The sequence below is a fragment of the Anastrepha ludens genome, chromosome 5 (assembly GCF_028408465.1).
Source record: "Anastrepha ludens isolate Willacy chromosome 5, idAnaLude1.1, whole genome shotgun sequence".
NCBI lineage: Eukaryota > Metazoa > Arthropoda > Insecta > Diptera > Tephritidae > Anastrepha > Anastrepha ludens.
The window spans coordinates 105,405,340-105,527,235 of NC_071501.1; the positions used below are offsets into that span (position 1 = coordinate 105,405,340).

General features: G+C 35.6%; 2 protein-coding genes across 3 annotated transcripts; both read left to right on the plus strand.

Annotated features, from left to right (window-relative positions):
- Nucleotides 1-51,497: 51,497 nt before the first annotated feature.
- LOC128865252 (putative inorganic phosphate cotransporter) lies at nt 51,498-104,279 on the plus strand. 2 transcript variants are annotated; one of them, XM_054105394.1, is made up of 7 exons: nt 51,498-51,685; nt 62,229-62,454; nt 98,578-98,759; nt 98,905-99,351; nt 99,428-99,812; nt 99,881-100,119; nt 103,232-104,279. In XM_054105394.1, the coding sequence occupies exons 2-7, from the start codon at nt 62,418-62,420 to the stop codon at nt 103,442-103,444; spliced, it is 1,503 nt and encodes a 500-aa protein (XP_053961369.1). In that variant the 5' UTR covers nt 51,498-51,685; nt 62,229-62,417; the 3' UTR covers nt 103,445-104,279. The 2 variants fall into 2 exon arrangements, with proteins under 2 accessions (XP_053961369.1, XP_053961370.1); XM_054105395.1 differs by lacking the exon at nt 51,498-51,685 and adding an exon at nt 51,723-51,746.
- A 4,078-nt stretch (nt 104,280-108,357) lies between these two features.
- LOC128864829 (putative inorganic phosphate cotransporter) lies at nt 108,358-120,750 on the plus strand. The gene is made up of 6 exons (XM_054104587.1): nt 108,358-108,379; nt 115,036-115,217; nt 115,371-115,817; nt 115,894-116,278; nt 116,347-116,585; nt 119,703-120,750. Exons 1-6 carry the CDS (start codon nt 108,358-108,360, stop codon nt 119,913-119,915), a joined length of 1,488 nt encoding a protein of 495 aa, XP_053960562.1. The 3' UTR covers nt 119,916-120,750.
- The last annotated feature ends 1,146 nt before the right edge of the window (nt 120,751-121,896 follow it).

A 121,896-nucleotide genomic window follows, 5' to 3' on the forward strand; every position in this document is an offset into this window, starting at 1 on the left:
ACGTCGAATTTTTTTTTTTTTTTTTTTTTTAAATTTTTTAAAGCGCTTTGAAGTCAAAACACCGATTTTTCATAAAAAAAACTTGAAAACTTTGTTGTTTTAAAATATGACAAAATTAAAAAAAAAAAAAAACTCGACGTCATTACCTCGTGAATAAAGTAAAGAAACAAAAAAACCAAATTTGAAAAGAATCGGTGCAGTAGATATGAATCTACAGTGGACACCGACCGTAAAAAAGGCAAGTGTGAGAAAAACGCGTTTAAAGATTTTCGGCAGCGTGAAATCCGGTTGGAGAGGTAGATACTTAATCCTTTGTGTCTTTGTCAATTTTACTCTAATGCACTTCAAACTTTCACACAATAATCTTAAGATGTTATAGAATAATTAAAAAAAAAAAAAAAAAAAAAAAATGAAAAAAAAAAAAATACCATACTACCCCCTTAAGATGTTTGCATATACTATAAAATGCATATATATAGGCGTATTTCAATAAAAGTTAGCCTATTTCTTTGAGAAAAAAATCAAATGCATATATGCGTAGGTAACTAGATATGGATTTAGAAAAGCGGTTGTCGTACAGTGCACCTTCTCCGATCAAATATAAAACAAATCCTGACTCTAATTAATTTATAATTTAGGGCAATTTTCTCAATATATTAAACCAGTAGTAACTTAGCCGAATGATAGCTTGAAATACTCGCTTTCATTCGCGGATTCGGCTCAGATTTCACTGATTTATTCACTTTGAAATTACTCCTTACCTCACTTGTGCACTCTAAGTCGGAATGCGCTGTTTTTATTTGGAAACCTTTTTCTAAATGTGTAACGTCAAGAAACTTGAAAGCAGCCTAAGAGTTTTTTGAGGCACTCTCTCTTACGCGCCAGAAGCATGCACATTAATATTAAATCTTTACTCTCGCTCAATTTTGTTTTCGACCTCATACGTGGTACTATTAATTCTCCATTCGATTTGTTTATATAGTTCATGACCGATGAACAACGCTTGGGCAACACTTGACCTTAACTTGAGAACCGCCAGTAGCGCAGTCAGCTTGAACCGCGCCGAAATTCAATCTATTAAAATTTCTATTAAGAAATTATAGTCATTTGATTTTACTTTTTTTTTTTAATTCGTGTTGTGGAAGCTGAGAGGACCTCTTAGGTACGGACTAGAACCGGGGTACTTAATGTCGATGACTTTTGAAAGAAACAAAAATTGTCTTCTTGAGACAAAACAACGATATACATTAAAATTGACATTGATATTACCACATAATACTCTAAGATCCAACTATGAATGCCAAATACCATCTTGATAAAAAAGTTGCCGGAACCGTTAGGTGACGCTCTAAGACAACTGATTTCAGTTATATTTTTATGTTGGGTTGCCACATCTATCCATTCCTACCAAAATTTTATCGCCATTACTTGATATTTGTAAAACTTACGCCGTCTTGAGTAAATCTACCTTTGCTATTCTTTTCAATTTTTAGATTTAAAAATGAATTTGAGTTGGCAAGAACGAGTTTGTATTAAATTTTGCGTTAAAAATGTATTGAACAACTTAGAGGTGTTGCGAAAATTGTTGCAGTAAAGATACTCTAAAGAAAACATTTGTTTAGGAGTGGCATGAACGCTTCAGAGCCGATCGTGAGTCCATCGAGGATGACGAATCTAGTGGCAGGCCGCGGACAACGAAAACTGATGAAAACATCAAAAAAGTGTAAGAAAAGCAATCAAATACCGCAAATTAACCTCCAGAGAGTTGGCAGAGGACTCGAACATTGCTTGTGGATCCATTCAGGACATTGTAATTAAAGATTTGAGTTTGCGCCGTATTGCTGCAAAGTTATCCCAAAAGACCTGAATTTCATGCAAAAACGGGATCGCGTTGATATCGCCAAAGACATGCTTCCAAGGCTGAATTTGATCCAAGAAGCTGTAAACGCGTGATGCAGACATTAGGCGAGTTAGTGCAGAGCTCTGAATGAACCATGACAAACACCACGTAGTTTTGAGTCAAAAAAGAAAGCGTTACCCACAGTTTTTATGGATTACAACGGTATTGTACACCACGATTTTTTTCTAGAAGGTCAGATAGTAATAAGAACTATTATTTGGGCGCTATGAGACTTTTACGCAAAGCAATTCGACAAAAAAGAAAGGATTTGTTGGAAAACAACTCGTAGATCTTGCACCATGACAACGCACCAGTGCACAGTGCCATCATTATCCATGAATTTTTTACCAAGAACGAAACGAATATCATCCAACAGTCATCGAATTCAGCTGACATGGCTCGCTACAATTTTTTTCTATTTGATCGAGTCAAAAAACCACTACGGGGAACCACTTCGGTGTTTCATCAACAGCCGAAAGGAAGTAATGGCAAACTCAAAGGCGGTTCTGAAGGCTAAGCCGAAAATCGAGTTCCAGAGATGTTTCGAGAGTTGGATCCAACACTGGCATAAGTGCGTTGCAGTTGATGGGGAGTACCTTAAATGCGATAATATCACTTCACTCCTCACTTGTAGTTAGAGTTTTGTGAATATATTCCGGAATGTTTTTGATCCCGGTGGTATATGTCGAAAAATGTTCGAAGACAACCTCAACGTTCGGCAAAAAAAAAAAACTATTCGAAATTACCTTGCAAAAATATTTTCGACTAAGGGTGTGCAAGTTTTTTTCCTTATAAGTTCGTACGGTTTAATGTGCATACATAGGAACATGCTCATTTTGGGATAATAGAAAAAGAAATAAATTTTATATACATTATTTACAAACGTACATATATACATACATGTGTAGGTAAATACATCAATGCGGCTTTCACGCTTTATAATTTTTTTTTTCCAAATTCCCGGCATATGCATGTTCTGCGTTGATCACAATTTTGAATTGGACTTTTTACTTATATCACTAAAACCAAAACAATATTGATAACTTTTTTACAAGAGGTAATTTAAGTGGAAGTGTTATAAAAATATATATTATAAGAAAAAAAAAAACAGTTTACTTGGCTCTTGACGTATTTCTTTCTGACTTAATGATTGTATCGCCTTAATGACTTAAAAATTGTATCGCCTTTCTATCTACGTATGCCCATATGAATGTAATTGTTGTTTCGCAAAGGCAAATAAAATTTTATAATTTCTTTTTCACGCATTTAATATTTTTTGGGGAAATTCTATACCTTAGTACCTTGTCCTGGCATGAGCGCTTGCGAAAAGCGCGAGGGCCTTGTAAAACCATAAGAATACCAAGCGGTTTATGGTGTCATAACAGATGATTAACGCGAAAGCAAGTGAAGGATATACAAGTGTATGCGTAACATAATGAAGAAATCGTACTTGCAGTAATTATCGATGGTTATGACATATGCAATAAGCCATTTCGATGTGACTAATATGAAAGCAGCCGACAACATTTCTTAAATTGCGACACTCTTAAGCTATATGCAGGTAGAGGTACATATATGTAAGGGCACTAACATGTCACCTTGATCAAAAAGTTCCCAGAATATATTCTGAAAATTCAAAACATAAATTCATTCCTTAAAAGTGATATTATCGCCTTTAACGTACTCCCGATCAACTGCAACGCACTTATGCCAGCGTTTGATTCACCTCTCGAAACATTTCTGGAACTCTATTTTCGGTATAGCCTTCAGAGCCGTCTTTGAATTTTCCATCACTTCCTTTCGGCTGTTAATCTGTCTATTAAACAGAAAAAAATCGCAGGGAGCCATGCCAGTTGAATTTGGTGGCTGCTAGATGGTACTCATCCCGTTCTTGGTGGAGAATTCACAGATAATGATGGCACTGTGAGGCAGCGCGACGATGCGTTACCATGGTGTAAAATCCACGAGTTGTTTTCCGAAAATCCTTTCGTTTTTGTCGAATTGCTTCACGTAAATGTCTCATAATGCTCAAATAATATTTCTCATTAACTGTCTGAACTTCTGGCAAAAATTCGCAGTCTACAATAGCGTTGTAATCTATAAAAACCGTCGATCGCTTCCTTTTTTGACTGAAAACGATGTGATGTTTTTTACCTTTGGTTCATTCGGAGCTCTCCACTCCCTCGACTTTTATCTGGATTGCGTATTGTAGCCATAAACCCACATCTCGTCTCCACTCATGATGCGTTTGATAAATGTTAGGTCGTATTCAGCCTTGCAGATCTAGTCTTTGGCGATATTAGCGCGATCGCTTTTTCGCATGGAATTCAGGTCCTTTGGGATCAACTTTGCAGCAATACGGCACAAATGGAAATCATTAACTACAAAGCTTCTGATTGAATCCATAAGTAGTGTTAGAGTCCTCTGCTAGCTCTCTGGTGGTTAATTTGCGGTATTTGATGAACTTTTCTTTAACTTTGTTGATGTTTTCATCGGTTTTCGATCTCGACTGTCCTCGATGGACTCAGGATCTCTTCGGTTGTTCTCTTTAGAGTATCATTACCGAAACAGGTTCCCCACAATTCTGAGATTTCCGCACCATTGAATCTTTTTTTAACGCAAAATTTAAAACAAGCTCGTTGCAAATCCATTTTTAAAAAAACCTGCAGAGGTGGATTTGTTGGAGAGGGTGTAAGTTTTAAAAAAGTCACGCAATGGCGATAAAATTTTGGTACGAATGTTAACTATGCAAGCTATGGCAACTTAACAAAAAAGAAACATAACTCAAATCAGTTGGCTTAGAGCGTCGCCTATCGTTTGTTCCGGAAACTTTTTGATCAATATGGTGTTAGACAAGTTGGCTCCAAATTAATCAACTATCGGAAGATGTACAATTTTCGCAAATGGCGTTGCACGTATAAACAGCCAAGCAATAGAGCGCGTAAAGCTCGAAATAAAGATTTCCATCACTCAAAATATTTTTTTTATTTAATAAAAATGTTATTCAAAAACCAAACTGAATGATTAATTTTGCTCCACCTTGTACATGCACTTGTAATAACGCCAGAAGATGCTGCCTTTCTCTTCGATTTCTTATTACATTTGTGATAGCGCTCGCCTAAATATACTTGTGGATCATAAAAGCATTGACTAATTCGTTTATTGTTGTAGATTTGTATTATTCATTCATATTCTATTCTACTCTAGCACGCGCTGTTTGTTTAATTCTTCGTTCCGTCTAAATATGCATACATACATACATACATATATAGGAATTTATAGAACTTGAATGGGTACTTTGAATTAACAGCTTTGAAGTGCAATAAGTCAATAAAATAAAAGTATTTAGCGACTTTGCTATTAACTGCAATATTTCATGTTCATGTGGCATTTTTGAAATATTACCGTAATTTTTCAATAAATTCCCATAATAGTAGAGGGGAGTAGAGGACTTCGGCACTCATGAAACAAATATGAATGAAGCCGAAATGGATGGAATCTTGAAGGTATATTTGGGTGACCGGTTGGAAAATCGACTACATCGGCTGTAGTACTAAAAGGTAGTACTGTTGTTGGTGTTGTAGTAATTCATCAAGGCCTGCCAGTACGGTGTAGTTACCCAAAAGCCCAGGAAACATGTTGTTTCGTCGGGTTGAGTTCAAAAGAAGTTAAGTGTTAGGTGAGTGGGTTTAAGGGTGCATGTGAATAGGTGGTTATTGTCGTGTAGGGTACCTTCACATACCGGACATACGACGTGTGTTCAAAAAGTATCGCGAAGTTTGTGTTTTTTTCAAAATTTATTTATTTATTCATTAATATCTATTTTATCCCCTTCAAAGTAATCCCCATGAGATATTATGCATTTGTGCCAACGTTTTTTCCAATTTTCGAAGCACTTCAAAAAATCATTTTTTTTATCTTGTTCAGCTCCTCCTTCGATTGCATTCGACCAAACGTGGCGCAATTTTTTTGGTCTTGGTTCCACGTCATAACCATAAACCGACCATCCGTCACCAGTTATGACCCTCTAGAGTAAATTTGGGTCGTCGCGGATAGAGTCCAACATTTCATTAGGAATGTTCATGCGATGCTGATTTTGGTCGAAATTGAGTAGTTTTGGTACGAATTTTGCGGCGGCCCGTCTCATCTCCAAATCATTAAAAAAAAATGGAATGGTACCTAGGACCTCAGCAACTTCTCTAACGGTGATTCGACGATTGGCCAATACCATTTTCTTCACTTCATCAATTTTTTTGTCTGTTGTTGAAGTGCTCCGGCGTCCGGTACGCTTTTCGTCGTTCACATCTTCTCGGTCTTCTGAGAACAATTTGTACCACCGATAAACGTTGCTTTGGTCCAAAGTAGCTTCTCTGTATGACACAGTCAACATTCGTTCCCACGACAGTCGGTTCTACGTAACCGGAACGACCCTGATTTATATCCGGCCAAGGACTGTCACTTCAGCAGCATTCCTCGTATGTAAGTATGGGAAATGTTTATGCTGCTACAACAACAACAACACATCCAACATTCGGAATGCATCCGCGCACTTAATTTCATTTTTTACACAAAATTTGACAAAGGTTCTTTGATCCATCTTTTTGAATAGGTAAAAATCGAACTTTAACCTAAAGCAAAATCCTGAGCTTAATCACGATGCATCTGGAACCATTCACATGCAGTGGGTGGTACCTGGACCCCGTTTCCTCCAGTAAGAGCCTACAGAGGTCATTCCTACGGTAGCAAACCATCAGGAATTGCTTTGTGAAAGTCTTCCTATATTCTTTAGCCGGAAGCATAGTAGCATCGTTGTGGAGATGTTGCAGGTGATAAATAAGGAAGCATCCCGTGGCTGTTCTTATTGCAGTATTCTGACAGGTGTAAAGCCTAGTTCACTGCAAATCGATAGTGCCAGGTGACCAGTTGGGCGCAGCGTAATTCATAACCGACCGGAAAATTGCTTTAAATGTCATCAGCAACATTTCCTTGCCTTTGTCCCAAGTGCTATCGGCTAGCGATTTGAGGGCCTTGTTGCGGTTTTGGACTTAAGCGGTAGTAGCGGTTGTATGCGCCAAAAAGGAGTGCAAACTGTGGAAGGTAGAAGGACAACACCCTGCGACACTCCTTGCTTTATTCTCCTCTGTTTTGGGGTTGGTTTCGGAAAATAGCAGACATTTATCGATCACACGAGTCATTCGTGGGCCACCTCTTCATTTGGATATCATCTAGCAATTAAAGTTAAGTCCACGATTAACCTGTGTTTTTATGGCGGTGAGTGCTGTGGTGGTATTGTGCAGTGAGTGTGTGCTAATGTCTAGCTGAGGTCAGTACTGCCGATCCAGATACTTGCTCCTTTTTGGAGTAAAAACCTGTATTACCCGATGAAAATTTGTGTGTACCAAGGGCTCTTTGTGTAAGGTAGGTTCGTACAGAAAATTTGTGAAGTCGGTAGTAAATTCTGTGTTTGACCAGGACAAATGGATAACGAATTCGGACTCAGCAACCCCAAAAACGTATATATAAATTTTTTGTATAAATTAAATTTCCCGGTAAATAATCTATGTTTGTCCTTGAAAATATTCGACTTTAAATTTTTAGATAGTTAGGGGAAGATTTCACCTAATAAGTGGACTGGAACTTTGCGTATTTGCCGGGTTGTATTACCGTCGATTAGAAAACTACGATGAAAAAATGCCAAACCGAATTTGAATACATACAATTTTTTATTTTTAAAGTTTTCGAGCATTTTAAGAAAAAAAATTAATTATTAAAATCGGTCAATAATTGTTTTCTCTAGGACTTATGAACAAAATTTGTCGAAAAATCCCCATTGTGCGTAGGCGTGTCGCGGGCTACTTAAAAAACAACTTGCCCCTACAAAGATTGTAGATATTTGAAATAGATTAAAAAATAATAATAATAATAAAATAAATTTAACATTCGTCCTACTAACATTCCATACATGCGCCCGCTGCTTGAAATTCGATATCAACCGCTTTAGAATCTTCATAATCTATTTTTTGTTTTTTTTTTTCTAATATAACCAAAAGTTCTAAAAAATCACCTTAAACGCACTAAAGACTTTAATAGTTGTTTTCTAATTGAAATTATAAAACGGATATGCCAAATTTTATTATATAATCACATTTGCATATTCGGTTTTGGCTTGTACCTGGAATTGCTTGCAAATGAAATAAAATTATTTTATGATGAAGTCACGTTCTTAACTACATATGTGTACATGTGTGCATACATGTGTTATAATTTATACAACAATTTTTAAACTTTGGCAAAATAATGTGTACCAGTCACCATACAAAAACGCATGCAGGGTGGTTCATATACCTAATGTTAATTGTGAATGTTAACAGTAATAGCTCTTTGCCGCTAGAAATCTTGACAGAAAGTCAACATCTCATCTCCGCTGAACAAAATGAATCTTTTTACGCTTAAAAAAACAGCAGCTCCAAATGGGTAACGATTTTGCTGTAAAAATCATCTTTTCTGACGAAGTGCATTTTCGACTGCTATGTTAACAAGCAAAACAACCGCAGCTGGGGATCGGAAAGCTCGCACGTTATCGTCGAGAAACCAGAGCGGGAGTATCGAACGGGTCAGAGAGCGACAGTTTGTTGCGGATTTTGTAGCGGTGGCATCATTGACCCATTTCGGTCAACAACATGATAAACAATTTTTTGTGGCGCTAATTGAAGGCATGGTCTTGCACGATCTTTGGTTTCTAGCAGAATGGTGCGCCATGCGACTGAGTCTGTTCCATAATCGATCGAACCGTCGTGGGATTTGACACCATAAGAATTTTTCGAAGGGTTCCGTGAAACATCGATGCTATGCCAATAATTCATTAACGATTTAGGTCCTTAAGGTGGATATCCTGCTAGCCATTCGTATTCGATAGAGCATAGAAATATAACTTTTTTGGAATTTGTAAAAAGAAACCACTATATGGAACACCCGTAGCCGACGTTACCGAATGGGTTGATGCTTGATTACCATTCGATAGTACCCGGAGCTTCAAATTCAAGCACAAAATCATAGAAAACGTTTTTTCTAATGGGAAGTGGCACACCCACCTCTGAGTGTATTTCTGCTATCAAAAAGCTCCTAATAAAAACCATTCGCCGTTTGGACACGGCATATGACTATAGCTCCCTCCATTTGTGGAAAAGCATCATGACACACACCAGGAGGTGTATTTTGATGGGGCGCTGGGCCAAATAATCAACAAAGGTTGTAAGCTCCAAATTAAAAACACATACAACTATGTAAAGTGCGCAGAGGTGAAAGCAGAGATGGATTTTCTTTGGTGGAGTCAAGTTCTACACATATAAATTTGGATTTATCCAACTTTTGATTACCTGTGTTTTGCTTTTGGATTTTCAAATAAAAAATTAAATATAGCATACCTTCCTCGGCATTTCTTCTTTTTATTTTTCTCTATCGTCGCAATATCGCTCTCTCTCTCATTTTGTAAGAATGTTAAAGTGTCGATTACACTAACAGTTTGGGCATCAACATTTTTCTCTTCATCCACACTGCTTTGTTCATCATCTTCGGCTTGCATCGCGTGCAACAACTTAGTTTCCATCAGACATTACGAGCAGATCATCGCATTATAATTTAAAACAGCAAATTATTGTAATAAAAATAATGGAATTAAAGACATGAAAACATGCATTTTTCAATTGATGATATTTCTTTTTCATCAAAATATCAAACAAATTGAATAAAATTTTCGCATAATCAGCATGCAATTGAACATCAACAGACGTTATTAGTTGAAAACCTCGCTGTTCAACACTACTTGTAGATATCGCGAGTAACTCCACCTGGGAACCTAAGAGGAGTTTAAGTTCGAACCTCCGTCCTTTAAGTAATTTTAAGTACCATTTCAATTGACACTTTTGATTATCATTTTCCCCTCTAAAACCTCTATTGTATTGTACAGTTTTTCTTGTATGGATTGATTAGAACGAATGCAAAATAGCGAATATGCAATACTTGTGGGCTTGCATTTAAAATTTTCCAGACATTTCGCTATCAACGAATCATCACTTTCTGCGCTCTCAAGAATAAATGCGATACGGCATTAATCAATGACAGATCAGCGATTGGTTAATCTTGCAACGAATTACGTAGGACTTGAATTATTCTAGGACTTGAAAGAGCTCAGTGCTTATTAGCGGGCACTTCTGCATTGTTCGATCACGTAGGCAAATTCAAGATGATGGGAATATATCACATGAAGCAATTAATTAAACAGGTCCGCATAAGTTGTGGTACTACCATTATTTTTGGCAACTGATATTTTCAACGAGTATTTCAAATATTGCCGATTAGCTGGTAAAGAAAAGTGCTTTGTTTGCATTAATCAACGCCTCACACATCTACACTCTCTCTGCTGTTTTAGAATCGATCTGTGCATAGCAATTGGGACTAATGTGAACTGAAAGTAGGCTGCTTCTCTGTCACTGGAAAGCGGCATTAGTTTTACGTTCCGGGAGATAGTGCGAATTAGAGCCTCAGCAATTTATTAAATAACCAGCAAAACAGTGAAATATAAGTAGGCGCTGAAAGTAATTTCCAGAGAAAACTAAGCACCAGTTGTGGTAAGTATATGAGACAACACCGTTGAACAGACAAATTAACTTAATCTAATCTTTCTTACTGGCAAGTACTTTATCATGCTTCTTTATGTATTTTTGGATCATTTAAGCAAGTAGCAACGACTCTGAATCAATCGATATGAATCAATCACGAGAAAACATTATCAAATTATTTAGCAATAACAAATTGGTAATGAATTGAAGAGTTTGCCTGCCAACTTAATACGAGTATTGTGATTGATGAAAGGGAAATGTACTATTCAAATAGAAAAGTATAATGCATGTACGTACAGAACCTTTCAATATCGTATTTCCTCTATAACTGTCGTTTCTTTTGACAGATTTTTTGTAGAAAATCTACAATTACAATTCACTAGGAGAATGATGTCGTTATATCACTGTAATATCACTGCTGTAAGGCCTAGCGAACGCAGAGAGCATATAGCGAAACTTTTTTTATAGCAGATAAGCGAGCTCCCAATTGTTGAGAAAACAAACACAATGCACGCATGCAAGTGCACGCATTGAGAGTGTGAGATCGCGTCTACTCTCAGGTGTAAACTCATCTATGTTTGTTGAATCAAACATTCTAGGTTCTTTAGCGTGATGATGTGAGTGTCATTGTGGAATAAAAATCTTGTTAGTTATTGAAACATAATGGTTACAGAGAAGAACTTTTGGGATTTAATCTTAATCTTCTCTCAGCTGTCTGCGTGTGCATATTATGCTCAGCATAGCGCATATAAAAGTACGTTCACATATGCATTAATTACCAATAAATCCACAAAATTAATCTACCCGTTCACATATGGCAGATTACCTGCAAAATTGACAATCAGCTGTTAATAGAGTTGTGAAGGTTTTTCTTCGTAGAAATTATTTTGGTGAAATATTTCGGTGCTTTTAATTTGTTTAATTATTATTAACGAAGATGAAATGAAGAAAAGGCAAGGAGGAATAGTTAATTTAATTGCGCTATTGGCTGCTAATAATAAACAGTTGGAGGAAATCCATAAACGACGTTTACTGAGGTTTCAAAAAATTAGAAATTCGATATTACTTTTTATAATAAGTAATAAGAGGACACACGTTTATGGACACACGCATTTTTCTGTTATATGAATGCACAATTAATAACACATTTTATTAGAATTATGTCTACACACCTTTTTTTTTTTTGCCTGCATCCATTTTATTTAGTTTTTACTTTGACGTTTTTCTTTACAAGCGTAAAAATAATGATCTATTACACAGAAAACACAGGGCTGTTGTCAAAAAGTATGGTTATTATATAGGATTATTTTATAATCTCAGGTTTTGGGAGAGAAATTTTGTACGGGAAATCTCGCTTTTTAATTACGGGTTGGGAGTTAAGCACGAAAAAGTAGATCATCTATGTACTTATATGTGAACGTATTATACGTTTATACATTGATAAAAATGCGCTTAACCTGTTAAGCGATTAGTTTTTCTTAGACAGCTCGATTTACTGTGCTGAATTAATTTCAAGCGAAGACTGTCGATGCAAAACCGGTTTTCAGCCAAATATTGGATTCACCGTGCGCGTTGGCTGCACGATTATGATAACGATTATCAGGAAATTCAGTGTTCACGCTTACTTTATAATGTCAAAATAACTGGGAAATTTTCGTTTTTTGCTTAACTTGAAATTTCATAGCAAGTGCAACTTCCTTTTTCGCATGACGCCCATATACGACATTAACTAAAAAATGAACTTTTGAAATTGACGCATATACTATACGACATAATCACTTAACAGGTTAAATCTATCATCGAACTGCTCGTTTTTTTTACTTATCGTAACGGCGATGACTACTGATGGTCCCACTGCTATAAGCAGAGTTTTGTAATTTTTATTTGTTTTGATTTAGCATTCTTTTGTTCTATAGCCTCGGTGTTTTAGTTCTTTCTACACGATATTTTTCTAGTTCAATAATTCGCTAAGTTCAATTAATTTTTTATTCTATTTTTTTTTTTTTCATCTGGCCACATTGTCGGCGATTGCGATTATTGTTGGTGGTGGTGATTATTCGCGTGTTATTTGTATCTGTGGCTTTAATTCGTACGCAGTAAACTCAAAGGCCTTTAAAAGTTGATAAAAAGGTTTTAAATGTTAAGAAGGGTTAAGAGAAGAAGGTCCACTATTCTTGCATAACTTCAAAAGGAGCAAAAAAAAAAATAGATTTGCACTTTCAAAACATCAAATGTTATGAAAATCAACAAATTTTCAATAGCACTGAAATCTTCTCAGTATAAGCTTTAAATCCAAGAGTGGCCTTTTTGAGTCTTTTTTTTAATTATACACATTTTTTTAAACTCACAACTTTGGTAGCTTTAAATTAGAAAAAGAAACAAACACCAAACTCAAAAATTTTCGCACTAAATTTATTGCGAAGAGCAAAGGGTTGCACAACTCCCGTGACGTCACGCACTCTCTGAGGGCCGCAATCTTGTTTCTATCATTCTGGAAACACTACTTTTACTGCATTTGGTTGTATCGAAACACTTGAAAGTACTTTAGGCTTTCCCAAATCACTCAAAAAATACAGGTGCCAGAATTTTAATATACATTTTCAAATTAACCTTAAGTGCTTCTTTTAAGTTGTTGTCCAACAGAAGTAGGAACAGATAAGCTAATCTGAGCGAATTATTGTTCAAGAATCATTAAGATAAGTAGCGTGGAATTTTATTATTAATAAACAAGTTATCTGGTTTAAGCACATTTTCTAACTTTTTTATGTATAAAAAATTACAAAAGCTTAAGGAAGTGATATGAATCAAAAATAATGGAAAAATAAGAAACTGTGTAGCCAGAGCTGAGAGGCAAGCAAATGTATGTAGTTTATCTACTTTTAGACTGGAGGTTATGGGCTCGAATCAAACTTCTGGGGAAATGGAAATGATGATTAATTACTAATTAATTTTTTTTTAATGTTCCTTCGAAAATGGCTATCGGATAATCGGAATATTACAACAAATTCAAATGTTTCAAACGCCCAAAAGGGGAAAAATGTGTTAGGGCTGTGTGCTTCTTCGGTTAATATAGGGAAGTGAGTAATAAATAATTATTTTTTTTTTGTTTTTTATTCCTTGACAGTAAATACTTTTAGATTACATTTTTAAAATAACTACCATGAAAAAAACATCTCTGCACATATTATTGCTCCTAGCCGGAGCATTCTATTAATCAAATTTAAGATATGATTATTCAAGAAATATTAAATTTTTCTGATGCTTAAAAATTGGTTAAGAACCTTCAAATCATTAAAAAAATTATGATATGCTACGAATATCGAGTATGAAAGACAAATCGCAAAGATCGGCTACATTTTAACTTTTGAGTGTTGCCATTTTAATTAAAGCCTTGAAAACAGATGAATGACTGTAAAATTAAAAGTTCATAAAATTATACATTTGTGAATTTTTGCTTTTTATTAATATATTTTATTCTAAATTAATAAATATAACAAAATTCAATTAAGTATTGTATTTTTTATATTTCAGTGCTTTAAACAAAATTTGGTAAGGACCGGCTTTTAAACCTATGGTGGACATGTAAAATCAAATGATAGAAAATATATTTTCTAATAGCGGTCACCGCTCTGCCATAAAAAAGCTCCTCATAAAACCATTTGCCACTCGAAGGGAGCATAAAACTGTAGGTACCCTCAGTTTAGTGGAAGAACATCAAGACGCATGCCACAAATTGGAGGAGGACTCAGTCAATCGTATATATAATATATATGTATGTGTACTTGTATGGACCAATTTTTTTTGCTAGTAAATAAGCATTTTTGAAAATCTGCGTTAGGATTGGTTAAATTAATATACAATTTTTCAAAAGTGACGGATTAATAATGCATTGCATGCATAATGAATGGATTTTCGGTGCCTGATGGACTCTTTTTTATTTCTATAGCTCAGCTCCTAAAGTAATCGCTCCTACAGTTCTTCGAATCTAGCGGTCGAATGATCAATAGTCATGTAACTCGTGAGGGGAAGTGCATATATTCGTTTCACTGCCACATCGCTTGGTAGATTCGGTAGCCGAATTCTACACGATCATTTCACATGTATTCACACACACGATCAATCAATCAGCCGTTGTTCAAATGGTAACGAAGCAACATGATGGGATGTTGCGTTGATTTTTTCCGTATAACACTAACCTAATTGCACAAAAGCTCTCTACCTAGCTGAGCTTGTATGCTTGGATGTGATTTCCTGAGTCGTATTCCCGATTCTTTACTATTGCATTCGTCTGCTTCTCCATTTTCCGAAGCATTATTATGCCTTGGGAGGCAGTATAGATTGACATCGTGGTGTCGTACTTATTGTGGGGATCTTCGACATTCTTCAACATGTTTCCAGTTCATCGTTAACTGCCGTTTGCCTAACTGTCTACAAAAGAAACAACAATGAATTTTGAGAGGTAAACGTTTTTATCAACTATATGTTAAAAAATATCAAAAAAATTCATTTCAAAAGCTGGTATGACAGATATCTCTATCGAAAGTTCTATACGTCTAAAAATAACGCCTGTAATTGGCACAAGAATATCATTTAATATATTATTTGTTTGTAAATGAACATGTGTAATCACACATACACACAAATGTACATATGGTACACAAAATTTCCCAATTTATCAATCTTCTTATCGAATTTCTCTCTCCAAATCGCTCTCTTCCCCGTCAGTTGTCGAAGCAATAAATGTATAAATAAATAAAAAATCACGTAATATTATACAGAGATATAAAAATCTAATCAATGAGTTAACGCAACAGCGATGTTAATATGTTCGACATATTTGCGGAATTATCATAAAGCACTTAATCGACACGGTAAACACAAATAAATAAATACATAAACTCATGTGGAAGTGTTGCTTCGATTGAGAGACTTTGGGCATTGGGATTTGGGAATTGCGAGCACAACCCAGTTGTGTTGACATAACACGCCGATGCCGACCAGACGTTAATTGACCCATCGACCAAGCGTGTGCTGGTGGTAGTATGCTAAATTTGTACGACGCCCGCCTACCTGCCAAACCGGCAAATTGCTGTCAAACGTCTGATTTCCGCACTGTTGAGTCTCATTACACACCAAAATCGCGGCGTTGATTTACCTCCTTCAGAAATGTATATATATATGTATATATTGTACATAGGTATACATGGTAGATATGGAGTTGTATATACAGGGTGCATATGGTATTTCTTTTAAGGAGGTTAAAATCAAAATATCAGAAACATCAACAAAGGTGCCGCCGCGGTTATGTCTATTGACACAACAGGTACCTACGTCCAGGTTCCTCTCACATGGGCGTATGGAGGTTATACGCTATCGATACTATCCAGTGGTTCTGCAGCAAATGGAACGTCGGAAAAAATGTCCTAAGTATTGGCGACATGTCGTGGCCGGATACCGTCGTGAGCATTTGGCTCAGGCGTCTGTGATTTGTCGTCAGTTCTTAGGCAGTCCACCTCCAGTCGAAAGCTGCTGTTGATTACTTCGCTACATGTTACGTTGCAAAATTTTTTACTACGTTCCAGCAAGTATTTGATGCGATCATCTTAGTGATTAGATTTTTCGGGTACAGCTGTTCACCCACCTCTCTGAAACAATCGCATACGGTATTTGAAGACATTCACTGATATATGTACATATGTGGCTATAACTTCTCGGAGCCACTACTTTTCTCTTCACTCTTTTTCAGATTACATAGGCATGGGGAGGACTACAAATTAACTCAATAAATGAAGAGATATGCAATTATCGTCACTGTATATGCAAACAGCACCGATTTGGGAATCTCAAATTTTTTGAAGTGCGCCCGTTCATAAGGTTCGTCGTGAATTGGAAACTTCAGGCAGCGATGGAGAATCTGTTGCAAATTGCAAAAAACACGAGAAACGTTCTGATACTGTCCGATCTGCAGAAATTGTTCAAGAAGTACGCGCGAGCATTGAAGAGGACCCTTAAAAATAAATGAGGGCGCTTGCGAGCGAGTTTAATGTTTCTGCGGGTCTTATTCGTCGAGTTGTCCATGAAGATCTTCGGTATAAATCCTAAATTATGCGCAGAATACAGTTTATGAAATGTTATGGCTTTTTCCTAACGGAAAAAATGTTAACCAATGCCAAAAGACCAACCGTAGTAATGACAGATGATTATGTTTCAATACTACAGAGGGTTCCTATTGTCATGCACCTACGAAGTATGTAGTCATTACTATGGTTTTAGGTTTTGTGAGCCACAAAGGACATGGCATGTCAACACACTTCTTTAGTCGAGGATTTCAAGTGAGTTCTACTGCATATATCAAGGTTCTAGAGATATTAGCGAATTTTGGATTGATAGTGTACTCGGTAACAGCCTATACGTCTGGCTCTACTCCTTCACACAAGGCGATGATGTTAGGTGTTTGGCCGAGTTCCTCCTACTATTTGTGGTGTGCGTCTTGATGTTATTTCACAAATGGAGTGACCTACAGTTTTAATCCGACTCCGATTGGCAAATGGTTTTTATGAGGAAGTTTTCATGGTAGAAATACACTCGAATATTTGCCATTGCCTGCCAAGGAGCGACCGCTTTAGAAAAATCTCTTTCTATTATTTGATGTTCATGTACGGAGATTCGAATCTACGCACTTCCAAATGGTAGGCACGCTCCAACCCATTCGGCTACGGCGGGCGCCGACGACACAAAATTAGATGGTTGAAAATTTCCATGACTACATATTACCAAACTTATGGTGGCCTAACTCCCCAAATCTTAATCCCTGGATTACTACGTATTGGCCGTAGTTGAGCGTGAAACCAATAAACACCCTCATAACACCATTTCTTATGTGAAGGCTGCAATTAACACCGTTATCGTCAGTATGAAAAAGGAGCATTTGATTCAGGCAAGCAATCGTTTCCGTACTTGGATCGGGGAGTTTGTTGCAGCTAAAGGAAATGTTATTTTATGATTTTATGGATATTTTTATTTATTTTTATTTAATATATGGAAAATAACAATAAATTATTATTTTACAATAAAAAAGGAGCACTAGCTGCCAGGGCTTACGGATATGTAATAAATTAATGTTGTGTAAAAAAATCGTTAGGTTTCATTAAATTATGTTCAAAATAAAAGCTAATTAGCTTTATTCTCAAGTTCTCAAATACTGCCCACACCCTGTACTTGTGCAAATTAACACGAGCAGTGGTGCAAATGCCCCACCAGCTCTAATTGTGAAGACAATAGAATTGCAAAACTAATTGCGCAAATAAATTCGTTCTTTGGTACATCCGCTCTGACGTATGGGTGAGAAAACCTGGGTGGGTGAGGATGGGGGAGATACCTTACACCAATAGCTTGGCAAGCAAGTTTCGATCGATCAATAAATTATGTGAGCGACAGCATTATTGAACATCGTTATGCCGAGCCAATAGTTTCGGCGGTCACAGCAACTCACCAAGCTAAGGTTAGATGCAATAAAAGCGAAAAAAGTTATTTATGTTTGCTTTGTTAACATAACTCAGCCAAATTGTAAGTGAATACTGTAGTATATTAATATAAATAATGTTAATTTTATATATATTTTTTTTAAATAATTTAAAAATATTTGATTGGGTTTTACTGCAAATTTGTTGTTTTTGTGAAATGTGCGTCATCAAAATTGCTAATTGCATTTATATACAAATTCATATAAATATTTGATCTAAGTGACGTTACTGAGCACCTTTCTTTATTTTTAGTTCGTTCTTATTTTTGCACAACAAACCAAAGCGCCTGATCGAAGTTCGCCATTCCATGTGTATGTGTGCATGTACATTAGGGTGCCTTAACAAAAAAGTTTATGTTTTACCACAAGAACTTTAAATGTATTATATTTTTTAAGAATTCCGCCAAAATATTTCCAAAAATATTAAGATTTAGGTGAACTCGATTTATTTGAAATTACCTCCAAAAATCATAAAACACTCGACTTTTTTAAATTCGTTTTTAAAAATATTTTCCCAAAAAATCATTCAGATGATACAAAATTTAAGTTTAAAAATTTACATAAAATTGTTTAAAATTTATCAACGATATCCAATTAATTAAAGAAATCCATTATTTTTGTGTAAAATTCAAAATTTTATTTAATATATTTCGGACTATCCGATTTGGGTCAAATATGTACCGTTTTGTTGTATAATTTGTTGTAATTTTAAAGGTACCTTCATAATGCCACTCTCATAGAATTCTTGGCCCTTATTGGCGAAAAACTCTTGTAAGCGATTTTAACAATCTTCTCTTGTCACCAATTCCTTATCACTCAGGAAGTAGTTTTGCAATGAGCGAGAAAGGTGGTAATCGCTTGGTGCCAGGTCCGGACTATATGGTGGAGACATTAAAACTTCGCAATCAAGCTTCTAGAGTTTTTGCCGAGTCACTACAAATATGTGTGGCCTTGCGTTGTCCTTATCGAACACAACACTTCTTCTGTTGGCCAAGTCTGAGCCCCTTCATCACTCTTTGACCACGATCGTTTTTGCATAATATTGTTGACAAATGGGTCACATATTTCTCATCCCCAGTCACCACCATCCGTTTAAGAAATAAGTCGTTTTCAATCCGTTCAACTCTTTTTGAATCCAGCTTTGCGCAAATAGTTTAAACCTGTTTTACGGTCAACTTCGATTATTTATGTGGTTTTATCGACATTCAAATTTTCTACATCAAGTGGCCTACTACCAAAGTGATACTTCAATTTTTGCTAAAGTAATCCATTTCATATACATATGGACGGACGGCCATGTTTAAAAGTACGCCTCTTACAGTAGTATGCGCCCAACAATCATTTGTGTAACGATCCATGATGATTTCTAAAATTTTTCTGGATACAAATTTTAACAAAATGCTGTTGAACATAAGAACACCCTTATTGAAAAAAACCTGTTATATTATATTATTTTTGGTAATTAACATCAGCCAGACAGATGTTTTTTTAAATAAAGGCAGACCTTTTCTTACTTAAATATGGAATTTTTTGTTTTAATTTTACAGCTTTTGTGGCAAGATCTTTAAACGAACCAAATTAGTATTTTAATGAACACACGAGGCGGTTGTTGTTGTGTCTGCAGTCGTAACATCAGAAACACAACAGTTGCCTACCTCTGCGTGCACTTCATTCCAACTTCTAAAATTACAAAATTGTGTTAAATTTTTTAGCCACAGCGAGTTTTTAGCTGTTGAAATACGTATGCCCAGGTTGCTGGGCATTGGTCCCATTTCGAAAGATGGAAAAGCTGGATGAATAAAAAAAGAGGTTGTCTGTAAAGTCGGTTTACTGACGATAGTTTAACGTGACAACGTCATAAGAAAATATTGACGGAATGGTTGCAATTTTCAAAATAAAATTTTAATTTTATTTGTTTGATAGATATTTTGTATGGATATAGAGGAGGAGGTAAATGGAATTGCAATGGAATAGGTCAAGTTACATTTACACAAACGTGAAAAATGACGAAACATTTATCAAATTCATGAAAGATATCTTCAATTTCGATTGTGCATCAGACGTTAATAAGTCAACAACACCCCCCTTTCATTTCCTACTTTTCCTATCATCGTCCTATTCTCAACAGAGAAATGGTTCATTACCATGCACACAGGAAGAAGGCATATGCAAATACAAGTATGTGAATTTATATACAAATGCGCATATACATACATATACATACATATATATGCTCACTCAAGTAGGACAGAGCCATGTCGAACGTTGCCGAACGCGGGGGCCGATTGTGCTTTTTGTCCTTCGTTCCGCGCTCTCGCTTGCAGTTCAAGCACATTAGCTTACATTTGCTTGCGTACGGAATAGATTCGTATATTTGATATGCCCATATGACTTGATGCATCTTTACATATAGATTTGTTCTTTTTGAAAATTGCGCGAAATTGTATATGTATATGCATGTTTATATACATATATTAGTATACAACATATCTTATAAGGTATGTGGTAAATATTACCATACATTTTTTCCTTCATATATGTATAATAAAAAAATTAATAATAATATATTAACATTAAAACAACAGGTATTATTAACAAACTTGGTTTTATTTTAAATTCTTCAAGTAAATCGAATTAATAATAATCAATAAGAAGGCATATGCAAATACAAATACATGTACATATGCGTATATACATACATATATACGCTCACTTAAGTAGGAGAGAGCAAGATGTCGAACGTTGCCGTTCGTTTGCTTTGTTTGCTTTGTCGTTCGTTCCGCGCTTTCGCTTGCAGTTCATTCAAGGTAACGGCAAATGAGCAAGGTAACGACAAATGAGCAAGGTAACGACACATTTTTTCGTGCGTGCAGCCGGCTAAATCGAATTATAAGACGTTATCACGTCAAAAAGAAAGACAAAAGAAGCTAACCTCCTTTTCTCATACATAGACTGTTAATTGTCAGTAAGTCACTTCCAGAAAGTCACATTTACTCATATTCGGTTGGTTTGTTCGTCTTGGCTAACTTCTCATCATTTTTTATACATACATAGTAACTTGAGTAATTATAATTACCTGCCAACCTGGCTGTGATTTTATATGACTCCACGGGTCGATTTAAGCTTTAAAGTATCATCGCATCTATGAACTATGCTTTCAAATATTTCGCGTCGCTAATACATGGTATCGCGATTTCCCCTGTTCCTTGACTTGCTTGTGGCTCGAATCCGATTTCAGTACTCACTCACAGATCAAATATTTTTATTTGCGAAGTCAAAATTGAATCTCTGCAAGTATGCTAGGGCTTTTTCCACATACCAGGTGGTTTATTGAGGTAGGTGATTGATGCTGTAACACATTTTATTGTGATTTCTTATATTCAGCGCAATTAATGCAAATGGCCTGGTATCAAGGCTTTTGTAACTTGTGATGTAAGTATATCATATCTTGTTGTTCTGTTGTCATGGCAATTTGCTAATGTCATGTTGCTAGTCTCCTTGCACTTACATAATTGTGAATTGCCGTACTCACTTACTTCCTATTTATCCTTCAATGTATATTTCTTTTAAATGCCAAAAACATTTCATGTTTATCATCCATTATTTGAAACAGTACTAGAAGTTTTCTTGTGTCATCTTCTTAAGGACTCTTCAGGACAAAATAAAATAAAATCAACAATAATAAAATAAATATAGAAAAGTTATAAAATAAACAATAAAAAGTAAAGCAAAAATATAATAAAAATAACATTTAATTTAAATAAAGTAAAAGAAAATAAAATGAAGTAAAATAAACAATAAATAGTATAAAAAAAATTTCAAATGAAACGAATAATGAAATAAAATGCACAAAAACAAAATAAATATAAAAAAGTAAAAAAAAAACGAAATAATGAATACAATACAAATTTAATTAAATAAAGCAAGCAAAATAAACTAATATAAGATGAAGTAAAAAAAATATATAAATATAAATATATAAAAATTAAATTAAATAAGGTAAAATAAAATATAAAAAACAACTAGGAAAGGAAAAAATTAATATACAAAAAAAAAAAAACAAATTAAAAAAATAATAAAAAAAGAATAAGAAACAAAACTTCATATGAAAAAAATATAAAGAGAAATAATACAAATAAAATTTTAGTTAAAGAAAATAAAATAGAAAATGAATTAAATAAGGTAAAACATAAGAAAAACACAGTTTGAAAAGAAAACAAAAACAAAATACCATAAATAGAAAAGAGTAAAAATTCAAATAAACAATAAAAATTAAATGAAATAAAATGAAACAAAAGTATAAAATAACGCAAAGTAAAATAAGATGAAGTAAAATGATAAAATAAAATAAAATAAAATATGAATAAAGTAAAAAATCGAACCGCGCCAAACCAACCGCGCGGCAGAGCAAGAATACCTCTAGAGCCATCCGATCCGGAAACTATTCTGGAGCTACTGAAGATCGGAAACCCGAACCTACCCACCGAAAACTGGAGGGTAGTTAAGGTGGAAGAGCCTTCAGGAAACTCCAGACATATCACGCTGCTCCTGGACCAGGAAAGCGTTAAAGCACTGGACGACCGCAAGGGGATTGTGACGTTCGGGTTCATTACCACTACCATTTGGACCTATCAGCCGAAAAATCTCCTCGCACCCAGCGAAGAGAGTACGGCGGCCCCCAAGATGGATGTCGATAAGCCTCTCTCACAAACTTCGACGATTGTGTCCGACTCGGAATCGAACAGCGAACTTGTGGGGCACTTATTTAACATTCAACTCGAGGACGAGGATAGACTTTTAGATAGCGGTGATGACGCGAACGCCACAGTCATTGAATGTTCGTCTAAAAGTGCTGCAGATTAATCTGCACCACTCTAAGGCTGCCTCGGCAGCCCTCATTCTTCGTCTCTCTGACCTCAGAGAAGACATCATTCTCATCCAAGAACCTTGGATATCAAACAACAAGATATGCGGCCTGAAAGATAGGCACTACACCTTGTTTCAAGGTGAGGCTAACGTTAGATCGCGCTCTTGTATTCTCATTCGAAAACATATTAATGCTTTTCTTCTTCCCTTTAGCAATGCTGACACCACTGCCATAGAGGTTGAAGCTGTCCACGGCCCGATTTGGATTGTGTCGGCTTACATGCCTTACGACGCAGCGGAGGCGCCTCCTCCTGAAGCAGTGAGAAGGCTCGTCAATACGACGCATCTGTCTGGGGCAGTACAAACAACAACACACGAGGTGAGCAACTTTTTGATTATATTCTAGCGAATAAGCTTGATATATGTAATAGAGGTGATGTCCCTACGTTTCTTAACTCGTCTAGAAGAGAGGTACTCGATATTACTCTTGCTAGCGAATCATGTACACAACTGGTGCAGGACTGGAGCGTTGATAAACAGCACTCTTTTTCCGACCACCAATATATAACATTCACTTTAAAAGCCGAAACGGCAAAACCCATGAAGTACCTTAACAAAAAACGTATGAATTGGATCAAATATAAAGAACATCTTGCCAATGGACTTCCTGATATCAGGCAGTTTGAAATGGCAAATAAAAACGATATCGAAAACGCTGTCAACATGATAACGAAGACGTGTCAAAGCGCAGCACGACAATCTTGCCCCCTGACGAAAACAGGAGGTAAGCATAAACCTTTTTGGTGGACTCCAGAAATCTCAGAACTTCGCAATCGAACTCGGAAACTCTTTAACCAATCTAAAATAACAGACGAATGGGAAGAATATCGACAATGTCTCAAAGACTTTAAGAAAGCTGTCAGAAGTGCAAAACGCACATCCTGGCGATCATACACTCAAGAATTAGAGAACACTTCAGAAGTAAGCAGACTACGCACGATTCTTGCATCAAACCCAGTCTCTCCCAGTTTTATCATGACTCAAGATGGAACTTGGACTACTTCAACTGACCACACTCTTAGAATACTTATAGAATCTCACTTTCCAGGCTGTGTTGCCAACTTACCTGCACTTCCCAGTACTCTTCAGAGTAATTATGGGAATAGATCAGATCTAATCAGCTCTAATAGCATCTCTACAGCAATACTAAGCTTTAAAAAATTTAAATCACCAGGTCCTGACAACTTCATTCCAGCAGAACTTCAAGAAGGACTGGAAATTTTACTGCCTTGGTTAACAAGGATCTTTAACAAGTGTTTAAATCTCTCTTACCTTCCGACAATTTGGAAGAAATCGAAGGTGGTATTCATTCCGAAAACGGGGAAGCCTTCACACTGCAAACCAAACGACTTCAGGCCCATTAGCCTAACCTCTTTTTGCTTAAAGGCTTTTGAAAAAGTCTTAGATGAGCAAATCAAAACCCAACTTGATACTAAGTTGATCTCTGAGGCACAACATGCCTACACTAAAGGGAAATCGACTGAAACGGCACTTCATTCACTGGTGCAAACAGTGGAAACTTCCCTTCACAATAAGGAGTACTCCCTTGTCGCATTTATGGACATAGAAGGTGATTTTAATAATATTGAACCCAACGCTATTTTGTCTGAAATTGCCAAATTGGGTATTAATTACTCCATCCGAAAGATGATCGAACAAATGCTCCAAAATAGAATAATCACTTCAGAGCTTGGGTTAAGCCGCATGAGAATGTACGCCGTCAAAGGCACTCCTCAAGGCGGAGTACTTTCACCCCTTCTCTGGAATCTCGCTGTAAACAGTTTGCTTCGAAATCTCGAATAAGCAGGCTGCAAGGTTGTAGCCTATGCAGATGATATTGCTCTCTGCGTGTCAGGCAAACACCTGAATACCCTCACTGAGCTCATGCAACGCTCAATCAATATTCTGTCAAAATGGTGCACCGAATGCGGACTAAATGCGAATCCAGCAAAGACAGATCTTGTTCTCTTCAATAGGAAACAACAATCTCCTCCACTGCAAACAATAACTTTAAAAGGGGAATCATTACTCCTATCTGATTCAGCTAAATATCTAGGAGTTATTCTAGATAGGAAGTTGAGTTGGAAATTGAACATCGAAAACAGATGTAAAAAAGCTTTCATAGCTCTTTATACTTGTAAGAAAGCTATAGGCAAAGCCTGGGGTTTTTCACCTCGGATCATTTATTGGATATATACCTCGATCATCAAACCGATACTCTTCTACGGTGTGGTTGTATGGTGGACAGCACTCGAAAAACGGTGCAGAGTAGCCACAATTGATCGAGTTCAAAGAACAGCCTGCCTCCTGATAACAGGATGCTTAAGTACAACACCTACTAAGGCTCTAAATACGTTGCTTCACTTGTTCCCTATCGATCTGGCTGGCAAAGCGATTGCAGCGAAAGCAGCGACACGCATGAATGCTATATCGAAATGGGAAAAGTATCTTGGCCATTCGGCCATACTGAACAGGAACACTGTTATCTCTTCCGACATAGACTATCATGTAAGTCTTCCATCACCACCCTTGCTATTCTCCTGTTCACTCCCAACTAGGGAAGAATGGAAGACAAATCTAACCGAAATCGATGGCCCTCTGATTATATATACAGATGGTTCAAAACAAGACGGCAAAGTGGGATTTGGAATCTTTTCGAATTCCCCTCACATCAATCTATCATTTAGATTACCCGACTACTGTAGCGTATTCCAAGCGGAAGTATGCGCTATCTGGTATGCTGCGAAAACTCTCTTAGAAAATAGAATATCACTAGAGGATATCCGCTTTTTCACCGACAGTCAAGCGGCCGTTCGAGCACTCAGCTCCTCTTATACCCACTCAGATGTGGTTCTCTTAACGAGATAAGTGTTCAGAATTCTGTCCAAGTTATCTGGATACCGGGTCACAGTGGATTCGAAGGTAACTGCAAAGCTGATGAGCTCGCAAGAGCTGGAGCTGCGCAATCAAATGTTAGTAACTTACCCACAATCCACATTCCGCTCTCAACATGTAAAATGCTCATCGATCGAGAATTTCACAGCATTGCTGATCGGAGGTGGCGAGTGGAAACTACTTGCGTTACGACCAGACAAATCTGGCCATCCTACAATCTGAAACAGACAAAAACCCTTATAAGTCTTTCGAAACACGAACTAAGGCATATAACATCTCTTATCACCGGCCACTGCCTTTTGGGCACTCACGCACGTCGGCTCGGGGTTCCTCAAAACGACCTGTGCAGATACTGCGAGGACGAAGATGAGGAAGTATCGAGCAGACATTTGCTGTGCAGTTGTCCGGGTCTAGCCAGAAGTCGACTCGCTCTTCTAGGCTCTCCAACAATTGACAATCTTTCAGTACTCTCGGACCTGAAAATCGAATCTCTCATCAAATTTTCGAAACGAATTAATATCTTTGACCAAAATCTACAATAAAAATCTCGGTTAGGTGGGGAAATCATTTAAAATAATGAGCTCTAGGGCAACACAACGGACCCAACTTGCGGTCTATGTGGCACTCCGATGCGGGGTCACCCTTAAACCAACCAACCAAAAATAAATAAATATTAAAAATAAAATAAAGTAGAACAAAATCATAACATAAAACAAAATAAAATAAGATGAATTAAAATATTAAAATAGAACAAAAAAACTAAAATAATTAAAAAAGTGAAAAGCAAAAGAAAAAAAAAAAACAAAAATAAAATTTAAATGAAATAAATTAAAAATAAAATAAAATGAAGTAAAAAAAATTAATAAAAAAACAAAATTAAGTAATTTAATTAAAAAGAAATAGCTTAATAATTAAATAGTTTAATAATAATTAAATTTTGGGAGAAATCATTTAAAGAGCCACAGATATTTGCCTTTTATTTAATCAATGTTGCCCACTGTCTTAAGTTGCAACTCGTGATTGGTAAATTTCCATAGTTGTTGACTTGACCAAAGCGCAATGATAAGTTTCAATAAAAACAACAGCAAAATTCCAAAGCAAGGAAAGAAAAAATTGCAAGGCAATTGCATTTGCTGATTGTGATTGCGGTCGCTAAGAGGCAAACTTGTTGCAATGAAAAAAAATTAACAACATGCATAAACATACATACATACATACATATAAAATTGTATATAAAAAAGCAATACTTGCTTAATAACACACTTATACATATACATACATGCGTACAAATAAATAGATTTGCAACAAAATGCAAAGAGTGGCTAAAATAGTTGCAAGTCCGACATCCACAATTATGAAATGAACCAACTGAGGGGGACAAGCAGGCGCTACAACTGCACCTACGAAAGCCAATGGGTGCAATGTTGTTACTATATAATAGATGCATATGTATGCATGTATGTACACATGAATTTATGAGAAAGCAGCATATAATCATATAAATATAAGTACTTACATATGTAGTGGTATCTGCTACTGGTTTAATCTGGTTTGAGATGAAGGAAGGCCTGTCCACGGGCGTTTATGAAATGCATGCAGTAGCAAGATCAAAAGCATGGTATCCTCAGATATGTGACACACATTACTCACAACAATTTGGTACACACATATGCGTGCATGCATGTATGTATGATGTACGTACATTAGAGTGGATTGACTTGTATAAAAGAAAAGTTGCATTCAAATAATCGTCTATGTGTATGTACTCTTACCAGTTTCTGATATTTAAAGGATGTTTCTTTTTTTTGAAATTTTGCAGGTTTGAAACTAGTTTCTCATCCAAATTTACGTGAGTGCCTTACACCATGGAGAATGCCTTACAATTGAATAATTAAAATATCGACCCGGTCTAGTGCACACGGGTCGCATGCAAAAATACATATGTACATATGTATGTATACACATACATGTGTAGAAATGTATGGAGTATAACCCATATGTTGCCCAGATGTGATATGCAGTGAGTAAGGCTCCAAATATAACTTATTTCCATATGTCCATACATATATGTATGTATGTGTGTATGCATGGCTTTGCGGTTGTGCATGTCCATATGGATGTAAGTATGAAATTGTAGTGAGATTACGAAAGCAAGCAACGGAAGCATATCAAAAATTCTGGAAAACGCTTTACATCCTGCAATTTAATTATTGTATTATTCACCGTCAAAAAAGAGGAAGATGCTTTCACACATACATATGCATGTATAAGTATGCTTTTAGCAAGTTTATTTATAAATTATAAATTTTCTGATATAATTAATGAAAATATATACATATGTGTGTGAGTATGTATGTGTGTGCATTACTTCATTTAACACTTTTATTGTGTATTAATCATACTTATAGCGCCAGTCCTTGAGCAAAAAACAATTAAGATTAAATAAAAATATATATACACACATATGTATGTATGTGTGTGTGAGTCAGAACAAATGAGGCATACAAATATGTAACGTAATATGTATATATAAACATATATCATTTAATATGTCCATACATACATATGGATATGTGCCTCCTACTCATATCGAGGGTGTTAGTGGAACCCTTCACTTCCGCCGTTTTTGTGTATGTATGAATGTGTTCCGGAATGTAGACCTGCACGTCATGTTAACATTATCTGGTGGAATATTTAGGTGAGCAGACACACCGGTACTTAGACAGATAACACAAATATTTATATTGGATAGTTTAAAAGGGTCGGCAACCAATAACCAATATACGCATTTACATAAGAATATCTCTTCTGATACATTATACAGACTGTTCCATCTATACTTGACACACAAGATTTGACAGTTGTGTAGCAAAATTGTAAGCGTATACCTCGCAGAAATCGTGAAACTTTGCTTTGAAAATAACTATTTATTTGAATATTAAAGCCTCAGCCTCTGCTGGGGCGTAAATAAACAAAATTTTTGATTCTGAGACACTAAAAGTCCTCGAATCGTATATGAGCAACGAGTAACTGTTTAGTGTGGTGTGCGCCCTACGCATATTTTCTTCTATTCCTTAAAAATGCCCTTAGTTCATTAAAATTCTCAAATCCTTTCTCTTCTTCTCTATCTCCTATTTGATTTTAATTAATTTAAAGTCTAAGTCTAATTCAAGCTCGATCTCGAGTTCTATTCCGTTGACTTTATGGTGTCAAAGAAGAAATTTTATAAACTTTTGAACTCTTTTTTTTTAAATTTATGTAACTATCTTCAGTAATTTAAGCTCATATTAGCTTTAAGAGGTTTGTAAAAACTATTTTTATGTTTTAGACTTGAAAAAAAACAGCATGAAAAAAATGTGTATACGAGTATAGTAAAGGGTGCTTAAATTTCAAGGGCCGATGTTGAATGTGAACCACACCCAAACGTCAAGCTTTTTTCTGCATTTCATTTGACATTTTTCAATTCCAGACTAACTCAATTCGAACCATGGAAAGATACGCAATCGAGCAATGCGTCGTCAATGGTCAGAATGGTAGCAGGAATGACCAATTTTCGAAGAAAATCATCTTCAGTGATGAGGCACAATTTCACCTCAGTGGATTCGTCAATAAGCAGAATTTTCGCATTTGGGCGAATCATAGTCCAAGAGTGATTGCCGAAAAACCAATGCACCCACAAAGAGTGACTGTTTGGTGCGGTTTATGGGCCGGCGGAATCATTGGGCCGTATTTTCCCCAAAATGAGGCCGGTCAGGCAGTTACGCTAAATAGTGTTCGCTATCGTGAGATGATAACGAACTTTTTATGGCCCAAATTGGAAGATATGGATGTGGATCATATGTGGTTTCAACAAGACGGTGCCACTTGTCACACAGCTAACGAAACAATGGCTCTTTTGCGCGAAAAATTTGACGGCCGAATAATCTCACGTCGCGGCGATTTCAATTTGCCGCCAAGATCATGTGATTTGACACCGTTGGACTCCTTTCTTTGAGGTTATTTGAAAGAAAAGGTGTACGTCGATAAGCCAGCAACAATTCAAGAGCTAAAGGATGAGATAATTCGGCACATTAACGGCATAGAACCTCAATTATGCCTCAGCGTCATCGAAAATTTGGACCATCGGATGGAGGTGTGCCGCAGAGGCCGCGGCGGCCATTGTCAATATTTTATTCCATACGTAATTGAGCCATACCAATATTATCATAATAAAGAGAAATGACAATAATTTTTTAAAAACATTCTATTTTATTCAAAATCAACACCGGCCCTTGAAACTTAACCATCCTTTAGTATTGAAGGGAAACAGTACATTATGAGTTGCTACTGTCTGTATGAAAACTTGATTTTGACGGTAAAGCTGTTGGCCATTAAAAAGATCGAAGTAAGCAATTCAGTTGAAACGACCAGAATTGATCAAAATAAACATTTCCATAATGCGCACAGGTCTCTTAGGTAAAAATGAGGGAGCTTATCTGGGAAGTCCTTCATATAGTCCTTACCATGCACTCTCAAACAAAAATGTTTTTGGTCAATTTAATTGAGTAAAATGGAAGCGTTAAGTAGTTGAATCTTTTTTTCGCTCAGAATACGCAGAATTTCTTCGTTGGCGCCACCCGAAAAATAGCAAAAGACTAACATTTATTCGATTTAATTAATTTCATTTAAACACACATTCTGCCTTATTGGACAATATTTATACATTGTTTTATAATTTCAAAATATTGTATTTAATAAATATTATTCACGTATGTAGTTATGTGTAGTAATTAAATAATTATAAATGGTCTAAAATCAAAAAATATTAATATATCTTTACATTCATTAATTTTTAGGTAGCTGTAGCTCGGGTTGATGCAAATTTCGAGAAGACTATACACTTTAAATTCATACAAAGTTCATCGGCTGACGAGGACTGATCGACTGACTTCTACGCGACAATGTGATCTACGCTATCGGAATTCCTCGGATTTATGTATGTCAAGCCAAATGTTATTACCCAGCAGCATCTTTGAAACGTTCGGAAGCATTCTTATACTGGTACAGGCACCTTATTTGGAAACCACTGTATACTGGGTATGCAACTTCACAATCGGCCCATCTGCATATTCTAATTGTATATCACCTTGATCAAAAAGTTCCTGGAGCAAGCGCGTTTCAAAATAGATTTGAGTTTGGAACAACGTGGAATCAATGGTGAGAAAACTTTAGAAATGTAGGGAAATTGTTTCGGTAATGGCATTCTAAAGAAAACAGTCGTTTACGAGTGACATGCACGCTTCAGAAGAGATCGTGAGTCCATCGAGGATGCCGAGCCTAATGGCAGGCCGTCGACATGAAAACATCAATAAACTGAAAGAAACGTGAATCAATAACCACAAATTAACCATCAGAGAGCTGGCAGAGGACTTGAATATTGCTGTGGATCTGATCATTGTAGTCCCAAAGGACAGGCATTTAATGCAAGAAAGGGAACGTGGTGATATTGCGAAAGACATGATTTCCAAGGCTGAATTTGATCCAACAACCATCAAACGCATCATTACTGGAGACAAGACGTTGGCTTATGAGTACGACACGTAATCCAGACATCAGACGAGTAAATTTAGATCTCCAAATGAACCAAGACCAAAAATTCACGTCGTTTTCAGTTAAAAAAGAAAGCGATGCTGACGGTTTTTATGGATTAAAACTGTATTGTAGACCGCGAATCTTCGCCAGAAGCTCAGACAGTTAATGACGACTATTATTTGCGCGTTAGAGACATTTACGAGAAGCAATTTGACAAAAAATAAAGAATTTGTGGGAAAACAACTTGTAGACCTTTATAACGCACCGTTGCACATTGTCATCATTATCCAGATGATCCTCAAAGCCAGATGATTTCTTCTTCTTGATTGGCGCGATAGACACTTACGCGATTTTGGCCGAGTTTACAAAGCGTCGTTTCTTTGTCGTGCTAACAGGCGCCAGTTGGTCACACCAAGTGAAGCCAGGTCCTTCTCGACCTACTCTTTTCAACGCAGAGGAGGTCTTCCGCTTCCTCTGCTACCACCAGCTGGTAGCGTATTGAATACTTTCAGAGCTGGAGCGTTTGTGTCCATTCGGACGACATGACCCAGAAACGTAGCCGCTGGATCTTTATTCGCTGCGCTATGTCTATGTCGTCGTAAAGCTCATACAGCTCAGCCAGATGATTTGGGAATGCTTTGAATATCACAAACATCGTCTTCTCATTTCCAGTGATGGAATAATTGAATCACAAAAATACATCCAACTTGTAAACGACACCGTTTTGTCTGTCATGGAGGAACACTAGGTATATTATAGTGCCCAACCTGCTGGTCAACAAAAACATAAATTATTTTTAGTATTCTTAACATTTATATTTAAAAATAACCAGATACAAAATCTCCGAGCTTGGAATTTCACACAGTGTATATACATATGTATGTATATGTAAGTGGCGCTTACACCCTTTTTGGGCGCTTACACCCTATTTGTGGCATGCGTCTTGTTGTTGTTCCACAAATGGAGGGACCTACAGTTTCAAGCTGATTTCAAACAGCAAATGTTTTTTTATGAGGAGCTTTTTCATGGCAGAAATACACTCGGAGGTTTGCCATTGCCTGGATGCCTGTTCTAAACCCCTCTACCCTTGAGGGAATCACACTGTCACTTGGGGAAGAGGCGCGCTACCTAGGACTAGTATTAGATAGGAAGCTCTCGTGGAAACAAACGATTAATGATAGAGTAAAAAAAGCAGCCACAGCACTCTATATACGAAAGAATTGTAGGTTCTGCATAAGCGGGGCACTAAAGACTACGCCCACGGCAGCGATGAATGACATGCTGCACTTATTACCGATTGAGGCCTACAGCAAACAGCTGACAGCGAAATCGGCATTTAGGTTAAGAGAATCTTCTAACTTAGCCATTAACAGAAGGGGTCTCGCTAGAATACTAGACGAATACCCCTTCCTACATCAAACGACAGACTTTTGTAGCTGAGTAGAGTTGCATTTAAACACATCCTTCACCACAACTTTCCCAACGAGAGAAGATTGGGACAATCGAGTAATGGACAATAGAAGCGAAATCAGCATTTATACTCATGGTTCCAAACTAAATGATCAAGTAGGCGGAGGCCTTCATTCTGAAGGAAGGAATGCCAACATCGTATTCCGGTTACCGGACCGGATCTCTGCAGTGTGTTTCAAGCTGAAATTTTGGCTATCAGGGAAGACCTACTAGCCCTAATTAAAAGTGTACTCACCACAAGAGATATAAACGTATATTCAGATAGCCAATCGGCCCTGAAAGCTGTAAAATCGCCTAATATTAACTCGAAGACGGTAAAAGACAGAACTATCACAGAACTTTCTAATAAACCTGCTCTGGGTGCTGGGTCATAAAGACATAGAAGGCAACTGCAAAGCAGATGAACTAGCGAGATTGGGTATCACATTACCGATCCAACCAGACAAAGTGAACATACCTATACCTATACCTATACACTATCAGTGCTGCCAACAGGCTATGGTCTCAGTCCCTGACCTGTGCAACTAATAGAATGACGTGGCCGGAATGGAATACGGGCCGCACGAACCGACTGTTGAAACTAAACAGGAAAAATATGATAAATCTTCTCGGGGTCCTAACCGGGCATTGTCTGGTTGGTAGACATGCTAGTAGACTGGGAGCACCCTATAACGACTATTGCAGAAGCTGTAACGACATTGAAGAAGAAGAGTCCATAGAACATTTTCTATGCGGGTGCATGGCTCTGGATAGAAGAAGGTTCAACATTTTAGGAAAAAGTTCCCTGAATAACTTGGCAGAAGTAGCCAATATAAAAATAACAAGTCTTATTAGATTTATTAAAGCCACAGGTTGGTTCAATAAGGACAATGTAGAGTGAGGAGAGGGGACAGCCCTGGTGGTATCACAATGGGCCTACAGCAGGCCTAGGTGTGTTAACGGACAACCGCTATACCTACCTACCTACATTTGCCATTGCCTGCCCAGGGCCGACCGCTATTGGAAAAAACGTTTTCTTAATTTTGGTGTTTCATCGAGATTCCAACCTACGTTCTCTCTGAATTCGGAATGGTAGTCACGCACCAACCCATTCGGTTACGGCGGCCGGGGGCACATTGATAGGGTACAAATTCTCCGGACTTGAGCTGGATAAACTTTGGAACATCTTTGGCATATTGTGAAGCGCAATATTGGCTCTTTATAAGCCAAGCAATAAGACAGAGTTAAACAAAATTTTAAAGGGGTCTGCAAAGAAGAGCTCTCGTGTTGAACTTTGGGAAGTCTAGTGGAAACAATGTCGTCGCGAGTCGAAGCCGTTTTGCCAGCTAAAGGTGGACCTATCAAATACTAAAGTACATCAATTTGTTTACTCAAATGTAATATTTAATAAAAAAAATGAAAGTTCAAGAACAATTAGAAAATTAATAAAATAAATTAAATATATTCATAATATCTCTGATCTCAATTAAGAAAGTCTTCGTTATTTATGTACAAGAAAAAATTTAAAATAATCGTTTCAAATCAAAAGCTTTCTCTCAAATTATGTAAATTTGTCTTATAAATTTATATTTTAAAAATCAATAATCAAATTATAGTGGTAAGCTCTATTTTTCATAGTTTGAGTTTTCTATTCAATCGATATTTTTGAAAAAGTATGATATATCTAGTAACATGAAATAATGTTGCCATGAAAGCGTCGCTTGTTTAAAATTTATTTAATTAATATTACGATAATTGTCTGTCTTTCAAGTTGGGTGATGTGCAATTTTTCAATTGAATTTGTAAGTTCTTAGACGCTGATAAACAAGGAAATGTGATGTTATCTTATTTCTTTATTGCATTAATGTTATTAAAAAGTGCAAGTTTCTTAATGAAATAAGTTCGTTTTACTAGTTTGCCTACAAAAAATGAAATCTTACAACACTTAAGTGCTGCATATCTCCATACGTCAATTAAAAAAATATTTACTGAATAAATAAAGATAAAACTGTAGAGGTTTAAAATCCCAATAGCGTGCCAAGGCTTTTACTTGTGAAGTACGTATGCACTTATGTAAAAATTATATGTCTACTCGTAAGTATGGATTGCTCTCCTCAAACTCTTGAGAGGCATACTAGGCTACTGAAATAGATTTTGAGCTCTCAATTTATGCCTTTTGGGCAAATGCGAACCACTCTCAAAGTAACTAGATCAGCTCCAGATCAGTATTCAATTTAAGAGAACTTTTCTTAACATGTATTATTTCTTCAAAAATTTACAAGAGAAAACACAAAACACATTGTGAAAATATCTATGTTCCTCAAGTACTTCCATGTTGTGCCAATAGAATGTCTATATTCCTCTTGGAAAAACTGTAATATTAGTTTGGGGAAAAAGAAACCAATTATTTTCTCGGTAGATGGCTGTAGTTAAAGTTTATGCTCGTTGTGAAGGGAACATTTCACACTATACAAATTCTTTTGCTTTTTTTTGTTTGTTCCATTCAGTTGTGAGTTACAGGGTGTTAACAATGGAAGTCAACAAACCGAAAAATTCTGTAGATTTTACAGTTTTTATTTGATAAAGGCGAAAATGCGAAAATGCAATCCAGGTCGCTGAAATTGTGAATGGTGTTTATGGTGCCGGTACTGTCACAGCTAATTACGTGCAATTTTGCTTTCGTGGATTCCGTTGAGCCATTTTTGATGCGACATTCGCACAGAAAGTGCCCCTGTGTTCTCCCCACGTATCTAAAGTTCTTACAGAAATCGTTTGGTGGTCTATGAATGTCGGCCATAGGTCCACCAGCTTAGTGCCCCCTTAGTACTAAGAAGATAATCTTAGATTATTCTCTGTTCTGTGAACAATTTGGTTTTGCCAAAAAAATACACCAGGTGAATAGTTAGTTTCTTTGAATGAAAATAAGCTCTCTAGCCTCAGATTTTGGTTAAACGCTTCAAAGTCTTAACGGTTCAATGGAAATACAAAAATCCCCGGCGCACACATATACTGATACGGAGCTCTGTTTGTACTTTACGTTGATATGAAGAGTGTACCAATATTATAAAAAAATGTAGGCTAATAGCAACAACCTCCCTTATAGAACCGCAAAATTGATTGAACATCCTAGAGTTCCTCAAAATACCTCGTTCAGCGGTTAATTAGTTATATTGAAGAAACAAAACATAATCGAGAAATGGCTAAAAAATGATTTCTCAGTGTCTTATTAGCGAACAACAGTCAGTTAGTTTCGATAAAGTTTATCGGAAGATTATCCGGTGATGAATATCAAAGTGGTGAAAATAATAAATAAAATTTTGCTTTGCTATAGGTTTTTTTTTTGTCGGGACAACTAGCAAGTACAGCACTCAGACACAATTAAGTCTATTGTACTGCACTCGGGTTCCCTTTTTAGTTTTCTTTAAATCTATCTGACCTCCGAAGAAATCTGAGTAGATCTTGTGATGTCAAGGAGCCAAGGTGGTCGCTTCTTAATACATCAGGGCCAAAGACCTCAACCCTGATTCGAGCGAAGGCGGGGCAGACGCACAGGAAGTGGTCCGCTGTGTCCGCTCCTCTTCACAAGCTGGGCAGAGTGCACTGTCTGAGATGCCCACCTTCACCGAAAGTGGCCCGTCATCAGTTCAACCAGCTGTTTGCAGTCCCTTTTGCTTAATGACAGGAGGCTTTATGACAGTCGGTTGGACATGACAGGTAACATCAGTTTAGTCCGTCTGCAGCCTTTCTCAGCCTGCCAAGCTCGTTTGTGGGTGGTAGTTACCCATTTGCTAACCGTGGCTTTGATGGCTTGCGAAGTTTGCAAAGATTTTTTTAGAACTGATGGAGCATCAAGAGAGAAAGTCATTTCTATACATATACTACATATGCATATGCTAAGTCAGTGGCTTTTTCATTAGTATAGCTAATTTCTATGGAATAGGTGAGACCATTGCAAGCCTCGTAACTAATAATATTTTGTAAACGTTTTATAAAAAATACCCTTTCGCTTCAATTATCGAGAAACCAATCCACCAATCCTCTTATTCTAATTTCTATTCCTCAGTTGGTGCTATTAGTAAGATAAATTACATACAATAATTGTAAGCAAAATTCAGCTGATGTGCTGTATTCGTATATTCACAGGAGCCTACAGAATATTACGTTACGAAAACGAAACTTATTGAAGCACCTAGAAATGAATTTACAGCTTTTCATAGGACTACTCACGGGACACCCCACTTCAAACAATGCACTTAAGATTTCTGAGAAGCCATTTTTTCGAGAGTCTCGACATTTAAGCAGTAACGCTAGAGGGACTGCTTAAACTAACCAAAAGTTTGAAAAGATTTTGTCATGATAATTCAAGGGAATCTTTTCAAGCCTAATCATTACATAAATACGCCACACAAAAATATTTAAACCCCTTGTGTTAGTGTACCGAAGCATGCACTGATTTGAAGGAGACAACTTCTTTTAGTGCATAAATGTTATCCCTCATATAGAGCGGGCATATCATCTGACACATAGACCAAAATGTGAAAACCAATACCAATCGAGGGTCGTTTGTAAAGTCCATGGTGAAATAAAAGCTCCTTAATTGTTTGGGGTAATTTTTTTTTATTTTCGACATAGCCTCCGTTTAGGCTTAAACACTTCGTCCAACACTGTTCTAGTTATGTTGTCCTGTTGTTGATCACTTCCGAATAATAGGATAGATCCAAGTCTGAAAAATAACCATTCGTTTCTGCAATCACCTCCTCGTTTGAATAAAATCTTTTTCCCACCAGCCACTTCTTCAAATATGGTAACAATTAGTAATGCGAGGGAATCGAGAGAGCCAAGTATGTAGAGTATGGGGATATGAAACGAGTTGGAACCGTATTTCCATTAATTTTGCGACCGCAACTGCCGTGTCGTGAGCTGGTGCGCTGTCGATTCAAACTAACGTCAAACACAAAGTAATAGACCGATCTGGCTGAAACTAGGTGTGTGTTTTTCCAAGAGATGCTACTAACTAAACATAACCTCGATGCGCACCAGTAGTGCCATCTCTCTGACTTTGCAAGCGAACCCCTTACATCTCTAAAACTAATTAAGCTAGGAAACTGGAACTTGGCACGCTGGCTTAAATGTACATACCTGTATATACCGAAGCTATGGTGAACATCTACCATGTTAGAAAAGGGGGCCTGGCACTTCACATATAAAGTGATATTTCCAAATCGCTTATCTCCGGACCACTAAAGCTAAGATAATGAAATTTGAGACAGCTGCATAAATTGCCAATATCTGTCATGTGATGAAGAGTGGTAGGTATTGAAAATGGGAGCGTAGTATCTCCCATACAAACTGAAACCTCCATATAGCTTTTCTCTGGATAAAACCTGCTACTTACGGCGAGAATTGTTACTGATCCAATTTTCGACCTCGGGCGATGTTAGTAATATTAACACACAAACAGAACTTTCCAGGATGATTGGTTACCAGTTTGAGCAAATGGATGAGACAAATTCTGTTCGCAGTGCTAAAATGTATTACGAATGGTTGGAATAGAGCAAAGCAGGTACAACTTATGTATGACTGAATGCTGTTATTCCTCTTTGCCTCTTCCGAAATGCCAGCGCTATTACGCGAAGTTAAGTCCATGCCCCCCGCATCCCAGCTGAACATGTCAGTGGTCTGTTCAATTCAGGTTAAGGTTCCACTCTATGCTGATACGAGTACTGTAAGCAAGCTTTGTGCGAAAAAATAATCATAACCTATTGTACTTGTTATAAATAAAATAATTATAAATAAAAAATTCAAAACGAAAAAAACCAATACAATTTCGTATATTGTAAATGCCATTATTAATTTGCGCTGAATTCCACATAATTTTCGTCAATTCATCTGCAACACGCCTCCCAATATACATTTCAATTATTTGCGCCTAATAAATTTGCATAAAAGGCTGTAGCGCATGTTCTAAATTACACGCATAGAGCTCCATCAACACCAGAACGAATGTCTGTCTGGCCGCAATTGACGTCTATGCTCAAATTATGTGTGAGTGGTGTCAATTTGTTTACTCTGATGTGTATACACCCTGTAAGGAAATCCAATAGCACCGCAGTGATGCAAATTTAGCGAATTTCGAATTAAGGCATATTTTTTCATTTAAGGAACTGGCGAAGTTTACTAGGCTACACCCTTGCAAGTGTTTATTGTCTCCTCCGCTGCCCTTTTTGGATTATTCGGAATCTGTGGAACATTTTATATACATAATTATAATAATAATAATAATAATAATAATAAATTCAAATGGTGTTCATAAGTGTATCCGAACCCTATTATTTACCTCTGTTATGCCAATAGTTGATAATAAAAACTAAACTTATATACCATAGCATAAAGGGTCTCTTAACTATCAACTTAATATGGGTAATTGAGGTGAGTGACGCGGATACAGAACTTATCCCTACCAAATGTCAACCTCACCTTCATATGGTACCTCCGGTATAAAACGAACGAGACGCTGACGTCCGTTCATAGACGACTTAACCTTAAAACCTTGCGCAGAGGAAACGCTGTAACCACGAAGGCAACTGAACTCCTGTCTGGAGGATCTGCTGGTAGCCCCAGCGCAGAAATGATAATACAAAACAGAAATATTTTTGGAATTAATTTTTTTTGTTAAATATTTCGGTAGCAAATATCATGGCATTTATTTTTTTAATATGATTATTTTTTTAATATGTCCGTCGTAGCTACGAGTTACGTGGTCCATTCCATCAGTCCAATTTTTCACTACTTTTATCCTTACATAAGAATACATAGTCGACGGACAAAGCCCATCAAGTTGAGCATGACGACGAATCGACATTTCGGCATCTTCTTCCACACTTCGCGCTACAGCAGCAATATTCTCTTCGGAATACACATTTATTTGTCTTGTTGATGGTTTTGAATCGAATAGAGTAAAATTAGTGCAAAAACTACCAATAACGGCCGATTAAGTTGACCGTAAAATGGACGAACTTCGCGAACAGATTTATTTTAATTTTTCAAAGTAAATTTTCACAATTTGGAAGCGGGGAGGTCATATTTTATGATTCATTGAGTTTAGTCCAAAGGTCTTCCTTTGAGGTTCACATGTATGACACTTCTGTTCTTTGTTGGTTGTTTGGCCGAACTCCTTCTACAATTTGTGGTATGCATCTTGATTTTTGAACGACAGATGGTTTTTTATGAGGGACGTTTTCATAGCAGAAATACTCTGGGCTGTTTGCCATTGACTGCCCCAAGTTTATTTATTTCTTTTCAATATACAGTCACTCACACCTTATTTGACACATATAAGATATTTACGGGGTGAATTCTCTATATGTTTGTTTATTTTTTGCATTACAATGAAATAAGTGAACACTTTTTCTATAATGCAAAATTAATAAAATACTCTGTTTTTCCATTTTCGCACAATATTATAAAATTTAGAATATTTAAAAAAAATCGTAACTGTATCAAATAAGGTGTTAGTGACTGTATTTCATTCTATATATAACAAAAACAACATAAATTCAAGTTTCAAGCTTTGTGCGAAATTCATTTAATTTCCATATAATTTTCACACTTTTTATGCAGAATTTGTAGACAATTTTTGGGTATGCAGTTTTATTACTTATTTAATTCTAGTGCAAATTTGAATTAACTCGACATTCCCTTTAATTTCGGATAATTTTTTTCCTTGACGTTGTAGCGCATTTTCTCGTTATAACGAATTCACCCAATTGCCAATATTTTGCAATGAAAATTTAGCAAAACATTTGTTCCTCCATTTGAGCTTTTCCCGGTAGGGTAGACGATTATATGTAAATATTTCCATATATGTGTGTCCATAAGTTGACGTGTACGTATGTATAAACATACATATGTTCGTATCGATTGATGCCTTTATGTAGCCTATCGCTGACAATGGACTGACGATCATCATTTGGAACCTTGTGCACGATGTCAAACGGCAGATACTTTTTTAAATAGACATTATTTTATTAATTGATGCTTAAAATAACGCATCCTTTTTAGATTAATTGAGACATTTGTGCCCATTTTAAATATTATTAAAAAAACCAAAATGCCAAACTGGTATTTTTCGGTTAAAATTACTACATATTTTCGTTTCTCGTTTTTGTTTTGTTATTCGTCTCAAATTGCACATCCTTAAACAATAAACGACAGAGTTATCAAAACAAAAAAAAAAGTTACAAAAAGCACAATTAATATTCAGATAAAATAAAAAGAAACGCATTTTACAAATGTCTTCTGGCGATCGCGTGGCTAAGCGTTACTGCTTACTTGCGAAGAGGATGCATGTTTTGTTATTGGGATATGATGACTTGTCATTCATTTCTGTTTGTTTAATAATTTTGTAAAGCGTAAGAAGATAATTATTTAAGTGCACGTGCTGTCCTCATGATCTGGGTGAATATGTATATGTATGTGTGTATGCAAATTGATGAAAGTGCGAATGTGGTGAGGAGTTTTTAAACATACGAGGGGACCAACCAAAAATTCACTTGGTTGAATAAAAACAAAGCAACTCTGATGGACTTAAATTATTCTTCGTCGCTTTCAGCTTTTTCGAATTATAGATATTTCTAATTTTTACACCACTTTGCAGCTGTTAAAAAAGTACTCGTGGGTTTTTCTAGGTGTACAACTTCGATTTTTCCGCTCACTCATTTTTATTTTGAGTTGCCTGTTTTTTTATTTTTCCAGCAACGGCAAGCGTCACCATGACGCAGTTCGTATGAGTTTTGTTTTTGGGTTTAGCAACTAACCTGAATCATTTAGCAGCTAGATTTAAGAGGAATTTCAGTTACAATTTTTATAACTTGCATTTATTAACGTCATTATTTTTGCGACCAATTTCTGATACTTGGCTTTTATGGGCACAATTTTATGGCTCCATCAAATGTTGCTGGGATTCTAGGTCGTGCTTACTGTTACTCAGTCGAAGATGTTAGCTGACCTTTGCGCAACTCGTCGACACAGAAAAAATTCTGGTCTGGAACTTCAAAACCACTTCGATGCGCTGCATTCTCATCATACTTACATATGTCACTTCACACTTATTAAACATTTCTTGAGGTTACGGCGAAATTTGTAGAAAAAGGCAAAACGAAATTCGAAAAAGACGAGCCAAGAAGCACTGAGAGAATGGTAACTCCTATTCAGGCTAAAAACCCCATTGTATTCAAATCTCGGGAAAGTAAAAGGGTTGTTGGTCAAGGAGACAAGGAGATAAGTAACAAAAAGAAAGAGATAGTATAGAATAGAGATAGACACAGAGATAGCTAGTGTGTGTGTGAATTTTCCAGATTCTTTGGCAAATATCCTCCAATTTGAGAGAACGAATTTTACTCATGAACTATGATTTCTTCTTCTTGATTGGTTCGATAACCGCTTAAGTGATTTTAGCCGAGTTTAACAAATCGCGCCAGTCGTTTCCTTCTCATGCTAATCGGAGCCAGTTGGACACACCAACTGAACCGCAACTGGTACCGCATCGAATACTTTCAGAGCCGGAGCGTTTGCCAAGGCTGCATATTTTCTCCTCTCAGCTCATCAATACCTCATCTGCACTAGGGAATGCTATGGAAACTTCTCACAAATACTTCCTAGCTGCTGGTTTTTGAAATGGACTTAGTTCTCAAGTGAAATACCTTTATAATCGAGATAAAGCTCAGGAGGTATGTTTCTATGTATTAAAGCGGCGATCGCATAAAACTTTTACAATGTCAATTCTTTCAGGAACAAAAAGTTATCAAATCCAATTAGTCATATGAAATAGTTAACATAGCCAACACTTTTAACGCAATTAGCTTATCACATAGACGAAATGATTTATGATTTAAAACACACAGGCACCAATAAAATGCTTTAAAAACTTCTTTCATAACACTAGGTGGGGCTATTAAATAACTGTAACTAACGTTGTAGAATACCACCTTCAACAAATACCCTTTCTTTATCATTAAAACGCCTCACGAAAATCTTCGAATGTTGGAAATAGTAGTTGCTTCTTCTTTTGCCAGCTCCCTCAGGACGCGTGCCGCTTTCTCTTTCAGAACTTCAATGGACTTAAATCTTGTCATCTTTAATGTTGGTTTCATCTTAGGAAACAGATAGAAGTCGTACGCCGCATGTTCCGTCGAACAAAGCAGGTGGTCTAATACTGAGATACTGTACTTGGCTGCAAGTTTCTTAACAAACAATGCAGAATAAGCCGGCGCTTCGTATTGGCGGAAAAGGCATGGCTTGTCCATAATCCGTTTTTGACGTCGAACGCCGATTCGAGGTCTATTTTGAAAAAGTCATATATACTTCCTGCAATAAATCGTGTTACAATATGTTTTTTCTAGGTAGGAAGGTAGGTTGAGTACCAGTCAGGCATTAAGAGACCTTCAACGGGCAGATATCTACAGCCAACATGACTAAAAAGGTATCTGAGTTTAGGTTGGAGCAGGCTTTTGATGAAATGAGCTCCCAGGTACCTTAATCGGACCATGCCCGGACATGTACAGAGAAAGTGTTGAACAGTCTCATTCTCTGAAAGGTCCCCTAACATTTTGTCAGCTCACCGAGACTATGGCTATAACTAATTTGTTTAGAGAAACGTAAGGTACATCATTCCAAAGAGGAGTTTCGACGCTAAACAACTGGCGGTAGTTGGGACTTGACGCACATTAGGTATACTTCTTCTGCAGACTCAATACTTAGCAGCCATACCTCGTATCGGATACTAAGTAACTAAGCATAATGAAATAATGGTTTTCTAATTTACAATATGATAATCTTATCTTAAAATTATGCCTTTTTATGTTTCTTTTCACTACCAGGCAAAACCCGGACGGTAAATTTACTAATAGGGAACTGGTGTACTTCTGGGGAATTTCGAATCATGAATAGTTATAGCTCGAGGCTTTTCTCTTTTCCATACATGTAAGCAACCCGGCGATGCCCTTCTTCTTCTTGATTGGCGCGATAATCGATTACGCGATTTTGGCTGAGTTTAACAAAGCGCGCCAGTCGTTTTTTCCTCGTGCTAATTGGCGCCAGTTCGACACACCAAGTTAGGCCAAACCCTTCTCCACCTGATCTCTTCAACGCAAAGGAGGCGCTCCTCTGCCCCCACCAGCTGGTACCGCGTCGAATGCTTTCAGAGCTGGAGCGTTTATATTCATTCAGAGGGTATGACCCAGCCAACGAAGTCTGTGGAGCTTTATTCAAACTTCTGCGCCATATGTTAGGACGGCCATGATGAGAGTGTTGTAGAGAGTTAGTTTTGTTCGTCGAAAGAGAACTTTACTACTCAATTACCTACTTAGTCCAAAGTAGCACTTTTTGGCACTGTCTCTATTTCTCGATACTTTGAAAAATTATATTAATGAGAAACTAAACTGTAATAATAGAGTAGATCAGTGGGGTACCAGTAAGGAGCTCAGAGTTTAGAGCTTTCGGTCAGGCAAACAAAAATCATTTTCATTGTATGGCAATGGCGATTCTCCGAGTGTATTTCTGCCATGAAAAAGTTTGTCGTAAAAAAAACCATCTGCCATTCGAAAGCAACATAAAACTGCAGATCCCTCCATTTGTGGAAAAACGTCAAGACGCGCATCAAAAAAAGGTCGCAAGGAGGCAAATACAATGAGGCGAGGACGTTAACTCTTGGCAAGCCGCTTTTTGAAAACCTCGAAGAGCTGGACGGGATAGACCTAAAAAACCTTATAAGGTGTCTCAATCGCACAGACTGAATATAGTCGTGAAGAATTAATCGTATAACTTTTTGGTAGCGAGGATGTGTCAACAAAATGGTGCGGAAGCCCTAATTGGATTCTTAATGAATCACAACTTCAATCAACCAACCAATATTCTTGAAAACAAAACAGAGATTTGAAATTGTTTAAGAAAAAATTACCTAAAATTGCAAATTAAAGCTCTACGTAGATCGACATACCTACAGTGCGTTAATCATATTCTAGGGAATCGACAGGTAAGTTATTACATAGTTATGCGTCTGAAAGTAAGTATTTATTGGCATTGTATCGTAGTATTGGAGGGATGCTCATACTGCGTCTCCGTAAAATACAAATTTCCCATGACGTCGGTGTACAATACATCCACAACACAGGTTCTGGTGTCAATGCTGAATTTCTGCTATGGGCTTTCAAAAGCATACGACATCGTTGGAGTGTTGGTGGAATAGCAGAGTGCTTACCTAACATATAATCTTCTTATGCACTTACAAGTATCCAACAAATTGACGAAGAGGGTTATTGCCACATTTCCTAAGAACTCGTGCCGTTTCACTTAATCTACAAATAAAATGTATTTGTTATCGTTATTGCGTACTCATATTCGGCAATCTTCCTGAATGGATCATGGAGAGGTGGTTGTGACAGAATAGAGAGAGACTTTGCGATTATTGATGTATTTACTTAAGTGTTTTGCAATTCGCTTGATGAATTTGTTTTAATACTTATACATACTTATATGACTTATATGGAATGCCCAAGATTACTTAATTTTTTGATACTAAATATTTTTATACTCATGTGCATTTAGCCAGCAGGGTATTATGACATTGCTCATATAACTGTTGTTTGTTTACGTCATTGTAATAACAATAATAAAGGAGAGAGGTATAGTACACAGACTCGTACATATGGATATGGTAAAATGTTATACTTAAATGATAAATAAATAATAAATAAATAATTGGTGTGCGTGTTAATGTTTTTCCACAAATGGAGGGACCTACAGTTTTAAGCCGACTCCGAAGCTTTTTTATGGCGGAAATACACTCGGAGGTTTACCATTGCCTGCCGAGGAGCGACCGCTATTAGAAAAAAAAAATTTCTATCATTTTGGTGTTTCATGCACGGAGATCCGAACCTATACACTCTCGAATGGTAACCATGCGCCCACCCATTCGGCTACAGCGGCCGCCGCCCGTCCATGCAAGGGTACTTCAATCAATAAGGGTATTGTCTAAACTAAGCTCGATACACTTGCCACTCTTGGTGTGGGTTAGTTTGGGCATTGCTCAGAGAAACCTTTCAACTCACGGTGTAAAGAATACAGAGGGTGGCGCTTGCCGAAAACCGCTGCTTTATTTTTTGTGCTTTCGAAAATCGATGACGTCTGTACTTCTTGATCTTTAATTGCATGCTCGTTTTCGAACGCAAGCGATCGTACAACAAAGTTTCTTTGTAATTCAGTTACAATTTACAATTTAAAGTTTATAAAAAATTCTGTTTGTGAATAATTAATTATTTGTCTCTTGCCACATTCTACAACTCTCTGATGTTTCCTATACCTGTCCAGTGTCTAATATTACGCAACCATGACCGTGGCCGAGTGGGTTTGTGCGTGACTACCATTCGGAATTCAGAGAGAGAATGTCGGTTCGAAACTCGGTGAAAGATAAAAAGAAAAAAAAAATTGTCTAATAGCGGTCGCCCCTCGGCAGACAATGGCAAACCTCCAAGTGTATTTCTGCCATGAAAAAGCTCCTCATAAAAATATTTGCCGTTCGGAGTCGGCTTGAAACTATAGGCCCCTCCATTTGTGGAACAACATCAAGACGAACACCACAAATAGGAGGAGGAGCTCGGCCAAACACCCAAAAAGGGTGTACGCGCCAATTATTATATACTTAACTGTTGGAAACGTAATTAGTCCCTGAGATTTTCAACATTCGCCTGTATATCCACATTTCAAATTCTTCTATCCCGTTCATGTCAGCCACTTTAAGGTTTCATATCTTCATGGCATACAACAGTATTGACCATACGTTGCATTTGCCGAAACTATTTTTTAACTGCATGTTAATTTCATGACTGCAGATCACTTTTTTACAGGGTCCGGCACTCGGAGTGTAACCAATTAAAAAGGCCATACATTTAGTTTGGAAAATTACTTTTTTTCAAGTCAAAGTAAAGAATGTGTGAAAATAATACAAAATTAAGAATCAATTTACTTTTGCTCTATATTGGTCATATTTTTGTCTTACTAAATTCCTGCTTTTTGCCTTGACTATGGCCTTGAGACGGTCCAGAAACGAATCGCAAGCTTCCCGAAAGTGACTTGCAGGTATTTTGGCCCACTCGTGGATAATGGACTTGCTCTCTAAAATGGATCAAAGAGAATAATCCATCGGACTAGCGTTTTGAGAGACGGTGCCGAGTCCTGTTGAAACATCCATGGTCTGCCACCGAATTGTTTGCCTGCCCACGGCTTCAAAGCAACTTCCAGAATACTCTTCCGATAATATTTCATATTTACCTTGACGCCAGGCTCGATGAAAACGATTGGAGGACGCCCATCTGCGGTTACAGCGGCCCAAACCATTACCTGTGGCGGGTGCTGCCTCCTGGTGGCCAATCGATTACTCAAATTCTCGTATGAATAGTCGATCAAATAAACCCTATCGTTTTGGGAGTTTACGAATTGCTCAATTTGAAAAATTGTCTCGTCAGAAAACACAATGTTCGGAAATTAACCGCTTTCGGCCAAGCGAAGCAACTTCTTCGCTCTCTCAAATCTGAGTTGTTGCACTATGCGGCGGATGCTACAGTCAGATATTTTCGGTTCTTTCGCCATTTGATTGGCACTTCGTCAGGGATTTCACTCAAGTCGCTTCTTCACTTTTTGAACCATTTCACGAGATGTTGCAGTCTTTTAATGACCACCTCCATGACGTTTCGCGATGCTATGAGCACCTTTGTAACAAGCAAAGGTGCGTTAAACAAAAACTTTATTTGTTCACGAACAATCGCTGATTGGGCTTTTCTAGCCAAATATTTGCTCTATATTGATCATATTTGCAATCAGACTATTACGTTTGAAATCCATTACTGATTTTCTTTTTCGCGCTTACCCTCGGCAAAATACTTCCGCGCGCATATAAACAATACTCTGGACTGTCATTTAGCCAACTAACAGACAGCCGATGTCCGTGCATCAGCGGCGCTAGCGTTCTGAAGTTGGTTACACTTCGAGTGCCGGACCCTGTATATTTGCAGAATGCTGATCTTGCCATTTCTATTCGTGTATTAATTTTTTCGGTGTGGCCCCAGTACTCATTAATCCATCATTCAGGGATACTCTTTCTATGGGTTCACATTACATCGATAATAATAAATTATTGTAAATTTTTTTCTACGTACAGCCATGAATTTGTCCTTAGTGCCATTGATCTTGAAGCCGTATTTATTGCTGTATTCACCAATCTTATCTAAAAGGTTTGTAGATCTTTCATTCTACCCGCAACAAGTTTTGTGCCACCAGCATACCTGCACACCATTTATTTTATGTCTTCTTGTGTATTAAGAAGTGCTTCTTGAAAAATTGCTTCAGAGTAACTATTGGATAAAATAGGAGACAATACGCACCCCTGTCTAACGCTTTCAATATTTCTATTTTGTTTGTAATTTCATTAATTATTCTAACCTCTGCGGTTTGGTTCCAATATAGATTTCTTATAGAGCACAACTCCTTTTCCTCGATGTGAATTGATTGTTGCATGTCGATTGTCATCTTGCACTGTATCAAAGGCTTTCGCATAATCTATAAAGCAAATAAAAGCGTTATTTGCACACCATCGCAATCTTGAATGAGAACATGAAGAGTACAGCAAATAAAAAAAACTTTGTTTAGAAGTTGCTTGTTTGTGAACATTCATTAAATGGCGCGGTAAATATTGTGATTTTTAAATTAAACAAAATAAAAAAAATGAAGTTAAATTGCGAAAGCACGAATTGTCAGAATACCTCGAAATGCGATTTTTTGTGTTTTTTTGCCGAACATGTGTTGACAGGAAAGTGGGTGTGTGTGTAATTTCTTGTGTTTAACAGTTTCCAATTGCCTTTGCTTAGTCTTTCTCTTCTTTTTGTTTGTTTGTGTTGACGTCACGGCAAATGGGAATGCGCCACCTTGTACAAGAGTTAAGATTCTGAAGCATCAGCAATTCAGCTAACATCTACAAGCTCACGGCAGGTGTTGATTTAGCCATACATATGTATATAGGGTGGGCCATGCAAAATTTGCTTTTTGAATCGGCTATAAAAAAAAACAATTTTTTGAAATTTTTTTTATTTTTTTTTTTTATTTTGAAGATTGAACATTGTCATTTATGAATGAAAAATAATATCGTTCAAATGACTGCCACGACTGGCTTTACAGTAGGCCATTCGATCAACCTAATTTTTAAGCACGTTTTCGATTGATTGGGCTCCTATTTCATGAATGGCAACTTCGATTTCGTGTTTTAAAGCATCAATCGTCTCTGGATGGTTCGCATAGCATTTGTCCTTAACTGCTCCCCACAAAAAATAGTCCAACGGGTTTAAATCACAGCTCCGAGGCGGCCAATTGATATCGGAATTTCGGCTGATTATTCGGTTTTCAAAAACGGTAGCCAAAAGTTCGAGTGTAACTTTGGCAGTGTGACAAGTTGCACCGTCCTGTTGAAACCCAATATCGTCCATGTCATCGTCTTCAAGTTTTGGAAACAACTCGTTGAGCATGTCACGGTAACGCTCGCCATTTACTGTAACCGCGGCTCCTCGCTCATTTTCGAAATAAAAAAAGGCCCGAAGATGCCGCCAGACCAAAAACGCACGAAACAGTGACTCGGTGTGGATGCATTTGCTTCTCTACAGTAACGTGTGGATTTTCAGAGCCCCAAATCCGACAATTTTGCTTATTGACGTAGCCACCGATGTGAAAATCAGAAAAGAAGGAGAAGACTCACCACTTTGGAAATAGGTCTTCAATATTTCCCAATTTTGTTCAAGCGTATAGCGTCCCATTTCGTAAATGTCAAACCTTTAAGTAAGTTATGAACACATTTGACATGCCATTTGTGTTACCATTCTCAAAAAAATAGGTGGTTCAAAAAGCAAACGCCGTCCATCCGTCACACAAATGCTTATAAATATACCTATGTATATAATTGGTTTTATATGCCATCTTCGCTCCAGAAAATTCTTATTCATGGTGGAAGTGTTTGAAGACATTTCGCAATTTTACTTATAGGCCAATGGTCTGAGGAAACACAAAAAGCGCAAAACAAAGGTTATAGATGATACCGAGTACCAGGAAGAGTTCTCGTTCTACAACTTATTTAAGGTGTTCTACATTCGTTATTGTTCACATCAGATCCACATCTTTCAAGCCTGAGAGCAACAACTTCACCACAACAAAGGAATTACTTGCGGACGCCAAAATGCTCTTGGATCTACCTGGAAGCCAAAAGTACAATAAATAATATACTCTGCTCTGACTAATAAAAAAAACACTCATTATTTCATAATTTTATTTTTTATTTATCATTCTCGTCCTTTCAATCTTTAAACTCTTTTTTGTAATAAAGTTTAATGTTAATTTCACTAAAATTTATTTCATTAAAAATTCTATACATTCAATAACATATGTACGTACACATTTTCAAGTTATTACCATTTAAGATAACAGAGATACACATTTTTGAAACAGCGAGCATGCGGCAGACAATGGCAAACCTCCGAGTGTATTAATGCCATGAAAAAGCTCTTCTTAAAAAAAATATCTGCCGTTCGGAGTCGGCTTGAAACTGTAGGGGTCCCTCCATTTGTGGAACAATATCATGACGCATGCCACAAATTGGAGGAGGAGCTCAGCCAAACACCCAAAAAATGGTGTACGCGCCAATTGTTATGGCTTTTCATTAAACAGTTTAGTTCCGTTTGAATTTGAACACATTTTTACTTGTGTTGTTTATTGCATTACCACCGCTCAGACGTCAAACCGAAAATTAAACAATAGCATAACGGAAAGTGGACATCTCAATTTCAATGATTAAAAGAGAAATTTGATATGAGTTGGAAAATTATGAAATTTTTATTGATCAGATCTACAGATGCAGATAAATACTAGGCGCACTCGCAATAGGTAAGTGCGTGTGAATTCACGTGTACATACTTACATATGCGTTTGCGCGCCACTTAGTGGAAGTTTCACTTGTTGCTGCATGAGTATTTATTGCGCTACAGCTTAACGCTTCAAATTGACGCTTTTGTTGACAAATAAATAATAACAGTCGCAAAAAAGACACATTCACTAAAAACTTGAAATTGATTAGTTCTATGAAAAATTTAAAACCACACGCACATATTGGTACATACGTACTTATGTATAGGCAAGAGTGCACGGTAGAGTATTGAGCGCATCGAGAGCTACAGCGCAGCTCCACAGCATACGTACGTACATACATACATGTAAAACTGACTCTGACTTTATACGCTTGACGGTTTGACAGTTGGCTTGTACCAACAAGCAAGTGCAGCGAGTATGAGGTACTTGGCGTATGCACATACACACATACATACATGCATACATGCTGATACACTCATTTTTGATTACGCTAGTGGATATCACTTGCTAACTAGTCGAGTAGTTAGTACCGCTTTAGTTGTGTTCTAAGCCAGTTTTTTGTGTTTTTTTATGAGTACGTTTGTATGTGAAGGTGGGTGGTTAGGGCCTTTCCGCCTTAACTCCATGTGCCACTCGAAATAATGAATAAAAGAGCTGTGGTTTGTCGTGCTGTGAAACAGTCGTCGTTTGAACGCGACTGCTGACGGGTGAACGGTTGTTTGGACCGAAATTTGTAATCTGTTTTTACGTTTATTATCATTATTATACATACATTCGCATATATGTGTATGTTTTCTTTGTGATGGTGGTACGAATTTTATAAATACCGAATATGTGCATTTAAAACAAGTTAGTATCTTAGTGTATACAACGCACGCATACATACACACATATGTATAATTAAATAAATGTAAATATACATACATATAGTATATATATGCACATACAAGTGTGGTTTTAGTGTGATCCATGAAGCAATAAAGTAAGAGTCTTGACAGCCAGAAAGACACTTATCGAAAGCGATTAAAATGAGATTAACAAACATTTAATGGGCGCATGCGTTTTAACATAAAGTAAGTGACTAAAAAAATGTGTGAAAAAAAAAAAAACAATAAAAATTCGTAGACGGGCGCGTCATTAGTTTTAGAGTCAGCAAAAGCGATGCCTGTTAAGGAAACTATTTTCCCTTTGCGCAACGTTTATTATTATTTACACAAAAAAAGTTTATTATAATTTTACGAATAAAAAAATACAAATAAAAAAACGCTCACAACATAACGCTTTAAAACGTATTTCAAAAAGTTATAACTTTTAACAAAATCTAACAAATAAAAGTCGATAAAAGTCAAATCTTATCTACATAAGAGTCTAATCGGTACATCGCCGTGATCGTTGAACTTCAAACACGAAAGTTGCTAAAAAATACAGCTCATAAAATTTGCAACAACAAAACTTGTAGATAAAATTAGTTAACAAAAGCTGTGCTCCAATGGTCAAGGATCAGGATCCGGATACAAATTTTGCCCGCAAAGCAAACGCAACAACAACGATCTGATCGTGCTAGAGAATTGGTTCAATTTATGATCCGTTATATTCGTTTTGTTTTTAGTTATTATTTTGGCAGTGCAGCCTTTTATAGTTGGTAGCTCTGACAAGTGATTAAACTAAATGAATAATTGGCGCGCAGTTAAGTGTTTGGCTGAAATCCTTCTCCTATTTGTGCCGTGCGTCTTGATCTTGTTCCACAAATGAAGGGATCTAAAATTTTAAGCTGACTCCGAGCGGCAAATAGTTTTTATGAGGAGCATTTTCATGGCATAAATACACTCGGAGATTTCACAATACATAGCTTAAAAACAAAAAGTTTCCAACGAAAACTATATTTTTCTCATTCTTACAGGACCTACATATGCCATGTGCCATATCGTGCCAAGCCCAATGAATACTGTTTTTTAGGTTGGACCTTCCAACTTTTTAATCTGCCCCTCAGAAAGTGTTCGACTGACGTTGGATTTGAATTTATCAAGTTTCGTTACTTAAGATGGGCCAATTTTTTTTTGCCATGTGAGACATACGACAATCAAAATTTTAAATATAAAATTATTTACTCTGTTTGCGTAGAAGTGACAACCAAAAGATGGGCCGTCTCGGGCTCATACCAGTAATGCGTCGAAAGAGTATCACTAGACAACTTCGCACTAGACGAACGCCAACTTCTTCGCCTGGTTTGAATGAAGTGCCGCACGATTTTACCTAAGCCTTTGTTTTCATTTTCTCTTTAAAGACATGAATAAATTGAATGTACCCTTTTGCTCACGTTTTGTGGAACAACAAAAATAGTAATGCCTGCTAACTTTTTAGTAAAAGTTTTAATTTCTATGCTTTTGAGTAATTTTTTTTTAGAATTTACTCGGAAATAAAAAAATAGTTTTTCCAAAGAGGACATCACGGATTTATTAAGTAGCTCGAGATGGCTGACACAGCGTGTATATTAGACTTCTTACATTACCTTTAATTATTGCTTCGGAGCCAAATTTCATGCTGAATGAGGTTTTTTTTATCAAAAAAATGTTAATGCTATTAGGCATGAATTATTACAGCACTTGGAACTGATTAGCTCTTGAAAAACGACGATTTTCAGTTGAAATACCGATTTCTTGAAAATGTGTGTCATTTACAGGTCCTTCATCTTCAATACAAATGTAGTCTAGAATGCATCTACATATAGTTATTTTAACGATTGAATCCTACTCTGTGTTTTCCTTCAAATGAAGTAATCGTCAGAATTCTTTTTTTATTTATCCCGAATGCCTTAAAGCCAATACATAATTCTTGTGAAAGCATGTAATAAATTGTTTATGTTTCTTATATAAAAAGATTCGAATCGTGCAGTGGGAATTGATTGTGATACTGAGCTGGTTGACCCAAGAAAATGCCCTAAATGTGTGTTGCTCGTCAAAGTTTGCGCTGGAGTAAGAAAATATTGATTTTCTTAAAAAAAAGTCGAATCGGTTTGGCTATGAAATTAGCCCGTTAGCTGTTGTTGTTGTTGCTGCTGCTCTTGTTGCCACTGCCATTGCGGCTATTTATTCCATTTACAATTTGCAACTTTTATAGTTATCTTGGTCTTATTTTTTACTGTTTTTGTTAGACTGCCTGAGGAATTTTCAACCAACTAACCAAACATTGCTAGTGTTTTGCTAGTCTATATGTGGATTTGTCTTATAGTTATAGTGAGTGATTGTGACTTTTCAGTTATTGCACACACATACACATGCATATACAGTTATTGAACGCACATACACATACATTTGCACATATGCATATGCATATAATAACGGCAAGTGACCATGCTGAATGATCGGCGCATGGAGTAGTGGAGCTTTTGATCATTTCGCTGGCCTTGATATGTCAAAAGAAGGAGTGAATGCCAATATATTTTATAACCAATTTTTCTTATAACGAACTTGTAAATGAAATGTAGGTATAAATTATAAGAAAATGGTACTCGGAAGCCTAAGCTTTGCTTATTCAAAATTTTTTCCGAACTAAAGTTGCCTAAAAGACGCACAACTTTCAATTTGAAATTTAAAAAAAGTATTAAAAAATTTAATTTGAAGTGTATCTAAAATAAATGGTAATCTCAAACGAATGCCTCTACGGAAACGCTTAACATCTTTCGTTAGGGATGCCGTATATTTGGTGCATACATTTTTAGTCAGTTGCTTGGCCGAGCTCCTCATTGAATTTTTGGTGTTCGTCTTGTTGTTGTTCCACAAATGGAGGAAACTACAGTCTCATGTCGTCTCCGATTAGCAGTTGGGTTTTTATGAGGTATTCTTTCATGCCAGAAATATAGTAGGCTTACCACTGCCGCAGGGCGGTTAATATACAAAACCTTTCCTATCGTATGGCGTTTCATGACCACAGTGGGTTGTGCAACGGGGCTCCACCCCGAATAGTATTCAGACAAAAATCCATTATGCTACAGTGGTAGGCTAGGGATGTCAATATGTGGGAATAGGATTTATTTTGAGGATATTTTTGATGTAAGCCCAGGATCTCAAGATTTTTAGGCATACCCACTGGGATTAAAACTTTTGTAATGATTTATGCTATAATTTTAGTTATACAGTCGAGCTTTTACAACTCGAACCAGCATTATCCAATAAAAATCTGCGACTTATAGACATTTGGAGTTATAGAAATCCTTTTTTTTCAAGAAAATACAATTTTATAAGATTTGTCTACCAACGTTAATATTCCATGCTTTTTTTAATACCCTATGATCAAAAAGTACCGGGAATGTTTAATTTAAACGAACGCACGCGCACGTGGGAACCGGTCCATATTTTTTCTTATGTTGGTAGGACTGTAAGGCACACATCTGTCTTATTTATTCGTTTTGAGGCGTTTGAGAGATGCTTTACGTCGCAAACGGCCGGAAATGTGGGCAAACAATTCTTGGATTTTGCATGATGATAACGCACCATTGCACCGAGCCCAAATTGAACTGGATTATTTGACCAAACACCAAGTAAATACCATTGTGCAAGCACCGTATCCACCTGATATGGCCCGGTACGACTTCATTTTGTTTCCCAAGTTGAAGTTACCACTTCGTGGAAGGAGATTTCAGTCGATAGAGGAGATCAAAGAGAATGCGACGAAGGAGCTGCAGGCCATCCCTTCGTCGGCCTACCAGGGACGCACGGAGGACTGGGTTAAACATTGGCACATGTATGTTTCTTCAAACGGGTCATATTTTGAAGGAGATAAAATAAGTTTGTCTGAAATTTAACTTTGTTTTGTTTTATTTAAACATTTCCGGTATTTTGTGATCATAGGGTATAATTGTTCAATAGGTGTAACATCCTGTCTATTGTTTTCCTCCATACGTCTTGGGGCTTATTTTACGATCCTGCTATGATAGTGGCACTTCATATTTTGAATGACACCATGGTCAAGTGGTTGCAATTTGGAGGTCATATTCGGTGGGAAGAACACCAATTTAAAAGATTTCAGTTTGTTTTCCTCAGTTTTTGGTGTGCCGGACACTTACTCAATATCCATTCTTCAAAAAGTTGCCCGTCCATCCATACTTTAGAATTTGCTATATAACCAACGGGTAACCAATTAATATCACGAAAGCATCCAGGAAGTTTGCTACTTCTTCCAATTAAAAAATTTGTAAGCTTTTCTGAGCCATCCATATTTGCTGCCACCATTAATGTATCTCGCTGTTTACTTTATCCTCATGAGATTTTTCGTTCTTAAAAGCCAATTATTTATCTGTTAAACATTTAAAGAACAAAGCTGTTTCATTTGCGTTAAAAATGTCGCATTCATTTTACTTCTCTAGTAAATTCGACAAAATCGCAGTTTTCTATTTCTCACTCGTCAGCAAAAGTAATGACGTTCCGCACACTTTTTTGTGGCTCACTCAATGTCTAAAATAAGCAAAGTACCCACTTTAAATAAATAATTCATCAGTTACATTTCTTACTCAGTACCTCTGTTTCTGTTTATCAAGCCCACCTTTGCTTGCCTTGAAGTGTTCATCGCCAAATCGCCTTGCAAACTCCATTATTTTGCTCTTGAATACTGGGATGTTTTGATTTCTGTAAACGATTTGAGGACACTTTGCCCACACTTTTAAACGTTGCTTTCTTCATTCTTTTGCAATGCCAGAAGTAGCACCAGACTCGAACGACACTATTACTGCGCCTCATGATATTTTTGCCATTGGAGGAACGCATTTTCGTTTTTTTGGATTTCCTGTCAAAATGTGAGAAATAAAGAAGCTTTTTCCGTCAAATCGCAGAATCTTGACGGCCAATTCACACCGGCGCAGAAAAAAGCATAATGACATTTTCAAACTGTCGCTGCAAAACTGTCACCATTTCGAAAGTGTATTTTCACAATACCCCTAATCTTAACAATGACGCTGTAAGCCGACAAACGAAAAAAAAATGTCGCTAAATGCAAAATAGGTCGTCTTAATCAGGTATTCAATACTTGAGATAATAGCACATTTGATTTTTTTTGAAATAAACTGGAAGTACTTATAGGATTGACTCTTGGTGCCACTTGCTTGCCTTTTAACACATACTAAGTACTCATACGCAACATTAGTGCGTTTCTGGTATTTCCCATATGACTACAATTGCATGTATGTGTGTACATAGGTACAGTGGCGGTCAAAATATTAATAGCACGACAGTTTGCTAAGTTTTGAATATTTATTTTTTATTTAATTTTATTTTACAAACCGTCTCAACTTTTGTGCAAAATTTTAAAATTCAAAATATTTTCTTAAAAATTTTATGCCTTTTCGTCAGCATCTTTAAAAAATTCTGAGTACGCACTTGGTTTATTATTTTATATATATAAAGTGGCACAACATTTGATTTGATTTTTGATCATTTTGTTGGCTGTATTATTTATTTCCTTCCATATAACGAATGTTCGAAGCTGGTTATATGTCGCGCTGCTATTATTTTGACCGCCACTGCATGTGTATATGTAAGTAAATATATAATGTTGCATACATATATGATTGTGGATAGTAGATTTACCCTACTATCTCGACATTTTATTGTATTCGTCCGCCGCTGCCTTGTCGAACTCCTTTTTAGGGCATAATTATAAGGTTCTCCAATAAGGGCGCATCGAAATGAAATGTATGGAAATGATTTTTTGATTTGATAAGGCCGATAGCCCCAGATGCTAGTTGTCTTACTATTCCAAAAAAGATTATATAAAAAATAAATATAAAACTTAACAGCAGTTTTGAGTTGCTTATTTCTGGATGTGGAAGATTTATAAGGAAATTACTTGGGTGAAAATGGCTATCTTCACTGACGACTCTAGATTAAATAATAGGGTCGGATGTGGCATTCACTCAGAAGTGCTGCAGCAGAGCCCTTGTCCACAGTTACCCGATAACTGCAACGTCTTTGTTGTGGGTCAGACATTCGCCTGTTGCTGCAAAGCTGACCTACTCTGGCAGTCAAGTTGCCATAAAATCCCTTCTTCTTCTTAATTGGCGCGATAACCGCTCACGCGATTTTGGCCGAGTTTAACAAAGCGCGCCAGTCGTTTCTTTCTCATGCTAACAGGCGCCAGTTAGACACACCAAGTGAAGCTAAGTCATTCTCGACCTGCTCTTTCCAACGCAGAGGAGGCACCAGCTGGTACCGCATCGAATATTTTCAGAGCCGGAGCGTTTGTATCCTCTCCTATCCTATGTCTATGTCGTGTAAAGGTCCAAAAATCTTGCGCAGATTCTTTATCTTAAACACTCCAAGCATCGCTTCATCGGATGTTGTCATCGTCCGCCCTTCTGCGCCATACGCCATAAAATCCCTACAATGCCGAAATGCTTCATTCAAAGTAGTAATTGAATGAATAGCTAGTCTAAATGAGCTGGCTGTGCAGTTCATCACGAACGTTGCTTGGGTCCCTGAATAAAGAGACATTCCTGGAAATCGCAACGCGAATGAACTAGCAATCTTAATCACCAGTTTGTGGGCATCTCTTTATCCATAAGCCTATTATGGATCTTTGAACGAGGTCTCTCACTTGTTAAGACCGACCTTCCATTTGTACAGTAGCTGGTATCATCACCAGCACGGAGAATGTGTTGGGTTCCTCTCTATTGATTTCTGTCGCAGCTGCAGGAACGAGGGCGAGGTGAAGAGTGTTAAACACTTCCTCTGCTGCTTTCCATCCACAATATTTCATCATTTATTAGAGAGACGAAGTGCTTTCACCTAATTGAGAATTAGAGGGTGGACTTGAAGCCAAACTAGTGGTATTACTATGGATCATTATGTCTAAGTGATGGCCTCTACACTCTCGTATAGAGTGGCAATGACCGTAACCTAATTTCACCTATGTTGACTTTGAGATCATTGGTCGATTGCTGCTTATTGGCGTAGACCTAAATAATGATTTAACCCTCCGTTAGGCACCCAGGTTTGGCCAGACCTTTTTGACTTTGGACGTGAATTTAACATATTTCTATTATAGCTAACGACTTGAGCTTCCATAAAATTTAATTTTCTCTCGATTTATGGATATAACTTTTTAAAAGGATGCATTAAAAAGGGGGCAAAAGCGCCACATTTATAATTAATTTTTAAAGTTATTGTATATAGCAGGTATATATTTTTAATTTCTTACCTTTTTCATTGGTTTTGGCATGCATTGAGCTGCTTACCGAAGCAAAATTAATCGCTGAAAATATTTTGGTTTGTGAAAAAAGAATATTTTTGTTTTGTTCTTTATTTTGATGCATTTCGAAGAATGTTTAAGAAAAAAAGTTGATTGCAATAAAATTTATGGTAAAATATGAAATACGCGTGCAATGTTGGAGGGAAGTGGCAAAAGCAATGGTTCCCCAAGGACTATGACGCTAATAAGAAGAAGAAGAAGAAGTAGAAGAAATAATATTTATTTATGGATTCGCTGGAAGGCAAGCAAAACATGTATGAGAAATTTTTGAGTGCTGTTGACATACTGGATTCCTGTATACAATACAATAAAAACGAGTTTTTCGGCGCAGCTTTTCGCCTCCTTGTACGCAAAGGCGTCTCTTCCGTGTGAGTGTATTGGATCTGGTTGGTTGTAGATTACAGGTTAGGTGAGGTTAGACTTGGTTGATCCTGTAGATCGCACATACATAGATCAGAAATTGATCCATAATGAAGCGAAGAGTTTTTATGGAGAGTTTATTTTATTTGTTTTCTTTAATACACATTAATCTGCCACACTTTCTAATGTTGCAAATGATGCAGAACCTAAGCAGTTTATTCGTGTTTTGCTAAGGCTGGGCAGTCAGAGAGTACGTGTTCCAGAGTTTTTTCGCGTTGGCTTCATTACATATTGTGCATGTATTGTTCTGCACTAGCTTCAGTTTGGCCGCGGACGATGAAGTGAGACAGTGTCCGGTCCATATCCCCACTATAAGTTTACACTCTTTCCTTGGAAGAGATAAAAGAAAGTTCTGACATTGTGCCCACTTAACATGGTTTTCACAAAAATGATTCCATAACCATTTACCATTTCCATAGCCACCGAGAAAAACCGGCTGGATTATTCATACAATTTTCGATGTTTGCAAGAACCAACATTTTTGATAAAGCGTCTCGCATCACCTTTTCTGAGCCCATTCACTTCCTTGCAAATACAAAATGTTGGCAGACATCGCCAAATCAACACCACCGCTGTCACGGCCTGCCAATATTGACCCGTCCGTTTTGGAAAACCCTATACATACGCATATTCTGCATTCATACCTACAAATGTGTAGATTTTAAGTAAATTCGAGTTGAAATGTTATACTTACTTATAATTGTTGTTGTTTTTTATTTCTTTGTTTTTGCTTTTATTTGGTCTTTGCGATTTTTAAATACTACTCCAAGCAGCCAAGGAGACAACCATCGCCGCATGGAAACGCACTGTTGCAGTATGCAGCAGATCGTCAACGACTAGATACACTTGGCGATCGGCGGCAATCAGCAGCCACTTAACTGCACCGAACGATCGTAGAAGGCAAAATAGTATAGCAACTATTGATATTTGCAAGGAACAACTAAGAGTACTTATTTAGTGTTCAATGTGTGGTCTGGCCTGCTAAGCAGCGCTGTGGTGTTCGAGTAGGGTTGAGCTGCTGAAGCCAGTCTTTAGAAGCGTTTGTAGAAGTGTGTTCGAGTTATTGAACTTAAGTGCCTGTTGTATGTTTGATTTATATATGCACATATGTAAGTATGCAGCATAGTTTGATTGCATGGACGATCCGTTGCTTCGTTGGTTGCTTGGTTGATTGGTTGGTTGGTGAGCTTGTCTAGCAAGTCAGTCGGTTAATGAGTTAGTGAGGTAGGTTGGCTGGTCGGCCGGTCCAACACCAAAGTGCATACTTAAAGAAATCCAAGCATAAATGTTTAATAACTTTACAACAACTCATATTTGCCATGTTCCACCAACAACATACACAAGTCGGCCATATGCACGCGAGTGTGTGTACGTGTGCGCCTGCGTATGAATAAATCTTGCGCGAATTTTCGCTATTTCTTCCAGTGCTTCTTCGCGTCTACCTTTACTTTACTGTTGTTACTTTGTGCAAATACACGCATACAGGCACAAAATTCGTACACTTCTTTTGTACTTGTGTCAAAATGGCAATACTCGTAAAATGGCTAGCGCGCTGGCCACCAACACAACAAGTGATACTACGCCACACACATATACATACACACACTTAAAAGACAGCAATGCAGTAATCACTGCGAAATATCTGACAGTGTCGAATACGCACAGCAATAACAGTAAAAAAAAATTAAAAATAACAAAACAAAAACATCAAAAAGAACAACAAATTAAAAAAGCTAAAATAACAACTACAACAACTAAGGCAACAGCAAGAACGACGGCTATAAATATTGATACAAACCAATAAAACTCGCAAAAATAGGTACAAGTACAACAATAAGAAAAACAACAACAACAAAAACAACGACAAGAATTAGCAGAAACCAAAAAAGGAAAAAAGCATTGCAAAAAAATTAAAATTTATAATAGCCAAGCCACGCTTATCGTCCCGTATATAAACGAAAGGCCTCTCAAAATCATCTCATTTGTAAATTAGCAATCCATCGATCGAGTGGCGGTTTTTTCGCGTTGAATTTTTGCGGTTTTCGTGTTATTAAATACATATAATAATTTATTTTTCTGTGATTATCTTATTGCATTTCTGGTTTTTTGAGAAAAAGCATATCTCAGCAACGCTCTTTAAAGTTTTGTATTGCTTGTATTTGTAAAATTTGAATTTGTGTATTATCTTATCTTGCATTTTGTGCGCAAATCACAAAAGGATCAAAATAAAATTATTAACGTGCGATTAATAATTAATTAATAAAAAAATAAAATAAAATAAAAATACGCAGCGCGATCAGCTACATACATAAAAAAATAAAAATAAAGGAAAACCGAATAACCAATAAAGTCCTGTAACAGCTATAAAACAAAGCGGAAAATAGAAAATTAATATCGCTCTCTAAACAGAATCAGTCGCCTTCGTGTAAATATCTCGCCTTATCGTTCTTGAGCTGCAAGTGTCACAGTTTACGTCGCCTACTCAACGCTTTTGTTCGCTGCTCTGTATTAAAAGCTTTTCTTCACTCTCTCTCACTCGCTCTCTGTATCGCTCTGTGCGTGCCCATCTACCGTTCACCGTCCGTACGTCTTCGTCCTTGCTCTTGCTTTTTTGCTTACACTTGTATTGTGCCAAATTATCCTGTGTGGGATAATTTGCTAATATTGGCCTACGGCTGCATCAACAAAAAAAAACCAAACAACTAAGTTTATTAATCTTCGTCATCTGCTACAGTTTGTTATTTAGTTACAATTTGGAGACGAAATCTTTTATTAACGCACAACCAAACACCCATCAGTACCAGCGACAGCCCGGCTTGTGAAGCCTACGGCAGTAAGGCGCAGTTCTTGCTGTTTTTGCAGTTCTTTATTAATCACCCTGGAGAATACGAGGTATACACCTATAACTATACAACGAAAAAAAATGACGCAACCGGAATGGGGAATAAAATTTTCAAGGTGTAAGTACCAGAAACTGATTTGCTTCTATATGAATCTATTGCATTAATTTAGAAATATTAGATAAGTTTATTTATTTTTTTATATGAAATAAATTATAAATAATTGCCATACATTTACAGTAGCATCTGGGGCTATCGGCCTGGCATAGCTAAGTTTATTTTGTGCTTTAAAATGACAAACTCTAGGCAATACCTCTATTCTATGAGCTGTGTAGTGGTATTTTTCTCAGCCGTCACCCTTTCACTAGAACTACGAATATAGACTTTCAGATACATCATATAGAAGTGAAGTAAAATAAAAGAGTGCGCTTACAGGCGAAAATTTCTATTGACATAACTGCATTGATTCTTAAGGATTCGACTTTGGAACATAATCCAGTCCAACAGCAATGAGTTTTAGTGCTTAAGCAAGAAGTCAGATTATAAAGCCATTCGCCTCGGCTAATACGAGAAGCATTACGAATAATATTTTTATTTATTTTTATTTTCATATATTTTTTATTGCTCATGCAGTTAAACTCTATTTAAATATACGGGTTTATGTATATGCTGATGAAATTTTCTGTATGCTTGACTAAAACAATAAAAATTATCTCCCGCATTCATTAAGCTGCACAACAGCATTTTTTAATAAAGAAATTATCAAATAATTTTGATTAAAAGAGCTGGACAAATATGCGGGGAGATTATTTGAAAGCCGTCTAAATTATTAAGCTAGAAACATTTTCGGAGACACTGGTTTTTAACAATTTTCTTGGTATTCCTGCATTTGTGAGTAATTTTTTTTTTTTTTTTTTTGTTTCAAGGTAACAGTTTTTTAAACTAACATTTTTGAATGGTTTAAAAACTGAAATAGATTTTTCATTGTCTTTTTCGCGCCCATCCATCAGTTAACTACGGGTTAGGTTAAAGTTAAAGCAAAATGGGCTTTTGGTTAGGCGGTAATCAAAAGCTAATCAAAACTAAAACTGACAGGTGCCAAAAATAAATATAATGAAATAAAGATTTTTTAAAGCATGGGAATGATTTAATCACCTTTCTCTAATTTTGTGAAACCTTGAAAATATTTCATTACTTCTAATGGGTCTTTTAAACATGCAGCTTAGATGCCAGTAGACAGAATAACTCCTAGACAGTACCTTTTCTTATGTCATCTTTGGAATTTGTCAAGTAGACAGATGCACAATTTTAAGCGATAGAACAATGCGTTAAAAATCTTTAAGAATAACAAATCGCAAAATTCGTGATTTTTTTGGAGGAAATAATCGCCCGAATGAGTCGTCAAAGGTTGTTAAAAGATTTCAAAACACTGGTTCTGCCGCGGATAGGAAAAGAACTGGCAGACCAAAGAATGGACTTTTCGTTGAGAAATTACTGCTGTAGCCCAAAGTATTGCTGAACAGCCTTCAACATCGATATTCGATATCTCGTCGTTCTCAACAATGAGGCATTCATAAATTGACTATTTGGCAGATTTTACCTGTGAACGTCCACCTGTCATGGTGGGCATTTAAATGATATATTGTAATTTTTCAAATTGTTAGGAGCCGTATTTTAATAAAAAACTAAAAGAATCTAAATTTTTACATGTTTCATTTTAAAACAACATCAAGGAGCATTTTTTAAATACCCATTAGTATACCAAAACAAGTTAAAAATTAAATAGATGGCAATATGTTAACGTAACGTCGAGCTTGCACTGGCTAATCTAGTTCTAAAAAGCCAAAGGTGTGGCATTTGAGTGCCTTTTTTTCTTTTTTAATCAATATGTGCGGCGGTGAGTGTGCTCGTGCAACTGGAGACCTATTATACCCAATTGAGAGTATACCAGATGTATGCCTATGAAACCGGAATTTGTAAAATAAAAATTGCAAGGTTCTTATTTTAAAATGATGCAGAATATTTCACTAAAAGTGATAGCCATGCTAGACACACATTTTTGCCATTTCTTCGTCAATTTGTGAAAATGGGGCCCATGAAATATTTCGCATTTTAAGCAAAACTAGCAATTAAATTATTTTCGCAATTTTTTTACCATTTTCTTGACACGCTTTGCTCGATGTAGTGCACTGTCAGTCACGAAAATCTCTTCGTATTGACTCAGTTGAGCAATGCTTAATTTAGTACAATCAATTCTTGTCGGTAGCAGTCACATCTGTCCATAGTAGATTGCAAAATTACAAAAACGTGTGCTTATCGCATACCGCAGGTGAGATAATCTGTAAAAAATTCCTTCTATTGTTGTCAAATAAATATTGTTAGCGAAGGTCAAAATTTGGAAACAATGCGCTTAAATCATAGAATTGTAGCTTAGCCAACTGTGTGCGAATTTTGCTTTCATGAGTAAGTACAATATATAGCAGTTAAAGAATCAGAGTAGTGGCAGACGTTTTTTTCACCATATTAAAACGTACTCCTAGCGGTATAAAGAAATCGATTTATGTATGTCGATTGTGTTTATTCAAAACTATAGCTTTAATTTTTTCTTCGCAGTAAATGGAGTTTTTATTTGAAAAACTGATAATATTAGAAATTCTTAAGTCCCGAAATTTATTTTTTATAACTATTTTTGAATATCGCAGCATTTAATTGATCAGTTTTCACATTGTTCGTGCTGTAATAGCGTTAGACTAAGACCTAACCCAGTTTGATATTTCGTTTTGAATGCGGAAAGTTTTCGTTGGTGTTGCTAGCTTTAGTCCCTACCTCTTTATTCTCTTTTTACCAGCAACCAAAAAATAAAAAATTCAAGTGAACGCTTATGAAATTCCTGGACGAGTGTGTAACCATTCGAACCACGCGAAGAAATTTCCTTCAGAATCGTTGCCAAGCAAATGACAATAAATTGCCTTTAATTTTCCGCAGAAGATTTTATAGAGGCTGACGATCTCTTGTATGAACACTTTTGGCTCGCTTATGAAATTCTATGTACGAGTATATTAATTTAATATTTATTTTACATTGTTTGCTTATTGATAATTAACTCTACATGAACTTTTTAAGATTCGTCAACGCAGAAACTTATTAATGTGCTGCTGTTGTGGAAGATGTTTGCTCTGCTCGACGGGAAATATCTATATATTAATACGGAGGGCAAAATTTTGTCGTACCTTTTTTTAGCATTTATAATCAGAGAAAAAAGTTGAAACATATACCCATGGATAGCATATGTGGAGACGGTTTGCACAATGTATTAAAATAGATACATAAGTGAATAGGTGCAGGTAAAATTTATTACACTATTTTACCTGTATTATGATACATCATGCTGTAATATGTATCATGATATTATATATACGTATCATGATATAAAATTTAATGAAACAACTGGAAACTTATATATTGTGAATCAATCCTATTGTATTATAAATTTGATTCAGAAATTATGATGGCCATGGATTAATTAATGATTGTTTTTTATTATGGCTTTTAAAAAAAAATATTTTTTTCCGTAATACATGAAATTAAATGTTTCCAATTCATGAATAAAAAAGTATGATATTTGAAATAGACAAATATAGGATCGCTTAATACAGGTAAAATGGGATATTTTTCACATTTAATTTAACTACATCTATTCACATATATCATGTAAAAAGTTTCAATATAAGCTATCCATTTATATATGTTTCAACTTTTTTCTATGACTATAAATACTAAAAACAGGTAGACTAAATTTTGCTCTCCGTATTTATATAACGTCGTAATTTCGACGTATGGGCGATCCTAGTTTAAAGTAATAGCTGCTTTCGAATCATTACTTCTTGGCTCGCTAAGTGAAAAATGCATATGTGAGAGCAAAAACAGTTAAGCGATGTTTAAGCGACTTTGTTCTCAGTCGCTTAACTCACAAGCTACCAGTATGACCTACTAAGGCCAGCACTTCCAGCTTTAAGTAGGAGAATTTTTTATTCTATTTTTTAAATAAAAAAAAAAAAAAATTGGAATTACATAATAACATCTGAGCGTCATGTGAAGAGGAGCTGGACTATTATTTTCTCACCGACCTACGGCGACATCGAACCATTTTGCAACCTTCAAACGATATGCTTTGAACAGCAATGGAATTGCATAACAGTTTGCCAAAACGAAAATAATGCAGTGCTGCCAAAACATATGCAATGTGTTATTCGAGGAAAATGAATAACAACAAAAATGAAAAATAATACAACAACTAAACTAATACAAATAAAGGGTATTTCAAAGATGACGCCTATGTGCAAGTAATGAATAATTCATAGACGGCAGCTTTTTTCATGTCATCTTTGACATTTATTAAGTAGACAGATGTACAATTTTACACGATAGATCAATTGATAGGAAAAATGGGTGATCTTTAAGAAAAGCATGACGCAAAATTCGAAATTTTTTTATGGAAATATTCGTCCGAATAAGTTGGCATTCCAAAGGCTAGTGAAGAAATTTTAAGAAACTGTTTTTGTCGAATAAGGAAGGGCAGACCATGAACTGGACGTTCTGTTGTGAATTTTGCAACTGTAGCGCAAAGTGTTGCTGAACAACCGCCAACATCGATATCTTGTTTTATCTTGACAATTAGGCATTTATGAATAGACTGTTTGGCGGATTTTACCTGTAGACATCCACCTGTCATGGTAGACAATTAAATGATGTCATTTCTCACATATAATTGCTAAGAGCCATATTTTAAATACAAATAATGAAATCTGAAGAAGTCCAAATTTTTACATGTTTTAATCTATTCGCGTCTAAGCGAATAGATCAACCTGCCAGGGAGCCCGCCTGTGACTCAAGGCCCACATGCGGCTCTTACAAGGATTATTTGTGGCTCTCGAAAATTTTACTCGAGTTCCCTTTTCATTTTTGTGCTATTATACTTTTACGAATTTGTTACATTTTTATCCAAATAAAATGTCTCACAATTCGATCACTGGATTGCTAAATGAAAGTCACAAGGAGAATTAGAGCTAATAGAGTTGCAAAAATATCAAAATTAAATTAAATATCAAAATTAGACCTCTTTTAAAACCTTCGGTTGGGCGACGGGGTCTAGCCTTTTTCTCGTTCTGTTCGAGTATCCTTTTTAAAAGGTTATATCCATAGATAGAAAATTAAATATTAAGAAGCTTCCAGGTAGCTCAAGTCATTAGCTATAACCGAAATATTTTGACCCGGTTGCCCAACGGAGAGTTGAAGAATTAACAAGAGAAGTGAAATAAATGTGTTTAATTTGTATTATCTTAATTCAATACAACATATGTGCTTTTATTTATATGTATGTTTTCAATAAATATAATTTCTGTAAAAAAAGTGTAATACCTTTTTTGCATACCTTAAAGGCGCCTCGCGAAAATTTTCAAATTTTGAAAAATGGCTTGGACTATTAAGAAGCTTGATCACGTCTGGTATATACTTTTTGCAAATGGCGTGGTATGTCAATCATATTAGACACTTGAGCTGGACAGCTGCTGCATCAATAAGCAATGTAGTGCCTAAAGGTCAAAATAAAAATTTCCGTCACTTAAAATCATTTTTTTTTTATTTACTAAAAAAAAAAAAATGATGTCAGATTTGGCATTTGGGAATTAGTTAACAGCTGCAGTATACAAACAGAAAGGCAATGTAGCGCCTAAAGGTCAATATACAAATTTGAATCGCTCAAAATCATTTTTTTTTTTTGGTTTTTTGGTATTTAGTAAAAAAGTTATTCAAAAACAACATTGGATGATTAATTTTGCACCACCTTGTATTATATCATTTCGTTAGAAAATCAGCTAAGTCTGCCAAATTCACTGAGAGTAGAATAGCGGTTCGCGGATACCGCAATCATTGAGTTTTTCCACTCTAGAATTCAAGGGAAATTTTTCGATTTATTAGCTATTCGCTATGTGGTTGGTGAATAAAGCTAATAATGAACGATTTGCCGAATTCCATTTTTGTACTTATCTCCAGAACACTCAATTCTTCTTATCGCAAGACCAACATCTCTTTTGTCCAATTTCGGTCGTTAACATTGAATTCAACATTCACAACTTTAATTAATACGACGCGTCGTTTACACATACACATGCAACTTGTTTCACGTTTTGAATTCTCTAATAAATTTTTTTAAATTTTGCTTCTTGATACTAGCCAACCAAACACTTGAAACACACTTACGTTTATAGACTATAAATTTTATTGCCCATAATTATTATATGCATGTTAATAGGTATGTTAGTATAATATCTCATAATACACCAATTATAATACATTATAACATTATCAATATTCTCAATATTCGTTCCATGAATAAAGTAAAGTTGTATGACATTGTAAAAATGCCACTCTATGTACATACATATAGAGGTATACTATCATAGTATTAGTGCGGGGCGATACGTGTAGAAAAAACAATGCGATTATTTATTAATTATTTTGATTATTTTTGAAACTTTTACTTTATCTTTGGTTAAGCACTTTTTGCGCTTTGCGATAAACTAATATTAAAAAAAATAGAATAGCTATTTATAATTAGATTTAGGTTTAACGTTTAACGAAAACGTTAAGTAGAACATTAAAAGTTTTTGGCCTTTCCGATTGATCACACTTGAATGGCACGCCAGCTACTTTATTGCAGAGCTTATTTTTCCTACAGAAATTAATGCAAAGAGTGCATTTTCGTCATGAAAAAGCTACTTTATTCGGCTACAATTCCCGCCATATCATATTTGAGAGTTACGGGTTGGCTAGCTTGAGAAACTTCCGCGATCGTCTTCAAATCAACTTTGATCAAAAGTAATTTGCGACATTAAATGCCTTCGTGTTCGTACCCCGCCTCTTAAACTGACTTGAAGAACACTTAACATACCTAACAGTAGCCCTTTTTTGGGTGTTTGGCCGAGTTCCTCCTCCTATTTGGGGTGTGCGTCTTTATGTTGTTTCACAAATACGGGAACCTAGCCGACTCCGAACGGCAGATATTTTTTATGAGGAGTCTTTTCATGGCAGAAATACTCTCAGAGGTTTTCCATTGCCTGCTGAGGAGTGGCCGCTATTAGAAAAAACTTTTTCTTCATTCTGGTCTTTCACCGAGATTCGAACCTACGTTCTCTCTGGGTTCTGATGTCATGAGAATGAATAAAACTCGTTCTCTCAAATTGCTAAAATTATAAATCTTCCCATAGAGGAATTAATTTTGCATCACCTTGTGGATGAAATATTGCATTAGAGCACAACACTTGACAGAGCTTGACTAATAGAAAGTACTAAGTCGATTTAAGTTTCTCTCTGTCAAGAGTCCGCAAATACGACTATTGATGTATACAAAGTTAAATTAGTTCATACTTTCAGTTGACTGATAAAGATAAAAGAAAAATACAATTAGGCATTGAAAGCCAGCCATAAATTGCTAGGCACAATTTGAAATGGTTTTAGTTAATTGCCATGTTTACTATGTTGTTAAAATAATTGTTTTTATTACATGTGTAATTATCGTTAAGTCCTATAAAGATAAGACATATCGATATTGCCTCCAAATATTTATTGCCAGCGCCCGCTCACAATCTTTATTGAGTTCTGATTAGAAACACGTTTATGTTAAACGATAATTTTAATGGCAATGCGGTCCGGACTGCACGATTATCGGAATGCACGAGTACTTCATTCGGCAAGTGAACTGGGATGCTGGAGAGACGGAGTTTTAAGGTGGTTCGATAATGCCGCATAAAACGGGGCTTATATTAAGGTCGGTGTTTGCCAATTCATAGTTACTCTATCGCTGGAATTGAATTGTTCATAGTCGGTAGCTCAATTTCGGGCAAACGACGCGTTTGCGTACTTCACATGGAAACTACTTTCTAAAAAATAACCCAGACAACCCAGTCAATGGGACAATCCCTGTTCCACGGTGCATAGGAAGATTTTTTAATTGAAATAATTTATTTTTCAATATATTATTTTATATTTTACTAATCTAAATACAAAACAAGCTGAACTGCACCTCCTATTTGTGGCGTGCGTCTTGATGGAGGGATCTACAGTTTTAAGCCAACTCCGAACGGCAAATGGTTTTTATGAGCAACTTTTCATGGTAGAAATACACTTGGAGATTTGCCATTGCCTACTGAGGGGCGACCGCTTTAGAAAAAACTTTTTATATCATTTTGCTTTTTATACACGTGGATTCGAGCCTGTGCACTTCTGAATGGTAGTCACGCACCAACCCATTCGACTACGATGGCCGCTGTTTAAATGTCGTAAAATGTTTAGCATCATATAAATACCATAACACCTGCAAAAAAAAAACACCTGACGTAAACTCTCATTTCGATCCCTCTTTAATATTGAGCAAATATTAATTTAAAAAAAAATATCAAGAAAAATAATTATCAAGCTTGCTGATACAACAAACATGAAAACCAATAACTCGCCTGCTATTAAAATAGCGAAAGACCTCTATTCGATAAAAGCAAGTACTCAAATATTTGACAGCTGTCAGTTAGTTCTAACAGACTGAAGTGGAGATTAGAAATATGTGTGTACGTGTAGATCTTACAAAAATATTATGAGATATGTATGCATGTATGTATAGGTGCGTGTGTGAAAATATGGTGAACTTGATTAAGTGACCCATGTGGTACACACACACGTAACTACACATAAACACATTAAAATATGCTAATGATTGGAGATTATTTTCTTATTTATAATTAGATAATATTGATTAAGTCTTGGAGCAAAGTGTCACGTATAAGCGTACATATCTTTGCTAAGATATGCACTTTCACATACGCTGTCCATTTTAGTAGATAAAAAGCGGAAAAGAATATAATCTATTAAAATTGAATTAAAGAGTAATGCTTTTAAAATAATCTCAAAGATGTCAATCGCTCATATAAGTATGATTGCACATGTAATTATACACGCACAGATGAAAAGTATGCCAAGGTTCTCACTAGCAATGCAGTACAATAAGCACATCCGTTTGGGAAAAAGGCAAATCTTTCTTGCGAAAAAATGCAAAAAAATACCTTTTTAATTATCTCAACGACCACTTTCAAATACTTGGATACACTTGGATATACAAAACGTAAGTGGTTCTTAACGACTAAAATTGGTCGTTTGATAAGGTAAATGGAACATATTGCTGGGTCTAAGGTTACGAGTAGAACAATTAAAAAATATTCGCTCCAGTAAGAAGTGGCATTTGATATGATTCGTGGCTATGTCCCTCATAAACATTACCAATGAAATTTTTCTTCGCACTTCTAATGTTGGCAATGCTAATAAAAGGCATCTACTTCTATATGCAGGCAAACTACAGCGCCAACAAAGGGAATGAATGACAAATCGATTGAAATGTTTGTGAACCTTTTCAATTCTTAAAGATGAACCCATATAGAATGAGTCCCAGATAATGATGCAATATTCGAGGTTTGATCTAACAAGAGAAAAATAGGAATTCTTCTTCTTCCTTCCGAGCATAGATCTAGACTTCGCAATCACAAAGTTTATATATATGTATGTTTAGAAAACGACAATTTCGATGTAAATATAACCCCCAAGTCTTCCTCTTCATAAATTTTTGTGAGGGTGGTAGAACCCATCTTATAACCGAAACCAATCGCAACTTTGTGTCTACTGAAGGACAAGTGCGTCATCTTGAAGTCGTATGCAGTCAGCTACGCCCTCTATACTACTGTAAATTTTCAAGTCATCTGCATACATCCGACAACGCGATACCAAAGAAATGTTTATACAAACGAATTGAGTTCTATCAGTGAGATAAGATGCAAACCACTTAAGTAAGCTGAGATGAAGACCAATTGAATCCAAAGGTACTGCTCCAACAACAACAACCAATTGAATCCAGCTTTTTTAAGTAGGATACTATGGCTGACTCTATCGAACGCTTTCGAAAAGTCGGTGAATATAACATCCCATTGTTGGCCTGCTTCCCACAAAAATTTGCGAATAAACCTAAATTCGTAACGGTACATCTACCCTTAACAAAGCCGTGCTGATAAGGCGATATGATATCTGAAATGTGGAAGAAAATCAAATCATGAACTAGTTTTGCAGAGTTTAGGTGTACGGAAATTTGACAGTTCGGGCGATAATTTTGGACATATAACTTGCTTCCAGTCTTATATATCGGTATGATAAAAGATTTTTTCCAATTATGTAAAATTCCACCAGAAGCTAGTGTTTTATTGAACATAATTGCTAATGGTTGGACTAACAATGTACAGTCAGAACTCGATAAAACTACCTGGGATTAGTGTACTTTTCATCTCTAAAGATATTGTAGACAAAAGTTTAAGCTGTAACACTACGGACCCTTGTGGTCTATGCGGGATCTATTCAGATCAGCCAGATATATGTACCTAACCTAACCTATCTGCTGCTCAGAGTCGGCCTAAAACTGTAGATCGCTCCATTTTGGAGCAGAAGCTCGACCAAGCATCTAATAAAAGATTATGCGCCAGTTATGTATATAATATGTATGAATTCGTATGTATACAACACAAATATATAAACACAAAATATTTTAGAAATAAATGTGTCTTTCTTTTACTTAGTGTTCCGTGCGACAATTTTTCGATGAAAAGAATTTTAATGATTTGTACAAAACAAAAATTCCATTCATGCAAAATAAAACTGAAAAGGAAATGAACTTTTACGGAATGCAAGGCAAATTATGGGGTTTACTTTGTTTTTCTTTGTTATGTTTCATTGCTGACAGACAAAACCAAAGAAAAAAAAACGTTTATATTTTAAGCTTGAAGCGTGTGAACTATTTAATTGATTGCGATTATATGACGCAAATTTTCAATCAATATTATGACACTACATTGACCGCTTCCGAAATGGCAAGCAATGGCGAATTGCATAAAAAAATAGTATATGTAAGTCAATAAATGACACAGGAAATAGAACGCTGCTTAAATGCTGCGAGTATCGTTAAAATTCTATGTAGTTGGCATTGATTCTACGAGCGACTACATTTCGAAGTGTCGTCAATTTCAAAATATTGCTGCAAGTAGCTTGTATGTATGTGTGTATGTGTGTATGTGTGTGCATATACACATGACTGGGTACTAAAGTTCACTCACTTTTAGAAAATGTTCATATGTACGTATAAAAATGCCGGCTATTTAGTATACACACAATGACACACAAAAACTATTGTTTAATGCATATAAACAACTTAATACATATTTTAAACTATTGTTTGTAAAATATACATGCATATGTATGTATGTATGTATGGATGCATACGTTGAAAGACATTCATACATAAATATGTGCATATTCAATAAGGAACTATGAATACGCGCCCAAATAAACTTTGTCCCTCGCTGCGCCCCCCAAGCGCCCAGTCAACGAATCACAACATAGCAATGGATGTATGTACATATATGGTATACGTAGTACATACACATACATATGCATACATTCAAATCGATGCAAATCCCAGTCATTTATTTTAAGCGCCAGTCAGTTAGGTAGAATAATTTTTTGCCTCCACCACAATTTCCGCAAGCAAAACACGTTCATAGGTAAATTTCAGAGTTTGCATTTTAATTTTAATTTAACTACAGATATACATACGTATATATGTATGCATGTATATATGTACGTACATTCATATATTAATTGTCAAGTCAAAAATAGAGTAGAACTGAAAAAAATCACTTAGCACGTTTGTGTAAATCGAAATAAATAAATAAAAATACAAATGTAATCGTATATCTGCATACTCGCACATACTCGTTTGTATGTACATATGTATTTATATTACAAATGATGTCTCCAATATTATATTGCGCTGATTATTAAAATGTCATGCGATATGAATTATAATGAAGTTAGCTGAAACTGAAAAATCTCTAAATATGAATGTGCATGTAAATGTATGTAACCAATGTATGTAGTACCAGAAAAAAGGCTTATTGAATTAGAATTATCTTTCAATTCAATGAAGACGGCCGCCTTAGATGGGTATGTGTGTGCACCCCATAATTACCGGCAGCAGGTACGGCTTCGACGAAAACTTCACATAAAGAACATCAGCAACATTGGCAGCTCGTCAGCCGATGCATGGTATTTCTGCCAAGATAAAGCTTTTCGTTTCAACAACTATGCGCCGCTCGTGGGCGATTAACACCACAAAATTCAGGGGCAAGCTTGGCCTAAACATCATTGAATGTCAGTTTATCATACTTATAAATATTATTAACTAGAAGTGCATAGAAATGTATGGATGTGTGTGTGTGTGTGCATATGGAAGCAGATTCCAAGGCTATTAAACTAGGTTTAATGAACGCATGAATTTTTAGGTCAGTATGAGCTTAGATTTCACATCGGCAAAAAGATAAATGAAAATAAATAAATAATAAATGAATCAGAATTATATTCAAATTAAAATAAAACGTATATGGTAGAAGTTGGTATGAAATATAAATTTTATAATAAGAAATAAAAAATTTCAAAAAAGCTTAAATGAAATAGAGTAAAATTAAATAGGAGGAATAAAAGAAAAGAAATTTAAATAAACAAAACAAAATTAACTAATTAAAGTTAAAATAAAATAAAATGAAATAGAGAAAGTAAATAATTTAATATAAAAGAAATAAATTGAAATAAACAAGAAAAATAAATTTTTTATTTTACTTTAATTTATTTACTTGTTTTGTTTATTTTTGTATTTACTTTATTATTTAATTTCAAATAAAAATTTAATTTTTCTTGTTTATTTCAATTTATTTCTTTATTAAAGTAAAATAAAGAAGAATTGAAATTAAATGGAAAAAGATAAATTAATTTGGAATTAAATAATAAAGTAAATACAACAATAAACAAAAAAAGTAAATAAATTAAAATGAAATAAAATTAGATAGAAAAAATAAATACATAAAAATAAATGAAAATAATGACCGAACAGTTTTAACGAATGCAACAAGAGACATGCAACAAGCCAGACATTTTCTTGATCGATAAATCTCAAACGACTGGTTTTATAATTGATATTGCAGTTCCTCTGAAAAAAACTTGCAAAAAAAATAAAAAATATTCGGACTTGGGGATTGATGGCAAACGCCAGTGGAAGCTAAGGAAGGTGTAAATGCTACCAATTATCATCTCAGCCCACGGATTCGTGCATAAAAACTTGGCAGACAACGTGAAAACTCTTCAACTCCCAGAATCTTTAATTTTCGACATGCAGAAAGCAGCTTTACTCAATTCTTGTCATATAGTCCGAAACTTTTTACAGTAAACGTCGCCAATAATGTAAATTACTCCTTTTTGTGATGCAATAAATAAAAATAAAATAAAATGAAAATAAATGTATATAAATTTAAATAAAAAAATTAATTTAATTAAATGAAATAGAAAACAAAACAATTAAAATATATTAAAAGAAAATAAATTTAAATAAACTTAAATAAACAAAGAAACCTACATAAATTAAAATAAAATAAAATGTAATTAAATAAAATTAAATAGAAAAAAGTAAATTAATTAAAATAAAATAAATTTAAGTAAACAAAAAATTAAATATATTACACATATATTAAAATAAAATAAAAACTAAGTAAAATAGAAAAAAATAATAATTAAAATAAACCAAAAGGAAATAAAAATTGATGGAAATAAAGAAACTAAAATAAACAAACGGGAAAAAATTAATCAAAATAAAGTAAAAGCAAATAAATTGAAATAAACACAAAAATTAAATAAATTAGAATAAAGCAAAATAAAAAAAAGAAAAATAAATAAACTTGAGTAAAAGAAAATTAATTTTAATAAATTGAATTAAACAAAACAAAATAAATAAAAGTAAAATAAAATTTAATTAAATGAAATAGAAAAAAAATAAAGAAATAAAATAAAAGAAAATAAATTTGAATAAATTGAAATAAACAAAAAAATTAAGTACATCAATTAAAGTAAAAAATTAAATTAAATAAAAAATAAACAATTAGAAGAAAAGAAAATAAACTGGAATAAACACAAAGCAAAAACAATTCAATTAATTATTGTATATTAAAATAAAATTAAATTAAACTAAATAAATTAAAATAAAAGAAAATCAATTTAAATAAACAAAAAAATAAATTATTTAAAGGCAAATAAAATTAAATCAAATAAGAATAAATAGAAAACAAAATCAATTTATTGAAATAAAAAGTATTAAATAAATTATAGTAAAATAAAATAAAATTAAATAGACCAAAAAATGAAAATAACAGGAAATAGCTTTAAATACAAAAAAATATTTACAAATTAGTTAAAGTGAAACCAAATTTAAATAATAAAGTAAATACAATACTAAAGAAAAAATTAAATAGATCAAATTTGATCATCTATTCTCATGTCTTTTAACACGTCTAGAATGTCAAACAATGATTTTCAATATAATTGAATTGTGTTTCTTAATTTTAAATAAAAATATGTTGAATAGCAAGAACTTTATAAATCACAGTTCCAAACTAAATATTATATATATTAATTTTTTTAATTAATTTAATAAATTTCAAAAAATTATCTTCAAAATTCAAATCAAGTCAACGATGCGGCATTCAGCTTATATAAACATATATAATTGGCGCGTACACCCTTTTTGGGTGTTTGGCCGAGCTCCTCCTCCTATTTGTGGGGTGCGTCTTGATGTTGTTCCACAAATAGAGGGACCTACAGTTTCAAGCCGACTCCGAACGGCAGATATTTTTATGAGGAGCTTTTTCATGGCAGAAATACACTCGGAGGTTTGCCATTGCCTGCCGAGGGGCGACCGCTATTAGAAAAATGTTTTTATTAATTTTGCTTTCACCGAGATTCGAACCAACGACCTCTCTGTGAATTCCGAATGGTAATCACGCACCAACCCATTCGGCTACGGCGGCCGCCTATTCAGCTTACTTCGGCTAAATTCTTCCCAAAGTCGATCAAATCCCATAACTGTAGCAAACCTTATGGAGAGCGAGTAGAGATTATATTGCAAAATGCTTCTTAAAACAAGTTAAATTATCAAATGAAATATCCTTATTAGTATCCTTTTTTATACTTCTATACTAGCCGCGGTTGTACAATGGTTCGAAACAATATCTAAGAATCGTTCATTAAAAAAAAAATAATTTTAAAAGTTTTAATCAGAGTTTTTAGCAAACTTGAGAGCATGCAGTTTAGTTGCCCATTTAATTTAAACACATTTAAGTGAAAGTTTAAAGTACCTTAAAAAACGCGCTAATACTTGACAATTAATTTTTAATACGATAAAAGACTTTGAAGTGAAGAAAATGCTCAACAACTTATGTATGCAAAAAAGATTATTTTTGATACATATTTTTTATTTAAAAATCGCAATACACGGCTTAAACAAAAAAAATGAAATTTTTATTTATATTAAAAAAAATTCTATTTTATCTTTTTTTATATAAATCAAACTAAAATTTACAAAAAATAAAACACAAGAATAATCTTGAACATGTAGCGACATCTTGCGTATTAATTATATATATACCTACTATAGCCTCTTTTAAAATTTAAAAGCCTCAAACATGTCTTTAGAGCTATGCACTAGTGGCCTTTTTTATTATAATTTTTTGTAGAATCCGAATTTGCTGGGAACGATATTGAAAAAAATGTTACACACTCTAATATACGTATACATACAGCCATTGTCATATGAATAGCACATTTAGACTTTGGAAGCAAAGAGTTGTATATGTTTTTAAATAATTATTTTTTATTCGGAAAAAAGCAACATAAAAAATAAAAAACTTATTTACTTCCACTTTAAAACAAAAAAATGGTCAAAAAGAAATTCAGTCCTGATTTAATTTACGAGAACGTTGATAACTCACGAAACCTCCTGAACACATAAATAGCATATCCTAAAAAATTCCAAATAAAAGCAAAAATAGTAAACTAATCAGATATTTAAGTATGATAATAATATTGTTTTATCAGATTAGTATTTTGTACTATATCCACCGTTTTTGATTACATCTTCAAGCCGTCGCTCCATGCTTTCTACAAGCTTGCGGCATCTTTCCTTTGGAATTAAGTACCAAGCCTCCTCAACTGCGGCCCACAAATCATCAACATTTTTACAATTTTTGTTAGCGATTTTGACCTTAACGCCATTCCACAAATTTTCTATTGGATTGAGATCAGGGCTCTGTGCCGGCCAATCCAGTACATTAATTTTTTCTCTTCTGAGCCATTGCTTCACTGTCTTTGCAGTATGCTTTGGATCATTGTCCTGCATAAATGTCCAATTTAATAGCATAAACTCAAACACAAATTGCTCCATTATATTCTGGAGTATATCCAGATACTAAAATTTTTCCATTTTACCAACCACGCGAACAATCGGCCCAACGCCATGCCAGTAAAAAGCTCCCCAAACCATGATGCTTCCGCCGCCGTGTTTAATCGTCTTTTTTGCGAGCCTAGGATTTAGTGCTTGATTTTTTGGACGATGTACAATAGTTTTCCCATCTGGTCCCATCCTATTTATTTTGGATTCGCCGGCCCAAAGTACGTTTTTCCAAAACTGAATAGATTTGTCTTTGAGGGCTTTTGCAAAGACAAGTCGGTGTTTGATATGTCTTTTTGAGAGGAGTGGTTTTTTCCTGCTTATGCGGCCAAACAGCTGGGCTTCGTTAAGTCGCCCTCCTACATGTTTTCTGGACTCCTGTAGACCAGATTCTTGGTTTATTTCAAGCATTATTTGCCGGGCCGACTTAAAAGGATCTTCTTTGCTCTTACGTATTATAGCTCTATCCACATTAACATCAGTCTTTCGCGGCTTTGGTTTTCTTTCCGTTTTTTTGCTTTTTTGCTAGGATGAATCTTTCATAACTAAATTAAGAGCATTATTAAACCATTTTCCAAGAGCACATCACCATTTCAGCTATTTCTGCATAGCTTTTTCCGTTTTGACTCATACAGTATATAAAAGTTCTTTTCTCCGGCGTGCAATGTTTTAAACTTCCCATTTTTTGTAATTACTTTAAAATTTTATTTAAGAAACAAAAATTATACTAAAAACAGTTGAAACAATATTAAAGTTTTTCGCTGCACAAGTTAAAATGTGCTATTTTTGTGTCCACTTCAAAACAGCAAAAAGCATAAATAAAATAGAACGCAAAAAATTCCATCGAAAAAAAAAACGGTAAATTCCTCGCATAAATGTAAGCTTAATAACGGTAATAAATGTAAACAAACAAATTTATTTGATAAAAGCAGAGTCCGAACTAAAATCTTAACTTAACATATAAGGTTCACATTTGTGCTATTTATCTGTCCATGGCTGTACATATGTATGTCCATATATGTAATACGGATCTTGAATTGATTGATTTTTTATAAATAAATTTCTCATGAAATTCTACTATGTCTTTCAAAGACTTTCGACTGCAGATAAACTCAACGAAAGCGAAGTGGCTTATAAAACTGTTTGCGAATGTACAAACATACATATACCACATATGAATATACAAATATGTATGTGCGCATGTATACGCGTTCTACTTATACATTAAAATATACTTAAATTATTTGCTTCATTTTCGAATGTAGGGTAGGGAATGAAATTCAACCGCAAATACATTCTTATCTCCCTTTCTTAGTACCAGAGACATTAAATATTTATAAATAAAGATGAGAAAGTAGAATAAATTGATTTATTTGCATGAATTCAAGCGAAACCATCATTTTTAATTGCTATAAGAAATTTTTCGAAATTGACCCTAGACAGGATATTAGGTTATTGCTAATTAGGATTTAAGTTTATTAATCAGTTCAATATAAACACACATAAATTGTGGTCTTTTATTAAAAAAATATAACTGCAGGGAATTGAACGTTCTATTACGCCATATTCTATTCAATATTTAATAAGTACATTATTCCTTAGGCTTGCAAATGGTGCTTTAATTCAGACTCCGTTGTACTGAGTAAAAGGTGTGTTTTGTATGCCTGCAAATCACTTAGCAACCCACACCATCACCATTTGGTTAATTGCATTTGAGTGAGCGGAATACAAAAGGAGACATTTACAGATTTCTTATAATACTCCTAAGATTAAATACTCGCGAAATCTCTCTTCTGGCGGGCACACTTGCACATACTAATAATAGAACCCTCAAATTTTCCGTAATACCCCTAAATTGTAATGGAGAAAATACATCAACAACACTGCTGGTCAGTTGATGAATATTGTGATGGTCACACCTGTGCAAAACGGTTACTATACATTGAATTATGACGAAATGCATCAGCATTCAGTATTCTTACACACACACATGTGAATTTGCTGTAATTCCTCAATATACCTAACCGGTTGCGGCGAATTTCATGATTTGCCGTGAATCCACTAAAAGTTACATTTAAAAATAAAATTACTGTAAATATATTACAACCAATAAATTATTTATAATTGCTGCTCCTGCAAATAAATGAAATTAATGAAATACCACAACAACAACAAAATGACAGCAACAAAAAATGTAACCAAAAAAAAATCGCTAATTATTCGTTTTTAAACAAAAAGATAACAAAGCAAATGTAAACGAAGTACGCGTACATATACGATTGTAAATTTACACATATTTACATATCTAAGTGAGTCTGTAAGTTGTATGCAAAAGTACAATTTTACAAATATTCTCGCAAAACATTTAATGACGACATTTTTTGTATTTTTGTTTTTCCTTGATTTTCGCCTATTCATACTGTAGTGTTGTTGGGTAAATAAAAGCATCTGGTGTGTTATTAATAATAACAACAACTTTGTAGTCGTAAAGTGTTGAGTTAAGTACAAAATAGCAGGTGAAATATTTTCTGCTTTTTACAACGCACGTTTTTGCACTTTTATTTAATCTCTTATTTTCGCCTTCATTTACATAAGTAAATAAGGAAAAGGGGAACTACTGGAGAACAGAAAACAACAATGGATTGCCAAGTTAATGCAGTCAAGAGAGCGCCTACACACATGCGTATTTGCGAATATACATATACACGTATATATGTCAGTAGTGGAGGGAAACACTCAAATCGGGTATTTCAACCCGGAATTGAATTGCACTGACAAAATGTACTCTACTATGCACGAATGAAAGAATACAACATTGCGCCACCCCAGGCCGTGACGTCAGCACTGAAACAAAATGAACCAAAAGAAGAGTAAAAATAAGCGAAAACATATGGTTAGCGGGGGAAAAAATGCATTTGGAGTTTAGATTATCATTCGTACTTTCGCAATTTGGCATGTGGCCCCCTATATTTTTAATATTTAGTTTAAAATAAAAATTTAAAAATCAAAATATTCACTGACTGATTCACGAACAAGTGACTTTGCACACAAACACTTGTTTATTTTTTGTTTTTGACGTCACTCACAAACAGCCGATTCTGTCGAAACCACCAAGAACAAAGTAGCGAAACTGGGATGGCGTCACCTTTGTATTCCCTTCATAGAAAATTCCCACTGTATTCCCACTATAGAAATTTAGCTTGAAATTGCCCGATATTTTTTAAGCAAAAAAAAACAGATTTTATTTCAATTACACATACCGTCAGCGTCAAGATAAGGGGTACACCAGATATTGTTAAGATTTGACTATTTGTTTACTTATTTTATAATTTCAATTATTTGTTTATAAAAATATGGTTCGTTCTAAAATAAAACCCATATAAACTAAACTTAACACAAAATTTATAAAAATTCTGCAAATGTTCAGCAAAATTTCATAATTTTTACTAGGATTTTCAAAAAACAAAAAAAATTCAAGCAGTTCAAAAATTGCGTTTTGACAATTTTTTCTGCTGACGGTTGAGGATGTTTTTTTCCATATAAAAAAATTGCATCGAATAGAGAAAGTGCGCAAGACCGCTTCCTAAAAAATTGTCAACAATCAGTGTAATTTTGAATGTACTTAAAACTTGCACTTTATTATACCAAAATCCAATGATCTACAAAACTGCGTACCTGAAATTTTTCTATAAATGTGGTGTACACTTTATTTTGACGCTGACTGTACATGCATAAATAAGTGCAATACACTGTGGAATAATTTTAGGGTTGTTGAAATAATAAATGAATGAAACAATAAAATTAAGATTTTAAATACATAAATAAATATTAAAAACAAAAAAAAAAAAAATATAAAAGTTCTTCTTTTAAAAAAAAAAAGCATAAAAATATTTAAAATAAAAATAAATAAATAACCAAATTCAAATATTAGTAACCATAACCTTTTGGCTGAGCTCCTCCGACTCTTTGTGGCGTGCGTCTTGATGTTGTTCCACAAATGCAGCCGACCCGAACGGCAAATGGTTTTTTACGAGGAAACCAGTTTCTCTATCATTTTGGTGTTTCATGCACGGAGATTCGAACCTACGCGCTCTCGAATGGTAGTCACTCACCAACCCATTCGGCTACGGCGTTCGATTCTACGGCTTTTGGATTCTTGAAGTGAAATAGTCGAGATGACTTTCGCAAATCTTTGGTATTCTTATCCCAAGCATCTCAAGATGCTGCACCTTCCATAAATTATGCGAAAAGCGCTGCGTTAAAACAGAAATATCAGGTGGTGATTGGGAGTTTCCACTGTTGAAACATATCTGTCTTAAGGAAGTTCCTGCCATCACTGTTTTAACATCAGCTGTCATCTCGTACTTTGAGCACAGCAATCCGATTTGCTTGATGACCTTTGAAAATGAAATGGAAAATGGAAATCAGAAAAAATTGACAGATAAAACACATTTGATGAAAGGTGTAGAGGGGTAAAAGTGTTTAAAAATTGTATCAACAGAATGATGCTACTTGCGAAACAGGTATGATTGGGTTATTTTCTCAAAAATTACAAAAGTGGACAAACAACTTTAGAATAATACCTTAAAAGTCACTAAATATCTCATTATTTTGTTTCGCATACCTTTTAAGCTTAAACTCTTCGGATATCTAAGGTTGTTTTTTGGATTATTTTTTAACTACTTTAATTTATAAACCTCGAGGTACTTTCAAATCGCTCCAGCTTACGCAAATCTTAATACTTTTCCGCATATTTTGGCATAAGGCTTAGAATGGCTTGTATAATACATTTTATAATTCAACCTCAACTTTGTTTGGTGAGGCACCTTTGTGCATACTCGTATGAATATGTAATGCCACATATCAAGCGCGCGATTAATTGCTTTTACATATGTGGTAGCGGAGATTTTAGCAAAGTATTATTGAATTCAGCGGCTTTTGATTCTACAGGATTGGCTCAGATAACAAAAGTTTTATAAAAAGTTGTATATTCATTAACTTAGGTGTGGATGCATGCAATTGCTGCTGTTACGTTTACAATGTGGTTTTCATTTTAAACAAAAAAAAAACCTTTCACCACAAATTATGCATTAAAAATAGTGTGAAGAGTAGTATTTGCTTTTAGAATAGCAATACTTTTTTTAATAAAATGCATATCAAATTTTATTACCTAACTGCCAATGTACATACATAAGTATTACAAACGTAGGGGAATGTGTATGAATGTATGTATGTGTATTCCGCATTGCTGTCATAATAATCGAAAAAATCTAGTTTATAGTTACTGGTATTTCAAAGGCAAATCATATAATCCAAATAAGCGCGTCATTTAAATCACGAAATCGACTTAAATTTGTACGTATGTATGTAGAGTTGGGTATTTCCCGAGAAAATCCCAATCTCGAGAATCGGGATTTCCCGAAATAACGAAAATTTCAATTCTCGAGATGCGGGATTTCCCGAAAATAATTTTTGAGATTTCTCGAGAATTCTCGAAAATTCGGGAAAAATTCCAAAAAATTAAAAAAAAAAATCTAAAACCAGTGTAAGAGCAATGAATTTCATAAAATATTATTTTTATTTATTTTTATTAAAGTATAAATTACATAAAAAAATATTTGAAAATATTACTATTTCAATTATTGCAAACAAAAAAGTGAAACAAAAATAATTACAAAAAAATTCAAAATAAAAATAATTCAAGATTATACTTATTAAAATAGGGGGAAAAAGTGATTGTAAACATTATTTCCCAAAATGGTGTTTTAAAAAACACAGACTGTCAATGGCTTCGTCTGACAATCGCGTACGCTTTTTGGACACAAAATTACCCGCTGTAGAAAAATTCCTCTCATTTTGAGTCGATGTTGGCTTAACAGTGTTAAAAGCCCCGATCAGTCTTTCAACATTTTGTGTTTTCTCTCCAGTTTTTTCATATAGTTTTAGCTCGTTTCTAAGCGACGAAAACATCTGGTTCGCCGCATGTTGCGCAATGTCTGCTTTCGGTTTTGAGCATTGCTGAACGTATTTTTCAAGCTGTTTCGCCATATCTTCTTCATCGACGTTGTTGGTTGCAAATACGTCATCATCGTCAGAACTAGACACTGCTTGGTCTTCTTGAATGCTCGTAGAAAATAGACGAACCAAGTAGTTTTCGGCTTCTTTTATCAATTCTGTTTTAGAACAGGTGTGGAAAAATTCAGATTTGTCACTAGAGCTGTTAACTGGATCGTGTAAATATTTAAAGGCCGATAACAAACGGCTAGATCTACGAGCTGTTAAGTTTTTTTTATGCTGGATAAGAATTCATTGCCCAATTCGGTGTGCTGATTCTCCAATTTTGTGAACAAAAATTTGAGAATAGAATCCGCAGCAAGTAAGTTCACATTTTGGCGACTAAGTGCTTCTACAGCAACACGTATAGGTTTAAGAGCATTTATGATATCCTCGCAATACTTTTCTTCTGCGTCAGTAGTGGCCATCAAATTTAAATTAAGAGTGTCGAGCGCCTTACGAACATGCTTGCTGATGCAAATGTGTCTGACCAGCATAGTTTCCAGGCTATTCCAACGTGTTTTGCAATCCAACAGCAAGAAAAGCTCTTTCTTCTCGACCTCTTTAACATAATTCTGCAAGATGGCATTCCGTACAGGCGAGTTCTTGAATTTCAAAACTATCTTGCGAACCTTTTTTACGATTTCAAATGCAGACTTTATAGTGACCGTCTTGTCAGCAACAAATACGATATTGCCGTCCTCGTCATCGGAAGCATTTTCCGCATTAATATCGGAAAATGAAGTACTGTCTGCATTGTTTTCATTTTCATCGGAGCCTCTATCATCCGAATCGTCTCCATCGCTTACGTCACTATCGTATATCCTGTTTGCGACTTTTCGTTTCTGGTACATTACCTCCATGACCGCCAAATGTATGCCGTGATTGTAGCAAATCTGTTGATGCGCTGGTGATAGTCTCCCAAATTTGATCATGACACTGGCACCATCACTTGTAATAGCCACGATGTCGGACTGTAGTTTTATATTGAAGTCTGAAAGCTTTGCATTTACGAGCTCATATACTTTTTCAGCGGGACATGATTCCTGAATGCGAACCAGGCCAAGGTTGTCAGATTGTCCATCGTCATAATATATATGGATGTTCATGTAACGTCGGTTTCGCACGCTTGTCCACTCGTCGATGCTCAAGCTGAACTTACGCTGTGCAGATTTAAAATTTTCAATTTTGATCTTCAAATCGCTTTTTATTTTCGTGCAGTACTTCATAACCAAACCCAGAACAGCTTTGTGACACTTTGGAAGATGAAATCCTATTACGAATGAACTCACTTTTTGTTATCGCGTTTATTGGAATTCCATCTTTTGCAGCCAATTTTGCAACAATTTGTTCAAGCGATTCAGGCGAGGAAGAAGTATTGAAAAAGTTGTGAAGAGTTCGGGTCTTCTTGGCTGGTGGCTGTTCTTTTGGAGCCTCATGTTCCCTTCGCTTCATGTTGTGTATCCTCTCCATGTGACGGTGAAGTCCAGATGTTGACGATTACTTGCATTTAATGATTTTATTGCATTTCAAACATGTTGCTTCGTCGTCAAATCGCTTGAAAAGCTGCCACACTTCGTCGTATTCGTATTCTGAACTCATGATTTTTAATGCTAAAAATTCAAAATTTGTTTTAAGTTTTGTTTTTTAAAGGAAGTAACTAACCGGTACTCACAGTCAACGATACGTCGATTCAAAACTTAAAAATAAGTAATATTTGGACCACAAAATATTTTATTATACGGTGTATAATTTATACTTAATCAGGTACCACAAAATGAAATGCACCCGCTCACTACAAAAAATTAATTTACAAACGTCGTCTGTGCAGTCTGCGAACAAATTGAAATTGCTTGACTATTTTCAAAGCATTTCTAATTGCTTAACTGCTGCTACATATAAGAAACACATAAAACTAAACTTCATTAGCTTGATGTTACAGTGCTTTCCCTCGACATAGCATAGCAACGCATCTAGCATTTACTCTGTAGTCACCCTAAAAAAAAAAAAAAAAAACAAACAAACAAATGGAACAGTTATACTGTTGTGGCTTTTCGCATAGCAATTGAAACTATGGTGTGAATTGTATGTGATTCTGCGAAACAGTATGTAGTGTGCGATTCTTTGTAACATAATGGCCGTTACAGTTTGGTGTTTCCAGGTATTAATCATATGTATGTGTATTGTTTTACTTTTGAAAGAATTGTTTTTTCTCTTAATATTTGACAACAAAAATTAAAAAAAAAAAATGGATTTCTCGAGAAATCTTGAAACATTCTCGAGATTCGGGATTTCCCGAAATGCTAAAAATTTCAATTCTCGAGATTCGGGATGGAAAAATATCGAGAATTTCTCGAGAATTCCCGTCGGGAAATTCCCGAAACCCAACTCTATATGTATGTAGATATATATGTTCAGTATTTATATAATACAAGTGATAAGCGACTTAAACCACACGAAAGATTCTTATCTCAAAAATTGATAGGCCAAGCAAAAAATGTTTATCTTTCTGGAGCAATCAGCGCACGTTCATCTTCTTGTATGTATTTAGTTCCCCGCTCAAGACGTTGCCCGCAATTCTGCAGCAACCTCCTATTCTGCTTGTCGATTATTTCGTATTTAATTTTTGTTTTTTTTGTGTTTCACAGTTGATTAAATCTTCTGTTAAATGATGGTCGACAAAATGTGTGGTTTGTCATTTAAAAAGCATCGCTTATTGGCAGAAGTGTATGTAGGTGTAGGTAATGTTTCAGTGGCCACTGTGGGTCTTAAATCAATTACCGAACTTTATATAGAATCATTACTAATGACTGTAAGTCCAGTTCAAGCTGAGAATTCGAGGTTAGGATATAATAAAAATGATGAGTGTGCCTCCATGTGCTTCTTAAGAGCTTACTTATTACCTAATCTATGGTTTAAGCTTAAAAAGTCAGCATAAAAAATGTGTCAACATTTATGAGGTGAGATACAGTGCGTTTTATAACTACAGCATGGGAAGTTATGGACAAGTTTTAACGATGTATTTATTTCTTATTTAATTTTAGTAATTTATTTATGAAAATATAGTTCCGTACACTATAAAATCCAATAAACCCAGGTTTTAAGTCGAGTGTGCCAATTAAACAAAAAAACTCAACAAATTTTCATCAAAATTTAAAGTTTTTTTTAGAATTCTTAGAAAAATTTCGAGTAAGCTATTTCGAGTAATAGCCAATTAAATTTTGATGCAATAAAGTATACTTTGAAGTGGCTAAACAATTGCTTTGCTTTTGGACGATTTTCTTTGCTATGCGTCGTATGCATTTTCTCCACATAACGTTTTTATACTTGTGGAAGAAAACACTCAAAGTCGTGATTGGCTTCACAGTTTTTAATTTACTATGCCTCCCTAAGTAAAATCATAAATATATAGTTATACATACGAATATTTTCATCTAATGCGATACTATTTTGATAATTGATATTCTTATGAACTTTTTACACAGCATAAAACAAAGGTTTAGGTAATTTCTGCATACAAACAATTTTTTTGTTGTTTTTGATTATAACACTCTTGCAGCAAAGAGCGATAGCTCGTATGCGTATTGGTTAGGGCAAAATAATCTTCTATACTCGTACATGTGTATGCATGCCTAACATGTGTGGGTAACGGGCTTGGTATGAGATCGCGAATTAGCGGCCGCCATTGGCTAGGAGTTCAAGCCCCTCTACAAAAACTATATATCAAAAAGTTATTTTCAAGAGCGGTAGCAGACATTAGCAAATCTGTAAGTGAATTTATGCCATGAAAAAGCAGTAGGCATAAAAAAACAGTAAAGAGAAAACCAGTTAGCTGGAATACTTGCAATTCATGTATGGAGGAAGCGGCATATTTTTCAGCCATTTGTGCATGTTTGTGTGTTTTTTGAAGCATTGCAAGCAAAAAGAATTTTTGTATTTGGCAATGCGCGATCTCTTCAGTATAGATCTGGGATGTGAAACAGTGCCCCTTAAGCGTTAAGAGGTAAATATTTTTAAATTCTGCAATTATTTATGAAAGCACTTGAAAGCTTTTGCTGAACAGCTTCTATAGGATTGCAAGTTTTCAATATACATCATTAATGAGCTCAATAATTACTTATTGCTAATCACACCCACATTAAAGCAAAAAAACGACAACATTTTCTTTGACTATTTATCTTGATTTACCTAATGTTAAATATATATGTACTTAATAGTGTTTATTATGTGGTTGCGCTTCATTTGTAAGTCAGCAGTTAGTTTAACTTCATAATGATTGATTTTTCTACCTTTGCAAAAACGTACATACATACATATCTAAATATTAGCACTAATGACAGCTTTATTGTTTTTTCTGAGAACGTAGTAATTCACAATCACTTCAATTATTTTTAAAAGCTTCTATACAGACAAGTGAATGTAAATTCATTTTGCCATTTTTTTAACGGGAAATACACATTGGCCCTATCACAGCAGACGGGTGGCAAAAAAAACAAAAACGTAAATTTACTTGAAGTTGCGTAAGCCAGATGTAATTAACAATATGAAATGCTTAAATAGTAAAATAATTAGTAAATATAATTTTTTTTTTGGTAAATTACGATATGAATTATTTAGTTGGAAAATTAGTAGGATATAATTTTTTTTTAATTAAAGTTAAAACTGGTTTGATCTTGTAAATTACAGTAAATACCATTAAACCATTTTATTCTCAGTTAAATATGAAAGAGAATAATTTTAAAGAATATTAAAAAAAATTGGTAAATTACTTTTTTAGAAAATATTTTTTGAGATTTCGAAATTACATAAGATTACATCAGAATCAAAAGAAAGTATGCGCCAGTTGACAAGCTTTGGCTATTTATTTATTTTTTTAATTTCAATTATTTTCTTTCGTACTACAGCGAACACCATTAATGTCAAGCTTCAAACTTTGGGAAAAATTTACAAAAATTCTTCATGAAAATCTTAATCTAAGCGCAAATAACAGTCTTAGAACATTGATTTCAGTTATAATGGAGCACTGCCTAATAGGCAGAGGATGGGCATGCAAAAACACGACTTCTGTTTAACAGAATCCTGCGCTGGAAATTACAGTTCCAAGTATACAAGCACACGTTTCGTTATATCTTCGTAATTCAATTTATTTGTTGTGCAGTCTTTGAAGGAGAAGGCGCAAGCAAGTAATTTCTATTGATGGTACATGTAAGATTCTAACATTTGGAATTGTACAGAGTTGCATGAGTATTTGATTTGAGAGGCCGTCTAGATAAGGAAGGGGAAGAGACGATCTCGCCCCTCCTGTGCCATTGCCCTGCTCTATCCCGATGGAGATTTACTATTTTAGGTAGACAATTTGTTAATGAATCAGACGATCTCAGCACTCTGGAAATGCGGAATCTTCTAAAATTTTTGAAAAGTAGGTTTTAGGAGAGATAATGACAAGTTCCCCATGTGGCATCACAATGGGTTATGAGCTTGAGTAAGTCCCACAGTGGACAACCGCTTCAACCCAATCTAACCTACTACGATTCTTTAGATAAAATCTGGGTATACGGTTATAAAACTCATGGAATTTTGGGAAGTTTTAAGTGGGTCAAACATCAAGTGATTTTATTTATTTTTTTTTTTTGCTGACGGTCTTGTACATTTTCTCGATTTAACGCAGGCTCGACATGAAAGAAAACGCTTAACACTCTCAGAATTTACATAAGTATTATTCGTCGTCGTCGAAACAGCGAACAAGCGAAAACAGCTTGAGAACTTTTTACATCACCTAATATTAATTAAACTACACGCAGCTTAAGCTCTTAAAAAACACCCGATATGTGAAGTCATAATCGCCTGCACGTCTGCAAATGCGATTACATAAATATAATTTATTTTCTACTTTAATTAATTTATATTTTTTAATTTTTTCTAACCCACTTGTAAATGGGCTTATTTGTATTTAACTTTACCAGTGAACCGTCACTCCGTTGTCATTGCAAGCGATAACTAAGTGCATTGTACTAATAAAAATCTAAAACCAAAAAAATTTACATTTTTATTACGTGAGTACAAAATCGAATAGACAATGCAAACCTTCAATGGGGTTATTTAACTCAAGAAATAAACTTCAAGCAAGACAAATAAAAATAAAAACAGAAAAAGTAATAATAACAATTACAACAAAAACACAATAAAAATAAAAGCTGCCCACAACTGAACTTGCTTTAAGTAATTCTATAATTATTACCTGGGTGGCCAGCGTTTATTATTTAAATTATTTAAAAACTACAATAAATAAATCGCCTCATTATGGATAGCAAATGGAATAATCTCCGGGAAAACCTATAATTGAAGAAGGTTGTCACAAGCTCAAAACATTTTTTATTTATTAGTATTTATTTTTATATTTATTATAATTTTTGTTATTATTTTATTTTATTAAAAAAACTTGTTATAAGGAAAATTAGGTGGCAGCCCTATTAAAAATATTTTTGAACTAAAGCTAAAGATGATAGATTACCAGGTTAGCTATTTAGCTATCGAGGAAAAGAAAATTGTGAGGGGAAGTTTGTCTTGCCCCACATCACTTGGGAATTCGCCAGCCGAATTCTGCACGACCATTTCACATGTATTCACACACTCGTCAAATCAGTCGATGTTCAGGCGGCAACGAAGTACATTGGTTTATTTTTTTCGTATATCACCAACACAATCTCAGTTTTTTTGTAAACACACCTCAAGTGATGTCAGCTCATCAACGATTCTGACAAATTCACTCAGAGCCGAATGGCGGTCTGTTAAAGAGCTCACTTTCGGAATCTTTTCACCATGAATATTTGAATTTTTTGTTATTGTATAATTAAGAAAGAGTGAGAAGAATAAACTAGTTAAAAACTCTAGAAATGCAATAAAGATTTCCATATAAATCATTAGAGCCATTTCCGTTGAATATTAGTTTAGGTTACGGTAGTTGACACTTTCCATAAGAGTGTAGTGGAGGCCCACTTAGGTCTGTAGTTAGGTCACTAGTTTGGCCGCAAGTTGGTCCTCTAAGTCCCAATGTAGTGGAACCATTTCGCCTCTAGGATATAAGATAAAAGGCTGTAGATGGCTGCCGATGCCAAATTTGGTAAACAATCAAAGAAGTAAGAGCATTAGGTGCAAACCCTATTCAAAAATATATCTGTACGAAAACTCTCAAAATATCTTCTCTTTTTACATCCATCTTGCGATATTTTATTTACTCTCGTAAAAGATGGCAACCTTATTTAACTTTTTAAATATTAAAATTTGTAAATGATGGCAACCTTATTTATTTTCTTAAATATAATTTATAAAAGATGGCAACCTTATTTATTTAGTAAATATAATAATTTCCGAAAGATGGCAACCTTATTTATTTTCTTAAATATATATTAATAATTTATAAAAGATGCCAATTTTTTTAATTTCTTAAATATAAAAACTTTCCTAAATATACAAATTTGTAAAATATGGCAACTTTATTTATTTGCTTATATATTATAATTTTTAAAAGATGGCAACCTTATTTATTTTATTAAATATAATAATTTGTGACAGATGGCAACTTTATTTATTTTCTTTAATATAAAAATCTGTAAAAGATGGCAACCTTATTTAACTTTTTAAATATTAAAATTTGTAAATGATGGCAACTTTATTTATTTTCTTAAATATAATTTATAAAAGATGGCAGCTTTATTTATTTAGTAAATATAATAATTTCCGAAAGATGGCAACCTTATTTATTTTCTTAAATATAATAATTTATAAAAGATGACAATTTTTTTAATTTCTTAAATATAAAAACTTTCCTAAATATACAAATTTGTAAAATATGGCAACTTTATTTATTTGCTTATATATTATAATTTTTAAAAGATGGCAACCTTATTTATTTTATTAAATATAATAATTTGTGACAGATGGCAACTTTATTTATTTTCTTTAATATACAAATCTGTAAAAGATGGCAACCTTATTTATTTTCTTAAATATAATAATTTATAAAAGATGGCAACCTTATTTATTGCATTAGATATAATAATTTGCGAAATATGGCAACCTTATACGAAAACTTCACTGAAAAAACCTAGTAGATAAATTTAGAAAGTAAAATAAATATCTAAAAACCACTAATTGCTAGTTTAAGGGAAAAATATATTCCAGTAATATCGGGTTCTCCATAAAATCTGAAAAAGAGTAAAAAATGGGAATCCAACATCATATAAGAACAAAAATAGTATTGGCATATTTGTAAATATTTACGTGTTTGCTTACGTTAGTTTGCAAGCCTCTAAAAAAATGTTGCTTCCCCTTGCCCTTTTCCATAACTGTCATTTTCAACTATAAATGCTTTCCTTGCTTCATTAAGCTTAATTGCCCCAAATCATTCAAGACTTTTTAAAAATTTCAGCTAATACTAATTTTCGTAGCCATGTGTCAAGTAATTCCCTCAGATTTTGCAGCTGATTCTAAAATATTCTAAGAAATGAGTAACAAATTTAAGCGCATGTTTTATTTATTTACTAAAACGTGCGAGAGGAGCTTTTAAAGGCATAACACAATGAACAGGTTTAGACCAAAAAAGTAAATAAAAAGGTGTGCTCAAATCGACCACGTAATTCGTTCTATCTATGAAGACATACAGACAAAAGACTTTAAATATAATTCTAATACACATTTTCGCGATTTTTAACCAGTGTCGGACACCATTGTGCGTAACAATCCGCAATGCGGATAAGAAGGCAGAGTAAGGTGCAAGAAGTTAGTCGGTGGTTCTGTGAGTGATGAGAGAAACATGATTTTGACGGGCTCTGCAAGATGTTAATGCAGCCCACAAGCAATTGGCCTTCAATATCACTACTATGGCTAACTAACTTTTCGTTTTCTTCAACTCCTTTATGTCTTGGCACTCTGTATTTAAATAGTTACTCGTCCAGTAGCGCAGAGTTAGTAGAGAGTTCGCCATCAAAGCCGCTACTAACTTAATAGCGTCTAACTGTCGATAAAGAATGAGTTCAGCTGCCGACTCTGCTAGGTTTTGCAGCAGTCTGGGATCTATGCATAATAATCTGGGACCTGTTTAAGTGATAAACTAAATTATAGGCGTGGCGTTGTCACTTGTGGTGAAACATGAAGCTATCTCGTTTTGGTAATCAATTTTATAGTAATAGCAGCTTGGCTGTCAGAATATATTACAGTGATTAGCATTGCTGTCTTGGCGTTTTTGAGCTAAAAAGCGACCTCTTAATGCAGCCTAAAATCTGATGCAGTCATCAGGTCAACGTGAAGTAAGGTATATTGAATGTTCCTTGGAAAGTACATCACTAACTAATTTGTTGTTCAACTTACTTAGATTCAGTCTATGTATATCTATCTATATATGTACAATATATATTTTTTTAGAAAACACTAAGGGCGCCCAAGTCTACTAACGTAGATGAGGATATCCTTTTTTGCGAGTTCCACCAGCATATTTCGAAATGAGCAGCTTCTTTGCTTTAGCGTTATTGTCCATGCTCCCAACATGACCTTGCCCGCGAAGCCGCTGAATTTTAATGTGCTACATTACACCGATGTCGGTGTACAGCTCGTGGTTCCATCTTATGCGGTGTGCATCATTCACGCAAATTAGATAATAGATCTTGCGAAGCACTTTTCTCTCGATAGCTTATAATAACCGCCCATCGATGTTCGCCATTGTCTAGGACTCAACGCCATATAGTAAGACCGGGAGGATAAGTGAGTAATAGAGGGTTTTTTTCGTGCTTCGAGAGAGGGCTCTGCTTTTCAATTGCCTACACAGCCCAAAGTAGCAACTGTTGGCAAGAGTTGTTCTTCACTAGTTCTCTTGGTGTTGGTGTTGTTGGTGATAATGATGGATGCTAGGTAGACAAAGCCCCTGACTATGCCGAAGTCGTATTTGTCAATCGCAACCTGCTGTCTAATGCGCGTAGACTTTTTGGTTCTTGACACAAGGTACTTTGTCTTGCCTTCGCTTACCACAAAACTCACTCGACGGAATTCTTTTTCAAGTATTATTTAACTGCGCACAAAATATAATTTTACATTCACTGCAGCAAGTAATGGCCCCATAGGTGGTGATTGGCAACGGTTCGGAATAAAGCTAAATTTTAAATTAAATTAAATTTACACCTTTTTTGCTTATTAGAATTCCGTACTTACACTAAAACTAAACGTTTTTGTGCAATTATCGTCCCCAAATAATTATAAGAAATTGCTGAAAATACAGCTATTTGTGCCGTCTGAGTAATTTGCCAAATGTGAAATGAGTGATTTTTAAACATTCTATTGTACATTCTACTTTATGTATTTTTTATAGGTTGACTGATATTTTTATTTATTCGTTGCCTAACTATGTTTTTTTATATACATATATATTTTTTTGTTATTGTTAATTCGATAATTTCTTGTGAGCTGCTAGCGTCGATTGTGTGATTGCTGCACACTTCATTAAATTTAATATGAAATGATTTTGATTACGTGTGCCCATGCATGAACAGTAGCTGACGTACAAATTCAGACAAATTTTATGGCGCACATTTTTTTAAAGTAAATGCGAATGAGATATTATTTAGTTATTAAAACTAAACTCGCTAAATTTTGAAGAACAAAAAAAAACAAAATACTAGCTTAAAAAATTTTTGTTGCATACAATTTAATCTTTTCGTTTGAAATAGTTCTTTTTATAAAGACTTTCCGGTTTATTTAATTATTTATTTGAGTCTATACTTATGAAACCCTACAGACTAGAGGAACAGTCTCTTCAACTCCAATCTGGGCGTTGGCATATAGCAGCATATGGTGTTAACTACCCCTCTAGGGCGTTAACTAGCACGGTTATGTGTCAGCGATCTCAATTCGTTCCATTTTAGGCCAAGAGATTCCATTTCTGCATCTGTAGAGCACCGACAGGTGGTACGCGGTCTGCCAATTCCTCAACAGGCTTGCTGAAAAGAATTCCAGCGCGGGGCCTGTTTAGCAACGCTGTTGTTGTAGCAGCTTATTATATCCTGTCAGTGCAATGTAATTACCGGTCGCCTTTGTCTAACTCATCTAACAGTACACCCAGGAAATGAGAAGGCGTCACAAGGCAGCTTTGTTTTCAATAGGTGGTCTCCGATAACCGATAATCAGAGGTCGGGAGTTTAGGAAGGTTGTAAGTGTCTGCCGATGAATGTTGTATAGCGTTTGTCTGTATACTGTCCGGTCCAGTAGTTGTAAATTTGCTCTTCTCAGCGTGTGGTCGAGCCACTGCTATTTCCGTTGCCGTATTTTGGCTGCTACATTCACCTGTGAGGCTTTCCTTAACAAAGTTAGGATTAGTTATTGTGCGCGGCCATAAGATTCGCAAGATGTGCCGAAGACAGCGGTTGAAAATTGTTTGTAGTGCATGCGTGGAATAAATCGGATTCCAGGCGATTAAGGCATATTCCAACTTTGACCAAATTAGAAAATTTTAAAGTGTTTTTCTAGTATAGGGATCTTTGAAGCCCATATCATGGCGCCGCAGAAGAGCTAAGTTAGAACTGGTATGCGGTATAATAAAGCTAATATAATTAACGAAGGAAGAAAATAAATCAAAAACCACTCGAGGTCTAAGGCTTCAAGCACTTCGTTTTTCGCTTATTTGCTCCAAAGTTTCATAATCCAAAAAAGAAAATTGTTTTTAGATAAGTATGCAAAAATGGGCAGCAGTTCTGCTTTTAAGCGTTGTAAAAAATTGGTTCATTTGTTAATAGATCCCCTTGGGTTCATTTAAAATCTGAGACACATCATGCACTTGTTTGCCCCAGGAGCGAGTGACGTGTTTTGGTTTTATAAATTTATTTTTGCGCTGCAATTCTAATTACCTGAAGTCATCTAATATGTCACTAATATTTTCGAAATAAATGAAATAGAAATAAAATGTCCTGCTTTTACATGCTTGCTTGGAGGAGAAGCAACCAAAAATAAAATCATGTGGAACGTATTCAAGGTGTTAGCAGCATCTCATTAGTTGAAAATTTACTTTTACTTGGGGAGACTCAATAAATGGAAAGCTGCTTTGAAAGCATTTTTCCCCACTTTCCGAGCTGCGACGTTCGTCCAGCAAACAAGCGATTCGTGCGTATTCATTGCGGCCGAAAGCAACAACACCTGCAAATGATTTGTCCGCCAATCAACTTTTTTTTTATATCTCTTTCCTTTTGACCAATTCTCCGTGCTGTCGTTGTTTTTACTCGTAAATTCGCATGTAAGTGAAACATTAGTACTCTCAAGTGCAGTAGTTGGATATTTCACAACATACTCGCATACCGGCTTAATAGCCCAGCAAATTCATTAGTGTGGTCCATATCCCAACCCATTGTTATACATATACTTATATGTATGTATGTATGTTGAGTCGTTCCCTTTGGTAAGTATTTCGTATCAGCGATATCGTCGTCAATACTGGAACTATCCTCTTCATATATAATATTAGCTGACTGATAAGAAAGCTAAAAGAAATACCTAATTAGGCATTGAAAGCCAGCCATAAATTGCTATAGAATTTCAAATCGGCTTAGTTAATTGCCATGTTTATAACGTTGTTAAAATAATTGTTTTTATTATACTTATGTATAATGGCCGCTAAGTTCTATAAAGATTAGACCTATCACCGATGCTTCCAAATTTTAATTGCCAGCGCCCGCCAGCTATCTTTATTGAATTCTGATTAGAAAATCGTTTATAAAAAACGTTCAGCAGAATTTGAAAATATTACATACCAATTTACACTATTTTACAAATTCTTGGCTTTTCTTGTTTGCCTTGAAACGCCACTATTACCTAGTTCGAAAATAGTATTCAAGGTGGCACAAAATTAATCACTCTATTGGAAGATTTAAAATTTTTGCAAATGGCGTGCAAGACAACCGATGGAGCGCGTTAAGATTGAAATAAAGATTACTCAGAATCACTTTTTAGTAAAAAAGTTATTAAAAAACGAAATAATATGATAACTAAAACTTAGTAGAAAAAACCTGAGAGTACTGGTGGGTGTAATCACAGGGCACAACGCCTGTGGCTACCATGGGAATCATTGGCGACCCCATATGACTATCCTATCTTGAGAATGAGGCCCCGCATAGCGTTTTCTCTGTAGCTGTCCGGCTTTTTCTAGAATTAGACTTAGGCCGTTGTGGTGCGATAAAGTTCATACTCTTCCTCTTCCGGATCTCTTAAGATTCATCAATGCATTCAAAAGATTCGCGGAAGAGTGACCTCAAACCCCGTCTTGCCACCAATACTGTATCTATCCTGTCTCTCTATTCCACTGTAATCTATCCGGGTGTATTACAATGGTCTTTCTGACTGAGTGTTTGGACTTCTCCAACCCTCCCAAATCTAATCATTTCTAATCTAACAATCAATGTCCCCTCTTATGGAAAGCAAACCCGTCCGAGTTTTAGTGTTAACCACTGTTTATACATGTGTATACATACACCACGAAATCTAGGAGGTTAGCGTGTGATCTGCGCAAATCAGACTTGGCGTGTCATCAGTGCGACAAATTAAGATGTACAGGCAATTTTAATCGGAAATAAAACGAGAGTCTATTAATTTAATTTATTAGCAGTAAAATTTAGTTGTAATAGAATTTAATAAAATTGCAAGCACATTAAATCTATTATACTGTTTTTTTTTTTGTTCAATTTTTAATTTTAATGTATATTTTAATTAAAATTGACTAATTCGATTTCCTTTTACTTTCTTCATTTAAGTTTTCTTTGTGCCACAGCGCGTGATCCTCTCGATCATGGGCTTCTTCGCCATGCTTAACGCATATACGATGCGTGTTTCTTTGTCGGTGGCTATTACCGAGCTGGTGGTGAAGAAGAATCAGACAGATGATGGCAGTGATGTGGCCATATGTGCAGCCGATAGCATAGATTCAGGATCAAGCGTAAGTTTTCAGTCAAACAGTTTTTCACTCCATCAACAAAATTTTATTAATTTTTACACTCTCACTCATTTCCTATCTCTCTCTCTCTCTCTCTCTCTCTCTCTCTCTCTCTCTCTCTCTCTCTACTCTTCACTCTTAATTACAGTCTAGCGGTATATACGAGTGGTCGGAGGAATTACAGGGTTACATCCTATCATCCTTCTACATTGGTTACATCGTGACGCATATACCTGGTGGTCTATTGGCTGAGAAATTTGGTGGTAAATGGACGCTCAGTCTGGGTATACTTTCAACGGCATTCTTCACCGTGATTACGCCACTTGCCATTATTCATGGTGGCGCCAATTGGCTCATCGTTGTGCGTATTTTGATGGGTATTGGTGAGGGTACCACTTTCCCGGCATTGAGTGTACTCTTGGCCCAATGGGTACCGGTGAAGGAGCGCGGCAAATTGGGTGCACTCGTATTGGGTGGTGGACAAGTGGGCACAATTTTGGGTAATCTTATATCTGGTCTATTGCTAGATGCTTACGACTGGCCTGTGGTATTTTACTTCTTCGGTGGCATCGGCATTATATGGTTCATTATCTTCGTAAGTGAAAAAAAAAAACAAATATAATAAAAACCGGACAAAAATTATTTGTAATTGCTTCACTTCTTCACTTCAGACATTCCTCTGCTACAGCGATCCGACAACACATCCATTCATTAAGCCCAGCGAGAAGGAATATCTTACCAAGCATATGGGTACAATTGGACGCAACAAGAATCTGCCACCCACACCATGGAAAGCTATATTGACCAGTTTGCCAATGTGGGCATTGATTTCTGCACAAATCGGTCACGATTGGGGCTTCTATATTATGGTTACAGATTTGCCCAAATACATGTCCGACGTTTTGCGATTCTCCATCAAATCTAACGGTCTATACTCTTCGCTGCCATACGCCATGATGTGGCTCTTTTCACTGGGTTCAGGCTTCGTTGGTGATGTGTTGATTACACGCAAGATTATGAGCATCACGAACGTACGTAAAATGATGACTGGTTTAGGTAAGTGTAAACATCCTTTTGTTTGATAGAACTTAAAGATATGTATTCAAACCATTTCTTTCATGCAGCTGCCTTTGGTCCAGCGATCTTTATGGTTGCCGCTTCATACGCTGGTTGTGATCGTGTCACAGTCGTCATACTTTTCACCATTGCCATGGGTCTCATGGGCGCTTTCTATGCGGGTATGAAGCTGACACCACTTGACTTGAGCCCCAACTATGCGGGTACATTGATGGCGATCACCAATGGTATTGGTGCGGTTACGGGTGTGATTTCGCCATCCTTGGTGGGCTTGATGACACCAAATGTAAGTTTCTACAAGAGAAGGGGTTACTTTTCTACGAAAAACGGGTATATAAAGTTCGCCTTGCGTCAGTTAGAAAGCAGAGAGTTAAACTCAAAAGATAGCTAAATAAATTAAGTTTACTATAGCGCTAAGCTCAAGGACTAGAGATTCTGCGTCGAACAAAAGCTGGGGGGTGTGGGCTGTGCAGCATTCTATCGGCTGCTGTAGCTGCTGTAACAGTATAACACAATTTCCATACATTTTTGAAGAATGCCAGCGGAGCGACAGTCCTTAGAAAGTATCGTGACAAGTAACTGAGCTTAATTTTCGACGATAGCAGTCTAACTTCGGTCAAATATAGGTATTTTGGGTAAAATCAATTTCGCCTGGTGCTGTGTTTTTGTCGATAGGTGTCATAAAATAGAATGTAGAGGCCAATGACCAACATGTGTACGTATTTGCAAGCAAACTAGTACCTCTATGTGGGAGCTTACTTTGGGTAGTTTCATTCACACCTGGATGGATCTAAGTGCATATCCCGATTGAGTTGAAGAAATTTCTTAGACATTCCCATGCCAAGGGAATTAGAAGTATGTTAGATGAAAGTGTGAGATGAGAAGAGTTAGAAAAATGTTAGATGAACACGATTTTAGTGCTGAATGTAGAATGGAATATTTGCCAAACAAAAACCAAACGACAAACAAAGCAGATATACGAGACCTGCCGTTTATATTTGGCGCCCAATAATGAAAACACATGAAAGGAATATTGAAAATGGCTTTACTGTTTTTCAAAATATTCCCTTTGGAGGTTAATACACTTCTGCATTCGCTTGAACCAGTTTTCAAGGCACTTTTGCCACTCAGAAGGGGGTACCTTCAAAGCGAGCTGTTTAAAGGCCTCGTCAGCTTCTTCAGGTGTTGAAAAACGTTAACCTCACAAGTTTTTTCCAAACTGTTCTGTCGTTTGCATGGGCCTTAATCTCGTTCCAACTTAGCTGGAAATTCTTCACTCGATTTCCAGCTGCCTACTCCAGGCATGAGCTGGTCTTCCTCTACGGCTGCTGCCTTGTGTATTTCATGTAATTACTCGCTCAGCAATTTCGTCGGCTGGTTAGCGTAGCGTATGACCAATCCAATTCCTTTTACCTTGTATAATTTCTGTATTGATCGGTTGCTGTTGTCTCAAGTGCACAGGTTGCCATTTCATTTTTGATGTTCGGCAAAAAAAAAATCATTAAGAGCTAAACGGCTCTGTAAAACGGCTGACCCATTGATTCGAACCCTTGTTTACTCAAAAAATCTCTTTTGTGAGCCGATACGCGAGATCTCGAACTTTCTTGGTGAAGGAAGGAGCGTCTTCTGCGATTGATTTTCCTTAATTCTGCGAAAACTTCTGGCAAACAAATGATTGCATATCACTCAGAGTTGACTATTTGAGGTTTATTTAGTGGTGCAGATGGTACCATATGTCCCGCTAGGGATGCAATGAAACAATGATGATGATAATGATAGTTTGCGCGTGATAAGATTTTCCGAAAAACCAGTCGACCATTTGCTTTGAGTTGCTTCCTCTGCGAAGAACTTTTGTTGGATTAAGCTCGTCTTCGAGCACACATACTGTCGATTGCTCTTTTTTTGCCGGCTCATATGCATTGATGGAAGATTCATCACCTCATCACCTGTTACGATGTCATAGACGTACTTTAAACAACCGCGGCTGAATTTCTTCAAGATTTCTTTACACAAACCGACACGAGTTTTTTTTTGGGCAATTGTCAAATTGTGCGGTATGCACAAAGAACAAATCTTCTTGACGACCAAATGTTCTTGCAATTTTTAATGCTTCCTAGTCCCACTAATGCCCAAGCCACCCTCTATCTCGCGATATGTCACATGACGACCTTGCGTTATTAATTTACGCTCAGCATCGACTGTTTCTGGCACAACAACCGTTTTTGGACAGCCTTCACGAAATTCATCCGGCAAGGATCGACAGTCATATTGGAACTCGTTCTACTAGCGCTTCACAGTGGCTAAGTATGGTGTTTTAAATCCAAAAATCGCAATAAGTTGATCGATGCACTCCTGACTCGATAATTCAGGTAGAATATCGTAATAAATCATCGCAAAAAAATTTTCATGACCTAATTCCAACTTTTGGACGAAATGAATTTTTCATTAGCATTAACCGTGTGGACCACTGGAATACATTATTTGTGCAGATTCATTTTAGCCAAATCAACCTTCACTTCCTTTTTGACTTTTCCAACTGCGATTTTTTGTAATCTGGATCATCTCTATGCTTCCATTCAGCACTTTGACGTTTGGTTTCAGGATCGTATTGAAGGCTTCACTTTTCGTCACTTGTTACAATATTTTTGCGTTTGCTTGAATCCTTTTTGTCCCCTTACACAAATTCTTGGAACTTTGAATTCGAATTCATGTGCATGTCGACATTATTTCGAAAACTGGGAACCTATTAAAAATAGTTTATTGACCTCGGATAATTATTTTTTTCAATTTGAGTCTGCAATACATAGAGGCCTGAGAAATTCTAGTTTGGGGGAAAAAAAATTATTTTTACGTAAACTTTTTGCGCAAATGATTTACAACTGTTTTATAGCCGAAATTTAGCTCCTGATTTCCCTCCCCGGTCAATTTCCATTATTTCTGTGATTTTATCGACATTTTCAACATTTACGACAGTTTTCCCTAACATCAAAATTGCCTGAACGGAATCGACGAAACCAAAATTGCATGAAATTAGCTGTTACAGCATCGGAACCATAAACACCATTCACAATTTCAGCTCATATGGCTTGTTTTGCATTTTCACCTTTATCAAAGGAAAACTGTAAAATACACCGAATTTCCTCCTTGTTGACTCGCATTGTTAACACCCTGTAACTCACAAGTGAATTTTTTTTAGTGTAGAATGTCACCTTGACAACGAGCTGAAACTTTAAATTGTTTGATCGGTACTTTACGAGATATCGATCACAACAGCCATCTACCGAGAAAATAATTGATTTCTTTTCCCCCAAACTATTATAAGAACGATTTTACTATTAACCCGTTTTTTTATATTTTTTATCATCCACTGTTATTCATTTAATATTTTAATTCCTCAGGCTACACTGCTCGAATGGCGTCTCGTGTTCTGGGTTGCCTTCGGTGTTCTCGTCGTCACCGCCTTTGTCTATGTTATCTGGGCGTCGGGTGAAGTGCAGCATTTCAACGATCCACCACAAAAGATTGATTTCGAAGCTGCAGAGAAGGAGAAAACAGCTGATGGCGCAAATAACGAACGTTATGAAGCGCAAGAGAAAACCGATAAGCTGTGAAGACTGTAAATATTGTGCACGTGCGCTGCTGTCTAGCGTCAAGTGATTTGTTGCTAGCCAAACGAAAACACGTGGATGCCGAAAAGCTGCCTGCTCATCTGTGGATGAAAAGAAAGAATTTAGAAACAAACAAAGAAAAACAAAAGCAGATTCTAAAGTATTTATTGTAATAATAATTTAAGCGGAAAAAAAACACAACCAAACAACAAGACAACGGAACTTAAAATAAGGCAAAAACAATTAGGGAAATATATATACATGTGTGTGTACGTATGTTATTGAAAATTACAAACAAATAATTAATTGTTTTTCTTTTATCGAACGATACAAATTCCTTGTTTTTGCTAAGTTGTTTAGTGTACACCCAAAGATACATTTAGCTATATGTGTATGTATGTATATGTAGTTGATTAAATAATATAATCGTTATTAATTGTTTTGCATATTTTCCTTATTTGATTTAGTGAATAATGTATGTATTTAGTAACGGTATTGCACTTAACGCTTGTAAACAAAAAAAACAGTACTGCGTTTCCCCTTGTGATTGCACTTTACTCGCATTGCGGCTATTTTTTTTTAATATTTTGTTTTTTTAATATTTACTAAAAACAAAAAAGAAAATTATACGCATTAATGCACATACGTATGTATGTATATTTACATTTTAATAAGCAATAAAAGAGTGTACAAGATCAAAAAAATAAGGCCAAAAAAATGGTTTTCCATGTGCGTGCGCACTTAAGATCCATACTTATGCTATTGCATAAATGCACTGTCACATGCAAATAACAACAACTAAAAAATTAAAATAAAAATAAATTAATATTAAAAAAAACCAAGATAAAATGCTGATATGCATGAGATGTAAATGATGGAATTTTTCCTAGTATGTTCTGATTAATTAATTATTAATTTCCAATAACTCCCCTTGCATATTTGAGTATTTCATATCCGCGTTTAGTACTGTCGCCGTAAGCAGATGCACACGAACTTAACTGTGACTGTGACTTTAATTGTAAATTCTTTCAATTACATATAAGCCATATACTATGTAGAGAAACACCCACATACCCACATACCTATATTTTATTGAAAATAGAACTAAAATTGCTGTAAATACTAAAAGTACTGGCAGGACCTAGTGAACTGCTTCAACAACACTAACAGCACCCAATTTACCTTGATATCCACTGGTGCGAATTTTTAATTACATACGCATACATATATGAATGTATGTGCATATGTACATGTGTATGTGTGTATATATGCATACGTTACGGTTATACTGCTGCCGTAGAGTGCGTACGAGTGCATGTATACATACATACATACATACCTAGGCATACATATTATATAATATTAATGACAATATTACACTGAAATTGATATGTGCATTGTTATGTAGTTGTAATTAATATTACTTATAAAATATTAATTGTAAAGTTATGCGAATTTAATTTCAATAAAACGATAAACAAAATAATCTAAAATGTTCCTGTCGAAAGAGTAAATACATTAGATATCTTAATTGCCTGCTCCACAAAAACTGGGATGTCTCAACAGAAATAAGAAAAATGCAAGGCGGAAACATAAGGCAGTGTAGTAAAAAAAAATTAATATTTTACTTTTAAATTGTGTAATTGCTTACATTGCTTACAAGATAAATAAAAATCAACATACATAGATTGATTTGTGATTACAGTCCCGTAAGGTGCTGTCCCAATGCAGGCTGGCTTTGCTTGCTGCACTTGTTTTGCGTGGATTTGAAAACTTGTATCGCCAAATGGGCGCTTTGCACGCTGTCATAACAATCAGATGATTCGTAAAAGGAAAAAGGAAACAGCGATGTTAGTCACATTCAACAATACATAACATAAAGGGTGTTTTTTTAGAGGTTAGGTTTTCAAGTTGGCACTACTTTTTTCGTAGATAGTCTTTTTGACAGCTGTCACTTTATTTATGCTCAGTTTGGTTTGCCATTTCATAATAAATAGACTTACACCTGAACAACGTTTGCAAATCGTGCAAATTTATTACGAAAATAATGGTTCGGTTCGCCCGACGCATCGCGCGCTGCGTCCAATATTCGGTCGGCATAATCGTCCATCAGAGTCACTAATTCGATTAACCATGGATCGGTTTCGCACCACGTTTGCTCTAGTGGATAATACGCATCCTCAGTGACGTCGTACAGTGCGCACCGAAGACGCTATTGCTGCTGTGGAGCAGAGTATCGAAGAAGACCCGAATGAGTCCATCCGTCATCGCGCGCAGCAATTGGAGATGTGCCCATCCACTTTATGGAAGATTTTGCGGAAGGATCTTGGTTTGCGGGCTTACAAAATCCAACTCGTGCAAGAATTGAAGCCGAACGACCATCAAGCGCGTCGCACGTTCGGTGAATGGGCCCAAAACGAGATGGCCACCGATCCCGATTTTCACAAGAAAATTTTGTTCAGCGATGAAGTTCACTTTTGGTTGAATGGGTATGCCAATAAGCAAAATTGTCGCATTTGGAGTGAACATAATCCACAAGCCATTGCTGAGACGCCGTTACATCCTCAAAAAGTCACTGTTTGGTGTGCTCTATGGGCAGAGGGAATCATTGGTCCATATTTCTTTAAAAATGAAGCCGGCCATAATGTTACAGTCAATGGAGAGCGCTATAGAGCCATGATTAATGACTTTTTCGTGCCTGAATTGGACGATGTTGATGTGGACGACCTTTGGTTCCAACAAGACGGCGCTACATGCCATACAGCCAACGCAACAATCGAATTATTGAAGGAAACTTTTGGTGAGCGCATTATCTCGCGCCGTGGACCTGTGGCGTGGCCTCCAAGATTGTGCGATATAACACCGCTGGACTATTTCTTGTGGGGCTATGTGAAGTCGCTTGTCTACGCAGATAAGCCCGAGACGATTGACGTCTTGGAAGAGAATATTCGGCGCGTTATTGCTGACATACGGCCCCTATTGCTGCAAAAAGTGGTCGAAAATTGGGCCTCTCGGCAGGAATTTATTCGAGCCAGCCGCGGCGGCCACTTGCCCGAACATAATGGCAAACCCTTATCTTTATAATAAAGCTAAATTCTTGGCCATAACATTAAATTATATACGTTTTATTTCATCTTGAAAACCTAACCTCTAAAAAAACACCCTTTAGAAGCCTATGCGAATTTATTACAGGTGACAGCAACCACATATAAGTAAAACCCTACATGTATTTGTTGTTGCCTTTGGCCCAAGCATCACGTCTAAATCAGCTGTTTGTTTTCAGGCCGATTTGCTTGTGAAATGTAAATAAAGTAAATAAAGCTTCGCGTTCAAATTGCTTAGCGTGAATTGTAAAATATTAATACATATTTAAGAATTTGCCACGGGCATGTATAAGTGAAATTAAATGTAAAATAAAGAAACATAACACAAAAACCTTCGAAACAAGGGCAAAGTTAAGGTCTCACCGCCTACAGAAAGTAATGTATGTAATATTGAGCTCAATTGTATCTGTATCACATTTTTAATTAGCAATTTTTGCATGTGTAGGCTATGTTCAGAAACGCATTACAGAGAACGTTAAGGCCGGATTCACACTATGATGCCGATCACGGTCCGCTCTCGGTCCAGTCTCGGTCCGGTAAAATATTCACAAACGAAAAACAATGACTGTATTCACACTATCCGTGCTGTTCAAGTTTCGGTACAGTCACACTCCAGCATCGATCAAGTTCGAAGAATATTTTGCTGGAGCGTGATCGAACTTGCCGCGACTTGTACTGATAGTGTGAATAACGTTGCGTTCTCGGTTCAGTCTTTCGACAATAGCAACCTATTGGAGAATTGAAAAAATTTTCAATTTCATTTTCATTTTCAACGAACGATGAATCGCGACTGCAAACCTTCAATGGGGTTATTTAACTCAAGAAATAAACTTCAAGCAAGACAAATAAAAATAAAAACAGAAAAAGTAATAATAACAATTACAACAAAAACACAATAAAAATAAAAGCTGCCCACAACTGAACTTGCTTTAAGTAATTCTATAATTATTACCTGGGTGGCCAGCGTTTATTATTTAAATTATTTAAAAACTACAATAAATAAATCGCCTCATTATGGATAGCAAATGGAATAATCTCCGGGAAAACCTATAATTGAAGAAGGTTGTCACAAGCTCAAAACATTTTTTATTTATTAGTATTTATTTTTATATTTATTATAATTTTTGTTATTATTTTATTTTATTAAAAAAACTTGTTATAAGGAAAATTAGGTGGCAGCCCTATTAAAAATATTTTTGAACTAAAGCTAAAGATGATAGATTACCAGGTTAGCTATTTAGCTATCGAGGAAAAGAAAATTGTGAGGGGAAGTTTGTCTTGCCCCACATCACTTGGGGATTCGCCTGCCGAATTCTGCACGACCATTTCACATGTATTCACACACTCGTCAAATCAGTCGATGTTCAGGCGGCAACGAAGAACATTGGTTTATTTTTTTCGTATATCACCAACACAATCTCAGTTTTTTTGTAAACACACCTCAAGTGATGTCAGCTTATCAACGATTCTGACAAATTCACTCAGAGCCGAATGGCGGTCTGTTAAAGAGCTCACTTTCGGAATCTTTTCACCATGAATATTTGAATTTTTTGTTATTGTATAATTAAGAAAGAGTGAGAAGAATAAACTAGTTAAAAACTCTAGAAATGCAATAAAGATTTCCATATAAATCATTAGAGCCATTTCCGTTGAATATTAGTTTAGGTTACGGTAGTTGACACTTTCCATAAGAGTGTAGTGGAGGCCCACTTAGGTCTGTAGTTAGGTCACTAGTTTGGCCGCAAGTTGGTCCTCTAAGTCCCAATGTAGTGGAACCATTTCGCCTCTAGGATATAAGATAAAAGGCTGTAGATGGCTGCCGATGCCAAATTTGGTAAACAATCAAAGAAGTAAGAGCATTAGGTGCAAACCCTATTCAAAAATATATCTGTACGAAAACTCTCAAAATATCTTCTCTTTTTACATCCATCTTGCGATATTTTATTTACTCTCGTAAAAGATGGCAACCTTATTTAACTTTTTAAATATTAAAATTTGTAAATGATGGCAACCTTATTTATTTTCTTAAATATAATTTATAAAAGATGGCAACCTTATTTATTTAGTAAATATAATAATTTCCGAAAGATGGCAACCTTATTTATTTTCTTAAATATAATAATTTATAAAAGATGACAATTTTTTTAATTTCTTAAATATAAAAACTTTCCTAAATATACAAATTTGTAAAATATGGCAACTTTATTTATTTGCTTATATATTATAATTTTTAAAAGATGGCAACCTTATTTATTTTATTAAATATAATAATTTGTGACAGATGGCAACTTTATTTATTTTCTTTAATATAAAAATCTGTAAAAGATGGCAACCTTATTTAACTTTTTAAATATTAAAATTTGTAAATGATGGCAACTTTATTTATTTTCTTAAATATAATTTATAAAAGATGGCAGCCTTATTTATTTAGTAAATATAATAATTTCCGAAAGATGGCAACCTTATTTATTTTCTTAAATATAATAATTTATAAAAGATGACAATTTTTTTAATTTCTTAAATATAAAAACTTTCCTAAATATACAAATTTGTAAAATATGGCAACTTTATTTATTTGCTTATATATTATAATTTTTAAAAGATGGCAACCTTATTTATTTTATTAAATATAATAATTTGTGACAGATGGCAACTTTATTTATTTTCTTTAATATAAAAATCTGTAAAAGATGGCAACCTTATTTATTTTCTTAAATATAATAATTTATAAAAGATGGCAACCTTATTTATTGCATTAGATATAATAATTTGCGAAATATGGCAACCTTATACGAAAACTTCACTGAAAAAACCTAGTAGATAAATTTAGAAAGTAAAATAAATATCTAAAAACCACTAATTGCTAGTTTAAGGGAAAAATATATTCCAGTAATATCGGGTTCTCCATAAAATCTGAAAAAGAGTAAAAAATGGGAATCCAACATCATATAAGAACAAAAATAGTATTGGCATATTTGTAAATATTTACGTGTTTGCTTACGTTAGTTTGCAAGCCTCTAAAAAAATGTTGCTTCCCCTTGCCCTTTTCCATAACTGTCATTTTCAACTATAAATGCTTTCCTTGCTTCATTAAGCTTAATTGCCCCAAATCATTCAAGACTTTTTAAAAATTTCAGCTAATACTAATTTTCGTAGCCATGTGTCAAGTAATTCCCTCAGATTTTGCAGCTGATTCTAAAATATTCTAAGAAATGAGTAACAAATTTAAGCGCATGTTTTATTTATTTACTAAAACGTGCGAGAGGAGCTTTTAAAGGCATAACACAATGAACAGGTTTAGACCAAAAAAGTAAATAAAAAGGTGTGCTCAAATCGACCACGTAATTCGTTCTATCTATGAAGACATACAGACAAAAGACTTTAAATATAATTCTAATACACATTTTCGCGATTTTTAACCAGTGTCGGACACCATTGTGCGGAACAATCCGCAATGCGGATAAGAAGGCAGAGTAAGGTGCAAGAAGTTAGTCGGTGGTTCTGTGAGTGATGAGAGAAACATGATTTTGACGGGCTCTGCAAGATGTTAATGCAGCCCACAAGCAATTGGCCTTCAATATCACTACTATGGCTAACTAACTTTTCGTTTTCTTCAACTCCTTTATGTCTTGGCACTCTGTATTTAAATAGTTACTCGTCCAGTAGCGCAGAGTTAGTAGAGAGTTCGCCATCAAAGCCGCTACTAACTTAATAGCGTCTAACTGTCGATAAAGAATGAGTTCAGCTGCCGACTCTGCTAGGTTTTGCAGCAGTCTGGGATCTATGCATAATAATCTGGGACCTGTTTAAGTGATAAACTAAATTATAGGGGTGGCGTTGTCACTTGTGGTGAAACATGAAGCTATCTCGTTTTGGTAATCAATTTTATAGTAATAGCAGCTTGGCTGTCAGAATATATTACAGTGATTAGCATTGCTGTCTTGGCGTTTTTGAGCTAAAAAGCGACCTCTTAATGCAGCCTAAAATCTGATGCAGTCATCAGGTCAACGTGAAGTAAGGTATATTGAATGTTCCTTGGAAAGTACATCACTAACTAATTTGTTGTTCAACTTACTTAGATTCAGTCTATGTATATCTATCTATATATGTACAATATATATTTTTTTAGAAAACACTAAGGGCGCCCAAGTCTACTAACGTAGATGAGGATATCCTTTTTTGCGAGTTCCACCAGCATATTTCGAAATGAGCAGCTTCTTTGCTGGAGCGTTATTGTCCATGCTCCCAACATGACCTTGCCCGCGAAGCCGCTGAATTTTAATGTGCTACATTACGCCGATGTCGGTGTACAGCTCGTGGTTCCATCTTATGCGGTGTGCAACATTCACGCAAATTAGATAATAGATCTTGCGAAGCACTTTTCTCTCGATAGCTTATAATAACCGCCCATCGATGTTCGCCATTGTCTAGGACTCAACGCCATATAGTAAGACCGGGAGGATAAGTGAGTAATAGAGGGTTTTTTTCGTGCTTCGAGAGAGGGCTCTGCTTTTCAATTGCCTACCCAGCCCAAAGTAGCAACTGTTGGCAAGAGTTGTTCTTCACTAGTTCTCTTGGTGTTGGTGTTGTTGGTGATAATGATGGATGCTAGGTAGACAAAGCCCCTGACTATGCCGAAGTCGTATTTGTCAATCGCAACCTGCTGTCTAATGCGCGTAGACTTTTTGGTTCTTGACACAAGGTACTTTGTCTTGCCTTCGCTTACCACAAAACTCACTCGACGGAATTCTTTTTCAAGTATTATTTAACTGCGCACAAAATATAATTTTACATTCACTGCAGCAAGTAATGGCCCCATAGGTGGTGATTGGCAACGGTTCGGAATAAAGCTAAATTTTAAATTAAATTAAATTTACACCTTTTTTGCTTATTAGAATTCCGTACTTACACTAAAACTAAACGTTTTTGTGCAATTATCGTCCCCAAATAATTATAAGAAATTGCTGAAAATACAGCTATTTGTGCCGTCTGAGTAATTTGCCAAATGTGAAATGAGTGATTTTTAAACATTCTATTGTACATTCTACTTTATGTATTTTTTATAGGTTGACTGATATTTTTATTTATTCGTTGCCTAACTATGTTTTTTTATATACATATATATTTTTTTGTTATTGTTAATTCGATAATTTCTTGTGAGCTGCTAGCGTCGATTGTGTGATTGCTGCACACTTCATTAAATTTAATATGAAATGATTTTGATTACGTGTGCCCATGCATGAACAGTAGCTGACGTACAAATTCAGACAAATTTTATGGCGCACATTTTTTTAAAGTAAATGCGAATGAGATATTATTTAGTTATTAAAACTAAACTCGCTAAATTTTGAAGAACAAAAAAAAACAAAATACTAGCTTAAAAAATTTTTGTTGCATACAATTTAATCTTTTCGTTTGAAATAGTTCTTTTTATAAAGACTTTCCGGTTTATTTAATTATTTATTTGAGTCTATACTTATGAAACCCTACAGACTAGAGGAACAGTCTCTTCAACTCCAATCTGGGCGTTGGCATATAGCAGCATATGGTGTTAACTACCCCTCTAGGGCGTTAACTAGCACGGTTATGTGTCAGCGATCTCAATTCGTTCCATTTTAGGCCAAGAGATTCCATTTCTGCATCTGTAGAGCACCGACAGGTGGTACGCGGTCTGCCAATTCCTCAACAGGCTTGCTGAAAAGAATTCCAGCGCGGGGCCTGTTTAGCAACGCTGTTGTTGTAGCAGCTTATTATATCCTGTCAGTGCAATGTAATTACCGGTCGCCTTTGTCTAACTCATCTAACAGTACACCCAGGAAATGAGAAGGCGTCACAAGGCAGCTTTGTTTTCAATAGGTGGTCTCCGATAACCGATAATCAGAGGTCGGGAGTTTAGGAAGGTTGTAAGTGTCTGCCGATGAATGTTGTATAGCGTTTGTCTGTATACTGTCCGGTCCAGTAGTTGTAAATTTGCTCTTCTCAGCGTGTGGTCGAGCCACTGCTATTTCCGTTGCCGTATTTTGGCTGCTACATTCACCTGTGAGGCTTTCCTTAACAAAGTTAGGATTAGTTATTGTGCGCGGCCATAAGATTCGCAAGATGTGCCGAAGACAGCGGTTGAAAATTGTTTGTAGTGCATGCGTGGAATAAATCGGATTCCAGGCGATTAAGGCATATTCCAACTTTGACCAAATTAGAAAATTTTAAAGTGTTTTTCTAGTATAGGGATCTTTGAAGCCCATATCATGGCGCCGCAGAAGAGCTAAGTTAGAACTGGTATGCGGTATAATAAAGCTAATATAATTAACGAAGGAAGAAAATAAATCAAAAACCACTCGAGGTCTAAGGCTTCAAGCACTTCGTTTTTCGCTTATTTGCTCCAAAGTTTCATAATCCAAAAAAGAAAATTGTTTTTAGATAAGTATGCAAAAATGGGCAGCAGTTCTGCTTTTAAGCGTTGTAAAAAATTGGTTCATTTGTTAATAGATCCCCTTGGGTTCATTTAAAATCTGAGACACATCATGCACTTGTTTGCCCCAGGAGCGAGTGACGTGTTTTGGTTTTATAAATTTATTTTTGCGCTGCAATTCTAATTACCTGAAGTCATCTAATATGTCACTAATATTTTCGAAATAAATGAAATAGAAATAAAATGTCCTGCTTTTACATGCTTGCTTGGAGGAGAAGCAACCAAAAATAAAATCATGTGGAACGTATTCAAGGTGTTAGCAGCATCTCATTAGTTGAAAATTTACTTTTACTTGGGGAGACTCAATAAATGGAAAGCTGCTTTGAAAGCATTTTTCCCCACTTTCCGAGCTGCGACGTTCGTCCAGCAAACAAGCGATTCGTGCGTATTCATTGCGGCCGAAAGCAACAACACCTGCAAATGATTTGTCCGCCAATCAACTTTTTTTTTATATCTCTTTCCTTTTGACCAATTCTCCGTGCTGTCGTTGTTTTTACTCGTAAATTCGCATGTAAGTGAAACATTAGTACTCTCAAGTGCAGTAGTTGGATATTTCACAACATACTCGCATACCGGCTTAATAGCCCAGCAAATTCATTAGTGTGGTCCATATCCCAACCCATTGTTATACATATACTTATATGTATGTATGTATGTTGAGTCGTTCCCTTTGGTAAGTATTTCGTATCAGCGATATCGTCGTCAATACTGGAACTATCCTCTTCATATATAATATTAGCTGACTGATAAGAAAGCTAAAAGAAATACCTAATTAGGCATTGAAAGCCAGCCATAAATTGCTATAGAATTTCAAATCGGCTTAGTTAATTGCCATGTTTATAACGTTGTTAAAATAATTGTTTTTATTATACTTATGTATAATGGCCGCTAAGTTCTATAAAGATTAGACCTATCACCGATGCTTCCAAATTTTAATTGCCAGCGCCCGCCAGCTATCTTTATTGAGTTCTGATTAGAAAATCGTTTATAAAAAACGTTCAGCAGAATTTGAAAATATTACATACCAATTTACACTATTTTACAAATTCTTGGCTTTTCTTGTTTGCCTTGAAACGCCACTATTACCTAGTTCGAAAATAGTATTCAAGGTGGCACAAAATTAATCACTCTATTGGAAGATTTAAAATTTTTGCAAATGGCGTGCAAGACAACCGATGGAGCGCGTTAAGATTGAAATAAAGATTACTCAGAATCACTTTTTAGTAAAAAAGTTATTAAAAAACGAAATAATATGATAACTAAAACTTAGTAGAAAAAACCTGAGAGTACTGGTGGGTGTAATCACAGGGCACAACGCCTGTGGCTACCATGGGAATCATTGGCGACCCCATATGACTATCCTATCTTGAGAATGAGGCCCCGCATAGCGTTTTCTCTGTAGCTGTCCGGCTTTTTCTAGAATTAGACTTAGGCCGTTGTGGTGCGATAAAGTTCATACTCTTCCTCTTCCGGATCTCTTAAGATTCATCAATGCATTCAAAAGATTCGCGGAAGAGTGACCTCAAACCCCGTCTTGCCACCAATACTGTATCTATCCTGTCTCTCTATTCCACTGTAATCTATCCGGGTGTATTACAATGGTCTTTCTGACTGAGTGTTTGGACTTCTCCAACCCTCCCAAATCTAATCATTTCTAATCTAACAATCAATGTCCCCTCTTATGGAAAGCAAACCCGTCCGAGTTTTAGTGTTAACCACTGTTTATACATGTGTATACATACACCACGAAATCTAGGAGGTTAGCGTGTGATCTGCGCAAATCAGACTTGGCGTGTCATCAGTGCGACAAATTAAGATGTACAGGCAATTTTAATCGGAAATAAAACGAGAGTCTATTAATTTAATTTATTAGCAGTAAAATTTAGTTGTAATAGAATTTAATAAAATTGCAAGCACATTAAATCTATTATACTGTTTTTTTTTTTGTTCAATTTTTAATTTTAATGTATATTTTAATTAAAATTGACTAATTCGATTTCCTTTTACTTTCTTCATTTAAGTTTTCTTTGTGCCACAGCGCGTGATCCTCTCGATCATGGGCTTCTTCGCCATGCTTAACGCATATACGATGCGTGTTTCTTTGTCGGTGGCTATTACCGAGCTGGTGGTGAAGAAGAATCAGACAGATGATGGCAGTGATGTGGCCATATGTGCAGCCGATAGCATAGATTCAGGATCAAGCGTAAGTTTTCAGTCAAACAGTTTTTCACTCCATCAACAAAATTTTATTAATTTTTACACTCTCACTCATTTCCTATCTCTCTCTCTCTCTCTCTCTCTCTCTCTCTCTCTCTCTCTCTCTCTCTCTCTCTCTACTCTTCACTCTTAATTACAGTCTAGCGGTATATACGAGTGGTCGGAGGAATTACAGGGTTACATCCTATCATCCTTCTACATTGGTTACATCGTGACGCATATACCTGGTGGTCTATTGGCTGAGAAATTTGGTGGTAAATGGACGCTCAGTCTGGGTATACTTTCAACGGCATTCTTCACCGTGATTACGCCACTTGCCATTATTCATGGTGGCGCCAATTGGCTCATCGTTGTGCGTATTTTGATGGGTATTGGTGAGGGTACCACTTTCCCGGCATTGAGTGTACTCTTGGCCCAATGGGTACCGGTGAAGGAGCGCGGCAAATTGGGTGCACTCGTATTGGGTGGTGGACAAGTGGGCACAATTTTGGGTAATCTTATATCTGGTCTATTGCTAGATGCTTACGACTGGCCTGTGGTATTTTACTTCTTCGGTGGCATCGGCATTATATGGTTCATTATCTTCGTAAGTGAAAAAAAAAAACAAATATAATAAAAACCGGACAAAAATTATTTGTAATTGCTTCACTTCTTCACTTCAGACATTCCTCTGCTACAGCGATCCGACAACACATCCATTCATTAAGCCCAGCGAGAAGGAATATCTTACCAAGCATATGGGTACAATTGGACGCAACAAGAATCTGCCACCCACACCATGGAAAGCTATATTGACCAGTTTGCCAATGTGGGCATTGATTTCTGCACAAATCGGTCACGATTGGGGCTTCTATATTATGGTTACAGATTTGCCCAAATACATGTCCGACGTTTTGCGATTCTCCATCAAATCTAACGGTCTATACTCTTCGCTGCCATACGCCATGATGTGGCTCTTTTCACTGGGTTCAGGCTTCGTTGGTGATGTGTTGATTACACGCAAGATTATGAGCATCACGAACGTACGTAAAATGATGACTGGTTTAGGTAAGTGTAAACATCCTTTTGTTTGATAGAACTTAAAGATATGTATTCAAACCATTTCTTTCATGCAGCTGCCTTTGGTCCAGCGATCTTTATGGTTGCCGCTTCATACGCTGGTTGTGATCGTGTCACAGTCGTCATACTTTTCACCATTGCCATGGGTCTCATGGGCGCTTTCTATGCGGGTATGAAGCTGACACCACTTGACTTGAGCCCCAACTATGCGGGTACATTGATGGCGATCACCAATGGTATTGGTGCGGTTACGGGTGTGATTTCGCCATCCTTGGTGGGCTTGATGACACCAAATGTAAGTTTCTACAAGAGAAGGGGTTACTTTTCTACGAAAAACGGGTATATAAAGTTCGCCTTGCGTCAGTTAGAAAGCAGAGAGTTAAACTCAAAAGATAGCTAAATAAATTAAGTTTACTATAGCGCTAAGCTCAAGGACTAGAGATTCTGCGTCGAACAAAAGCTGGGGGGTGTGGGCTGTGCAGCATTCTATCGGCTGCTGTAGCTGCTGTAACAGTATAACACAATTTCCATACATTTTTGAAGAATGCCAGCGGAGCGACAGTCCTTAGAAAGTATCGTGACAAGTAACTGAGCTTAATTTTCGACGATAGCAGTCTAACTTCGGTCAAATATAGGTATTTTGGGTAAAATCAATTTCGCCTGGTGCTGTGTTTTTGTCGATAGGTGTCATAAAATAGAATGTAGAGGCCAATGACCAACATGTGTACGTATTTGCAAGCAAACTAGTACCTCTATGTGGGAGCTTACTTTGGGTAGTTTCATTCACACCTGGATGGATCTAAGTGCATATCCCGATTGAGTTGAAGAAATTTCTTAGACATTCCCATGCCAAGGGAATTAGAAGTATGTTAGATGAAAGTGTGAGATGAGAAGAGTTAGAAAAATGTTAGATGAACACGATTTTAGTGCTGAATGTAGAATGGAATATTTGCCAAACAAAAACCAAACGACAAACAAAGCAGATATACGAGACCTGCCGTTTATATTTGGCGCCCAATAATGAAAACACATGAAAGGAATATTGAAAATGGCTTTACTGTTTTTCAAAATATTCCCTTTGGAGGTTAATACACTTCTGCATTCGCTTGAACCAGTTTTCAAGGCACTTTTGCCACTCAGAAGGGGGTACCTTCAAAGCGAGCTGTTTAAAGGCCTCGTCAGCTTCTTCAGGTGTTGAAAAACGTTAACCTCACAAGTTTTTTCCAAACTGTTCTGTCGTTTGCATGGGCCTTAATCTCGTTCCAACTTAGCTGGAAATTCTTCACTCGATTTCCAGCTGCCTACTCCAGGCATGAGCTGGTCTTCCTCTACGGCTGCTGCCTTGTGTATTTCATGTAATTACTCGCTCAGCAATTTCGTCGGCTGGTTAGCGTAGCGTATGACCAATCCAATTCCTTTTACCTTGTATAATTTCTGTATTGATCGGTTGCTGTTGTCTCAAGTGCACAGGTTGCCATTTCATTTTTGATGTTCGGCAAAAAAAAAATCATTAAGAGCTAAACGGCTCTGTAAAACGGCTGACCCATTGATTCGAACCCTTGTTTACTCAAAAAATCTCTTTTGTGAGCCGATACGCGAGATCTCGAACTTTCTTGGTGAAGGAAGGAGCGTCTTCTGCGATTGATTTTCCTTAATTCTGCGAAAACTTCTGGCAAACAAATGATTGCATATCACTCAGAGTTGACTATTTGAGGTTTATTTAGTGGTGCAGATGGTACCATATGTCCCGCTAGGGATGCAATGAAACAATGATGATGATAATGATAGTTTGCGCGTGATAAGATTTTCCGAAAAACCAGTCGACCATTTGCTTTGAGTTGCTTCCTCTGCGAAGAACTTTTGTTGGATTAAGCTCGTCTTCGAGCACACATACTGTCGATTGCTCTTTTTTTGCCGGCTCATATGCATTGATGGAAGATTCATCACCTCATCACCTGTTACGATGTCATAGACGTACTTTAAACAACCGCGGCTGAATTTCTTCAAGATTTCTTTACACAAACCGACACGAGTTTTTTTTTGGGCAATTGTCAAATTGTGCGGTATGCACAAAGAACAAATCTTCTTGACGACCAAATGTTCTTGCAATTTTTAATGCTTCCTAGTCCCACTAATGCCCAAGCCACCCTCTATCTCGCGATATGTCACATGACGACCTTGCGTTATTAATTTACGCTCAGCATCGACTGTTTCTGGCACAACAACCGTTTTTGGACAGCCTTCACGAAATTCATCCGGCAAGGATCGACAGTCATATTGGAACTCGTTCTACTAGCGCTTCACAGTGGCTAAGTATGGTGTTTTAAATCCAAAAATCGCAATAAGTTGATCGATGCACTCCTGACTCGATAATTCAGGTAGAATATCGTAATAAATCATCGCAAAAAAATTTTCATGACCTAATTCCAACTTTTGGACGAAATGAATTTTTCATTAGCATTAACCGTGTGGACCACTGGAATACATTATTTGTGCAGATTCATTTTAGCCAAATCAACCTTCACTTCCTTTTTGACTTTTCCAACTGCGATTTTTTGTAATCTGGATCATCTCTATGCTTCCATTCAGCACTTTGACGTTTGGTTTCAGGATCGTATTGAAGGCTTCACTTTTCGTCACTTGTTACAATATTTTTGCGTTTGCTTGAATCCTTTTTGTCCCCTTACATAAATTCTTGGAACTTTGAATTCGAATTCATGTGCATGTCGACATTATTTCGAAAACTGGGAACCTAATATATTAAAAATAGTTTATTGACCTCGGATAATTATTTTTTTCAATTTGAGTCTGCAATACATAGAGGCCTGAGAAATTCTAGTTTGGGGGAAAAAAAATTATTTTTACGTAAACTTTTTGCGCAAATGATTTACAACTGTTTTATAGCCGAAATTTAGCTCCTGATTTCCCTCCCCGGTCAATTTCCATTATTTCTGTGATTTTATCGACATTTTCAACATTTACGACAGTTTTCCCTAACATCAAAATTGCCTGAACGGAATCGACGAAACCAAAATTGCATGAAATTAGCTGTTACAGCATCGGAACCATAAACACCATTCACAATTTCAGCTCATATGGCTTGTTTTGCATTTTCACCTTTATCAAAGGAAAACTGTAAAATACACCGAATTTCCTCCTTGTTGACTCGCATTGTTAACACCCTGTAACTCACAAGTGAATTTTTTTTAGTGTAGAATGTCACCTTGACAACGAGCTGAAACTTTAAATTGTTTGATCGGTACTTTACGAGATATCGATCACAACAGCCATCTACCGAGAAAATAATTGATTTCTTTTCCCCCAAACTATTATAAGAACGATTTTACTATTAACCCGTTTTTTTATATTTTTTATCATCCACTGTTATTCATTTAATATTTTAATTCCTCAGGCTACACTGCTCGAATGGCGTCTCGTGTTCTGGGTTGCCTTCGGTGTTCTCGTCGTCACCGCCTTTGTCTATGTTATCTGGGCGTCGGGTGAAGTGCAGCATTTCAACGATCCACCACAAAAGATTGATTTCGAAGCTGCAGAGAAGGAGAAAACAGCTGATGGCGCAAATAACGAACGTTATGAAGCGCAAGAGAAAACCGATAAGCTGTGAAGACTGTAAATATTGTGCACGTGCGCTGCTGTCTAGCGTCAAGTGATTTGTTGCTAGCCAAACGAAAACACGTGGATGCCGAAAAGCTGCCTGCTCATCTGTGGATGAAAAGAAAGAATTTAGAAACAAACAAAGAAAAACAAAAGCAGATTCTAAAGTATTTATTGTAATAATAATTTAAGCGGAAAAAAAACACAACCAAACAACAAGACAACGGAACTTAAAATAAGGCAAAAACAATTAGGGAAATATATATACATGTGTGTGTACGTATGTTATTGAAAATTACAAACAAATAATTAATTGTTTTTCTTTTATCGAACGATACAAATTCCTTGTTTTTGCTAAGTTGTTTAGTGTACACCCAAAGATACATTTAGCTATATGTGTATGTATGTATATGTAGTTGATTAAATAATATAATCGTTATTAATTGTTTTGCATATTTTCCTTATTTGATTTAGTGAATAATGTATGTATTTAGTAACGGTATTGCACTTAACGCTTGTAAACAAAAAAAACAGTACTGCGTTTCCCCTTGTGATTGCACTTTACTCGCATTGCGGCTATTTTTTTTTAATATTTTGTTTTTTTAATATTTACTAAAAACAAAAAAGAAAATTATACGCATTAATGCACATACGTATGTATGTATATTTACATTTTAATAAGCAATAAAAGAGTGTACAAGATCAAAAAAATAAGGCCAAAAAAATGGTTTTCCATGTGCGTGCGCACTTAAGATCCATACTTATGCTATTGCATAAATGCACTGTCACATGCAAATAACAACAACTAAAAAATTAAAATAAAAATAAATTAATATTAAAAAAAACCAAGATAAAATGCTGATATGCATGAGATGTAAATGATGGAATTTTTCCTAGTATGTTCTGATTAATTAATTATTAATTTCCAATAACTCCCCTTGCATATTTGAGTATTTCATATCCGCGTTTAGTACTGTCGCCGTAAGCAGATGCACACGAACTTAACTGTGACTGTGACTTTAATTGTAAATTCTTTCAATTACATATAAGCCATATACTATGTAGAGAAACACCCACATACCCACATACCTATATTTTATTGAAAATAGAACTAAAATTGCTGTAAATACTAAAAGTACTGGCAGGACCTAGTGAACTGCTTCAACAACACTAACAGCACCCAATTTACCTTGATATCCACTGGTGCGAATTTTTAATTACATACGCATACATATATGAATGTATGTGCATATGTACATGTGTATGTGTGTATATATGCATACGTTACGGTTATACTGCTGCCGTAGAGTGCGTACGAGTGCATGCATACATACATACATACCTAGGCATACATATTATATAATATTAATGACAATATTACACTGAAATTGATATGTGCATTGTTATGTAGTTGTAATTAATATTACTTATAAAATATTAATTGTAAAGTTATGCGAATTTAATTTCAATAAAACGATAAACAAAATAATCTAAAATGTTCCTGTCGAAAGAGTAAATACATTAGATATCTTAATTGCCTGCTCCACAAAAACTGGGATGTCTCAACAGAAATAAGAAAAATGCAAGGCGGAAACATAAGGCAGTGTAGTAAAAAAAAATTAATATTTTACTTTTAAATTGTGTAATTGCTTACATTGCTTACAAGATAAATAAAAATCAACATACATAGATTGATTTGTGATTACAGTCCCGTAAGGTGCTGTCCCAATGCAAGCTGGCTTTGCTTGCTGCACTTGTTTTGCGTGGATTTGAAAACTTGTATCGCCAAATGGGCGCTTTGCACGCTGTCATAACAATCAGATGATTCGTAAAAGGAAAAAGGAAACAGCGATGTTAGTCACATTCAACAATACATAACATAAAGGGTGTTTTTTTAGAGGTTAGGTTTTCAAGTTGGCACTACTTTTTTCGTAGATAGTCTTTTTGACAGCTGTCACTTTATTTATGCTCAGTTTGGTTTGCCATTTCAT

Bases quoted from the DNA above. Each gene is read 5' to 3' on its own strand.
- LOC128865252 (XM_054105394.1), top strand. From the start codon at position 62,418: ATGACGCAACCGGAATGGGGAATAAAATTTTCAAGGT. The intron at 99,352-99,427 runs GTAAGTGAAAAA...TCTTCACTTCAG, and splicing joins TTATATGGTTCATTATCTTC to ACATTCCTCTGCTACAGCGA. The intron at 99,813-99,880 runs GTAAGTGTAAAC...TCTTTCATGCAG, and splicing joins TAAAATGATGACTGGTTTAG to CTGCCTTTGGTCCAGCGATC.
- LOC128864829 (XM_054104587.1), top strand. From the start codon at position 108,358: ATGGCTGCCGATGCCAAATTTG. The intron at 108,380-115,035 runs GTAAACAATCAA...TCTTCATTTAAG, and splicing joins GGCTGCCGATGCCAAATTTG to TTTTCTTTGTGCCACAGCGC. The intron at 116,586-119,702 runs GTAAGTTTCTAC...TTAATTCCTCAG, and splicing joins TGGGCTTGATGACACCAAAT to GCTACACTGCTCGAATGGCG.